The following is a 144,179-nucleotide window of genomic DNA, read 5'->3' as shown; positions in this document are numbered from 1 at the left end:
ACAATGGATTGTGCTATTGGACATAGGGGAATCTCTTAGGCAACCTATAGTGCATGGCATCATGGCCGAACCTACCACAATTTGCACAAGGCCTAAATCTAGGATCCTCACACTCGGTTGGAAGGTGGTTGCTGCCACAATGCACACATTAGACGTGAGGTTGCGCTAGTTTTCTCACCAATTCGTGCAGTTGTGCTAGCTCCATCCTCACCTCGGCTACCTCCTGGCCTTAGCTTCTGGCCTTGATCTATACTCTTCCCCTTGTCTTGCATGCTAGGGGTTGATCTCTCACTAGAGGTTGTGGTCCTCTCCGAGGTCCTTTGACTAGAGTTATCGTGGTTATTGCAGTTTGAGCTTTGAGAGCTCCTCTCTCTCAGCTGGTCATCCACCCTAATTGCTTCGTCAAAGACCCTAGCTAGCACGTCTCATTGCAAGCTGGAGTTGCTTGCTAAGGCTTTGTACAATTCCTCCATGAAGCTATACAAGTCGCTACTAGGTTGGTACTTATCCAGCTGCTTAGCTACTATAGGGTTTTTTGATTGGCTCTTCGCCCCCTGAGTAATTCCTAGGCTTGCAAGTACCGAGGTCGCTAACAAGCATTTCCTAAGACCATTTTGCCCAATTAACTACCTAAGATTGTCTCAGTTTCTTCAAGAGGAAAAGGTGAGGAGTTTCTTAAAAGTCCAAGAGAAATTTAGAAAGAGCAAGCCTACTTTCCCTCATTTATGAGGCCTATAATGGTAAAGTGGTTTGATTGTTGTGTGTATCCAATTGGACATGCGGGTGTCCAATTGAACAGTTGGCCCAATGACTGCTGGCCCAATGACCAAAGGGCTTGGTCCAACTGTCAATAGTGTCCAACTGGATGGGTGGTCCGATCGGACCTAGGGTTGCAGTCCAACTCCTGGAGTCGGATGGTCCAACGCTCCCAGTTGAACGGTCCCGACTGCCCAACTCTAAGAGTTGAACTTGGACACAGTGGTCCGAACTACAACCCCGACTATGGCCAACAGGATGCAACATAACAATTTCACATGATTTCTTCAAGCATGGTACACGGCCTTCTTCAAGGCTTTCCAGATAGCAACAATGACATACAAAGGAAGGTTTTGCATACATGGATCACAGGGAGAGCTCTAGATTTGAGTGCCACAATCGCTTTGCACAGTAGGTCTCACTCTCTCTCTCAAGCTCTCTCTCTTAATCTCTCAAAGGCAAAATGAGGTCTCTCTTGCCACCCTTGGCTTCTTATTGCCCTGCCCATGTCTGCACTCACCTTAATCTTGCTCCTCTTACCAACATTTAACCCAAGATTTTATTTTTGGCCCTTCATTTCCCTGTTTCAGCCTATTATACACTAGCAAAAACCCTACTGTGTGCTCACACTGTTTTGATCCTATCCTACCCAATGCAAACAAAAATCACAAGATAATGTTAATCTTCTTTAGCCTACTCATCTACACATCCAAACCCAAAAATAATTACTTTTTTTTTATAATTAACACTCCTAAATATCCTATCTACCTCAAGCACCAGTTCAGAGATGAAACCCTACTTCCATGCTCGATTCGAAGTGCATGGTGCTCAAGGCTCGAATCCGTCAACCCCGACAACGAAACCAAAATGAAGGGAGCCCTCTCGCTCAACCCTCGAGACCTACGGACCGCTTATTGGTCAAGCATTTCAAGCCAAGAAGCCATGTCTACCTCCCACATAGCCAATGCACTCTCCCTACCTATGGGGTGTAGTGAGCTTACCTTGATGCCCCATTGAGTATCCTGCCACCATGTCGCGACGCCCCCTCCCCCCCCCCATGCCACGACATGACGCGATGCACCCCCTCCCCAACATAACATGACATCCCCCCCTCGTTCCCCCCCCCCCCATGACACGACGTGATGTGACGCGCCGCGCCCCCCTCCCCCTCCCCAACATATCATGACATCCCCCCCCTGACACGACGCGACGCGCCCCCTCTCCAACATGACGTGACATCCCCCCCGCCCCATGACATGACACGACGCGACGTGCCCCCCCCCCTTCCCCCCTCAACACGCACCACGCCATGTCCTGTGCACATCGGTAGCTCCATGATCCTCAACGCAAGCCCGAATGACCTCAATCCCTCTCCATCAAGCTCCATCCTCCATAGCCGCGCGAGACAAGAGAAGAGTAGAGAAGAGAAGAGAAGAAAAGAAGATGAAGAGAGGAGATTGGGAGCTTATTCTCCTCGATCCCTCACTCTCACACACTCACTCACTCCCTCACTCAAGCACACACAAGAAGGCAAGAAGAAAAGAAGAAGAAGAAGAAGCTTTTTGCCACACACCAAGAATGAGAGTTTCCATTAACTTTTTGGCTTATATACATGCCCTCTTTCCCTTGGGCAGTCATCTCCTTTTTACATGGGTGACCATGGCCTAGGCCCTTTTCCCCTTTGCCCTAACTTCCTAGCTTAGTCCTACCGCCCGTCCATGGTTACAAATTGCATAGGAGGGAGCCTGGAGCTCTTTTACAGATATTTTGGCTACTCCTTTATATTTAAAGGCGTGTCTTCTGGCTTTTGGCTTTTTTGTAGCTTCCATGGTTGAGCCTTGGACTCATGCTGGTTGTTCCCATGCTTTTGGATTTTTTTCGGGTCCGTTCCCTTGTGAGGCGCCTTTTCCTTTTTTTCGACTTGTTCTTTTCCTCTTGATGCCTCTTTTTCCACTTTCTTTGCTCTGCAGTAAATAGTGTAACCAAGAAAATTATCCACAATGACATTCTCATTGCAAAAATCATAATCCTCAAACTTATAATCCATAATAGCATCATCTTCGTGAATACATAATTGATCTTCTTGATCACCAATCTGATCATCTTGATTATTGAAAACTTCTTGCTTGTTTTCTTCTTGATTAAAGTTGATTGGAGATTGATTATGATAGTTATCAAACTATGAAAAATACCTTGAGATTATTGATGTAAAGCCTGTGTGATGATCCACTCTCCTGTTAGCAAGTTTCTCTGTTGGGTTTAGCGCACTCGAAGATTCTTGGCTTCTTTCGCTCTTATTCTCTTCACTTATAGCACCAATCATCATCATTATCACTTGAACTTGAATTAGAATCTAATCCAAAACATATTCATATCTTTTCTTGAGCTTTTCAACAGCTGCAAGTAATCTCCCAACATGCTTAACACTTGAACAAGTCTTGACTTTCTTGCCTTCATGATCATCATGCCATTCATAAGCATCATGAAGAATATCCTCAAAAGAATCCAACTTCTTCCATGCTTTATCCATCATTGAACTTGAACCCTTCTTTACAACTGATGAAAACTGATACCATCAAACTCATTACATAGATCAAACCTGCAAAAATACTTGCATGGTTTTCCTTCTTCACAAGACCCATGAACATAAGAACAATTCTATGAGGTATGTCCACACTCAAAACAAACTTTGTACCACTTTTTCTTCTTCTTTGATTTACCGATTGCAATTAATCCAATTAAATTTTAAACTTTAGAACTAAAAATAGAAACATGAATGCTCTCTCATGAATCCTGCATAGGCTTCCTGTAGTAAGGAAAAAAATAGTGCTTCCTCTTTCTCACTAGATTTACCCAGACTTTGCTATAGAGAGGATATTTTTGCAATAATTCTTGAATTTAGAAAGTTCTTTGTGAATAACATGTCTCTATTTTCATCCAAGATTAAAAATCTTCGTGCTTATCCTCCTACAATATTTTGAAACCCTTGATGTTGTTGCTTTGCGAATGGTTTCTTCAATTCCTAAGACTTGTTGCTAGACAAAATAACAGAGTAATTGTTTGTCATACAAGCAAAAAGGTGCAATTAATAGTGTGAACTACAACACCCTCTTCAAGTATTATATCATTGCTTCATGCAATTATCACTGCTTCAAGTTGTGACAAAAATTTTTGTAGATTTCTAGCATTAAATAGAGGCATTTTTTATTAGGCTATAAAATTAGAGATATAGGAGGGCAGCAATGATAGAATTGCATCATCTTACTATATGAAATGTATCATTGTTTTATACAGGAAATTCAAATTTCAGCCCCATTAAACAATGTCATTTTTGCCGGTGTTTTAAATCGAAAATATAGAGAAGCAATAACATGGTATACACATAGAAAACCCTTTGAATTGCATACAAAAAATTCATTTTTTGTCCATAAAACAAAGTCTTTTTCACAAAGCTTCACACGAGAGGTTCAAGATGACAATGGTAGGATTGCCAAAGTATTGCTTCCCCTAATCTATGCGGAATGCATAATATGATTGCATTACATCATACGGAAATACATCTCACTATTGTAGGCAATGTAGAAACTACCTAATACCGCATAGGCAACTCAAAAAATAATGACATAGAGACATGGGAATACATACTATAACACTAACAATTGGCAAATCAGAAACATAGATCAAAGAATATGCTAAAAATAGACAAAAACAGAGAGAATCATGGCGTCAACTCTCATATCTCATATATTATCACGAATATCCATTATACAAGAGGTCAAGAGTATCAAGAATGATCAAAAACAGGATAGACACCATAGATACCTCTTTAGGTCACGCTTGAAAACTGCCTACATAATTACACTTCATGAGGCATCTAAAGACTACTTCATACATAGAACAACTATAACTAAGGTTCTAACCATGCTAAGGTCAAACATTGTGCATCAAGCTATGGCTAACACCAAGCTTCAAAAACTTAAATATTCTTTGCACCCAAGGACTTTGTAAAACTATCAAATACTTGTATTTGTGCCTCAACATACACCAAGTCAAACTCACTTGCAAGTACCTTCTCTCTCAAAAAGTGGTAGTGCACCTCAATATGTTTTATCCTAGAATGGAAGATAGGGTCCCTAGCCAACTATATGTTGCTTATGATGTCACAATGAGCGGCAAGTGGACCATCTACTCGATCATCCAAGTAGGGCAATAGCTTCGGTAACCATATGGTGAGCCACAAGTTGCAATAGTAGCACCTCTATATTAGATAAACAACCACATATTGCTTCTTATTACTTCAAGTAATAGTTGCACTACCAAATGAAAACATGAAGCCATTAGAAGACCTCCTATCCAATAGGCTATCAACCTGATTTGCATGTGTATACCCAACTACTTGTACATCCCTACCATCCTGCATAAAGCCATTAGAAGACCTCCTATCCAATATGCTACCAACCCAATTTGCATGTGTGTACCCAACTACTTGTACATCCCTATCTACCTCATTAAAAATTCCATAGTGCAAAGTGGACTTTACATGCTTGAGTATGCATTTGAGTACATCCAAATGAGGCTTTTTATATATATGCGTAAGTTGAGTCACAAGTTCAATAGCATAACTCAAATATGGGATTGTGATAGTCATGAAAGTCAAAATCCATACTACTACCCACTTAAATATAGTAGGGTCTTTTATGTCACCTCCAATATTAGCATTCAACTTTACATTTTGCCCCAATGGCACTAAAATGGACTTACATGCTATCATACCATACTTAATAGTATATCCAAGCCATACTATCTTTGGGACAATCAAATACCATTAGCACACCTAATCGCCTCCATGCTAAGAAAGTATTGCGACTCACCCATGACCCAAGTCTTTCATCTCAATTTTCAAATCTAGAAGAACCTTGATATTAGCAATGCTACACTCACTTTCACTAGTGATAATTAGATTATCCATATAGATGACTATGATGACCAAACCTATAGTATCCTTCTCACATAGAGTGAGTAATATACATCTAAAAGTTAAAGACCAATGTTGACAAGATAGTCCTCAATATTGTCTAACCGTTCTCTAACTACTTGTTTGAGCCCATAAAGTGGATTCTTGAACTTGTACACATATGTGGGATGCTTCATATCCTCATAACTTGATGGTTGCTCCATGTACAAGTCTTATTGCAAGTCACCATGCAAGAAGGGATTTGATGTGAAATCCAACCTTTGGATGCTAGAAAAGCAATCACACATCCAATTATTTCCATGTAGCGACAAGATTGAACATCTTCGCATTTTCTAACTCATATGTTTGAGCATAGCCTTTAGAAACTAGCCTTGGCTTATACCTAAGAGAACCATATGCAATTACAACCCTTAACTTTCTTGCCCTTGGGCAATGGTAGTAGATCTAGTATTTTGTTGACTTCTATGCTTAATCTTATAGACCCACTTATAGCCTATAAATTTATCGCCTTTAGGTAGTGACACTAAATCTATACATGAGAGAGAAGAAATACTTGACAATGCACTTCCAAAAGGAAATAGAACCAAGGAAAGCATCCAAACCATCACAAAAGCATACCTTCAAGTTTATTATCATGATTTTAGCTAAAGTAAATGGCTAGTAATTTCCAATCATTCCAACCATGCATCTACCTAATAGAGATATGCCTTTAGGATATAAATGAGGTTGTAAACCTAACTAGGTTAACCTTTTTGGTTGAGTGGTCAGCTATACTAGCTTTACACTAATCCCATCAATCAACTTGTCCCAAAATGCTTCTTTGTTGGATCCTTTGGCCAATAACCATCTAGATAATGATGGTAAAATAGCATTGAATACCTTGACTAATAACTATCTAGTTTGTGCATATGTGGGTTTTCGAACCACAAATATTAGTCATCACCCATTTTTTATTAGTTCGATTGTCAAAGGGATATTCAAGTGAATGGCATTTGGACACACCAACCAAATAGCCTAGACACGCATCACCCAATTTTTATCAATTGAGCTATCAAATGAATATTCAAGTGAATGGCATTTGGAACACCGACCAAATAGCCTAAACACCACATTAGGGGCTTTGGTTAACTCTTACCACCTAGTTTAATGTGCCTCAAGACTATGCTTCACTACCATCTTGCATTCATATCCATATATGCCATATTTTAATCATCCAGCATCCTATCTAGGCCTCACCTAAACCTATTTTAGTGCTAAATAGCAAAGCCTACCAAGGCTTGATGCCATCCAACCCACAATGGCATTTTATATTTGGGATCCTTACAACATTGGCTACTTCAAGCATGGATGAGTGTTCACATTCTATTCTCCAACTCTTTTTACATGCACTCTTTGTTCTTTTAGCCTCCAAATGCATAAGATCCCACTAAATATTTTATGCCACGATAGAAATGTGCAATATATACTTGGAAAATGCACATCCATCCATATAACCTTATGACATTTGAAATTTAATGCCTCCATCCATCAACCTTTCAACCTTTTAAAGGTTACCTAACCCTATAAACTCAATGAGTTAGAGTTCTTATTTGCAATTGTATTCATCATGTTAATAATATGATACAAGACCCTAAGTCATTTAACATGTTGATACATACTAGGTTATTAGTTATTGGTGTAGTGGCTTTTATATGCATAAAAGCATGGACTTTACACATGAGGTAGCTGATAAACAAAAAGAGGTATGCAAGGCAATATGACCTCAACAACATGAGGTTACAAACTTGATATCTCATTTATGGACATATGATTGTTGTCATATGTTTGGTTCTTCGTACTAAACATGTTTGAGCCTTCATTATAATTTAAAAAATGAGTATTTTCTTGCAAGACTTGCTTGATTTAAAGCTTATACTAGGTTGATGATGATTCACAAGCTTGGCCAACCATATAAGTTTGTCATGATTACTAGACCATTTAATGTATTAGAAAGAAATGTGATAGGCTACTTTTGTTTAATTTTCAACCTTTAAAATCCTTTGTGAAATGAATGATTGTGTTAAATGTTAACTAACCCATCACTACCATGAATCTTGCAAGCTTATATTGACAAGCAATATAACCAATGTGCTTATTGTATGTCATCACATTTTGAGCTTTGACAATGTCAAACATATTGAACTTAGGCCAAATTTCCTCAAGAAATGTCACGGTCATGACTCATGATGCTAAAAAAATGATTGATTCATGTATGTTAGGTTGAGGGCTTGTTCAAAAATTTTGTGCGGCTAAGCATGTTATTAGAGTCCTTATCATAGAAAGTGGTGATTTGGTCTTCACATGTAGGTGGAAACTTGATCTCCTATGTGTTTAAAATTAATGTTTTGAAGGATACCTCACTATATTTGCCTTAAAAATCAACTATTTGAATGAGATATCAAAAGGGTAGGTGTTGAACACCAATAATTCTAAATGGCAAATATTTTATTTTGACAATCTCGATATCTCTATGGTATAACCTTGTTGTCCATGTCATACAACCCTCCTTGAAGCTTCAACTACAAATACTTTTCTTTTAAGCTAAAACAAGGCCCCAAGTACAACATATATAAGTACACTTGGAAGTAAACCATACAATGAAGGCATGTAAAGGCAATCACATTAAATTACACAATACACATATTAACCAAGCAATTTGGCTTGATTGAATTCGAGGAAAAAATGTGTTTGTAGGGGATACAGTGACTTTGCAATGTAATTTTACTAATTTAAAATCTAAAAAATGGAGCGAAATGTTTGTCATTCTCTTAAAGAAGGATGCATGATATCTTAGCTATTGGAAACATGAAATTAGGGGTGTAAGTGTATGTGTGGAGGGATGTGGTAGGAGTACGATGCGAACAAGGGGCTTTGTGTGATATTCATGAAGGATTCTTGGCATGCGATGTTGTAAGGAAAGTACTCGTGTGGGGTTTGATCACACCAGAATCTTGATTACAAAGTGTTTGTCTGCCAGTTGCCTAAGTTTCCATCCTAGCCATGCGAGGAACACAATCGAGGGATTTTTAAATAGTGAAATGATATAGCGTGAAGCTTTGATGGTGAGAAAATATATTTTACAAGATAGGTCCACCACCCTATCTCCAACTAAAGCTCAAAGTGAGGTCATTTTTAAAGCTCTAGTGCATCTTGAGCTAACAAGGGACTACCAATACACATAAAACAGGATGTGCCATGGTGGGGGAATCGTCGGTGGCATCTCCACCACGAACAAGGCCTCGCAGGATCGGATCCCTTGAGTTGTGCATGTGTGAAGGAAACCTTAAAGGTTAAAACGAATACGCATGTGTGAAGGAGCCCTTGCTGTTTTTCCCCAAAACGTACTTCGTGATGAGGGAGGGGTACCCTTCTTTTGGGGCGGGGTTGGTGGGAACGAGGACACACGCAGTAAAACTGCGGTTGGGAGGGGGATTGACGTCAGCCTCAGACTAGTCACACCCGTGGCTTTGACCAAGCATTTCGATGACGTCATGGTCACATGATACATCATCGTCATCGTCATGCTATCGTGTGGTTTTTTTCCATGGCATGGCGCATCCATCACGTGTCATTTCCGCTTGCTGCCTGTTCACACCAACACCCTTCCAAGCTCCAATTCGTCCTCGCCGTTGTGTTTATACTCCATGCATATAGGCATACAAGGGCCACCTCGCACCTACATTCTCTTTGGCGCTCCGTGCCAATGTTCCTCTATGCGCATCATGTATTCAACACACATCCTATATGTATCGTGCGTGCAACCGTTTGGGGCCCTGGTTGGCAAGACATAATGATTGACTTAAAGCAAGTGGAGGACAAATGGTGGTCTAGAAGCATTTGCTTCCATATGGTAAGGGTGCTTAGTTTAGAGTTAGCTTACAACAAACAAGCTAACATGTTTATATAGTCTATTATATTCGAAACATGGAACGATCTAACTTGAGGAAACACTCTTGGGCAAGGTCAATATCTATGCAACACTATTACTGCAACTTTGCAAATAGTGCATGTGTACAATACCCTTCTGCATTAGTATCGATTAGGTAAGGGGTCAGCGAAGTCAAGGTTTTTCAAACTAAGTCAAGCTTGAAAACCCATTTTCCATGTGCTTGAGTAGACAAGGGTTAGCAAAGTCAAGGTTTTTCTTACTAAGTTAAGCTTGACAACCCATTTTCCATGTGCTTGGAGATAGTGTAGTGTACAATGCCCTTATCCATTATTATTGAGTAGGCAAGGGATTAGGGAAGTCAAGGTTTTTCTTACTACGTCAAGCTTGAAATCCCATTTTCCATGTGCTTGAGATGTATGAAAACAAAGTGAAGCTCCCAAGTCACTTACAAGAGAGGCAAATGAAAAAATAGACAAAAAATAAAATCCTTGGAAGTCTCATTTTTAATGTGGCTTTGAAGGTGTTGGAGGAAGGAAAGAAGATTGCCTAGGAGGATGCTCACCTAGCACTTCAACCACTTAAAGTTTACCTCACCAAAAAGGAGGATGAGGTGGTGGAGATATTGAGCAACATGCATGGCATCATACGAGACCAGCTAAAGAGTAGTCCCTCAACTACCCATGGAGAGAGTTTGGCTCCAATCTAATAGTTGCATAACTCATTATAAACCAAATCAATGCATGAGGCACAAACAGTTTTGGCTCTAGAATAGGAGGAACCTTAAGCTACTCCTAATATGGGATTATAGCTTTGGAGCTAGTGTAGAAAGAACATTTTGATAAGGGTTGTGCTCCTCCACTTTGTATATCTTTACTTCTATGTATTATCCTTTCCTTCAATACCAATTCCTGCAATTATTTTAAAAAAGACTAAGCAACCATGTAACACACATCATCCCATTCCAAATACCTTGTTCACATTGAAGTGTGGTCACCGTAAACTGGAAAATATTTTACATATGTAAAATCATTAAAACTTAGATCATGATAAGGCATCAATGGGAGAAGGGAGTGATAATGATCCCAAAACCCAATAGCATATGCATAATCAATTTAGGAAAAGTTGTACTTAATTTGAGTCTAAAGCAATATTATGCGATTGGCAAGAAAATTTAGAATAGATTTGTAAAGGAAAATACCTAACTCAAAAATTCATTATCAATAAAGTAATAGCATACAAGTTTCTCTTCCATTTTGATGTAGATGTCCTTCGGTGCTCATTAGGTTAAAAGAACTTGGCATACAAAAAAAGGCATGCATTGCTAATAGAAATTTCTAGGCTTACGACGAGCATTGTCCCCATAAAAGATACATGCATGGATAAGAGAAATTTGGAGGCTCATAGCCAATCATTTTCAAGTCACTTGTGCATATTTTAGTACATGCATAAAAGATACATGCATGGATAAGAGAAATTTGGAGGCTCATAGCCAATCATTTTCAAGAGCTTTTTCTCTATCATAATGCAAGATGTAATAAAATACTTTCTGTAGTAGGACATATTTTAGTAAGACCTTATATTGTCACAAACATGCATCCGGGGACCAAGTCAAGTATTAGCCTTCACTTAGCAATTCTATTTCATAGTACCTCTCCTAATTGAAATCTAGATCGCTTAATGAATGCTTACTAATATACATTGCTAGCCACAATATGGTAGCCTACCATGAAATGACATGTTTGTAATAATGTTTTTGCAAGTTACCAATATGTTGGTCTTCAAGTGTTAGTCCAAGTGGTTTGTCGATGGGATTGCCTTCTTTCAAACCCCTACGTGTGCCAATTGAAAGATATTTATCACCTAAGCAAATATGGTTTCATGTGGTGACAACTTACTTACATGCAAAGGTGGTAGGGCTTTTGATGTTTCACCCTTTTGGAGGAGGGTTGTTGTTCAAGTCCCACTTATAAAAGTTGAAAGACACCCCCCCATCAAGAAAGCATTCATGTCTTGATCACTTATGTGCCAATGAGGCTGATAGGTTTGCACAAGGAAAAATGATTTTTGACATTTAAATTCATTATGCCCAAGGTGTAAGAGCACCATCAATGATGTGTAGCTTTCATTAGTGGTACAAGACAATCTTGTGTCCATGCTGCATTTTAGCACTGTTATGCTTCTTATAAATGTGGGGAGGCCACCTTCATTCAAAAGTGTCTAGTATTTGGTTAATATTTGCAATGGGAAGGTAGACCCCTCAAAGGTGCTAGGATGTTAAGTCATCAAGAGAAAATAGGGGTAAGAATGTAGAAGAGCTACTAGGTACTAACACTCGCATGATTCCTAGCCATTCTTTTTGCAAGGCATCAACAATGAACTACAAAGTAGCTATTTTACACACTCTATGACATTCCTCATAGGATGTTTAGCTTTAAGTGTTGAAAAACCTCCCTAAGCTTATTAGACATGTGAAGCCAACAAGGAAACATTCTACAAAATGGATGGATGCATGTAATATCCACCTTGTTTTGTTGACATGCTAACTTTTTAAAAAGATGTGAAAATAAGTATATTTAGAAAAATATTTCCTTATTAAGTCAGGTCTACATTAACGCCACTTATCATGTAGCTGAATAGCATCACCATCACCACTAGTAGGCAACTTAAAACCACCAACATATTCATACTATTGATATCAGTTCTCTTTAACTCACCTTCAACATCTTGCCTCAATAGTTTGTATAAATTAATGAACCACTTAAGGTATGATATATTGACACTATTATATGCACACGACATACAATTAGTCTCTAAGTCCTAATCTCAATGATACTTAAAAAGTTGATCTTGCATCCCTAAAAACTTAAAAGGCTTATGACTCATTAGTAATAGGTGGTATTGCTACCATAGACTTAGTCCCCAACCCAAACTTACCCGTTCCAAGAAGTGCATTCTTGCATATCCAAATAGCTCATAAAGCCCTTAGTATTGCCCAAATGTCATAAAAACATTCTGTAGGGTTGATTTTGTCATTCAAAAGGGATTGCTTCCAACTAACTAGATGATGAATCCTAACCCTTTCCATAACTTTCATCATATATCTTTAGTAAACAATCCCAAAATTATGCAGCTTGTTTGCCTCCTCAACCTTCTTACAAAAGGGACACAAAGGGGAGGTATTTAAAATCTGGCATATAACAATCGACTCCCAAAATTATGTCTTGAATAAACAATCCCAAAATTATTTAGTTTGACTCACTCCTTAGCCTTCTTACAAAAGGGACACAGATGGGAGGTATTGAAAATCTTGTAGTTAACAATCGACCATTCTTCATGAAGGAAGTACTTGTTGGAATGCTAACTATAACAAATTCCACAAATGCATAAGCATCATGCAACAACCTATCATTATTTTGCATTTGGTAACTTTTCCTTCATGATATGGAATCAATCCCATACATAGGGTATTGTGATCACCATTAGTTTTTAGACTAAATGTTGAAAGTCAAGAGGAAGTTTAAGACTTTAAATTTGAGAGCAAGTCTTACACAAATGTGGTCCATTGAATGGTTTAGAACCCGTTTTTAGTGGTGCAAAACAGCTTTTTAGTTGTTCAACACAAGTCTTAGATGGTGCAACACCATTGGTTGTTAATTTGAAAGATGCAAAGTCTCTTACAAGTTTTAGGATTTAAAGTTGAGAGTAAGTTTTACATATAAGTTTACTTTTTTCTTCAAGAATGCAAGCCATTATTAGACTCATAAGAATGAAATTTTTAGAGAAGACTTCAATTATTACTTGAGGAAACCACTGTGGATTAATTAGATTTGTAGGCCTTTGGCCTAATAGCTTGCCAAAGGAGGCAATTAGGGTCCCCATAAAGGGAAAGAGATTCCTAGGAAGGTCTATTAGTACCAGCTGCACAAGAATTGTGGATAGCTTATCAGTTCTTGAATTGAACTTAGGGATCCATTATTGAATAGGGTTATTGGAGAATTCTTGCTCTTCCACTGGCCTATTCCAAGAATATGCAGAAGGATTTCTTCACTTTTGAATAGAAAAAAGAAAAAAATTATGGGTATATAATCCATTTATACAATATTGCACCTTGATGATTCCCAATGATTTTTTATCCATGCATGCATGAACTCTATTAGTGGGTGAGGTCCATGGCACAAGCATACCAAGTCTTGTTTCTTAAACTCTTCATTCCATCGTCTTGGGCTAAGAATAGGCAAAATCACAAGAATGATCAATTCTCCCTCACCTATTTGGCTTGCTAATGCTTCATTTTGGTTTCTAGGCATCATTACTACAGAGGGATTTGATTATTTGCTTCCTTGGCCATTAGGATGCTTACTTCTAGAAACCTTTACATTTCAATTGGCTGCAATAAATGGAATGTGTTTTGTCAATATATCATGGGATTGAGCAGCCAATCCAACATCTTCAAGTCCTCCCATTTGAAGTTTTGGGATTTGTGTTTCGAGAGTGAGTGAGAGTATGAGTGGTAGAGTGTGAGGATGAGATTGCTACTTCTCCTTCTTTTCTACTTTTCCTCTTTCCAATGGACTTCTCATCAATTACATTGGATGAGATGGGGTAGTTGGTATGAATCGAGGAGCAATATGTACATCATGAGGCCAACATTGAACCTTCTATGACAATGCACAAAGGTGAGAAGGTAATTCTACTTTAGCCATTTTCTTTTCTCGCTTGCATTGGGAGTGAGATGAAAGAGTGAATGGCTTGGAGATCAAAATGTGAGCCAACCATGTAAGCAATGGCTATGTCATTGTTGTTTGAGGCTCTTGAAAGAATAACATTCTTTCTAATCTCCCAAAGTTGAGCATCAATACCCACACTAACATAACTTTTGACCACTCTCTTGGCTCACATTTGGAGGAGAGAGAAACCCCTTATGAGTATTTAGAAGTGTGTAGTTTATGTTAGAAAGAAAATTGTTGCATTGGTGTCATTTTGTGTTTGAAGCTCTTGAAAGAATAGGATTCCATCAAATCTCCCAAAATTGAGCATTAGTATCCACACTAACATAACTTTTGACCACTCTCTTGGCCCATATTTGGAGGAGAGATGAACCCCCTTGTGAGTATTTAGAAGTGTGTATTTTATGTTAGAAAGAAAATTGTTGCATTGGTTGTTGAGGGTATAGGGTGCCTAGGATATCATTTCAATATCAACTAGCATCTAAAATCACCACCATGAGACACACACATAATGCATGTGTGCAAAAAAAAACACACACACACACAATTGCATATATATGTGTGTGCATGCATGTCTATGTGCGTTTGTAGGTATATATCTAATGTCTTCTTATTGATTGATGAGATGGCCTCCTCTTGGATCCAACACACCATAATAGCTCAATTGAAGGTTTCTGTTATGCTCATGGGCTTCAAATAAACTCATATCTTTATATTCAGATAAGTACCACCTTGTATGGTTGGTCATGGACTCGTCGGTGTCAACATTGATACACTACATTGGACCGCCTAGGCATGCAACCTAGGAGGATGCCTTCTTCCTATGCTTCTTCTAGGAGCTTCTATAGCATCACACACAAATAGTTTTGAGAGGTGTAGAGTTTGAAAATATTGATGCTAGCAAAATAGGTACATTATAGTTTGTAGGTGGACCATGTATAAAGTGTAATAACACTTTTATATAAAGCACATCAATATATACTTCCTTTGTACAAAATGATCTTTGTGCCATCTAGAGAAATCTATTATGTTGGATCATCGATATTGGTAAACCTTCTTGGTTGGCCACACTTGAAGGTTGTGGTTGTTGTTTGGTTCCCCAATACGCTTCTAACTCACATAGTTATAGATATGAGAGAGAGAGAGAGAGAGAGAGAGAGAGAGAGAGAGAGAGAGAGAGAGAGAGAGAGAGAGAGAGAGAGAGAGAGAGAGAGAGAGAGAGAACATCATATCTCCAAAAATTAACATTGAACTTTTTCGTATAACTTTTAGTTCATAAGATATCCATAATAGAGTACTTGCAACATCAACAAGATGTATCTACTTCTAAGGAGGTGGTTGAGGTGCGACCTTGCACTCATAAGGACATCCATAGTAAAATACTTACAATGACAAATAGGTGTATTGATCTCTACAAAGCTAAACAAAAAGATATCTATTATATTTTTGGGGGACAGAATTTGCCTCAAACAAGCTTCCAAAGCTTGAACGTAGATGCATGTTGCTCTTCTTAGCACTTTCCACTTTGGGTTACTTTATCGGAACAAACTTAGTTGTGCTTCTATGTTGTCAATGGAAGTGAAATGAAGATTATGTGTGTGTACGCACATGTATGTGTTTACACATTGAATAGAAAGGGAATTGTAACATATTGTGTCTCCAAATGTAGATGGAGAGCCATATGATCTAATTGATTTACGACCATAAGATACTCCTAAGGAAGAGAGTGAGTGAGTGTGTGCATGAGAGCGACTCTTGTGTGTGTGTGTGTGTGTGTGTGTGTGTGTGTGTGTGTGTGTGTGTGTGTGTGTGTGTGTGTGTGTGTGTGTGTGTGTGTGTGTGTGTGTGTGTGTGTGTGTGTGTGTGTGTGTGTGTGTGTGTGTGTGTGTGTGTGTGTGTGTGCACGTTCTTTGACTCATCAATCTCTCTCTTATTAGTTGTGTAAATCAAGTCCTTGGTAGACATTACAAGCTTAAACCCCTTTATATTTTCTTCTCTTTGGCCTTTTACTTTATGGTTTAAAAAAATATGAGTAGTGTATGGTTTGTTATATAGAACCGTTTTAAGCTCTAATGAGAGTAAATGAAGTATCATACATGTGAGAATGTAATGATTTCAAACCTTTAAAATTTTTCTCATAAAAAAGTTACAAGATAGAATAAAAGCTTTCATCATTGGTCTTTCTCTTATGTTGCCTAGGCTTGTTGAGAGGCTTAAGATCAAGACTATAATGTGCGTAAAATCATTGCTAACATTTTATAACGTATCTTAATAGGCATCCTAAGAGGGGTTTCACATGGAGTGTTTATGAACCAAAAAGATATGAGCAATTCATGAAACCTTCACATGATGGTAAGGTTAGTTTCCTAAATTTGTGGAGCATTGTGTGTGTTTCAAAACTTTTGTCTAAAATTTCTCCTCGTGAATTCCCATGCTATACAATATGCTTGTTTATTTTTGGTTGAATGAGGAGAGAAACCTTCATCGATGCTCTGTTGTACTTGAAGAAGACCATCAAATTGTCAGTACCACCAACATGTGGGAAGTGATTGAGAATCGTTTTGTGCATTTGACCAACTTTTCTAGGGAAGTTATTAAGTGCACCATGAGAATGATCTTTTCTACCAAAGTTAGAAGGGTTTTGCACAAAGCATAGCTTATGGCTTAGAGTGACTATAGAAGTTATATCTTGCATCTGTGATTGTGCCAAAGGTGGAGAAGTTTGAAAAACCAAGGCATGGTTTGCTATGTGAATGTGCAAACAAAAAAATATTAATTGAAGGCATAGTGTGTGCATGAAGACCCTCTTGTCAAATGCAGTGCGAGAAAACACTAACAATTGCATCTTGTGCGGGTCTAGTGTAAAATGCTAACACATACACACACATGAAAATATATTTGTATATATATATATACACAGTGAAGCGGCCCAGTATTCCTTACTCGCACAAGAACTTTAGTATGTGCGTGGGTGTTTTGTGATGAGACAAAGAATCCCGACGAATTTGGTTTCTAGACTGAAATGCGACTGATTGCGAGTGTGGATGGAGACAGAGAGAGGGAGAGAGAGGGAGGGAGCGAGGGAGAGAAGGAGAGGGAGACAGAGAGATCAGAGATTGAGATTTATTGCTGGAATCCTGCATCAGTATTTACCTACACAACAGCCTGCAATGATGGTTTCCCCTTCCCAGAAGGCACTTCATGTAAATATATACTATAATACTGGTTGATTGAAAGTATTTATTTATGGTGCATGTAAGGAAGGAGGAGCGCTCAGGAGGTTAAGGAGGCAGAGAGCAATAGAGAGAGATTGAAAGTATTGAGAGAGAGAGGGAGAGGGAGAGGGAGAGGAGAGAATGTTCCCGAGGCTTCTCTGTCACGAGAGAGCCCTCCATTCAATTGAAGCTACCCCCTCTCTCCGTCTGTGTCTGTCTGTCTGTCTCTCCGTGTACAATTCCATGTCTCTCTGTGTACTATTCCATGCAAAAAGAAGGTTCAAGGAAAGGCATACATACCTTTGATTATGAATGTGCGTGCAAAGAGAGAAACTCTATCTGTGAGAGAGAGAGAGAGAGAGAGAGAGGTTCAACAAAAACAATTACATGCACACACGCACAAGTAAACCGTTTTAGGTCTGATTGCACATAAAATATAGTGACAAGGTTCAAACGCACACACAATGCCTTCCTCTCTCTCTCTCTCTCTCATCTGATTCAAGAGGAGCCGGTATTGTTTCGGTTACTTTTGTTTGTTTGATGCATGCAGCAGCGGCAGCAGCTGCTCTACCAATATGTGCGCGCTGCTTCACCTTCCTCCTTTCACATGATCACCCCCCCTCTGCCCATCAATATATAGCTGCCCCATCATCACCATAGCCAAACTCTCTCTCTCTCTCTCTCTCTCTCTCTCTCTTTTTCATGTGTCTATAATGTTGCCCTAGATACCTGATCTAATTCACACCTACCCCCACTCTTATGACCTGACCTGTCCACAATTAGCCCTCATGATTCCCCTTCTCCATCCCAACCATCGAGTCTCCTTCCTCTATAGTTTTAATGGCTGCAGCCCCAAAAACGATGAATTCGATTGTACCACACATAATTCCACTATTAGCACACATAATCATCATTACCCTTCCACCATGGTTCTCACTGATTTCCTGGCCTCTAGTGCAGCTTCTAGCTCCTCCCTGCAGGAGGCAAGCTCCCAGAGTGGCTCTAGCCTAGCGAAGAGCGAAATTGCCTTCCAAGAGCTCGTCGGTCCGCCCGGAAAGGATCACCCACCTCCATTGAGTCATTCTCAAAGGAAATTGGAAGCTCTGGCTAGTTGTTTCCAGCTTGGAGAAGAAGAAGACTGCTTGGAATTGGAAGATGATGATTATATCCCTGTCAAGAGACCAGCCAAACTCAACATGATGGGGACCATGGATATTGGTGGCAGCACTGTTCAATCCAAGCTCTGTGCACGCGGTCACTGGCGGCCATCGGAGGATGAGAAGCTCAAAGAATTGGTTGCTCTATATGGTCCCCAGAACTGGAATTTGATAGCGGAGAAACTGGATGGCAGATCAGGTAGCTTTCTCAATGTGTCCTTGAATTTAGCAAAAATGCAATCCATTTGCAGTGATGGATAACATAGGAGTGGATGCTTCTTTGATTGTAAATGCTGAATGCTTTAAATCCCATATTGAGATGTTATTCTCAATCTCAGTTCCTCATATGAGAAATTGCTGTCTGTTTGCACGTTTCATGTAAGGAATTAATGCCGTACATATCCTGTATGTTGTCACTGAAGGAAACCTAACTGGCTAGTGTTCTCTCTCTCTCTCTCTCTTTTTCGGGGGGGTCTGCAAAACTAGCTGCACTTCCAATCTTTGTAATTAGTACTAACAACAATCTGTGGTGAAACATGCATATGATGCAGGCAAGAGCTGTAGGTTGAGGTGGTTTAATCAATTGGACCCTCGCATTAACCGCAGACCGTTCAGCGAGGAGGAGGAACACCTGCTACTGGCAGCCCATCACGTGTACGGCAACCGCTGGGCCATGATCGCACGCATGTTCCCCGGCCGGACAGACAATGCTGTGAAGAACCACTGGCATGTCATCATGGCCAGGCAATGCAGGGAACAGTCCAGGGTTGTTGCAGCATATGGCACCGTTCACAGCAAGAAGAGGAAGGCACAGTCTGCATCATCTGCATCAACATCATCAATATCCCATTCTCATGCTGCAACGGCGGCGGCACCAGCCACGGCCAGTAATGTCATGATCCCTGCAGATGGAGATGCTCAGATGCCCTCAAGTGCTGATCGTGTGTCATGCTGCAGCAGGCTAGACACACAGGGAAGATCCTTAGTCACTACTGATCAAGAGCTCACAACACTGGCTGCTTCCCATGTTTTTTCAATGAGAAGAGCCTGTGGGAACTATGGCAATCTTAATGCACTGCAGAAATTTTGGCAACTAGAAGGAAACAACTCCTCTAACCTAGGAAGTAATTTCTCTACTGATGGGGATGCTTGGCTATCCTTAGGGGGGAGCTGCCAGCCTGTTCCATTATGTAGACAAAACCGATCTCTACTAGCTATTAATCAAGAGGACTTTAGCTCTAAGGGTAGGATGGATCAATCAATGAGGGAATCACGTATGCCTAGTCATATCATTAGGACAGATAATCATGCCACAGGTAGTTATGGAGCATCATCACTACAGCAAGCTAGTGGCAATGGGGAGAAATTAAGCCCGACAACAGAGACCCATCAGGCTGTGTTGATTGATTTCATGGGTGTGGGAGAGCCACATGCTAGAGCATGACAAGAAGGGTCGCCTTTGCCCAAAAATTGTGGTCATTTTTCCCAACGCAATTTGACCGTCTTGACTCTTACAAGTTACATCGATGATAAGACCCAAAAGAAAGAGATGGAAAATACGGAACATTGATGGCCCTTTGAAGATGATTGTGTGTCCAAAAGGCTCTCTCTGTCAAATTTCACTCTTACTCATCATAAAAATTTATACTTTTTTTGTTGTCGGCTACGTTTTAGGTGTTCTCACTATAAATTAATTATAAAAAGGACCAAAAATTCAAAATTCAAAATTCAAAACGAACTCTTTGCTGCAGATACCTAGATGGCCCATTCTCTACCGTTTCTACATCAGCACACACCATCATAGGCATACACTATATAGTATACAGGCTGTGTTTGCCATTGATTCTAGGTCTATCCAATCTCCCTACCCATAACCTCTTTAGCAAAATCAAAATAATATGCATTAATTGCATGCTCCCAGCTTGGACCAGCAATTAGGACCATGTTATAGAAATTCATAAGAGAAGCTTTCCACAGTCCCGTTTCAAAGAAGGCCTGGCAAACAAAACGCATTGTGCCATAGCCTTCCCCCACCAAGGTAATCATGACGTTGCAAACCTATAGCATGTGAACATACATTTAATGTAGCTTGCCCACCTCCAAATTTGTGCATTTACGGGCTACATTTCGCCAAAGAGGCAAATGAATATCCAACCTTGCAAAACTTTTGCATTTAAGCAAAAGCTGCAAATGCACAAAAGAATTTAGCAAGCCTTGCCTATTAGTTAATTTTAGGCTCTAATTATTTCAAAATCAGCTTGTACGAAGTCGCTTTAACTTTCTTCATTTCTGTATGTCTTAGGGTAAAGGTGCCAATAAGGTGATGCCTTCCAAAAGCAAAACCCACCTCGCCCCAGATCATGTATTATATATGAGCCTGATGTTAGATGACACTCTATTGCCCCCTTTATCTTAGAGAAATTTGAAACTATCCTCTAGTATTTGAACTTTCAATGTCTTTCTTAGTCCAAATATTAAAACTCCCATCACCTAAGTAGACCTAGAGAAGTAGGGTGTCTGAGTTCAACTTCTCACTTGGGTGTAGAGAGTCCAACTTCTCACTTGGGTGTAGAAGGTCAAACAAGATGTAAGAGGTATGAAAGGTGAGTTATGTGAGTGGAGGAAATGATTGAGTCATGTTAGAGGCATTACTACCCCTTTACTCCCTCTATCATCCCTACATTTGATGCTCCCCCCTTAACTTGCATGCATATAGGGGGGACACTATGAAGTGGTCACCTTAGGGCAATGAGCATTAGGGGAAATCTAGACTCATGTTTGGTCCTTGTAAGAATTGCCATGTTATCGTCCTATCACAAAAAGAAGATTCATTGATAACTATATCCATTGTACTATAAAACTATATAATGTAACAATGACAATTTTCTAGTTTATGTACTAAGTTTGACTTCTCGATCGAATAAGTTTCATGACAATAGCTTTATCCTCAATTGTTCTAATGGAATATTCCTTAGAATCCCAAAGAGCTTAGAGGGCCCAAAAATGAGTCCAAATTTTTCTTAATGAAAGATGAGAGCAACGTGTGGGCAAGCACGGGAGATATGGAGACAATATGGTTGGACTATGCTAGAGTGTTGGTGTCAAGGGAAGAGTTGGAGGACCTTGCATAGGAGATTTGAGTTGGGCATAAGCTCAATGAAAGAAAGAGGATAGCAACTAGACAAGATAGGAATGTCTTGCAAGTTGCAATGGTATTTTTTCTTCCAAGAATCAAACAAAAGTATTTTGATTTGATAGTTTGTGATATGTATGTGTATTTTTATGGACTTCTCTCCAATGAAGGACAACTCTTCTAGGGGGTTTTGGTATACATTTGGATTAAAGATGGCCTTGATGTGGTTTAGATTCATGGGGAGTATTACTACATTTTGGCAGCGATATGTGCGAACGCACTTAGGGAAACTAAGATAGTTTTTTTTTTTCCTTTGGACTTGTAGATATGTCTATTCACTTTTAGGACATACTTAATCTTGTAAATATTCTCTATTGATACCTATCAATACATTTTGAGTTGTACTCTATCAACCTCCTTTTCTAAGTTGTGTACTTGTACTCTTGCAACCCTAAATCCAACAATTAGTATCAAAGAAAGCTTATACCTCTTGGGTAGAGCCATTGACACCCTTTGCTTAATTTCCTCGGATCGGAATGAGATTTGATAAGCTTTTGTAGGTCGACAATATTGTGAGCTGGCCATAAGGCCTTAGCATTGTCAAAGTTTTTGCATGGGTTTATTTTGGCCTCCATTTGTCCTACTATCTGTATTATATAGGCCCTTTCGTCCTTTTTGTGTATAATTTTAAACATTGGTTAATTTGTAAGAGAGACCTTATGGCCTTCTTTATATTGTGATATATAATATATATTGCTTTTGTATATAATTTTCTCTATACAAGAAATTTTTTACATTAGATAGAGTCAATCACCATGGTTGGCAACAATGATGTATTTTATATGTTGGTTGTTGAGGATAAGTTGGATGGAACCAACTATCCATTGTGAGTTTCTAGGTTGTGTCATGTATTGGTTGCAAAGGAGCTTTGAAACATTGTACGTGCAATTAAAAGGCATCTTACTAGTATTTCAAAAGTTGCAACTACAGCAGAAGAAACAAAAACAAGTGTTGTTCGGGATGTTACAAGTTCCAATTCTACTCTGGTCAATGCTAGAACATCAGCTACTTCTGAGTGAATTCATTCAGATGGTAGAGATATAGAAGCTTATGCTTTGATTGCGTTGTCAGTTAAACATATCATGATTCTATATATTCACTTATGGGAGACAACTAATTATACTTGGAATACTCTTGGACATTTATATCAAGGAAGAATAATCCTTGTGTTGCTTTAGGAGTAGTTGATTGGTGTGGATGAGATTTGGCTAGATAGTTCACTTGTGCAGATTGCTCTCAATGGTCTTTCTAATTCTTATCAAAGTTTTACATGCGCTCTTCATTTGATGATGAAAGGTAATCAAAATGCTTTGTCATTTGATGAGTTGGTTTCTATTTTCTACCAAAAGAACAATCTAGGAAGCATAGGTCCATTATGTGTATTGTAGACTAAGATTTTTTGACTAGTCTGCATGAAAAGGAAAAAAAAATATTTTCTACTAGTAAGTAAAAATTTGGAAATACTACTTATCCAAAGAAAGTTGATAAAGATGAGGAGAGAAAAGAGAATTTTATGTTTTGTAAGTATTGTAAGGAAAAAGATTTCATTAAGGATTGTTCCAAATTGGTTATGAAGGAGCCTAAGAACAAAAAGGCTAGGATGGCTATTGCAAATGCTCCTCCTTCTAAGTCTGAATATATAAATATTGTGCAAGATATAAAATGGGTATTTAGTACACAAAATGCAATTATGAACTTTCTTTACATGATTCTTGCATGGCTATTGTGGATTCATATGTATGGTACTTTGATAGTAATGTCATGGAGCCTACTACTTCTCTACATAGTCTATTCACTTCTCTTGCACCTACTCTTAAGGGTAGAGTTGTGACACATGCCAATAACTCCTCTTGTCTTGTCAAAGGAGTTTTAAAAATTATAATGACTATTATTAATGGCAATACTTCTATACGTATGCATGCTTTGTATGTATTAAAGATAAAAAAGAATCTGCTTTCAATTTTTACACTTACCAAGATTGTCTTGATTAGCAAGTTTATCGATGGCATATGTATAGTTCATGATATTCTCTCTTGCGGTGATATAATTATTGCATCTAGTTCACTATATTGTGGGTTGTATAAGCTCAATAATTATGGAAAATGTATGAAATACATGGCATATGTACTTCAAATTCGCAGGCAGTTTTAAATATAAAACTTTACAGTAGGTAGCTTCAGATACAAAACTTTGGCATGCATGTTTTGGTCATTGAAATTTTGCCAATTGTCTGGGCTTGCAAAAATATGATGGCATCTTTATTATCTACTCTTGAGATACCTAGAAAACACATTTGTGAAAGCTACAAATTGGGTAAAATATAGTGTCCTTTATTTCCAAAACATGGCTCAATGAGAATTGTTGGCAAACTACAACATGTACATAGTGATGTTTGTGGTCCTATGCAAACACCCTCTTTCTGTAATTACTTGTACTTTGTGACTTTCATTAATGACTATTCTAGGCATGCATGTGTATATGGTTTAAAAGCTAAGTTTGAAGTATTTTTGTGCTTTAAATTGTTAACACTTTTGAAAATTTATTCAAACGTAAAGTGAGCACACTCTATTCTTATAAAGGAAGTACATGTATAAGAAATTTAATGTGTCTAGATGAATGTAGGAAAAACACCAATGTATAATGTCATGAGACCCATAATAAAATGGTGTAGCTAAGAGAAAAAATAGATGACTCATGGAGATGGCATAATGTATGATTAAGTGTTAAGTTTTGCCACAGTTTATGGCTCAAAGTTGTTTTTTGTGCAACCTATGTACTTAGTACATATCCCACTAATGATTTGTAATCTATCACTCCATATGAGGCTTGGCATGGTATAAAGACATTTATGGCTCAATTACATGTTTTTGGTTGCTTTGCTTATGCTTGAATACCAATCCAACGACACAAGAAGCTGGATGACAAGGTTGTAATATGCATTTTTGTTGGATATAGTAATGAAAGCAAAGACTATAAGTTATACCATCCACAAAGTGTATCTTGATTAGCTACGATTTTTTCTTTCAAGAAGATGTTATTCGACATTTACTATCATGTATAGAAGAGACAAATCTATGCTCATAGGAAATCTATGAAACTTTTTTTCTTTTTTCAGTTGTGTAAAGTCACATGTAGTGCCAAATGAGATGGGTCTTTAGCCTAGGTAGGTTTCTCATGATAGCACAGATTAGCTTATCTCTAATGTATATGTGAATGATACACTTCTTGATGAGATGCTTAGATGCCCTCAAGTGCTGCTCGTGTGTCATGCTGCATGCTAGACACACAGGGAAGATCCTTAGTCACCATTGATCAAGAGCTCACAACACTGGTTGCTTCCCATGTTTTTTTAATGAGAAGAGCCTGTGGGAATGATGGCAATCTTAATGAACTGCAGAAATTTTGGCAACTAGAAGGAAACAACTCCTCTAACCTAGGAAGTAGTTTCTCTACTGATGGGGATGCTTAGCTATCCTTTGGGGGGAGCTACCAACCTGTTCCATTATGTAGACAAAACCAATCTCTACTAGCTATTAATCAAGAGGACTTTAGTTCTAAGGGTAGGATGGATCAATCAATGAGGGAATCATGTATGCCTAGTCACATCATTAGGACAGATAATCTTGCCACAGGTAGTTATGGAGCATCATCATTGCAGCAAGCTAGTGGCAATGGGGAGAAATTAAGCCCGACAATAGAGACCCATCAGGCTGTGTTGATTGATTTCATGGGTGTGGGAGAGCCACATGCTAGAGCATGACAAGAAGGGTCGCCTTTGCCCAAAACTTGTGGTCATTTTTCCCAACGCAATTTGACCGTCTTAACTCTTACATCGATGATAAGACCCAAAAGAAAGAGATGGAAAATATGGAACATTGATGGCCCTTTAAAGTTGATTGTGTGTCGAAAAAGCTCTCTCTGTCAAATTTCACTCTTATCATTATAAAATTTAATACTTTTTTTATTTTCGACTAGTTTTTAGGTGTTTTCACTATAAATTAATTTAAAAAAGGACTGACAATTTAAAATTCAAAATGAACTCTTTGCTGCAGACACATAGATGTCCTATTCTCTACCATTTCTACATCACCACACACCATAGGCATACACTATACAGGTTGTGTTTCCCATTGATTCTAGGTCTATCCAATCTCCCTACCCATAACCTCTTTAGCAAAATCAAAATAATATGCATTAATTGCATACTCTCAGCTTGGACCAGCAATTAGGACCATGTTATAGAAATTCATAAGAGAAGCTTTCCACAGTCCTGTTTCAAACAAGGCCTAGCAAACAAAACGCATTGTGCCATAGCCTTCCCCCACCAAGGTAATCATGACATTGCGAACCTATAGCATGTGAACGTACATTTAATGTAGCTTGCCCACCTCCAAATTTGTGCATTTAGAGGCTACATGCCGTCAAAGAGCCAAACGAATAGCCAAACTTGCAAAACTTTTGCATTTAAGCAAAAGTTGCAAATGCACAAAAGAATTTTGCAAGCCTTGGCTATTAGTTAATTCTAGGCTCTAATTATTTCAAAATCGGCCTGTACGAAGTCACTCTAACTTTCTTCATTTATCTAAAGGTTAGACTTGTCCTTAGGGTAAAGGTGCCAACAAGGTGATGCCCTCCAAAAGCAAAACCCACCTCACCCCAATTCATGTTTACATATGAGCTTGATGTTAGGTGACATTCTATTGCCCCCTTTATCTAAGAGAAATTTGAAACTACGCTCTAGTATTTGAACTTTCAATGTCTTTCTTAGTCCAAATATTAAAACTCCCATCACCTAAGTAGAGCTAGAGAAGAAGGGTATTTGAGTCCAACTTCTCACTTGGGTGTAGAAGGTCAAACAAGAAGTAAGAGTTATGAAAGGTGAGTTACGTGAGTATGGAGGGAATGATTGAGTCATGTTAGAGGCATTTACTACCCCTTTACTCCCTCTATCATCCCTATGTGTGATGCTCCCCCCTTGACTTGCATGCATGTAGGGGGACACTATGAAGTGGTCGCCTTAGGGTAATGAGCATTAGGGGAAATCTAGACTCATGTTTGGTCCTTGTAAGATTTGCCATGTAATATATTGTCCTATTACAGAAAGGAGATTCATTGATAACTATATCCATTGTATTATAAAACTATATCATGTAACAATGACACTTTTCTAGTTTATGTACTCTAAGTTTGACTTCTCGATCGAATAAGTTTCATAACAATAGCTTTATCCTTATTTGTTCTTATGGAATATTCCTTAGAATCCCAAAGAGCCTAGAGGGCCCAAAAATGAGTCCAAATTTCTTTTATTGAAAGATGAGAGCAATGTGGGCAAGCACGAGAGATATGCAGACCGTATGGCTAGACTACGCTAGAGTGTTGGTGTCAAGGGAAGAGTTGGAGGACCTTGCATAGCAGATTTGAGTTGGGCATAAGCTCAATGAAAGAAAGAGGATAGTAGCTAGAGAAGATAGGAATGTCTTGCAAGTTGCAATGGTATTTTTGCTTCCAAGAATCAAACAAAGTATTTTGCTTTGGTAGTTTGTGATATGTATGTGTATTTTTATGGACTGCTCTCCAATGAAGGACAACTTTTCTAGGGGCTTTTGGTATAAATTTGGATTAAAGATGGCCCTAATGTGGTTTAGATTCATGGGGAGTGTTACTACATTGTAGCACTGATATGTGTGAAGACACTTAGGACAACTAAGACAGTTTTTTTTTTTCATTTGGCCTTGTAGATATGTCTATTCACTTTTAGGACATCCTCAGTCTTGTAAATAATCTCTATTGATGCCTCTCAATACACTTTGAGTTGTACTCTATCAACCTTCTTCTTTTTTAAGGTGTACACTTGTACTCTTGCAACCCTAAATCCAACAATTGGTATCAAAGGAGGCTTAGATCTCTAGGGTAAAGCCGTTGACACCCTTTGCTTAATTTCCTCAGATCGAAATGAGATTTGATAAGCCTTTGTAGGTTGATAATATCGTGAGCTGGCCATAAGGCCTTAGCATTGTCAAAGTTTTTGCATGGGTTTATTTTGGCCTTCATTTGTCCCACTGTCAGTATTATATAGGCTTTTTCGTTCTTTTGTGTATAATTTTCAACATTGGTTAATTTCGTAAAAGAGCCCTTATAGGGTTCTTTATATTGTTCTACATAACATAGATTGATTTTGTATATACTTTTTTCTATACAAGCAAACTTTTGCATTAGATAGAGTTGATTGCCATGGCTAGCAACAACGATGTATTTCATATGTTGGTTGTTGAGGATAAGTTGGATTGAACCAACTGTCCATTGTGGGCTTTTAGGATGTGTCATGTATTGGTTGCAAAGGAGCTTTGGAACATTGTGCATGCAATTGAAAGACATCCTACTAGTATTTCAAAGTTGCAAATGTAGCAAAAGCAACAAAAACAAGTGTTGTTCAGGATGTTACAAGTTCCAATTCTACTCTAGTCAATGCTAGAATATTAGCTACTTCTGAGTCAATTTGTTAAAATGGCAAAGATATAAAAGCTCATGCTTTGATTGCATTATCTGTTAAACGTATTATGATTCCATATATTCACTTATGCAAGACAACTAATTATGCTTGGGATACTCTTGAACATTTATATCAAGGAAGAATAATGCTTATGTTGCTTACCTATGTAAGCAATTAGAGAGTGAACACAGATAAAGGTGGCTTCATGGAGAGTTTTCTGGCAAAGATCAAATGTCTTAAGGAGTAGTTAATTGGTGTGGATGAGATTTTGCTAGATGGTTCACTTGTGCCCTTTTCATTGTTGAACGCTTCATTTTGGCATCAGTGATTTGTTTGCTATAGCAAACCTTATGGGAAAATCCATATTGTTTTCATCGGATTGGCACATCACTTCTCCAATTGTAATTATGGATGCATCAATGTGCACATGGAATTTTATTGTCCAATCTAGAGCTCATAGAATGGGTTTAGTCATAAGATCCTTCTTCATAGCTTCATAAGAAACTTGGCAATTATTACCTAGTCCTAGAAAATTAGGAGATTATAAAGTGTCGCACTTTTGTAGAGTAATTTAGCATAAAGTACCTATAATATCGAGTTTTTTCTTAATAAGAACTAAATGTTCTTCTGGTTTGTGGGTAGCACAAGATTCATTATTACTCTAATCCTGGCTCAAAATTGGCATTTCAATAGATTTTAGAAAACTTGATACTATCAATATCTATCAAAGACAAATTAGAGTTTCTCAAGGTATTACTCCCAACTAGAGTAGACATAGATGTTATCAATGAGCGCCTCAAGCCATCAGGTTAATATTGTTTACATACTATGTTCATTGAACCTCAAAACAAGTGATGACAAAGGCCTTAACATCCACAAGCATGTCAAGCCAATACAATTAATTGTGTTGGGTCCTTATGAAGGTGTTAAAAAGCCAATTATAACAAGCCAATGAAAAATGAGTGTAACTTTTAAATGACTAGGACATGTCATTTATAATGTTGCAAGATATAAATGCAAATCAAAGCAACCAATTATGTAACTTGAAGTGAGGATGATCATCATTATTACGTTAGTGTAGTTCACCCATCATACAATTGCTCTTCTCATCTAAAAGGTGATCATCTTACATCTCTATTCAAGCTTATGCAACCCATAGTATGGTATTTGGCAAGCTTGCATCCTAGATAATGAATTTGCCACCACAACCATGCCATGCTTATAGATCTCAAAGTCATTCCAATATAAGGTATCTAGCCACTACCTCTACTTTGGTGATAAGTTTAGCTACATCACTAAAAGTACCTAAGGACTTTTAGCATCAAAGTGCATTCTATATAAATAATTACCTCTTTTTGATAACATGCAAACTAGCTAGCATTTTTAGCTTTTACACATGAAAGATGAACTCTTTTCTACAAGCACAACTCTCATAAGCAACTATCCCATGACATTAATCCAAAACTATCCTAATACCTCTAATACCAACATCTACTCTTGATGTAAAGGGCTACAAATATTCCTAACAATAGTATGGGGGAAAGTGCTAAAAACTTATTTTCATTTAGGCATCCCAAGACAAAACATCTTTCTTTAACCTCTTTCAAAGGAAGCTTCCAATTTAGCATGGTGCTTCATAAATGTCTCATTCATGGCAAGCCCAAGACATAGGTCCAATGACATGCCCAAAAAATACATCACCTCATAAGCCATAAAAGTGCATTCGCATTCTTTAGCAAATAGCTGGTGCTACCTCAAGAGTGCTAACACTTTGCTACACATGTTGTAAGAGCCAAGCTATATTCTTACTACAAGTGATGATATCCTAAAAAAAGGCCATCAAAACTTGAAAAGAAATGAATACATTACCATTCATCTCTTTTTGAGAAGTAGCAAGATGTAATGTCCCCATTACTTAGTTTATTTTAATAGACAATGTGCATATACATTCAAAAATTTAATTTATGTTGAAAACAAAATTGTACATTTTAAAAACTAGTTCTAAATATGAAGATAATTGCTATTATTAATGAGATATTATATGCCAGCTCATGAAAGAAAGACTTGGAAAACCCTCCCAAGACTAGCTTATTAAAACTATGTCTATAATATAGAACAACAAAAAGAACTAGCCTAACGAATAGTCAATTGGCAATTAAGTGCACTTGGGTGACGACATTGTCCGGATGAGTGACCTCCCAAGAAGATTTTCCTACAAGCTAGTAGGAGCTTCTCACATGCAGCCAATGGCACCAACTAAGCCTTCGTAGCCCATTGCCAAGTATGCCAAGGCCAAGATGCCAAGGTCCATGACTTGGTCTCCACCTTAGTCATTGCCTTGGAGTGACACCCACCCAATGATGCGACATGCAAGGCTCGCCTATATATTCGTAGGATTTTATCTTCATGCTACAAAAATGGAGCCCCCTCTGTGACATCATCAATGATGTCATCAAAGACGCTAAAAGAAAACGTTCTCTATTTATCATCAATGATGTCATTGAAAACGCTAAAAAACAAGCCTCCTCTCTTTATCTCCCCCCCCCCCCCCCTGCCAGCTCATGAAAGAAAGACTTGGAAAACCCTCCCAAGACTAGCTTATTAAAACTATGTCTATAATATAGAACAACAAAAAGAACTAGCCTAACGAATAGTCAATTGGCAATTAAGTGCACTTGGGTGACGACATTGTCCGGATGAGTGACCTCCCAAGAAGATTTTCCTACAAGCTAGTAGGAGCTTCTCACATGCAGCCAATGGCACCAACTAAGCCTTCGTAGCCCATTGCCAAGTATGCCAAGGCCAAGATGCCAAGGTCCATGCCTTGGTCTCCACCTTAGTCATTGCCTTGGAGTGACACCCACCCAATGATGCGACATGCAAGGCTCGCCTATATATTCGTAGGATTTTATCTTCATGCTACAAAAATGGAGCCCCCTCTGTGACATCATCAATGATGTCATCAAAGACGCTAAAAGAAAACGTTCTCTATTTATCATCAATGATGTCATTGAAAACACTAAAAAACAAGCCTCCTCTCTTTATCTCCCCCCCCCCCCCCTCCCCCATTACTATATAAACAAGAGTAGAGTGTCACGTAAAAAACACACGACCCGTGCAAAAGTCTCTGCTATTGACGCAACGAGGCTCTACTGCAATCTCCGTCTCTCTCTCTCTCTCTCTCTCTCTCTCTCTCTCTCTCTCTCTCTCTCTCTCTCTCTCTCTCTCTCTCTCCACCTATGGAGAAGCACTGCATGAATCCATCAGACTTCTTCCATAGCTCCCAAAAGACATCAAGATGCTGAGCAAGATCATGCTCAAAGAACTCCCCAACGCATGGAAATAGTCACTGTTGAAGGGCAAGCGAAAGTTAACCTCAAACCCATTCAACCCGAAAAACCGGTTATTCCACAACAAACCGAGGTTACAACCATAAATTGTAATCACGATGGATGGCTAAACAAAGATAGTTAGATTTAGTACATTAAAAAATGATTACTTTTAAGCTATTAACTCTACAACTTCCTAATGAGGGATAAGTTAGTCCATTACATAGATTACAATCAATTAGAATGCACTTAAACTTACAAAAACATGTTAATATTGTCAATTGCTTTTTAAGAAGGAACACACGAACTGATCGAGGGGATAGATTCTATGCATCGCATACATTGATAAGAGTGTTAAAAATGTCTTATGGTTATGACTACTTTTAGATTTGTGAATGATAAATTATGGCTCTTGTGATTCTGTGCTTGCACAATTAAATAAGTTGTGGATTGTAGTGGTTCAAGACATTAGGGTTCCTAACCCAATACTCCTTAACACTCTACAGAGTGTGGAAAAACTCACCTACGAGTGGGGGTCCTATATTCTTAAGGAAGATAGGTGTTTTATGTGAAAAAACTCACCTACAAGTGGAGGTCCTATACTCTCGAGAGGAAGATAAGTGTTTTTGGTTTTTGATCACTCAAGCATCTAAAAGAGCAAAGGAACAAGCAATAAGTTTCCCTATCATGTAGAACGGCTCCTAAGACTCAACGAAGCTTAGGGGGACTTTGAGCCAACAAATTCCCTATTGACCGCGAACAGAGTGCGATCACATATAACCCAATCCCGAGGAATTAAAAGGTCCTATCCTAAACTAGACAATATCTTTCTGTGAAAATACCATTTTATACCACTCTACAAAGTAATGGTTCTAGAGTATCTAATTTTCGAATTATTTGTTATGTGCTAAAGATTGAGTTTAACTAACCCAATTTAACAGAGTAATAAAAGAAAGCTGACTTTATATGTCCAAACAATGTGGTAGTATACTTTGTTAATTAGAAAACCAAGCAAACCCAATCAAGGAAAGTAAAAGGCTTTAATCCTGACGATCGAAACACCTATGGCTAGGTGGACCCAATAAGTCAAGTAACTTTCTAACACTAGATAGAGCTAATTAAATTGTGACTCTTCTAATATCGATAAGATTAGTTACCAAGTTTAACACCATTAAAGGGCCAGAGCTAAGATTTTACCTTATGAATAGGGAAATTGAGTTACACTCTCCCTTGTCTCTCACTCTCTTTGAACCAAGTGCAATATTAATCTCACTCCTACCTTTGATTGATTACAAAGTGATTTTTCTTAAGTGGACGTTAGATTGCTATTAGAGGTAACTTGTCCACACTCCCCTATGAAGCAGAACTGAGATTCCCATATTCAACTAAGTCTGAGGTTTTCCATGGGGAGACGAGATGGTGATTTGCATGGATATGAATTTCAATGGACTACTAAGAGAACTCAAAGTCTATTGAAAAAGACACCTCACACAAAAAAACTCTCTAATCCCATAAACATCACTCTCTATTGAAATAATCCTCCATCCTCCATGTAGATTATCCAATATATCTATCTTAGTCATGGGAAATGAATTATTGTTAATATCTTATTGAGACCTTGCAATCAAAGTATGAACATAATAGTCTATCTTTATTTCTAGCAATAACATGTGAAACAAAAGATAGCTACCTAGGCTCACGAAACCCAATGTCCATCAAACCCTTGTTATCAACAAGTCTATGAAATAGATCATGTTCCATCATCCTTTTTAACACCACATGAGGCAAAAAAGACCGACTAGGTTCACTAATCAACTCCTTCACTATATATACAACTTCATGTTGCAATGTCAATACAATAATTTATTTTGCTAGCTAGCATACAAAACTAGCCCCTTCTTATATCAAAATGAAGCAAAGTAGGTATGGCAAATACACCCTTATACCCTTGTACTAAAGTTTTCATATTGCCAATGGAATTGCTTAGTGGTTTGAGTGTGGTTTAGGTTTTCTTAGTGCATGCGTTCAAAGCCTAGGCTACACACCTCTTATTACATATTCAATCACATCCACTAGTACTCCTATATTAGATATTTAGCTTAGTGATTTCCTAGAAATTGGCATATTCTCTTTGTCCCATATGCAATCTATGAACCCAAACCTTGTTCTTTACTCAAAAAAGTTCATTAGTATATACATACTAAATCTTATGCAAAACTAAAGAATCACATTAACAAGAGCCATGAGAAGTGCAATCCAATCAAGTGTACAACCAAGAGACACAATAATGGGACCCCTAGGAGTGTAATCAAATCCAATGGACAGCCAAGAACCACATTAATAGGACCCATGGGAAATATAATCGAATCTAGTGGCCAAAATCATGTCAAACTTTCGTACTATACTACTCACTCAATGGTGATGGAGGGGAATACCTTGATGGTACTCATTCTCTGCCCGTTTGCTACCTTGAGCAAGCTTTCTACACAGCCCCTCTGAATTGCTTGAAGGTCACTGCAAATTTTGAAAGAAGCTTACATGCATGCTTTATATGCAGCTGTGAGTTACTAAAACTCAGTTCTCATCACCTATTAATACGTCACTGAAAGCTCGACTCTGATGTATTTGTTGATGCATTTTAACTCAGTTCCCAACTTCCCATCACGTATTACACATTTTCACGAGTATTGACTCTCGTCGTGGACTTAAATTATTGGCAAGGAACGGACATGTTGATGTTTATATTTTCGAAGCACTCAGCTTAGAGGAATTTGCTTCACACAGTAAGAACATTGCTTGCACGATAATTGCAGCATGGAACAAGTAGATGTGCAGTGAATTGGGGAGGCACTCACAGATTGAGTTCTAAATAAGCTGATTATCAAACGAACTTGCAGTGCACAAAGTGTGCACAAGAAAAGCCCATAGCTTATTACATAACACCCATGTTGAAAGAGCTGACATCGTTTGGGGTGGCAACAACAAGAGGAGCCTCTGGACAGTTGACAGTGAAATTATCATGCATGAACTTGCTGTCCACCACAGAGTCATTCTTTGGCACTATCTTGTAGCAATAACAGCTCTTAAACCCTGTTTCCTGCTGATAACACTCATGGCTGCTCTCCTTGACCCTCTGAAAGTTCCATATTACACTGAACTTCCCAGCAGTAGCTACCAGATGGCGTTCCTGCCGCCCACTCTCTGTTACCTGCCAGCAGAAAAGAAAAGGGTGTCTCGGATGGCATCCAGGGAAATTTAAGTTCTTGAGGCTACAAGATCAATAGCCCAGCTATCAAGTGCACATGCACAACATCTTCAATCAAGCTCATAATGAAACAGGCATTCAAACAGAACTTACACACCATTTAATTTCTAAAGCTGCAAGCATCCTTCTAAATAAAATTTGAGCTAATTAGAATTACTATAACAGAAACAGACCTATGAGAATCAGCTCAAAATCAAACAGGAATTCGAACATAACCTCACACGCATCATTAAGATTTCTAAACCTGCAAGCATCTTCATGAATGAAATTTGACTAATTAGAAGCAGAATAATATGCAGAAACAGGCTTATGAGAATCAAGCTCAAAATGAAACAGGAATCCAAATGTAACCTCACACGCATCATTAGGATTTCTAAAGCTGCAAGCATCCTTGTGAATAAAATTTGAACTAATCAGAACCAGTATTAACATGCAGAAACAGGCCTATGCGAATCACAGAATCATTAAGCATTCCAGCAGATACACTGCCACAGATAATTCCACCCCAAGGCTTGGCATCTTCCATTCATCTATATATCATGGTAGAGACCATTAGATGCAACTGCTACAAGCCTCATCCAAATTATTGGCCTTCAAAGCTTCCTGCAAAACTTCACATCTAGTTGCAATTACAACACATGATGTGATGCTTACACATTAAAACACTTGAAACATGTCACATTCTGACTCTGCACAAGATGGAGAAAGTCTTGGCAGTCACTCTTCATATGCAGACAAACAACCAGGAGTTAGTGAAGTCTGTAGAACTACAGCTCTCAAGTATTGGACACAATGCCTGCAAATACAAACTACTGCTGCATCAATGTGCATGTGCACCTGCAGACAATCATAACCTATCACAATTCAAAGTTAAGGTACATTACTTACTTGCCTTTATATCATTGAACAGACATTCAACCACTTCCTTAAATATCTTGAGTTTGAGAATCAAAAATAGTATTTTACCCATGAAAACCGACCACCCTGCAGCTTGTGGCTCTTCCCAGCTGAGTGAGCATCCAAGGGAGTCAGCTTCAGGAGCCTTGGTGGGGCAAAATTCTTGCCAGCACGGCCACTGAACCCAGTCTTCATCTTCGCATCTTTGTCTTTAAACATAGTGCTGATCAAAATCAAGTAAGTGTCAGTAGTGGCCAGCACCCATTTGCCGTCATAAGTAACATCCACATGGGTGATAGGGGAGCCAAGGCCTGGAAAGGCAGTCTTAGCCATCCTCATTGATGTGGTACCATACAATCTAACCTTGCCATCCATGGAACCAACCACAATGGAGCCATCTCCTGTGCTGGCAAAGCATTGGAAGTTGGTGCCTCTTGCGAATTGATGCCCATCACTCCAATTCAATATAGGGCTGGAAAGATCCTGCACCACACCATGTCGGTCACGCATGTCCCACCTGCATAACCTGTTGTCATCGAGGCCCAAGAAGGTGGAGCCAGAGGCATCCAACTGCGCTCCTTTGCTGTCATTCGTGAGATCTCTCATCACAATTGGAGTTCCATCTTTTGCAAACTTCCACTCACTCACAACTTTCCCCGTAGATATGTCCAGCTGATGGACACCTGATGAGTGGAGTTTGTCAGACGCAGGGCTCAGAAGCATCATGTTGGACTCTCCTCTTAGGAGCATGGCCTTTTTCGGGGTACAGGTTGAATCAACCCCAGCAAGGGCTTTGCTGAACTGCACAGCAATGCCTTTGCCATGGATCCCTGAAGACATGTTCTTTACAGCCTCAATTCCAGTATTGCTAACCAAGAAGCTGTGATCCAGAGCTCCCATGACCAAGCTTTGTATGCCCCCAGTTGCAGCCTCATTGAAGGCTTCTTTCAGATCCCGATCCATCAAAGAAGGGGGAGGCTCAAGCGCACTCTCAGCATCTTCCCAGACAGAATCATCTGCCTCTTGCGGCTTCGCCCATCCTGTAAAATCTTTGCCAAATACCTTGTTCTTGTTCTCTTCAGTAGCTTCCATCATGTACGTGTTCTCAAACCTGCAGTTCTGAACCTCAGCCACGAAGTCTTGGTAGCCCTCAGCATTGGCAAATTTGAGCGCCCACACTCCTTGAGACACAAAATCAATGCGCAATTGGTCATCAAAGTATTTCATCTGCATTCTGTCATCGACCCTGGCACGCAAATGGCCTTCGATCATCAAGACCCAGCTTCTAAAACCCGCGCCAGCATTAGGTTTCCAGTCATCCTCGCCACTGCCATCATTGTCAGACCCATCGCCATCTCGCACGAATTGCCACGTGACTACGCGTTCGGCGACAACCCACTGCGCCTTCGGGGTGTGCCCGCCGATGTGGCGGTAGAGTTTGGCCTGCTGCGAGGCTGGATACATGGAAGGGGAGGGGCTCTTGCCATTACTGCTATAGCCGTTGAGGGAGAGGGATACGAGTCTGGCATGGAGAGGTGAGGAAACCTTGCCTGGAGGAGAAGGGGTTTGGAAGGCGGAAGGGGTTGTGTGCAGCGATGGCGACCCATCGAAGGAGGAGGCCTCCTCGTCGCTGTCGTCGAGGTTGCCTTCTCTGCTGTGGGAAGAACCCATGGCAAGACTGCACAGAGAGAGAGAGAGAGAGAGAGAGAGAGAGGGGTGGAGAAGCGCAAGCAATAGAAGAGAAGAGGAGGGAAACCTACTAATTCAAATGTTGAGAGGGAAACTTTATACAAAGGGTTTGTCCGCATGTGGATGGATACCATCCACAACAAGCATTTGACCACCAAATGGGGAGAGAGAGAAAGAGAGAGTGAGTGTGTGTGTCACGTGTGTGTGTGTGTGTGTGTGTGTGTGTGCGTGTGCATGTGCATGCACGCACGCTTGCATTTGTCTCCATAGAAAACAATCCCAAGTTGCCTCAATGTGGGTTCAAACTAGGTGGCTAAACACCTTACCAACCATTATGTATGCATAGTATTGTGTGTGTGTGTGTGTGAACAAGTCCACTCAACATGACAATCTTAATAAGTAGTCGATTTACATGGTGCACAATGATTAGTCTACGAGTGGGTGTTAGTTCAAATCCTGCTGATGGAGTTTTAGATTCAATTGTTGGTGTCTTTAGTTTGAGGTTGGACATATGAAGCACATGCTAGACATGATTCCAATCAATGTGATTTCACCGCATCAATGAAAAAAACTTATTGGTTGTCCATGGAGTCTGAACCCGCCCTCATACACCTAGGAGGTGAAAATGATCCATGAGACTTGAATGAACATGGTTCATTTGAAGTTGGTATTTGATAATGGAGAGAGAGAGAGAGAGAGAGTATGTGTACATGTGTGTGTGTGCATGCACGCACGTGCACACGCCCCATTTTTGGCTTGCTCGCACAATTATTAAAGAGGGTTGGGGATTTCACAAATGGGGCCAAGCAAACATGGTTGACACAACCCACTACAAGACACTAAGCTTCCATTACCATGAATCTTCAACTTTATGGTCCCCCCCCCCCCCCCCAAAAAAAAAAAAAAAGCAAACCCAAAAAATTAGATGAGAGTACACACACACATTTTACAGTATTACAAAACAAGAGGATTGGGGCTAGCTCACATGGTCCACATTTCCTTGACTTCTCAAGTAAGTTATTGAACTTCCATTATGACTGATCTTTATTTGACTTCCTTGTCCCTTCCCAAAGGGAGATTATCATGGCCCCATAAGCATGCAATCTAGCAAGCTTGTTAGTAGCCACATGCATAACAATAATGGATTGTTTTTGCAACCATTATGAAGCAATTAAAAACAATTCTACTGAATAAGCAGGGCAAAAAAGACTACTGGAGCCCTATTCTTACATTATCAAGATTCCTCTTTATCAACCCCCTCTATTTCCAATACCAACATAGCTCTTCTTCAATCTAGCAATAAGGAAAACATGAACTAGGCTAGATGTTGAGGCTTCCAAGGTCTATATGCCCTACTACAATTGCATGTAGATCATGGTCCTCATTTTGCTACCAATGCAACAAGTAGATTTCCAATAATGCAACACCCAGGAGCTACTCTCCCAAAGTCAACCTTCAAGGAAATGAAAAGAGGACATGGAAGGTAGAACTCTTGACTCAAAAAAGTCAAATTAGACCATCAAAAGCACCTTCTGCTACATCCCCTTGTGTAAGGATTAGGGTTTTTTGACATTAGGTTACCAATATAGAGCACTTACTAAACTCATCCCCCTATTGACTTCATCTCCCCACAAAGGCCAATTACACATTGGGCACAAGCCCCCACTCAACCTCAAAACCATCCGTGGTGTTATTTACACATTGGGCGCGAATATATGCATCAAAAAAGAGCACTTGTCTTAATGGTTAGAGCTTCGAACAATGTGTTGATCGGACAAAGGTTCCAAGTCTATCATGCATCATATACTTTTTTGAATGGAAGTGCTTGTCCTTGTCCCACTTGGGCAAGGGTTTGCCCCTTGGACGAGAGCATTATGATGTTTGCCAATGGATGCTAAGAAACTATCCTCAGACCTAAATGGACAAAGGGGTTTGGCTTAAATGGCCTTAAACTTATGGAAGTTCCACTTCGAACAAGAGTTTCCCACTTCATTTTTAAAACAATTCTACTGCATAGGTAAGGTACAAGGACCAAAACCTTATGTTGATAAGGAACTCCTATTTATATGATTAAAAAAGGTAACTAATATAAACTTTTACTAAGTGCTTGTTTCAATCCTCAAAGTTGACTACTACGTAAGAGATTGCCATTGTATGAAGGCAATAGCATTAAACATGGTTTAAAATTTATTGATAAGCTATTTTAAAATGCAAAATGTTCTTTATCTAGTCACACATGCACGAACTATAGCCACTTTGGCCATGAGGAAGCTAACTACAAAGCCCTAAGAAGGCTCCCTCATCCTACTTCATACATCAATGTTGGATTCTAGCAATAGAATTGAGATTCTTTCTACCAAAGTCCTTAGCACTTGGCCTTGTTAGCTTCACTTAACTAGCTGTCTGCTCCAAGAGCAAAAATTAACCATATTGGGATATCTGCCCAGCCCAATCATAGCTCACCCTCACAATGACACTATGTATGCTTCTTCATAGAAGAAGCACCAATGACACTCTTGTACACTTCAAAGCAGAAGCATTGGATGAGGAGGAGTACACAAATCCTTACATCACTCATGGATTATTATCTAATCTTAGTCACATGATGTTAGGTTGTGACTAAGGGAGAGACATGGGAGACCATTGAGTGTAGGAATTGTGGTTAGCTTGGGCTCATGTCAACAAAGTGTCCACAAAATAAAGAACCTTCTAGGGACAATAAAACTTATCAAATACGTGTCAAAAGTGGCATTATCCATATGTGGTTAGCTTGGGCTCATGTCAACAAAATAAAGAACCTTCTAAGGATAATGAAACTTATCAAATACATGTCAAGTGTGGCATTATCCATATGTACCCAAATTTCCTAAGTATAAAGCAAGCATGAGAAAGCCAATTGTCCCTTCATTGCCATTGATCCCTAGCCCTATCTTGGGCTCTTGACCTCTTTGTAGTACACGCATACATTGAGAGGCCTAGTATTGGGCTCTCTCCTAACTAATATTGTTGTGATTTGCACATGAATGAGCTCAACTCTCAAATTTACAACTAAAGTATAATATAATTTGATGAGAAATTATAAGTATTTTGATTTGGTGAAGATCTTTTACATGTTTTCACAAAAGTTATCCTTAAATTCATGTACTTCTTTTCTTCTTCTGCTTTGCTCTTAAAAATGAGATAAGCATTATCCCCCCCCCCCCCCCCAACCCCCCCAAAGACAAGTGCCAATTCCATGGCATGCAATATCATGGAGCTTCATATAAAAAATGGTGCTCTTGATGAAGTGGGAGGTTTATCATTATAGCTTTGGCAATGGTGACTTGAGGAGGTGGATTATGATTTTCATGGATGTGTGGTCATAAAAAAAGATGAGTGGATACATGATATTATTAGATACTCCTTTGGTGTTCAATAAACCTACAATCAACATGCTCTCCTTGGGGATGTGTTTATCTTATTGTGTAGTACAAGATGCTTGCACAAGTGTAACTAGGAGATGGATCAAACTCCAAGGGAGCTTAAGGTGTTGTCCTATATTGGTGGACCCAATTAGTGCAAGGGTTTTTTGTGCAATGCAAATCTTATGGGTAAGGTAATCCAAGTAAGCCCAGGATGTCTTGCTCATTATGTGCCTAGGGGTTGTGATGTGGGGGGGAGGGCTAGGGGATTAGAAGTGGAGCAAGTTGATCGAGGCCATTGAACACACCTAACTTGAGGGCCCCTCGATACAATGTTTATGCGATGCACATATCTAAGTTGGAGCTTTTTCTATCTTTTAATTTTTTTTCTTTTATTTATATTTAATATATATATAAATATCTTACTCAATTGGGAATTAAAGGACACTCATGTCTGGCTGCTTACATTTACTTATACTTACTGCCCGCACACATATACACTACAAGTGGCAACCACCCATCAGTGTCACTTGATTCTTTATCCTTACTATGATTTAAAAAATAAGGAAAGGCATGTCACACATTATGGCTATTGGAGTTTTCACACACCGATCTCTCTCTTCTTTGCTTGACACTCCATAGCTCTTACTTCCACTCGTGCTTCCACTTTTGCTCCACCTTTCAACTGGTATAAGTGCAGGCATTCAGAGAGCTTCACTGACATTGCATTTAGCCTTGGAAGAGAGCTTGACTAACAACCTTCATGGCAGCCCCATTTTAGTCCATTTGAGATATGCATTAGTTTTCCTACGTTTAATACTTGTTCCAAGTTGGTTGAGAGCTTTCATGGCTTAATTTAGCCTTGTTGAGTGCTTATTGAGCTGAGAAGCAACCATTTTATCCATATTAAGTGGATATATAACATGTTGTAGAAGTGTTGTAGAAGTCATGGACAATTATGGTAGCTTGACAATACTTTTGTGTTTTGGCTATAACTTTTGTATATAATATCATATTAAGGTGTTCTATAGCTAGAAGTGAATAGCGCGATGAGAACTACAATATAAGCACTCACACAATTGATTTTGTACCATTTTTAGTTGTTTGTTTTACACAAAACAGAATAGTTTTGGTTTGGATAGCAAGCTTACAAGTTAAGTAGCTTAATGTATTACATGTGTACATGCTATTCGGGTCTTTCATATGCTTTCTTGATGCTCGACATTGATGTTTATACTCAAATAAATTCATGTTGACCTTTGAAGCTTGAATTTGAGCTCTATTGGATGTATTTGGGTGTTACTTATTTCCTTCACTAATTCTTTACTTAGAGGTTGAAGCCATATTAAATTTATTTGAGCTCTATTGGATGTATTTGGGTGTTAGCTATTTCCTTCACTGATTCTTTACTTAGAGGTTGAAGCCATATTAAATTTATATGCTCTTAGATATATTATTGATACACTTGGGCTTCCTAGATGCTATGGATTTGATGCGTTGAGCTTTATTGTGCTCATGGGCTTCCCAGATGCTATGTATTTGATGCATCAAGCTTTATCGTGCTCTTGGGATTTTCAAATTCTTTTCCAATGGGAGCCATTTGTATTTACATTTTGTAGAGCTTGGTTCATTAGAGATAGTGGGAGTCTCTTACTTATGTACATGCTTAGTTGATATATGTATGCATTATCCTTGTAGATGCTAACTCTTGTGGTTTGACTTGCTTTTGAGCTTGGATACCTTGTAACTATCATTGTTAGTGGGTTGTTAGTGGTGGATACATGCTTGATACACATTATTGTGCTCATCTATGTATCTAATATCTTATATGTTTTGATAGTTCTTAGTATAGGATTGCTGCATTATTAGTTGCATTTTATATATCATGGTTGCTGCTTGGATATTCCTAGTAGTAGGAGCTTACTCCTTTGGTCATTTGCCTATAGATATATCGTCATTTACTACAGTTTTATGGACAACAATGTTAAAATTTATTTCTAAGTAGTTTCTTTGAGAGCACATGCTTTGTTTGAGTACTCTAATACCTATTATTTTTAAGGAGTTTCTTTGAGACTAGACACTTTGTTTGAGCACTCTAATACATACTATTTGTGGATTGTTGTATACTCTCTACTTTTTCACTTCTTGCCCTCACTTTTGGGTTAGTTTTAGGGCTATTTTGTTATAATTACAATAGCCAATATTCTTGTACTTTGCAATCATTTGGGAACATTATGGTAGGAGCTTCACATGCATCTAATGATAGTGCTATTTTTAACATCAAGAAGTTGGATGGTAACAACTTCTAATACTAAAAGACGAAAATATGGCAAGTATTGGTGCAAAAGAAGCAGGTTAAGTGATTGAAAGCCAAGGGCATGAAGCTAGAAAATTGGGATAAAAACAATTGGGCTAAGCTTGATTAGTTATATAGGCCTACTATCATATTGTCCTTGTTCAAACAAAGTGTATTTCAATGTTATTTCTATAGATGGTGCATTTGATTTATGAAAAATAATATATGAGCTTTATGACAAATAGAGTCCTATATCTCAATTGTATTGGTTGAAGAAGCTTGTGGACATTCACATGAAGAAGGGCACTTCTATGTCTACTCATTTGAATGAGTTCCACACTATTTTCAACCAACTTATCTTGTAGGGCATTCAATTTGAGAATAATATAGCATCTTTGTTCTTACTTGTCACACTACTAAAGTCATGGGATGCATTTCATATTGCTATGAGTGTTAATCCTCTTGAAGATGATTTTAAATAATAGTAATATAGAGAGTGCTTTACTATAAAATAGGTAAATAGAAAGAAGATTGATACATCTGGCACTTCTCATATAGTTAGAGGCAGGAATGGTGAAAACAGGAATAATAATCATAGTAGAGACTCATAGCCCAATAGGGGCAAGTCTTAGTCTTGTGGAGTCTTGTGGATAATCACCTGTCCTGTGGTCGTGAATCCTCTTTGACCATGGTAGAGACCAATCATGTAGTAAGTCTTGCAGTCATAAGTCCTCTTTGACATGTCATTACTGTAGGTAGCAAGGTCACATTAGGCTGTAGTGCCATAAAATGTGCAATGAAAAAGGCAAAGGGAAAGCACATGATAATGCTAAATCTTTTGATGAGCACAAGATTATGCCTAAGTCCAAGGTAAAGATAGAGGAGATAAATGCCTTGGAGTACAATTCTGTTGATTACATACTTGTTGCTTCATCACATAATGCTACTCAGTTGATTGATGCTCTATCTTCTTACTCTCAATGTTGACTTCTTGATTTGAGGCTTCATTCCATGTTACTTACATTGCCATTGGTGTCATAATCTCAATTGGACATTTGGATGATGAGAAGTATCATGTAACTTTTGGTAGTTCTACATGGAAGATTACTTGTGGTAGTCTTGTTTTTGCTAGATATACCAAGATTGGCAACATGTATCCTTTGCTTGTATCTAGATTTGCTAAACATATCTTGGCCGTGACTCATCTTCCTTATGTATCTCTTTGGCATTGTCGTCTTGGGCATATGTCCCTTAAAGGAATAAAAGAACTTATTTATTTGCAGTATCTTCTACCTTTTGATTACTCATGTTTTGATTCATCCCTCATAAAAAGTTTAGTTCTACATGTGTGGGTGAGCCATTGGCTCTTATACATTTAAACGTTTGTGGTCCCATGCCTGGTTAGTTAGTGGGTGGTGCGAAGTGATATGTTACATTCATAGATGATTATTCGCATAAGATTTGGGCCCATCCTATTATGCAAAAATCAAATGTTTTATCTATGTTTTAGTACTTTCTTACTATGTTTGAGAACAGATTTGGATATATGGTAAAATGCCTACAATTTGACAACGTGGGTGAATATGTCTCTAAGGTATTTGAGCAACTTTATAATGAGAGGGATATTAAGCATTAGTTGACCATCCCATACAACCCACCTTAGAACGGTGTTGCAGAGTGCATAAATATGACTATTTAGGAAAGAGTTTATAGTATGCTTAGTTAGGAATACTTACCACAATACTTTTGGGCTGAGGTATTTACTACTATCATGCATCTCATTAATAGATTCCCATGTACTACTCTCGGTGATAGAGTTGCAGAGGAGGTATGGTCTAGTAAATCTCCCTTGCATGCACACTTGTGAGTCTTTGTATGTGACTCTTTTTGCCATATTCCCAAAGAAGACAAGTGCAATAAGTTGATCCAACGTCTATAAAAACATATTTATTGGATATGATGATGTAAGTGAGATGGGCTATCACCTTTGGGATCCATAGGCTTAGAAGGTTATCCACACCCATGATGTTGTATTCCATGAGGAAAAGATGTTGAGAGGTAGACATGTGAACCCTATGTATGCAAGGATGGACAAGGGTAGCTGGGTGTGAATGGATTGGAAGGATGGCTAACCCTAAGCATATAGAGGCTATTTAAATAGCCAAGAGGTCACTCTCATAGAAGAGAGAAAGTGTCCCGGCTGTACTTCATAAGCAACTAAATAAGTAAGACTTTCTTATTGTACTTCTTGAGCTCTCTTCTCCCTCTTGTGCACATTTCTTGTCATGATGTGAACTCTGATTTTCAACATGGTATCAGGGCCATCTCTAATCCCTTTAAGTTTCCTAAACCTTAATTCAATCTAAGTACACAAGAAAAGCTTCATTTTCCCATCTTGGTCTTTCAACGTCCATAGCCACATAGTACCTACCTCCATTGGAGGAGCTTGTGTGAGCAAAAGTGGGCATATTGGCCTCTAATTTCTTTAGAAGAAACTTTCATCATCATCAGATGCTTCTTCTTAGCACCACAAACCCAAGAATTGGTCACATAGCAAGTTACTTGTACCTAATGCCCATACACTTGTACACTGTAGGTAGTGGTCGTAGGTCACTACCACTTTATTCTTTATTCTTACTATGATAATAAAATACAAAAAGACATGTCACAATTTGTGATTGTTGGAGTTTCCACATTCCAATCTCTCTCTTCTTGGCTTGAACCTCCATAGCTCTTGCTTTCTGCTTACTTTTGCTTGTGCTTCCACTTCTACTCCACCTTTAGATCTAGTGTCAAAAGATCAAGTGCTTGGCCTATCAATGTTATGGTAGCTAAGCCCAATTGTATCTTTAAATTAGTTACATCCTCAGTATTGTTTTTTCCTCCTAAGGTATGCATTGAGTATTTTCTTCTCCCAGCTTGTTCCAACTACTTACTCCTAATTCGTTGAGGAAAATTTCACAACTTAGCTAAGCCTTATTGAGTGCTTATTAAGTTAAGAAGTAGGCATTCTGTCCATTTTGAGTCGATATAGAGTATGCTTTTGAAGTCATGGACAATTACAATAACTTGACAACGCTTTTATATTTTGGCCATAACATTTATATACAGTATCGAATTTGGGTGTTCTATAGCTAAAAATAAAGAGCATAATGAGAGCTCCAATTTTGAGCACTCATAGAGTTGATTTTATGTAATTATTTGTTTCACATAGAACAAAATTGTTCTGGTTTGGACATCAAATAGTGAGGCCCATTATGCATGTTTAGTACCTTAGTGATGCTATTTTGGTGCTCAGATATTATGATTATTCTTTGGGATGTTGCTTGGATTGGTTAGAGCTTTATTAGCTCAATTTTGTAGAATTCAATTGCTATAATAATAGTTTGGGTAGCAAGCTATTAACAATAACTTTATGCCTATTGAAGCTTGATGCTATTCGAGTATGCCACTTATATGCATTGATGTCTAGCATTGGTACTTAGAACGAATATGATTATGGATGGATTTAACAATTAGATTTGGGCTAGATTGGATGCTTTGGAGCTTTGGATTTATACTTTATTTGCTTTAGTCATTGACATTACAGACTTACTTGGGTTTCATGCTCTTGAATGTATTTGGGATTTCGAATGGTCATATACTTGATATCTTGAGCTTGTATTACTTATTTGGCATTTAGATTTTCTTCAATGGGAGCTCCTCCCTATTAGCATTAGAGTTTGATTCTTTGAGACAGACTCTTGGTTCACATATGTGCTCTCTTATATACTATTGGATGCAGTTATCTCTACTTATGGACCGATTTGATTATGTATGCTTTGGACACTAGTACTTACCTCAACCAACCATTTGTTAGTGATGTATATGCTCATCATGGGATGTATGATTTACTGACACTTTGAGCTCGTGACAATCTTTGGTACCAATGGTCTATGCTTAGTCACTACTACTTACATTCTTTGTATCTTGGTTGCTACTTGGATATCCTTAGAAGTGGAAGCTTACTTCCTTGGCTATTTGCCCATGGTTGGATTGATATATATTATTGTCTTTATTTTAGCATTACTATAAATGTAGTTCTCAACATTGTCTCGGAGAGCAAACATTGTACTTTGGTAGTCTATTCCTTTGAATTGGTGGATAGCTCTATACTTTGGAAATCCCTCCTATTTTTTCCTTGTTTTGGCTAAGTTTTGGGGATTGATTTTGGTCATTTATAATACCCTATTCTCTTGGATTTTACATTGGTATACTATTATTATGACTGGTTCTTCCATGATAGTACTATTTTTAATATTGAAGAGCTTGATGGCACAAATATTACCTATTGAAAAATATAGATATGGCAAGCATTGGTTCAAACGAAGCAAGTTAGGCCTTTGTTGAAAACCAAGAGTGTACAAAGCCCAAAGGCATTAATCAAGATGTTTGGGATGAGTTAGTTGGATGAGCTATGTAAATCCACTCTTTTAATATCATTGTCAAAATAGGTTTATTTCAATGTTGTGGCATTTGAGGATAATGCTTGGCAGTTATGGGAAAAGATATGCACTTGTTATGACAAGAAAAGTTTAACTTCACATATGTATTGATTGAAGTAGGTCATGGATCTTTGTATGAAGAAAGGGACTAGTGTATCTGACGCAATTGAATGAATTTTACTCTATTTTCAGCCAATTGACTTTGTAGGGCATTGAGTCCAAGGATAATCTCCCTCCCTTGTTCTTGCTTATGACACTTCTTGAGTCATTTGACACTTTACGTATTACCATGTGTGCTAATATACCTAATGATGGTTTGAAACTCCAAGATGTTGAGGGTACCTTACTCATAGAGGAGATAAATAGAAAGAATGTGGATATATCCCATACTTCTCATGCATTAGCTATTGGGGGGGGGGGGGGGGGGGGGTAGACATGATGGTAAGAGTAGTAATGACCACCGTGGAAGGGACTCATAGAGGTCTCAGTCTCGAGGGCGGTCTTGTAGTAAGTCCCATGGTTATAATGTCTCTTATATGTATAACTATCGTGGAAAGTAGGATCATATTAGGTCACAATACCATAAAATGTGCAATGATAAGCGTAAGGAGAAAGGCAAGGGCAAAGTACAGGATAAGTCTAATTATCATAGCATTGTTCCTAGTAAGTCCAGTGAGAAAGTTGAGGAGATAAATGCCTTGGATCCTGAGTTATGATTATATCTTGGTAGCTTCTTCTCTTGCTGCAAGTTAGTTGGTTGATGCCTCGTTTGCTTTTTCTTAATGTTGACTACTTGATTTGAGGGACTTCTTTCCATATTATCCAGCATATGGAATGGATTCATTCCTATCACAACATGATATGTTTTATGAGACTAGGAAATGACTTGGCATTGGATATTATTGGCATTGGTGGCTACAATTTGCTTTAGGTAGTACTTTTGTTTTACATTATATATGCCATGTTTCGGCTTTTTACCAAAAGCTGACTCTTTGCTAGATTGTTGGATAATGTAGGATATTATGTATATTTTGGTGATTTCGCATGAAATATTAGTTGTGGGAATCTTATCTTTGCTCAAGCTGCCAAGGCTAGTAGTCTCTATTCCTTGCTTGAATTTGGATCTAGTGACCATATTTTGGTTGTGGCTGAGATACCATGTGTATCTTTATGGCATCATTACCTTAGGCACATGTCCTTAAAGGAATGAAAATGCTTTCTCATTTGCAATATCTTTTGCCCCTTGACTACAAATGTTTTGATTCGTGTGATCATTAACTTTATGGTAGACATACACGCAGTATTGTATTATGCAATTGAGTGAGTCTCTGGCTCTTATTGATTCTATTGTATGTGGTTCCATGCCCTGTTTGTCACTAGGTGGCATAAAGTATTTAGTGACTTTCATTGATGATTATTCGCATAAGGATACATATCCCATAAAGTAAAAATAGGATATATTTGCTACCTTTCAGTGTTGGCTTGCTCTTGTTGAAAACTAGTTTGGTTCTGAAATGCCTAAGCTCAGATAATGGAGGTGAACTAAATCCCATGTATGATTTTTCTATAGTGAGTCACACTTTGATTATGTGGCCCTCTCCCAAGAGCGACAATCATCTCTTTGGCATAGCCTCATCATAGGTAAGAGACTCACCAACATCTGTCACCATAACATAATCCATGGAGGGTGCAAATTGATCATGCTAATGTTTACCTCTAGTAGATTGCCTCAAAATAGGTAGTGGAGCCTATACATCCTATTATTGTCTTGGGCTATTTGGGCATCCATTGGTGTGGGCTATCTAATTGGCTATACAATAACAAGAGGCTCCTCTTGAGATATCACCTTGTGTACCTCAATGACTTGCTCGAGTCACTTATGCATTTTCTTCTCATTGAAAGCAACATTATGGCTATGGATGATCTTCCAAGCATGTGGATCCCATAGGCCATAGCCCATCTCACCTGCATCCCCATAACCAAGAAATATATATTTCATAGACTTAGGATCCATCTTATTGCACTTGTCCTTGGGAACGTGGTAGAAAACCTCGCAACCAAAGATACACAAATGAGCATATAAGGGACGTTTTCCAAACCACACATTCTCTTCAACTTGATAGTCAAGAGTAGTGCATGTGGATCGATTAATGAAATGTATAGTAGTAGTAATTACCTTAGTTCAAAAGTATTGTGGTAAGCCTGCCTAACTAAGCATACTACGGATTCTTTAAGGTATACCCAGACCTTATGTGAGTAATCATCAATGAAAGTAATGAAATAATTCATGCCACCTATTAACTTGCAATATATATGTTCACAAACATCAGAATGAATTAAGAGCTAGAGACTCGCCCATGCATGAAATGCCCAACTTCTTATGTGAACTATGGATCTACCTACCATAAAGACAACAATCACAATAATCAAACTATTTATAGTTGAGGGGCAAAAGCTACTGCAAATGGGGAAAAATTTTCATTCACTTTAATGACATATGCCCAAGGTGATGATGCCATAACGATACATGTGGTACTGTAGCCATTGCCAAAACATGGTTGATAGACCCATATACAAGTAAAGTATAAAGAGTGCTAGACTTGGCATCTCATGCCAAGATAAGATTCCCATGGGTAATCTTCCATGAGAAATCCCCAAGGATACAACATGACTTGCATCATCCAACTATCCAACATAAAGTAGGCTTTAGTCAAAGCTAGAATGTGGAGTACATTATCCAAAGTAAATATACTACCTAAAGCAAAATGTAACTTGACAACCCTAATACCAACAATATCCAATGCCAAGTCATTTTCTAATTTGACAGATCTTATCATGCCATGATAGGAGTGGAACCACTCTTAATGAAGGGTGATATGAAATAAAGCCTCTAACAAGTAGCCAACATTAAGCATAGGCGAACGAGGCATCCGTCTCAATGGCAAAACGTCAAGAGAATAAGCTGAAAGTATGTAATTATCATTAGAATCACTTTGCACAACATTAATCTCTTCAATCTTGATAGTAGACTTGCTATAGACAATTTTGTGATCATCATTCTTTTCTTACACTTTGTTCTTTCCCTTTTTCTTGTGCTTGCCATCACGATTTTGATGCACTATGGCCTAATATGACATTGTTTTCCATAATAATCACAAGTCAATGTAAAGTTATGGTCATGGGACTTACTGTGAGACTGTCCATGTCATTGAGACTGAGACTTTTGGGATTCTCTCCCATGGCGGTCATTATTGCTCTTACTATTAATGCCTTTAATTGTCAAAGTATGAGAGTTATAGGAAGCATCAATATTCTTTCTATTAACTTCTTTGTTCAATAATGCACCCTCTATATCATGCAATTTTAGCCCATTAGCAAGCATATTTACACACATAGTAGTATGAAAAGTATTCCATGACTTAGGTAATGTAACCACCAAGAACAATGGCAAAAGATTGTCCTTATAGTTGATCCCCTACAAAGAAAAGTGGTTTAAAAATAGAATAAAATTCATTCAAGTGTGTGGATATTAAAGTCTCCTCCTTTATATGAAGGCCCATGAGTTGCTTTAGCCAATACATTTGAGAAGCAGGGCTTTGCTTATCATAGACATTACGAGTCTTGTCCCATAACTGCTATAGGTGGTCTACCCTTTAGAGACAACATTATAAAATACTTGCTTAAAGAGTGACAAAATGATTGCAGATTTATATAGCTCATCTAATTTAGCCCAATCCTCCATGTCAAAGTGCTTGGGCTTGTCACTCTCATGTCTAAATGGCTTAATCGATAATTTTTGGACCAAAACTTGCCATATTTATGCCTTCCAATAGCTGTAATTAGTGCCATCTAGTTTGTTAATGCTAAAGATAGCAATGCCATTTGTTCCACTAGCCACAATGCAATAAATGAAAACACAATCCAATACAAATAGATTGTTGTAAGTGACAGCAAAATAGGCCAAAATGAGACCAATACAATGTCTAAATAGATGGAATCACCAAAGAGTAGGGTTGTCCACTAACTTCTAGTAAATGATGGTCAAGTCAAAGCATTTACCCTCATAGAGGATGCATAAACCTGCAATTACAACATGCTAAAAGTAATGACAACAATAAATCAAAAGCCAAGTGTGAGCAATCAATTGAAAAAATATGAAGTTAAAATGCCAAGTACATCTTGCAATTAGTAGTGACTGAGCATGTAACTAGTACCAAGAACTATCAAACACAATGTATCAAAGAGAGATGTATCCAATAGACATAACTATCATGCATATAGTAGGCCTCAAGATAATGAAAGAGAATTGCCAAATATAAGACTAATTGAGCAAGTGGAACAAGGCTCAATACGTAGCCAAATGAGGTGTAATTAGTAAAACACAATGTATCAAAGAGAAATACATCCAATAGGCATATTTGTCCTGCATATAGTAGGCCTCAAGATAACAAAAGAGAACTATCGGATGTATGACTAATTGAGCAAGTGGAATGAAAGCTCAATACATAACCAAATGAGGTGTATACATCACTAACAACAACTTGATAGTAGTATGTGTTGAGCTCAATGCAAAGATCAAATTAGCCCATTAGGCAATAGCCATGGTCAAAGAGCATCCATAGAGTATATACATAACTCAACTGAGTCCCATGGTGTCACTAAAACAAGCTCAAGCTCAACAACAAATATCCAAAGCTCTATGTAACATCCGAATGCTATTAAAGCTCACATTGGAACAAAGAGTGAATGCTAGATGGGAAAAAGAATACATAATGTGTATAGTATCCAAACATCCAAGATACATTTGACATACACTCGAGAGCATAAGACACAATACCTTCTTTAAGCTCATAAGTCAAATCATTGAAGCATCCAAAGCATAAGGCCAATGCTCAAAGACATGTAACTAATCTCAAGGTTGATTGCCATAAGCATATCCATGTGCATCTCAATGTGAAGCATTGATGTGATACATCAATGCATCCAATGGTATGCCCGAATAACCTCCAAGAGTAATAGGCATATAGTTTCTCTAAGACAAGAGCTCATTGTCCTATTATAATAGCAGTGAAATTGTTGGGGGTAAAGGTGCCTCTGCCTAGCCGCTTGTGTATTACTACACTAACAAAACCTGCGCTTACAGATTGCAGGCGATGGGTGCAGTTCCCACATTGTGAGTCTCTCTCTCTCTTGCTCTTGCTCTCCCACCATAGCTCTCATGTGCAAGCTTCGATCCTTCTTGCCTTTTAACTAGTATCAGAGCATGGTTGCTTGAGCATTCAAGCTTGGTCCATGACTTCTTCAACATTCATTCGAATCACTACACCATTAATTCTCACTCTTGGTAGCCATATCCAACTCCTTCGAGCTCCAGTCACTCCCTGGCTTCTTAAGCACCTACCCAAACCATTTGGGCATCCTCAAGGCATTCCTTCAGAGGTATTGAAGCATTCTTTTTGAGTGTTTATTTCAGTTTGGAGGGTATAGTAGGAAGGGGCAGCCATAGCTCCAACCATTGGAGCTCCCCCATTTCATATATTGCTGACTAGGCTTGACAAGGCTTTGTGTAGGCCTTCTTTAGGCACTACTTGAGCCCTCCTTCCACCCCATTAATGCCACGTGGACCAACAGCATACTTGACAACATCAGCCATGTTTGCACTAGCTTAAGACCTACAAAATTTTATTTTTTACTTTAGCTCTCCCTCGACACTCATTGGCAGCTTGAAAACACTTCATTTGGCACTTGGGAACATCCCCTTGATGCTCGGCACTAGTGGTTTAGCATTGGTATCCACGTTCCTACACATTACAATGGCTTCTTTATTTACATTCTATAAGCAAAGAAAATATACCCATACACAAATTTCTCCATGATTTTGACAAAAGCATGCAATGAACAAATATAAAGATGATCCTATCGAATATTAAAGATGAGCTTCGAAGTGGGATCTTCTTTATCATGTGTTGGTGCAACACTTGTCATCCTTTGCCAGTTCTTCTTTGTGTCCTTTCCTTCTACCCTTTTTGTCAAGTAATATAGGCATGGATGACTTGCATTTGCACCATTGGAAATTTTAAAGGCTTAGCTTTTCAAGGCTAACCTAACCCCCCTATTGGATCAATGATAGCATGGATATATTAGAGAATGGATTATCCAAATTCCCAATACATTTTTGCTTAATAGGATATGCCCAGACCTTATACAAATAATCATCAATGAAGGTAACAAAGTGCTTCCAGTCACCCAATGATTGATAGGTTATATGGGACCACAAACATCAAAATGCACTTTTTATGAGAACTACATGTTTTCATGCTATAAAGAAAATGTTTACAAGAATCAAAATATTTGTTATCAAGAGGGAGGGAGAGGGAGAGGAAATGAGAGAGGGAGAGGAGAGAGAAAAGGAAATGAGAGAGAGAGAGAGGAGTGATAAAAAGAGAAATATCATTAAACCTAATAGGGAAAGAGAGAAAGAGAGGTTGTCCTCTGCTAAGCTTGGTACATTGTCTTTTAAAGTGACTAGGCTCATTGCAATGGAAGCAAACGGAGATTGCGGCCATTACCTTGGGTAGGAACGAAATTGTTGACAGTGTTGGTCCTAGTTTTCTCCTTTGAGCCTTATTTTGGCCTTGCGCTCTCTTAGCCTGGGACCTATATACTCCCTTGTTCTGGTCCTTGTAAGACCAAGTCCTGTTATTTATTGGCTTGGTCTGCACCTTCTGTATTATTGGTGCAGCTCGAATGAGTGCATCTTGCAGATTCGTTGGACGCATTGACTCCAAGCGAGTGTTTATGGGTGGGTTTAATCCAGCACAAAACTTTGACACATGTTGTGTCATATCCATTTGTGGCGTGCACTTTAAGAGAGAGACGAACTTTGAATAGTATGCATCAAGGGATAGTCCGAGCTGCTTTAATTCATAGAATTTGTTCATCTTCTGTGTGAGGTAGGTAGGTGGTAGATATCTCCCTCGCACAGCTCTTTTAAGCTTCTCCTAGGTAATTGACCCTTCTGAGATCCCTTGGTCTCTGCACCATTGTTTCCACCAAAGCCTTGCTTCACCGGTAAGCTTTAGTTTGGCGAGCATAGCTTGGTTAGCGGGTGCAGTACCTGCTACTTCGAAATAATCCTCCATGGATTCAATCCAGATCTTGGCATCAGTTTGGACGGTCCTTCCCTTACCATCAAATTCTGGTGGCTTGATTTGTTTGAGAAGAAACTTCTTCTCCTGAATTACGGTTGTACTTGGTGCAGGGGTCGGACTAGGAATCTGCACTTGAGGTTGCGCCTGGGCGATAAAATTCCTTACGTTAAAAACTTGCTAAGTGTTTCTCACATTACATTAACATGCCCAGTTCAGCTTTTAGTCAAGTGACCTAATCACTTAACTCCTTTACCAATACTTACATCCATGATAGACTGTGATAAAAAGTCTATTTCATTCATGTGGGCATAGCCCTTTCGAGTACATTTATTTTGAGAAGGTAGAACAAGTTGATTGGCACATCAATTTGGGGAAAACAGGATTGTGTTACATTCGGCTATGGGAACTGAGTAATAATATGGAGAGGGGTCATGGATTTTCAGGAATCGATAGGTCATAGGAAGCTTGGGGTATCCCTTCCTTTGATACCCATTCTTCTCATAACGTCCCAACACCTTGATTCTGTCGGCATGGATTATTCGAGTCACTTCCTCGTACACATACTTGTTCTGCTTGACCTTTTGATCGCCGACATGTAAGGTTGTGTTTGCGTGAGCCTCGACAAAGATGAATAGCTTCACGATCTTTAAATCCTCCATCCACTTGATTCTCTTCAATTTAGTTCGAAGGTACGCAAGTCGGTGGGTAGCTATGTAATAAATTCCTGATTCTCCTGTCCATCTCCGTTCCACGTACAGGGGCGAAGGATTGTAGATGCGCTCTAGGATATTCAACACACCTAGTCTCCGTCGATAATCCGAGGCACGCATTGCAGACATAAACATAACCTGGAACACCAAGAATTTGTTCCATGCTTCGTGACTCTACAGACGAGCATCCATAGGTAAGTAAGGTAATGTTATTAACGGCAATATTGCTCTACTTCCCCTCATTAAGTTTTCTTGTAAATATTAGATCCCGTTGGTTCTCTCTGATACCAATTGTAACGTGTCCCCCTGTCCGCTTGTGGGACACGTCTTAGCAGCCCATTGGGAAGAGAGTCCAGAAAGCACCGCCCGGTACTCCCAAGGAATGTCATGAGGTTTGCAATCCAGGTCTTCCCGAGTCTACCATGAAGTGGAAGCATTCTAGCCGTTCCCACTTAGGATCGGCCTAAATGAGGGTTTTCCTAATGGTCAAGTTCCTAGGAGGTAACTAGCATCGAGCCCCAGACGAACTACTTTGCACAGAAACATCAGGGTCGAAGTGGATTTATACTGTACTTAGTTCAAAGAGAATGGGAACAGGGGGATGCGAAGCTCGACCTCTCTGCCCATAAGGCATAGTCCCGTTCCGTTCCCCTAAAACAACATAAATCGGGACTCTAACTCTAATGATTCGAGGTCATTGTTACCTCGCTATCAAATCCTTTGAGAAAAGTTATTGACCAACCGGAACCACCCTTCCGTAGGACGGACCCAGGGTCACATCCACCACACTTTCCTTGGATTGCTTTAGTTATCTAATTACCTACCACATTTAGTCTAACAAGCAAAAACAACTTCCTTAATTAACCAATTACACACTGGTTCCTTCACGTAACTTAGGCACGGACATAGAAAAACAATGTCAAGCAAGTTCCTTTTTAACATTTGATCTTTATTTATCAGTCTTTGGAATACATCAAATAATCCTACCCGAAGGCTATTCCAGCAATCCTCAGGGATCGCTATTCCAAGTTCTACTCGTTGACTAGTATGCTGGTCTCGAGATCCCATCTCGAGTCACGTCTACCTCTTCTGTAGGATCCGAAGGTAAGGAACTTACGGCCAAAGCCTCCCATGGCACCCAAGCGTCCACCTGCTCCAAGTAGCACCCACGGAGAGACCTCTCGCGGCGAGTTCGGTCCACGTACTCGGTGCAGCTAACAACCCCCTTGGATAGGGTCAGGCAGACAGTCGGGAGGTAACTGATACTGCCTCTCCCTCTACGCTTTTAACCTGAAGCATTAGTTATTTTTCGGGCATTAATTCCTTGAGCAAAGAAGTACAAACAATGCTCCTAAGTGTACAATCACGAACATTCCAGTGGTCATTTATACAGCTAACTGTTAAGGTGTGATTCCTTCTCCCCGAATGCTTCCAGCATTCGATCCTGGATCAATCATGACTTGGCAATATCCCAAGGGTTTCATAAGCTGAGTTTGCTTGTTTACCCCTTTTCCTTGGGTTAGGGTTTATACCCTGTTAACCCAAATTATCACTACTTTAGGTTTCCATATATTATGGTCAATAAATCCTGGACAACCTCGTTGTCCTCATTTAATTGCTTACTAGGCAATTCATTTTTACCTTGGCTTGACAAATTAGTCTTCAAAGAAGAGTGTTGAAGCAAGACGACTTCTCAATTCTTAGGAAATTTGACTTGCGATTAGAACTCACCAAACTTGGTCTAAGGAGTAGCAATACTATTTTGTGATTTAGACGCAAGATCGTACGGTGTTGTAGCTTGTAGCACGAGATAGGTGTCAGTATCTGACTTATGGAAGTATATCTTTCTTCGTACGGTCTTTCTTGATTGAGAATACCATTGATCAAGATAAGGGCTTGGGAGTCTTCTTGACCCAATCCAACCCTAACCCTACTAGGCCGATAACGCTTTGGCTCTAAGGTTCCTAAATTCATACAGAAGTCTAGTATTTGGTCAATTGATCCTTAGGGTGAGAACCCTAGATCGTTCTTGCACGGTGTTTAAATAATCCTAACACTTCGTCACTATGGGTAGGACCTTTAAGATCGGAAGTATTAAGTCGGTAACCCAAGTGTGATACTAGGCAGAATTTTATCATAGCTTAATTCTACCTAGCACATTGAGGTGATCGTCATATACTAACTAATCATACCTTTATGATTCTCATGTAAGCTATTCAATTATACGCGAATTACTTGGTTGATCTAACCAACCCACGATTTAAGATGATCTTTCCTTTTAAAGATGCAAATACTTTCTTCTAAATTTGCAAGTACTTTCCCCTAAAAGATGTAAGTAACTGCAAGATAGGTGAGATGCATCATTCCATGCAATTTCGCGACCATAGACCTTTTTGCCTTTATGCAACTTAAGGATCTATAGAGATCTTTCTTCTCCTTGCCCTTTACTTTAATGATTGACAATCAGAGCTAACTCTTATAAAACCTATGTTGATGCAACAAAATCAAAGCTTTAATATTTTTAATGAGGATGCATTCAAACTTTGATAAAATAACTCCATGCATGAGCGAATGCCATGAGTCCTTCATTGACTTAATCCTTCCTTTAGCACTTAACCCAACCAAGAATGTAATTATCATCGCATGCGATTTACAAAGTACATAAATCCTTTCCATGCATTGCAACTATTCGGACATCATTTAATGGCCGTCTATGATTATCTTATACATGAGTCACAACTAGGAAATTACTATGTAAGTGCATTATGTGTTTATGCCCTATCCTTTGCGCAATGCAACAAAGATGCCTTTGCACAATTCCATCTTTTTACTTATGCACCATACATTCAGAATTTCAACTACCCCTAACCACGGAAGTGCAAGCAATTGTAAATGCTTGACATGCAACTTAATTTTGTAGATCGAATGAGTATATAAATTTCCCAATGCATTTAAATTTCCCTACGAGAATTAAAGACATGCTTAATGCATCCTTTCATGTGGGAATATTATCGAAACTTGGGTATTCAAAGTCGAGGCGTTGTCCACTCTCGTACTCCGGTTGGAAGCTCCTGCATATGCTCCTCTCGACTTTTGCTTTGGAGCCATTGACGCAGTAGCTTTTGACTCAGCGAACTTCCCCTTGGCTTTCTTACGCGTTTTGAAGTCACTCTACCCGAGATTCTCCTCTTCTGCATAGGAAATGGGGCCTTGCAGTCACAGTTTTGAAAAAACCATGGAAGGCACGGGTGAACAAGGCCTATGAAAGTTTCAATAGAAGCTTCCAAGCCTCTGTATACATGCAGATGACGTGCAAAAAAAATGATTGGGTGGAGATGATGATGATGATGGAGGTGAAGATGACGGTGATGATGATGATGATGGTGGTGATGATGATGCTGAAGATGTAGATGGTAGGGTGCAGCATCCTACGGTGGCAGTGGACTGATGGCGGTAGTCTCCTTCACGGTGGGCAACACGATAGCACGATCCTCCTCCCTCCCCTCAAGCTTGGGAGGGGGGTTCATATAGGTAGAAGATAGCCACACAAGTGGCGGGCAGCATGCCTCCCTCCCCCATGCCCCTCCATGACATTACTCATACTCTCTCTCCCCACCATGCAACGACTAAAGGGGAGGGGGTTTAATAAAAGAATTTGCACTTAATTCATTATCTTTTTGTCCCATGAAGGGGTGTTCCCGCGTGGGCTTGCAATTTCAAGCCACGGCTTCCTATACATGACTTGGGGCTGGTGTTTGTTGATGCACACGGAGGAAGCACTTAGTCCAAGGTATTTCTGTTGCGGGAGGTTTCTTTGAACTGCTTTTGCGCGAGGTTTAGAGTCGTTAATATTTCGTTGCAGAAATATTACATGACCATGGTGATGGTTGTGGATGGGATTTGCAGAAATATCGGTCCAAGTCACGCAATAAGTCTCGTTGGAGAAATGCAAATCTGACTTGTCATCATTATGGGAAGAAATGCTACATAAGGCCATAGTGTCATGAATTGTGCAATGAAAGGCACAAAGACAAGGGAAAAGAGAAAGTGTAGGAAAAGTCGTCTGATTGTAGCATAGTACATGCTAAGTCAAGTGTTAAAATTGAAGAGATCAATGTTATGCAGCCTGAGGATAGTGATGGGGATTATATCCTTACAGAAGCTTCATCTAGTGCTTCGCAGATGATAGAGATACACTCTATGTATGCACAGTGTTGGCTCTCGGACTCAAGTGCATTCTTTTATGTAACACCTTGTTGAGAGTGGTCCCATTCATACAGTTGTGTTTCAAGTTCTATGTGCTTGGGTGATGATAGGTCTTTTGAGATTGTCGGCATTGGTGAGGTTAGGTTGCAGTTTCCTTCTAGGAGTAGTTTTGTTATGCATAATGTACATCATTTACCTACATTGACATGCAGTCTCATGTTTGCTGGATAGCTTGATGACACAGGATATCATATATCCTTTGGAGACTCTGCATGGAAATTTACTGCTAGTAGGCTTGTGCTTGTGAGAGTGTTAAGGCTAGTAGCCTTTACCCCTTAGTTGTTTCTGGATGTACAGTTAATCATGCTTTGTCTATGGGGTCTTTACCTCATGTATCTCTTTGGCATGCTTGTTTGGGCACATATCCATTGAGGGAATGAAAATAATTTTTGGTTTGCAGTACTTACCACCTCTTGACAATTCTCACTTTGATTCTTATGATCATCGTCTTTATGGCAGGCAGACTAGGTCTACACATAAGAAGTCTAGTATGTCACGCATGAGTGAGCCCTTAGCTTTGGTTCATTCTGATGTCTATGGACCCATTCCCTGTCAGTCTATGGGTGGTGCGAAGTATTTTGTTACCTTTATAGATGATTTTTCACATAAGGTGTGGGCTTATCCCATAAGGCAGAAGTCTGATGTCTTGGCAGTTTTTCAGAGATGGCTTGCTTTGGCAGAAGACCAGTTCGGGCATAGGTTGAAATGCCTTAGGATAGATAATAGGGGTGAATATGTATTACGTGCTTTTGAGCAGTTATGTGATGAGAGGGATATTAAGAGTCAGTTGACTTCCCCTTACATCCTCCCCAGAATGGTATAGCTGAGCAGATGAATAGGACTATCCATGAAAGGGTTCATAGTATGCTTAGCCATGTAGGTAGCCCAACACTTTTGGGCTGAGGCAATTATGGCTGCCGAGCATATCATTAATAGGTCACCTTGTAGTGCCATTGATTTTCAGGTTGCAAAGGAGGTATGGACAAGAAAGCCTCCCTCTTATGCACATTAATGTATCTCTGGATGTGAGGCATTCTGCCATGTGCCCAAGGACAAGCATAACAAGCTGGATCCTAAGAGTGTTAAATGCATATTTCTTGGTTATGGAGATGTAGGAGAGATGGGTTACCATCTATGGGATCCGCAGGATACGCGAAAAGTCTTCCGTAGCCATGATGTAGTCTTCCATGGTGACAAGATGCATAGGCAGCTTGAGAGAGTCATGGAGATACAGAGTATTATATTTCAAGAGGAGCCACGAGCTCTCGTATAATCAGCTGGACAGCCTGCAGCAGCAGATGCTCATGACCAAGGTGTTGGAAAGAATGTTGGGTAGGCAACAGAGCCTACAGTGTGGCGTTCTACTAGAGATAGATGCCCAATTGACAGATTTGAGCCCTCTATGCACTATATCTTGGTTACAGATGCAGGAGAGCTTCTCATCTATGATGAGGCTATGTGCAAGGGTGATAGTCACTCTTGGGAGAGGGCTATGTAGTCTGAGATAGACTCCTTACATAAGAATATAACTTGGGATTTGGTTTCCTTGCTTGCTAGCAAGAAGGCTCTGCCATGCAAGTGGGTGTACAAGTTGAAAAGTACCCCTAGATACCCCATGCTAGCATACAAGGCTAGATTGGTAGCAAAGGTTTTAAGCAGGAGCATGGTGTTGGCTTTGATGAGGTCTTCTCTCCTGTGGTTAAGATGACCACCCTGCGCTTTTAGTATTGGCTTTGGTTGCACAACTTGTTTGGACTTGTATCAAATGGATGTCAAGACGGCTTTCTTACATGGAGACTTACATGATGAGATTTACATGAAGCAACCTAAGGGCTTTATAGAGTCTGCTAGGGAGCACCTAGTGTGTAAGTTGAAGAAAAGTCTTTATGGCTTGAAGCAGGCACCTAGGGAATGGTATCATAAGTTTGATGCCTTTACATAGTCACAGGGCTACAGTCGTAATGCTACGGATCCGTGCTTGTACAAGAAGAAAGCCCATGATGGTTCTTTGCTTATTTTGGTACTCTATGTGGAGGACATGCTATTAGTAGGGAAAGCTCATGATGAGCTAGATACTCTTAAGGCTTAGCTCAAGAAGAGCTTTGAGATGAAGGATCTGGGACATGCCTCTCACATACTTGGTATGCGCATTAGACGCGACAAGCATCAAGGACTCCTCTACTTATCCCAGAGGGAGTACATTCATAAAGTCCTTGAGCGCTTTTGCATGCAAGACGTGAAGCCTATTGGCTGTCCATTGCCTTCTTATGTCAATGTATCATAGGCCGATTGTCTACAGAGGGCCGAGATGGCCAAGATTCCCAATGCATCCGTAGTGGGCAGTCTTATGTATGCCATAACAGCCACTTGTCCAGATATTGCCTTTGCAATTGGTGTTGTGGCACACTATATGGCTAAACCTGGCAAGAAGCATTGGGATGCCATGAAGGGTATCATGAGGTACCTGAAGGGCACTACAGATATATGCATATGCTATGGCAGCCAGGATACAGGAGTTGTGGGGTATGTTGACTCTAATTATGTAGGACATGCAGATAGTAGGAAGTCTACTTCTGGCTATGTGTTCACCTACACTAGAGGTGATGTCTCTTGGATGTCTAGGGTGCAAAAGTATATGACTCTTTCCACCACCAAGGCCATTTGGTTCATGATCTTGGTATTAATGTTATCCCTACACTGCATTCGGATTTTATGAGTGCTATTCAGTTAGCCAAGAATTTGGTCTTCCATGCGAATACGAAACACATTGAGGTGAGTTATCACTTCATACGTGAGGTCATTGAGGACAAGTCTATTGACCTTGTCAAGATCTTGACTAACCCGAATCCTGTAGATCTGCTTACCAAAAGCCTCTCTACGGAGCACATTGCCTTCCTCAGGAGATCGATGGGTGTGGGATGAGATGACATCTTTCCTAATCCTATTGTACATGTGTACATGTTGTACTGTCTTTTCTTTTTCTTTTTCACTCCTCACTGGGGTAGATTAGCCTTTAAGTGGGAGGTTGTTGGGGGTAAAGACGCCTTCGCCTAGCCACAAGTATATTACTACACTGATAGTACCCACGCCTGCACACTGTAGGCGGTGGGCGCCTATCACCATCACTTTGTTGTTTATTTTTTTAGTGACGAATGAATAAAGGGAAGGTTGGTCTGACTTTTGGAGTTCCCACATTGTGAGTCTCTCTCTCTCTCTTGCTCTTTCTCGCCATAGCTCTCATGTGCAAGCTTTGATCCTTCTCACCTTTCAAAACTAACCTCTAAAAGTGAGACAAAATAAACTCAAAACTTCCCATCAAGTAGATCGAGACATGTCCAAGTGAGTATCAAAGGTTCAATATCCAATGAGCACCAAGAGACATCAATAAGAGCTCCAAAACTCTAAGAAATAGATTGTCCTAGAGGTATTACAACAATCTATCCTATATTATAGTAAAAGAACTAAACTATGAAAACTCAAAACCAATACCACATAATCAATACAAATGCCATGATTATTAATAATGAATGCTAGTTCTCCAAGGAGTATTCAAGGACTAATGGAATGGGTATGAACTAATGTAGACAATTGTTATGTTGCTGTAAAGGGAGCTCTCGCTCAACCGCCAAGACCCATGGACTGCTTATTCCTTCAAGCAAGCACTAATGGCTACCTCTCACATAGCTGACGTGCTATCCCTCTCTAGGAGTATATTGAGCTTATCTTGATGCCCGATTGAGTTGCTTCCTCTCTCAAGCACTCCAATAGCTCCACAATTTGTGATGCAATCTCAAGCATCCTCAAGCCTCTTTCTCCATAGCCATTCGCAAGATGAGAGAAGAGAAGAGAAGAGAAGAAGAAGAGATGAGATGATGGAGGGCTTCACCTCCAAGATCCCTCACCCTCACACACTCACTCCCTCCCTCAAGCACTCACAAGCAAGCAAGCAAGAGAATAGAAGGAGAGAAGAAGAAGAGTCCACTTTGCCACATACCAAAGAATGAGCTCTCATTCACTATTTGGAGTTTATATCCATGCCCTAAAATCCCTTGGGCATCCATCCCTTTTTTACATGACTAGCCACCTATTGTGGCAATGTTCTCTTTTCCATTTCCATTCTGCTTGCCCTATTCTTTAGCCTATGCGTTCCTACCTTTTACATTTTGCATAGGAGGGAGCCTGGCACTCTTTTACAATTGTTTTTAGGGCACCTTGTATTTAAAATGCACTTTTGGCCTTTGAAACCTTGTTTGTTCTCTGTACTACTTCTTCCATTGCATTTGTATTTTACTTATTTTTCTTCCATCTCGAGTTGGGGTTCACATTATCCCCCTCTTAGAGGAGTGCTAGTCCCATGGCACTTACGGATCTTTACTGATGAGGGCTTGGCTCTTGGAAGGGTGGTTGCTAGTTGGTGATGGGGCCTTTATGTGGATTGTTGTTGGTTGAGAGAAGTAAGTGCACTACCTAGGGGGAGTGTCTATCTTACAATGTGGTGCATTGTACTTGTGCTATTGAAACTGGGAGTTGGGTTTGACCACACGCAAACTTGGATGGTGTCCCACACTCGAGGACCCATTTTGTGCATAAGGGAGGTTATGTATGTGTAACTTAGGGTGACAGGTCCGAACCATAGGTGAGTGTGACCTCCCTAGGTATGTCATGCCCTTGAAGTGCTCTAAGTGTGATGTGGGGAATTAAAATGGGGTAGGGGTTAGAAACGGAGATGGCCTATTGAAGCCATCGGATGTTGCTAACTTGAGAACCCCTAGGTGTAGTGACTGTGACCTTCGTGCTTTTTTTTTTAATCACATTGATCCAGCCATAGAATAGATATCTTGGCCAACATTGGAGATCAACAAGAGTGGTGGGGGCATCCTTGTCATAAAAACCTCCCTCTAAAGAGTTGTTGCTTGATGCCCCCCTTTCAAAACATGGTTCTACGTCTTTGGTTGGCCCTCGCCTTTCTTCTATCCTATGATGCGGTGGCTCTGCTTTTGTGGGCCCTGCAATTTGTGTTTGAACGTGTAGCCCATGCCTTAAAGCCTTACGGGTGATCTTTAGCATTTTCTTTAAGGACTCAACGACCTCCTCTTCCTTAGATTGTGTGGCGTTTAAGAGAGTGCGGAGGAAGGCACGTGCTGTTGGCTGTCCAAGGTCACATGTTCAGCCTCTGCCCTATTTCTTGCTAGCACTTTGTCGCCTTCTGCAAGGGCTAGTCGGTGTGCTAAGGGGCTCACTCTTTTTTCGCTTCTATTTACCCAATCATTTGCTTTTTTCCTCATGTCTTGCAAGCTTTCGTTGTGTCTGCAGGCTAACGTCCTTAGCCGTTTCTCATGTTCTTCAATCTCTCCTTTTTAGTACCGTTGTCCTTCAAGCTCCAAGGCCATCCTTTGTTCTAGATTTGTTGTGTGCTTTAGCTGTCGTTAGCTTCTCCCTTCTTCTACTACCGCTAGCTACTCTGTGGTAGCTCAAAATTTTTTCATTTTCTTTTTGCAGATCCTTATACAACGCTACCAACTCATCAAAATTGCATCGTAAAGTTGATGAGACAGTGTGTTTCCACCACGAGTTTTGCTTGCCATCTTTGTCTTGTCCTCCATTGGCCTCAAGATTCGCTTTTAGCTCCTTGATCGCTCTTTGATTGATGGCCATTTGACAAGTTCACTCTAACTAAGAGGTTGTCATCGTCTTGTTCTTCTTTCTTTCATTGTTTTTTTGTGCTTTTGGACTCATTTGTGCTCTGTGTAGGTCGATCTTCTCCTTCTTCCCCCTCTCCCCTTGGGCCTTCTTCTGCGGAGTCCCCTTGTTTGACTTCTTAGCCCTCCCTTGGCCAGATTGTGCTTTTTGCTCTCCTTCTCACAATCCTTTCATTGGACTACTCCTGTCCTTGGTGCGGAGAGGACTTACCTAGCATCCCACCGATTGCCTTGCCATGTCTTGCTTTCCATGATGCTTCTCTTATGATGGCTGCTTGGGGGGGTCACCTTATAAAACTTGTAATATACCACATGAGTTTAAAAGAATCAATACTTAAAGGCATATATATTCTCATGAGACAAATATTTACAACTAGCATGGGGGAGGGGGGGTGGATTCTATCATAGCTTTTTATCAATATGAATTTACCTTATGTTCGCATTAAAATCCAAACAACTTCCAAGTTTGAGGATTATAGGCAACACATGTGCTTTTGTTAGGTGAGGCAAATAATCCATAGTTGTTCCCTCTCCTTGCAATTTTATTAGCATTGCCCTTTAGGGCATATGCTAGTAAAATGCTGCGTGGCAAGGTGGTGCATGGCTCCAAAAATTTAGCCACACTTTACTCAAGTTAAGTGGCTTACTATCTTGAGTAAAGTGGCCCACTTTATGAGTTAAGAGTTGTGGATCTTGAAAAAGAAGAAGTCCTTAAAATTAGGCATTGGCTGGATCAAGGTAGATTAGAAGTGTCGGAGGAGGGCAATCAAGAGGTTACTCAACTTACTCAACCTTGTAAACTATCATGGATAGTGGTCAAAATAGAAGTGGTACAATGGTGTAGCAACACCCCCCCACCCGCGCGACCCCCCCCCCCCCCTTTGCATAGAAGGCAAGAAGATCAGTCAACAATCATTGCCTTCCACTCATGTTAGGAAGCTATTATTAAGGTGCAGACCTGACTTTAGCCACTCTAACTTTAGCCACATTTGCAGAATCTAGGGCATTGAATTGTCAGATGTTGAGATTGAGGGGGCACTTGTTCATCTTTGGAACATTAGGGCTCCTCTCAGAGATAGAGTATTTGGCTGGAAACTCATTTTAGGTGCTCTTTTTATACATTAAAAATTAAAGAACAGAGGCATTTTAGATGGCCTATGTGTTTGTGGAGGAGTGGAAATGCCTTCACACTTATTCTGGGATAGTTTCCATGTCCCCCAAATTCGGAGGGAGGTTCTTCCCAAATTGAATCAATGGGGATTAAGTGTTCACAACCCAAATTTTTTTATCATAGCCCGCAAACTTTTGTTGTTAACATAACTAGGTGATTTACACTATGTGAGATATGGTAGGCATGTGTTAAACTCCTCTTATTAGGAGAAGGAGATGGGCAAGTTGTCTAGGCTGTAATATGGCCAAAAGTTTGGTGGTATCTTAGGGGACTTTGTTAAGAGAATCACTTTAGCAATAATGAGCTAAGTTAGCTAGTCAAATGGCTTCCAATTTATGTAACTTAGTGATTCTTTTTTAACACCATTAATAATAATATAATACTTAGTCACCTCCAAAAAAGGAGTCCTTGATTTTAGGTTAATGCATACTATACCATCAAAGGGCCACCTCACGGCTTAATACTAGACAAATTCTCTCTATCCTTTCCAGCAATTAGAGATGTAGGAGAGGAGGTATCATCATCATCATGATTCACCATTATCATTAATCAGATAATCATTCTTACCAGTAGCATTTCTACAAGTCTTAGTAAGAGAGATGGTCTTGCAATCGGTAGCTCCCCTTTGCATTCAATCAAATATCAAGAAAGTGAAGACAAAGTCATTATGGACGTAGTACTTTAAAGATCCCTCGTTGTGGCGGGACAATTACAACAGTAAGATAGTTTGCCCCGATATATCTCATCATGATGTATTCAACCTTTGCAAAACATGAAATCTTATGAGCTATCAAAGAAACATGGCTTTTTCTCTCAGCCCATTGTAACCGCAGGCTAGTGCAAAGGTCTCTAGATTTCTAGCACAAAGTTACAATTGAGGCCTTGTGGTTGGATTGCCAGTACAATCCAAACTAGGTTTTTGAAGAGCTTAGAAAAACAAATCAATGTTAATACTTGAATTGAATGAAGCGGAGCCTCAAGAGGAGAACGGATCTATCTTTTGAGAGGAGACTGCTCATGTTGCGGGACTATGAAGGCTTGTGCATAGCAAACCAATCTATTCAAGGGCACAAGGCTACATGAGGACATTTGCAAACGACGCTTGCTTGAAAGAAGCCCCTATTCTACAAGCACTTTAATAACTATGTATGCTAAATGTGGTGCTCTTGCAAAAGCATAACAAGTATCCGACGAAGGTATTGTTCATGGATAGATTCTCATGACATGCACTGATTGTAGGATATGAACAAAATGGCCATGATGATGAAGCTCTAAAATGCTTTGATAAGATGCAACATGAAGGTCACTTTCCACATTTAGACTACCTTTACATGTGCATTGAAAGCCTATACTTGTGTAGAAGCACTCAATAAGGGTGAATAAATTTGTGATGAGATTGTTAGATCAAAGTTGTTGGAGAAATATATTGTACTTGTTGGTAATGCTTTGGCGAACATGTGTGCCACTTGTGGTGCATTGGGAAAAACACAAGGAGTGTTGGATGAACTTCCTGTCTGAGTATAGATGAAGGAGCTCCTATTATCTCTATTAGTACCCACCCTAGGCCATATAGGTCCGGTTTTATTTCATCGTTTTTATTTTGACACATCATTCCCCTTCTCAATATACATCATCCCCCTTTCAATATATAAACCTATAAAAAAAAAGGGAGTCATGAAGATGAAAATTGTTGTGACAAAGATATCAATAACATCATTATGTTACTCACAAGACACACTTAATGGATGTATCCTTTTGCATTCCTCTTCTTTTTATCAAGAAGAGAATATGTGCTCTTGAAAGATGCTTCTTAAAGCACCCATTGATGCAAAACTACTTCTCACAACCCCAAACCATGTACATGGGCTTCTCAGTCTGGAAACCCCTTTTCCCTCTTTCAAGTGTTGTTGTCAATCAACCACACAATACTTGGAAGCGACATCACTCATTCAAACCAAGACATGGTCTCTCGAATAGTCATGCACAAATATGAATTCACAAGTGGCCATGTAATCTACAAACATGCATCCACAAAGTATTCACATTGTCTCAACATGAACTCAAAGTTGTTTCCTATTTTGCAACCATGGAACTCTCCCCATATGATCCAACAAATTTTTTTGCCAAGCCCAAGGCTAGAAGGCCAAAGAACAATCATGTTGCCACTTTAACTAACAATCGTCTCATTAAGCATGATGTTTATATGAGTTGAGATGTACAGTTCCTAGCTTCAGGAGGGTTTTGAGGAGCACCCCGTACTTGGAAATCCAGGAGATAGTTGGACACATTCCACCTTGCCTGTGGATCCTCTTCCACTTGAGGATCCCTCTATGGATGATGAGATTACCTCTCCAACAGCTTTCCCTTGTATTGTTGTAGCTCAAGACTATATCCACTTCCCAAGACCATACTATCAAACGTGCTAGATCCAACCTTATATTTGTTGTATTCAATGGCAATTGGTGTAGGAGATGGGACATGGGATTTTATCCCACCTCCCACTTGTGTAGACACCTCTCTCATTCCCACTCTAATGACATTGAAAGCAAAGAGTGTTGGCATTCTATCCATCCAAGAACATGCTTGCTTTGATTATAAGCAAATCTACATTCTAACAATCTATCCAAGAACATGCTAACAACCCCTTGCTTTCATTGTAAGCAAATTTAAATGTATCTCATGGTGCCTCATCTTGATGCAAAGTGTCCTTGCATAGAAAGTTCTTTCAATTACATATGTGTGTGCCAATATCACATTGTTTTGGTCCTTCAAATGCTTTGATAGCTTCATACTTGAGGAGCGCTTGAGACCTACCTATGAGAGACAACAATATAGTGGTTGAATAGCAACAATACAACAATATTAGTAACCAATAATATAACAACAAAAGAACAACAATATAATTGGACCCAATTCAAGGTTATGTGGTGTTCATCATCCCCTTGGGAGCCCTTCTTCAATAATTGTCATTTTTTCATCAATAGACAGCTTGAAAGGACTCCATTTGGCCTCATCTTATTACTTTAGACTAAAATGCCTTCAATTTACTCTTTTTAGTTCAATGAAAAGATCCAATGCTATATGTGCATGTTCCTCTACATACAGTGCCATTAGTCCAGTCCTATTTTGTTTACATTGCATTTGGAAAATTTACATCAAGCTCTTAATACCAAAGGGCATAATAATGACTTGAGGACATTACAATGTCTTAGTAGTGAACTAGTGTTGAGAGGGGTTTCCCACTAACCCCTTTCAAATGACATCTCAAACTATTCAAACATAGAGGATATTTTTGCATGTTATCTTTCCCAACTATCCAAAGCATGGGGTCTTAAAGGTACAACTGGAGTAAATGCAAACTTATATAACCTCTTACATGCTACTTACCTTTTGTAGGCTTCAAGTTCCTAAAACAAATATACAGAAGTTCCAAACTCTTGCAATTTACAAAAGTTATGAAGCTCTCCACGGCAAGTCATGCATTATTGGTATCTTTTCTATTTTGGCCCCACCAAAGCTTGCTGTGAGTCTCACAAGGAATGGTGGGAAACCTCTCTATAACAATTTCTAGTAGTATGCTTCCGAGAAGGGATGATGGGACGCCCCTCTAAAACAATTTCTACTAGTGTGTAAGAATGTTGTTGAAGTTTCAAGGAGGAGGGAAAATGAGGTTACCAGTAGGAATAACAATAACAATAACAATACTAATAACGAAAAAAATAAAACAGCACAGCAACGAACGTTTCCCGCTTCTTGTGAGAGAGGGACGGGGTTTAGGAAGCCGTGCATTTCTGCTGCGATATACTGGACAAACAGTAACGGAGTGTCGGTAGCCCTAACTGCCTTCCCTGCGCAGTCCACAACCAAGAAGCAGCGGGTGGCTTCCCACACACACATCAAAGGCCTTGGTTTGAAGGTCGCCTCTCCCATCCCGTTGTTGTTTCTGTTTCCTTATAAACAAGCGTTCAACAAGCATACATACGTTTAGACTGCAAATTGTCATGCTACTATGTCCTGCTTTGGAGTTCTGATCGCAGAGCCAAGCCATAATATCAACCTTATCATGCAGAAATTGTGCACATGGCAGGTTTCACACAGGACATAAACTGTTGTTTTCGTTTCATTGAAACAAACGTTCAAACAAGCATACAAGTGTTCAGATTGCAAGCTGTAATGCTATTAGCCTTGCTTTCGAGTTTTGATCACAGAGCCAAGCCATTACACTGATATTATCATATAGGAATTATGCATGGCTGGTTTCCCACGCAAGAAAAGACATAAACGTTCAACTATATACAGACACTCAGACTGCAAGTCGTGTCCTGCTGTGGATTTTTAATCATGTACCCAAGCCATTGTAACTGTTATCGTGTAAAGATCAGCACATGGCAGGTTTTTGATGCAAGGGACATTACATGCATGTTTTGTTCCATGTTGCACTCTTGCGTGCTTGACTATCAGATTGACATGGCAGGTTCCCCACACAATGAATGTTGGGTTCATCTTGCATTCTTGTGTGCTTGGATTATTGACTTGGTTAGCCACATTTTCTCGCCAATGCTTGGTGTTGACATGCTAGTTGGTTTCACATGTTCTCACAAACTCTTGTATGTCTCATTCTTCTAGTCCAGTTTGTCTTGCATACAAATTTTCTACAATATGTAGACAATTACATGTTCATAAGTGGTGGATGGCTTGAGTAACATGGTGTTTGGGTTGATACAAGCATGTACGAAGTGGCATCGGTATGTTGTCTTGTGCACTTATGTTCAAAAAATTTCCATATTTTAATAGTTTTAGTCAATCTCATTTACCCTTTGCTCAATCAAATGAGTTGATAGGATGGAGGGCTCAGTTTTTATGCATGTTGGCCCTTGCAAGTCATTTCTTCAGCTTTGATGCATGTTGGCTCTTTTCAAGTTATTTCTTCAATGGTTCATGTCTTGAAGCTCTAAGGACTGGCTACCCATACCTTGTCTACCAAGGCATTGGGCTCTTAAGTGGTTCAAAAATTGGTTTTCATATTTCACTCGAGTGAGAGGGTTTCGATAAGTCATCCAGCAGCATTTAGTATGTCTAGAAGTGGTACTCTAACCTCCTAGACCTGTTTAGTATAAGTTTAATTTCTCAACCTTAATAGATGATGTTGCAATCTAGCCATTGCTATATTTGTGTCAAGCCTTACCACTTTACTGTTGGGTCATTTGCATGCAGTGGTACTTTGTGCAATCAATATGCTTTGTTTACATGTAATGCGCTTATGTATATTGGTTGCTTGCATTATTGAAAGCCTGTTTTTTTACTGTAATTCTCTTCAGACATCTTTACTTCACATGCCATATGGATGAATTTTATGGCATCTCTTTGTGTAGGCACAATTGAGATCAATTGGTAACTGTAGCAGCAACTAACAATTTTGTAACATGCAGTTTAAAAAATTTATTAGCCATGTAAATGTTGTATCCAAGTTGAATGATTGAAGAGGTTGATGTTTCTTACAATTAGGAAGATGGAACAGCTCAAGGTATGGGATCAGGTTTTGTTGGTCAAGAACAGGCTAGAGAAGCAGCAGGGTAGGTGGTTGATATGATCCGGCAAGAAAAGATGGTTGGACAAGCACCACTTCTTGTTGGTGCTCTAGGCACATGAAAGACCGCTCTTGCTTTGGGAATATCTCAGGATCTTGGAAGCAAGGTAAATAATTTTTATTTTTGGACATTACAATGTGGGTTTTCTATGAACTTTGTGTTATGGTAGGATGTTAGGGTTGTCAAAATTAGTAAGAGTGATTGTTAGACTTCCATCTATTGAAAATTTGCTAGGTAGAATTTATGCAGACTTGCTACAAGAACCAGTTACCTGCCGAACCTGTGTTTTGTAATCACAGAAGTTAAAGAAAAAAAGGTTTGATGGCTTGGAATCCATGTTTCAAAATGCGTTAGTTGTGTCGGAGACTCAAGAGTTGCGTTTTGAGGCGCATGGGAGGAAAGTTCCATCATGCCTTTGTTAGAGATCATTCCTTGGACATAGACATTTTCCTCTTTAAGCTGTGTACATATGTATTTTCTAGCTAGGCAGCCATTTGAGAGTGTTCCAGATCCGTCAATGTCAGTTTGAGTGCCATGTCAGCAGGAGGGTGCCACGTCATCATTTTTGCCAGGTTAGCAGTCACACGTGTGATGGGAGATGTTGTCGCAGATGCCACGTGGCAGAGGCTATGTAGTCAGACAAATTTTGGGCATTTTTTAATGCAATCGGTTGCATTTAATGTAGCCGACGTGATGTTGGGCATTGTTTTTAGGCTATATATAGCCAGTCTCTTGTACACTCTCAAGAGATCATATCGTGATGAGGCATTGCTGTCCTCGAGGTGTGCTTGTGTGGTGACATCATTGAGGAGGAGATACGTAGACATACGCATTGTTCCCGTGTACATATCTGCATTCCTTTGTATTCAGCATACCAGATCTTCTTGTTGTACTGTCTCTCTCTCTCTCTTCTCTGTGTTCACTCTCTCTCTTAGTCTTGGTCCCACACTTTCGCATCGCTGCACTCTAACATGGTATCAGAGCATTGAAGACGGACTGACTGAGTGAAGAACCTACATAAAGAGGAGATTTCAGTGCGACATAAGACTGCATTTCCAGTGTTCAAGGGCGAGCGGAAGGGCTGCGCAATAGAACAAGGCTGAAGCAAGTGTGGGTGTGTAGGAAAGGAGTCCGGTTGGTGAATTCGCTGCTGTTTGAAGAGGAGGAAGGCTGTTTTTTCGGCCTTCAATTGTAGATTTTACCTTTTCATCGCCTTCAGCGGTTGAAGAAGGTTCGGGAAGCGGAGGAAAGAGCCCTAGCAGGGTGCTCTTCTTCACAGTTAGAGTGGGTTGCTTTTGCATTTGTGCAGGCATTGCAGGTGAAAATGTCTACAGAGACCGACTTGGAGTTCTAGGCGATCATGGACTGGAAGGTACTTGTGTTATCGGCTCTTCCATCAGATCAAAAGCTCGATGGCGACAATTATTGCATCTGACGTGTGATGATGTTGGCCATCCTGGAGTCTTACGATTTGGCGGAGCTCATGACGGAGGAGATTGAACGGCCCTTGGTAAGAGATGAGTCCAAACTCTCTACAAATGCTCGTACGGAGTTGACCAAGGCCGAGTCTTATTGGGACAAACTGAATGCGAGGATTTGTTCTTTTCTTTTTCTGTCTTGTACTATAGTTGTGATAGCTCACATTGAGTACTTGACGGTGGCTTGAGAGATATGTCTGGAGCTCGATTAGATGTACAATCGGATAAATCCTGATGAAGTGGGTTTCTTTGGAGTTGTAGATGCGAACCCTGTCCGTGAACAAGTCTTTTTCGATGCGAGAGCACATCAACAAGCTGAGACAACTTCAGATGCAGATTCAGAATGCGGGGAAGCCGATTTCCTCCGAAGACATGGCGATACTTTACTGTCCTAGTTGCCGCTACGATTCGGTGCCTCTTATTTCACTCTCATTGCTTCAGGGCAGGAGTCAACTCTTCGTTGGGAAGAGTTAGTTTCTATGGTCTTGGACCAAGAGGAACAGTTGAAGAGGTAGAATGCTTTCAAATCGGAGGCATTGATAGGTAAAGCCTCTCAGAAGAAGGGGAAGGACCAAAAGAAGAAGAAGGAGGACAACAAACCAAAGAAGGACAAGGAGAAGGAATCAACATGCCATATTTGTGGTAAGACCGGCCATTGGAAGAAGGATTGCCCTGACAAGGACAAGAAGGACACCAAGAAGAGGGACCCGAAGGATTCTGGAGCGGTGGTTGCACCCTTATCAGCTGCTTTTCTTCACTTAGTGGTCTTTGAGGACTCTACACCGAAGACTTTTGATGCTATGACGAGGGTCCCCCAGGCTCGAGAGTGGATCGTTGTCAGTGGTGCCTCACTATACATGACTCCTACTGTTGGTGTTACCTATTTGCGACCACGTGGGCAGATTCTCATAGGAGATAGCTCTTTAGTAACCATTGCTGCACAGGGCGAGATGCAGTTGATTCTAGATGGATGTGGTGGTACCCATACTTCCGAGGTGTTGCATGTACCAAGTTTAGGTTATCATTTACTTTCAATACATAAGATTTGTTCTCTTGGCCTTTGGTGGAGTTTGATAGTGATGCTGTTCGAGTCCTTGATCGTGGATTGAGGAAGGTTCTCTCTTCAGGGTATGAGGAGAATGATATTTACAAATTGAAGTTTTCTGTAGCTTTTACTTCTCTTCTTCTTACCTCTCAGACACAATCTGAGTTGTGGCATATCATTTCTTCACACCTCATGCATGCCCCTTTTGCTAGTAGCATCCCATGTCACCCTATAACGGGATAAAAGCGTGCTTATGGAGTGTGGATCATCACGGTCTTGTGAGCGAATGCTGGTCTTGTGAGCATTTAGCATACTTGATCAAGCATGATTTTTTACTTCATTCTTCTTCGTGTTTCTTTGGCTTTGCGGTGTTTACTTGGTTCACTTTCAATAGCCCATTCCATGCTAGCAGTATATGAGGCTTTTCCATATAGAAGGCCTTCCTTGGCACATCGGTGTGAAGATACGCTAGGGTTTGCAAACGAAAATATAAAATGTATGACCATGATTGAAACAAAGCCTCTATTGTAACCTCAAAGATGCCTTATGCTCAAGCAGCATGGATGATATATGTGTAAAATTCATTGGTGTCCATGATGTTTAGGGATGTAGAGCGTTGGATACTTTGTCAAATTTCGGAGAGAGCTTGTAGAGTATAGTCCCACACCTGCAAAGCTATATTGTAGGAGGCAATTGTCGGAAAGACCTCTTTAGAAATGCAACAAAGAAGCATAGAATAAGCATAGATATCATGTGTATCCCAAGTAAGAACTACTTCCTCATAGTTGTTGCAGTCCCAATCATTTGGAAGAGGAGATAGAATCTAGGGATGCGCAATAGCTCCTCAAACCATGTACCACATGCATTTCTCAAACCAAGCTGTCATGATGGAACTCTACGTTAGATAATTAGAACCATAAAGCTTATCATAAATTGAGCAACATGGAAGCGCCATTGGAGAGGATAAGACGTGAAGGTGAAGAAAAGAAGAGGGGTAGAGAGAGAGAGAGAGAGAGAGAGAGAGAGAGAGAGAGAGAGAGAGAGAGAGAGAGAGAGAGAGAGAGTATAACCAAAACATAGCACAGACTACACTTGGCATGAGTTCATACATAGTGAAGAGAACAACTGATCACAAAATGATTGCTATATAGAAGGACAGAATATGATCAAACACAGCCAAAAAATGAAGATTGCAGCTAATAGGACCTGAAATAAAAATCATCCTAGCTTGGAGAGGCAATTAATGCAAAAAATGCAGTTGCTGTTAGGAAAACACGAGCAACACAAGCAATACAAGTATTAAATGCAGCAGTACATGAATAAACTAATGCAAAAATTGAAATTATAGATTACTATAGACAATGTAGAACACAAATGGTTGGAGATAGGTTGATTTTGGTAAGGGACAGGTAACCCGAATAGTAGTAGACAGAGAAAGGTAGGCTGGGGGGTAGTTGTTGAAGGAGAACCCAACTAACATGTATCCCTTTGTATCTAAAACCAGCCTTCCTTCTCGGATAGGGTGGTTTAACCTGATTAAGCACTTAATTACAGTAATTAGCAAATGAACATAAACTGAAATGCTCACTTTACCTTCATAAACTTGGACAATGGACACCCTGTTGGCCCCAAAACTGGCGCCCCTTTCGGTATTTCTTTAATTTCAATTACTGATGAATAAATTACAAGCCGAGATTTCACAATCTCCTTGGCTGATTCAAAAGCCCCTTGCTGTTCCAATAATCACCAAAGCATTCGGGCAAATTGCCCCTTGATTTTCACCCAGGACTTGCTCTAATGGCACCCCAATTGGTCAAATGCTACCCCAAATTCACAATAGATGGGTTGCATCTGAAATCCTTACAATTCCACAAATTTTTGGTGCTGATTTCAGTGTACAATGCCTTTGACTGATGGCACGGGTCCCAAGGTGGCTGCTAAACCCTAATTATTGCTGTAATTTAGGGTTTACAGTAGCAAACTCTCTGCTGTCCACCAAATTTGGCTGTACTTTGCTACCCATGGCTGAGAATTGTTGAGAATACTTGAGCATAGACTGGAGGAGATGAGAGAATGCTGTAGAAAGAGAGAAAATCAGTTGAAATGTATCTTCTGATTCGTAGCTCTGATGACAAATCTGATGGCACCAACAGCTTCAAAAGGGGGGTAAAACATCAGCTCGGCTGGCGTGCCCTCCTCTCCTACCGCCGCCTCTCTTGAGGCGGAAGAGAAAACTTGCTGCCCCGTGTCCTGTTGCAACGCGCGATTAGTCGTCGTCGCCTCTCAGAGCCAAATCTGATCACCTCCTCTCCCTCCACCAAGCTCCGAATGGCTGGCATTCAGCTTCCACCACCCTCCAATAGCCTTCTCCCTAGTTGCACGGGAAAGTTTTGCCAAGTGGCAGCCTTCCTAATGCATTTTCAGCCATTAAATTAATTTTTCAGAATTAATTAATTCTGAAAATTAATTTCAGCCCTTTGACCCTGCCCAAAATTAAACATGCCCATCTGGAATGAAATTGGCTAGGCCATTTGCAACTTGGAGTGGTTCCCAACCTCTGTTGACCCTTAGACTAACATTAATTAATTAATTAATGCTAGTCCCTAGTGTCACCACTGACACTTAATGTCCTAACAATTGTCCTAGGGTCCAACTTGGCACCAATTGACCACCAAAACCCAGTTGGTATAACTTAACACAACTTTTGCCTTTAACATCCATTGCATCCTCGGGGTCCTTGGCCTGTTCCCATGAAATAACTGCCATGTGCATCACATGTGCTAAACAACCTTGTACATTCGATTAGTAACTTAATCAAATGTTACTAGCAAGATTAAAACATCTCAAAATTTCACGTCCCCGTGATAGACCTCCCCCTTGAAAACCTTGCAATCGTCCTCGATTGCACTGCATAGGGCCAAAGCTAAAGTATATTGCACTGGAATTTCAGTTTGGCATGACAGTCACTACAACATTGGCCATTGTTGTCAAACCGTTGCATATGCGCAAAACTTATTGATAATTTCCAACTAGCAAAACATAATAGAAAATTGAAAAACAGTCCAAAACTGTTGCTAGAAACCATTGGATGCATCCATAACTCATGTTTCTCAACCGTTCTGACTTCAAAACCACAGTAAAGCATATTCTTAGCATAAACCATAGCTGAAACTTTCAATGACATTCGTTTACATGCGGCTGTCCATGGAATCAGCTGTAAACCATTAAAAACTGAGCATTACCTGATCCTAAACTGATCATGGACTGATATGAGAATTGATCACAAATGACTGCAAATGTGACTCCAAACTGATCACAAGCTGATGGTAAAAAAAACTGATAAGAAACTGATGCAAAAACTGATGCAAAACTGATTCCAAAGTGATCATAAGCGGTTCTCAAAGTGATAAAAAATTGAGCTGAAACTAATCAGAAATTGATCTCAAAATTGAGGCAAAAACTCATGCAAAACTCCTCCAAGAAGTCATGCGTAAGTATAGTCTTAGAGCCGTGGTGACAACCATACTTATATACATGTATCTCACAGTGACTAGTACACCGAGTAGTGACCTCATGGCAGACATACTGTCAGCGCAGTACCTTGGATGCATACTAAATACATCCGAGATCCACTACATATGAGAGCTGTCCAAAACCAGTGGAGTGGAAGTGCTACCTCCTCATTAAGCATCATGCAATGCTCCGGATCCCTGCTCTGCTGAACCTAAGTAAGCTCGATCCAAAGTCGGCTCTAACAGGCATCGAGATAAAGTTGCAACAACTGAGGATGGTCTGCCAAGTCATCCTCTTCCATCCATTTTGCATCCATTGGTGAATAGTTTTGAAACTTCACCAAATATCTTCTGGAAACTTTACTTGTGACCTTTCTTTCCTTGTGTGCCAAAATCTGCTCGGGTACCAAGATCTCATCTAGTTCCTCAACCTGTGGTTGAATTTCAGCAGATACATCTTTTGGCACATCACCACGAAAAGGTCTCAACAAACTGGCATGAAAGGCATTGTGTATTCGCCAGTGTGGAGGTAATTTCAGCCGATATGCAACATCGCTGACCTTTTCCAACACTTGAAAAAACCCATAGTATCTCATGCTCAACTTCGGATACAACCTCCCTCTTCCCTTTATCTTTTTCAGCCTTGCCTTTTCGCAACGCAGCAATACATAATAGCGCTCTGCAAACTATAAAGCACGTCTATGGTGATCATCTGCCCGCTTTTGCTTGTCCTGTGACCTCTGAAGTGCATACTTTATCTTTGCATAGGCTGCATCCAAGCTTTCCACAAAGCGATTAGCCTCAAAGATCTTATCCTTAGTGTGCAAAATAGGTGGAACCTTCTTGCTACCCTCAACCACCTCAAATGGAGCCTTGCTAGTGGAACTATGCACCGTATTATTGTATGCAAACTTAACCAATGGCAAATACTCCTCCCACTGTGTCTTGTGGTCTGAAACATAGCACCTCAAAAGATCCAACACTGTGGAATTTGCTTTCTCAGACTGACCATCTGTCTGCGGATGGAAGGATGATGAGAATTTCAGCACGGTGCCCATATTTTCAAACAACCCCTTCTAGAATAGACTGGTCATGCGAGATTCTCGATCACTGATGATCGACTCATGCATACCATGATGCTTAAAAATGTGCGGCATAAATAATTGTCCCATATGATCAGCCTTTATCTTCTTTCTCACCGGAATGAAATGGGCTTGTTTACTAAACCTGCAACTAATAGTCCATATCCCATCATTCCCTGTAGGTGCCCTAGGAAGTTGAATGATAAAGTCCATAGCAATGCTCTGCCAAGGCCTATTTGGAATAGGCAAGGGCTGCAACAAGCCCGGCATCTTTTGCCTATTATGCTTTACCTTCTGACATATGATGCATGCCCTAATAAACTGCTCTACATCATGCCTCAAGGCTGGCCAATAAAAAAAATGTTCCACTGCCTTAACTGTGGCATAATACCTTTGTGTCCTGCATACGGAGGAGCATGACTTTCAATGATCACTCTAGGTCTCAACTACTTTGTGATACACAATCGTCCATGCATCAACAGAAATCCATCTCTTAGCATAATATGCTCATGTCTTTGGCCATTGCAAAGCTGATCATAAACATTAGCAAAGTCCGATTCAGCAACATATTGCTCTTTCATGGCATCCAACTCAGTGAGATAAACCATAGTGACGGCTGAAATTTGTGGCTTACGTGATAGTGCATCAGTCACAGCATTCTTTTTACCATCAATGTATACAATCTGAAAATGAAACATAGAGAGAAAATTTGCCTATCTCATATGCTTCTCTGACAACTTTGTTTGCGTCAGAAAGTACCTCAAAGTCTAATGGCATGTCTGCACTGTAAAATCAGTCCCCAACAAAAAATGTTTCCACGTAGACAGTGCATGAAAGCCAAGAGCTCTTTCTCATAAACCTGTAAATTCCTCTCTGCATCGTGGAGAATTTGGCTCTCATAAGCCACAACTCAGCCATCATGCATAAGGACAACCCTAATGTTGTTACCACATGCATCACACTGAATCACAAATGACTTCCTTAGATTAGGCAACACAAGCACAGGATCCAAAGTCATCCTTTCCTTCAACTTTTCAAATGCTGAAATTTTCACTGCTGTCCATCTAAATGGCACATCTTTCTTTTGCAAAGCATGCAATGGAGATGCAATTTCAGCAAACCCGCGTACATACTACGGATCTCACGAACATTCTTCAAAGCTGGCCATGAACGTATTGCTTCAACCTTAGCAAGGTCCATACGAATATCATCAGCCGATACAATATGTCCCAAGAAGTGGATTTCATGCAAAAAGAATTCACTCTTCTTGTCACTGATAACCAGCCTATGCTTAGGTAGCTCATTGAAAACAATGTCTAAGTGCTTTCTATGCTTTGTCTCATTCTTTGAATAGACAATCATGTCATCAAAGAAAGTCCCCACAAATGCTCTATGTGGCTGAAAGATGCGATCCATCATCTGATAAAAAATGACAGGAGCATTCGTAAGTCCAAAAGGCATAACAAGAAATTCATATAACCCAAAAGATGTCCTAAAAGCTATCTTAGGCACATCCTCCGGTCTAATGCATATTTGATGATACCCACTTTTCAAATCTATACGGCTGAATATTGCTTACCCCTGCAATCTATCCATAACATCATCGATCCGTGGGATTGGAAAGTGGTTCTTTATCGTAATCTTGTTCAGAGCACGATAGTCAATGCACATACGCCATGAACCTTCCTTTTTCTGCACCAAAAGCACTGGAGAGCAGAAAGGAGTTGAGCTGGGCTGAATTCGCCCTTTTTCTAACAGCTTATTTACCTGACTCATAATCTCCTATTGTTCGGCTGCACTGACTCTATAGGGTGGTTTATTAGGAGGGCTACTTCCAGGGATAAGGTCTATGCCATGATCTTCGGGTCTTTCAAGTGGTAGCTGCCTGGAAGTGATTGAGAGAAGCAATCAGCATACATTTTCAGAAATGACATGCGATGCTTCTCTAATTTAGACATATTCCCAACATTCTCACTATCATCCTTATCCTTAGCAAAAACTAAATATGCTGAAAGATGATTTTTCATTACTTTAGAAATATCAGCTGCAGATATAACAGAGACAGATTTCCCTTTCAACTTTACATCGAGTGTGAGTGTCTTTCCCTTATGTTGAATAGTGATCTCTTTTGCATATGAATCCATTACTGCATGCATACGGTGGTACCATGGCATACCAAGCAACACATCACAACCCTTAAGTGGAGCAATGTAAAACTCTTCGCTCTCCACATATCCCTGTATGTGCAATCGAAGCTTTCCAATGAGTGGTGTGATAGGTTCTGCATGACTCTTACATGCCATTCCAACTTTCCCCATGGCTCCCATCTCATCCTCTTTGATGCCTAGATGGGCTGCCATGTCAGTAGAGATGAAGTTGGCTCGTGTACCATTATCAAAGAAAATCAATGCATGCTGATCCCTAATTTTGCCCAATGCTCTGCACAACCCAGTAGCATCATCATTGGGTTGATCACTAACAACATCGGGCACCAATCCCACTGATTTTTTGGTCCTTTTACCCTTAGGATCTCCCTGATTTTCTGATTTTGCAGCTTGCTACCTATTGGGACAGTTCTTTGCAATATGACCCTCCTGTTCACAAATAAAGCATTTATTTGCAGCCATCAATTCCCTATGTTGTGCAAATGTTTTCGAGCCCTTTCTTTGCTGTTTAAGCCTCTTTTCAGGCTGATTTTCAGATAGGCCCCTTTTCTCAACCTTAAACAATTTTTTATTCGGCTTTTCTCGCTCTCTTGGAAGCCCGAATCCTTTCCACGCAGCAAAGCATCGACTGTAGCAGCAGTCTCTATGAGCTGAGACATGCTAGACACGGTGGATTTTATGCAAAAATCCCTAATTCCTTTGGGTAGCCCACATACATATTTTTCCACTTGCTCATGAAGGGGTACGGCACGATAAGAAGTGACGGGCAGCAATTCATCCCAAAACTTCTTATTGTATTGCTCTAAATTCTTGCATTCCTTAGCATCAAGCTTGTTCCAAGTTGTCATGATGTCCACCTCAAAGGTACTAGTCAACCAATTCGATGCAAACATTTGCTTGAATTGTACCCATGTTGACGGTGCTCTACCTTGCATCAAGAGCGTGGACGACCACTGCAATGCATTCCCCTTCAAGAAAGTAGCTGCCTTTCGAATCTTAGAGGATTTGGTGAAGTTTGCCCTTGAATAGGCTGCATCAAACTGCTGAATGAAGGTCAAAGCTTTCAGGCTATCTTGTGCACCACTGAAGGACTCAAACTTCACTGCATTTCCACCCTCATCATAGTCTTTTGCTTCCCCTTTGGGAGTCAAGTTGTCATACACTGGCTGCTGCAAATAGGGTGCATTTGCTGTATTTACATTATGACCAAGCCCAAATGAAGCATTTGGATGACCAGCAGTCATTCCTTGAGCCCCATAAGCATTCGGGGGTGCAGATGCATTGCCAAACATTCCACTTTGTGCCCCAGGCATCAAGCCAATGCTACCATACATAGGGTTTTGCACATTTCCAGCCATATTTGAAAACAGTGGGCCTTGTACACCATGCATTGGCTGCTGCATACCATCGGAATTTGTGCCATGCGATCCCCTATGCAGCCCTTGGCCAACCATTGTATGAAAAATCGTGCTACCACGAAAGTATCCTGGCTGCCCCATCATAGCATGCATGCCTGGCTGTCCAAAATCCATTGGATTGGTCTTCCATAATGGCCTTGCATTTGCATTTCTTGCCCCATAGGTACCAATTGTTTAGCTTCATTGGCCTCTTTAGGAGCTTCAAGTGAAGGATTTGGCACTACCTTCGGTGCATCTTGCTGTCCCGAAGGTGTAGAAGTTGACTTCTTTTTCTTGCCCTTGCTGTCCTTCTTTGGAGCATTCAAAAATCGAGTGAACTGAGGATCCTTTGCCAATTCAGCAAAGAGATTTGCTGCTGTCCTCATCCGATTCTTGAACTGGTCATCAAGTTCCTCTTCACTTTGTTGGTCATCTACCTCATGACGGTTTGAAGGCCTTGTATCTTGCCCAACAGCAACATTTTTAGCTTGTTGTCCATCATGAGAGCCTTGTCCAAGATTAGGCATTGCATTTCCTTCACTCCCATGAGAATGTCCATACTGAGAGGCATCATCAGTGCTTGATTGCATCTCACTATATGAAGACATGTTGCTGTAATTTCTCAACTGAGCACAAAAATCAGCACTAGCACAAAGCTTTGGCTTGCAATCAAGTGCCTCGGGCTCACCAAATCAAGAGATTGAGTGATTATCCCGGCAATGGAACCATGAAACCAGCCTTGCTTCTTGGATAGGGTGGTTTAACCTGATTAAGCACTTAATTACAGTAATTAGCAAATGAACATAAACTGAAATGCTCACTTTACCTTCATAAACTTGGACAGTGGACACCCTGTTGGCCCCAAAAATGGCGCCCTTTCCGGTATTTCTTTAATTTCAATTGCTGATGGATAAATAAAAAGCCGAGATTTCACAATCTCCTTGGCTGATTCAAAAGCCCCTTGTTGTTCCAATAATCAGCAAAGCATTTGGGCAAATTGCCCCTTGATTTTCACCCAAGACTTGCTCTAATGGAATCCCAACTAGTCTAATGCTACCCCAAATTCACAATAGATGGGCTGATATCTTAAATCCTCACAATTCCACGAATTTCCGGTGCTGATTTCAGTGTACAATGCCTTTGATTGATGGCACGGGTCCCAAGGTGGCTGCTAAACCCTAATTACTGCTGTAATTTAGGGTTTACAGTAGTAAACTCTCTGCTGTCCACCAAATTTGGTTGTACTCTGCTACCCATGGCTGAGAATTGTTGAGAATACTTGAGCATAGACTGGAGGAGATGAGAGAATGCTGTAGAAAGAGAGAAAATCAGTTGAAATGTATCTTCTGATTCGTAGCTCTGATGACAAATCTGATGGCACCAACAGCTTCAAAAGGGGGGTAAAACATCAGCTCGGCTGGCGAGCCCTCCTCTCCTACCGCCGCCTCTCTTGAGGCGGAAGAGAAAACTTGCTGCCCCGTGTCCTGTTGCAACGCGCGATTAGTCGTCGTCGCCTCTCAGAGCCAAATCTGATCACCTCCTCTCCCTCCACCAAGCTCCGAATGGCTGGCATTCAGCTTCCACCACCCTCCAATAGCCTTCTCCCTAGTTGCACGGGAAAGTTTTGCCAAGTGGCAGCCTTCCTAATGCATTTTCAGCCATTAAATTAATTTTTCAGAATTAATTAATTCTGAAAATTAATTTCAGCCCTTTGACCCTGCCCAAAATTAAACATGCCCATCTGGAATGAAATTGGCTAGGCCATTTGCAACTTGGAGTGGTTCCCAACCTCTGTTGACCCTTAGACTAGCATTAATTAATTAATTAATGCTAGTCCCTAGTGTCACCACTGACACTTAATGTCCTAACAATTGTCCTAGGGTCCAACTTGGCACCAATTGACCACCAAAACCCAGTTGGTATAACTTAACACAACTTTTGCCTTTAACACCCATTGCATCCTCGGGGTCCTTGGCCTGTTCCCATGAAATAACTGTCATGTGCATCACATGTTCTAAACAACCTTGCACATTTAATTAATAACTTAATCAAATGTTACTAGGAAGATTAAAGCATCTCAAAATTTCACGTCCCCGTGATAGTATCCAACCTTGGCAATGATAACTCATCAATTCTCTGTAGCATCCCAATCCTTGTAAATCCTCCTTGATCATATGGCATCACAAACTCATATGCCAACTTGTACTCCTCTTTTGCATTTGTGTCAATGTGCTCATCTGTCACCAGGTTCTCCACTGCATAAGCATCTTTTGCATCTCTTCTCTTGCATATCCTTATCCTCTTTCCTATCCTTGGTACCCTCATCTCAGTCTCATAAACATCTCTGTCAAAGCATATGTCACATGTAATACTTTACATCCATCAGATTCAATCTTATCCTGTACAGAAAACTGTCCTATAGGACCACCCTGCAGAAAACTAATTGTATCTTTTGAACCATAACTCGGATTACCAAGCTTTAAACAGAAAAAATGTAGCCTCACTGGCAATCTACAAATTTTCTTAAGACACTTGGACCAAATTGTGAAGATTTCAGCCCCCAAATTTTTTTGGGCAACTTGCAACTGTTCATTACAGCATGTAGTCCCAGCCAGACATCGACCTTCCCGACTCTGTATCTCCTACATATGAACTCAGATGTCAACCAAACTTTGTAAGACCCTTCCCAAGGTATAAAAGGCCATTTTGGATGCATTAGTTAGCAATAATCCTCTCCCAATTAAAACAGTTTTAAACATCTTCAGTTCAGTCCTGCTCGTCCATTGCAGTCTCATATAGCTATATCACCCCTTGGGTTAAACATGCATTGGATAGTCGACCAATAAGGTATACATACATGCAAGACATCCCCTTTGACTTTAAATAACTTGTATATCACGTGGAATATGTCAAGATCAAAGATCATCGTCATTAATGCACTTAATTTGCTTAGGTAGTATTTCTTTGCATCCCGAATGGCAATATTCTCGATAACCTGTATCAATGTCTCTCTTGTATGTTCTATGATCTAATTACCCTTGACATTAGCTGCATTCTCTTTCTCAGTATCCCAACCTACTGTAAATCCCCATGATGGTGTGGCCACAGATTCAATAGCCGTATGGAATTGATTGGTTGAATGTTAGAGCTTGCTCTTTTCTCTTTTTGAGTTGTGTAGATTTTGTGCTCATGCATGTTAGATGTATCCGCACCACCACAGAGGTTTGGAAAATATTGACATCTCTCTTTTGGATCTAGACATTTGGGCATCAATTCTCTCTCGATTTGAAGCTATGACAACTTTCTATCACGAATTCCCCTACGATGCAGGATCACATCCACAGGATGGAGAAGATTTGGGATGAGCTTGCATCCCTTAGTACAGATATTTCTTTGAAGGACCTAGTTGTGACACTTCTCTCATATCTTCCATCGTTGACATATGATGTGTTCTATACCAGTCTTTTCACTTCTTGTAGCCTGGAGACTCTCATTTAAGAGAAGTTTGTCCCATTGTTGCGTGTTGGGGCTGATTGTTGTAGCCTTGTATCAAGGATAACATGTAAGTTTAGGAAGGAAAGCCCCAAATGGCAGTTTGATAGCAAAATCTCATTAGGTGAGATCATAATGGACCACGACAATACATCGCACTAGATTGCCCTTATATTCCATTGAGCAAAAGAGGACCCAAACCCTTTCCTATTGATTTCCCAACAAGACTTGGTAAAAGCCATTGCTATCAAACACATAGTTGTGAAGATAACAATGAGTTTGGTAAGTAGATATGAACCATCAATTAGATTTCTCATCAGAGGAGGCTTTCCCCGTAAAATATAAGAAAATCCCATAAGTTGAAAGGTTATAATACTCGATACAAATAGACTCCATTGGCATAATAATGTTAGCCTTATGTACTCTTTTTCTTGCAGAGACAGGAGTGCTTGCTTTTTAGCATGGTTAATCTTCTATATATTTTGAGTATATAACCTTAGCCACAATCCCTACATATCCAAATCTTCCTTTCACTTGTGTAGCATAGGTCTTGATTTCCATTTTTTGTGTCGTTGTCTCTTGCTGATTACTGATTATCTTTGTTTGCTACAATTGGGCGACCAATTTTTGGGAGTTTTCAGCCTTCCGATCTCTATCTTTTGTTGTTGCAATCACCTTCCAGGCTGCGTTGACCGCACTTAATGTCGTTGCTGTGCGTTTACTGATTTTCTGCATTCTGCATTATTTTAATGTGACAACATTTAATGCTACTTTTTGTGTGTCTTTAACTTGCAGCATTTGCGTTTTCAGCCTCTTGGGCTCTTGAAGGCTGCTTGGCAGGGTTCTCAGCCACTGTCTGTCTTTGATTGGCTGATTCTTCCCGATTTTTGCAGATTTCATGATTGGTTTCCCTCAATACTGCATGTGAACTCTGTTTAGTGCAGTCTATGCTGTGCTTTGGCTGTACTCTATCTCTACTTTTCTTCTTTGCTTTATTTTTCTCTTCCTATCCTCTCCAGAATGGCTCCTCCCTATTGTTCTATTGATGACAAACTTCACGGTCTTGACTACCTAACATGGAGTGCTGTTATGAAAGCATGGTTTCTATAGAAGCATTTATTGTACGTTGTTTTTGGAGCTATTGAGCGTCCTTAGCACCCCACTCTTGTTCCAGTTGATTTTGACAAGGACAACCACAAGGAAGTTGTGCTTACATGGGATTCTGATGATGCTAGTGCATATTATGCTCTTCTTTGCTCTCTCTCTAAAGTAGTTCTACCGGCGGTCATTGTTAAGAGTGCAGCGAATGTGGAAGTGTATGGACAAGGCTGAAAGATAGTGAATCTGAGAGCCATGAGGAATCACCAAAAGAGATCAACCAACTATCTAGCCAAAAGTAGGCTTTTAGTCAAAGCCAAAACATGGCATGCATTATGCAAAGTAAACATACTTCTTGAAGAAAATTGCAGCGGGTGTAAGGTGCCCGCCTATCGGCTGTCCAGGCACGCTTTTAGCGGTCTATTGAGAACGAATCTAAGCGTCTCTGCCTGTCACTCCCATGGAATGTCCCGAGTTTTGTCGCCGAGGGTTTCCCGAATCCGCCTCGTAACGGAGCGTTCACAGCTGAACCCACTAGGATCGACCTGAAATTTGGGATCCTAGTGGCTAAGGTCTCCTAATAACATTCTAGTGTCAGACTCAAATATCTGGAGTGCTGTCAAAGAACAACTTGAGGAAGCGCCTTTATAAAAAACTTTGTGAAATTGTCCTATGTCTTGCAATATACCACATCAATAGTCTCACCCAATAGCTTCTCCCGAATGAAATGGTACTATATCTCAATGTGCTTCGACCTAACACATAACACAAGGTTTCGTGTGCCATGCGGACATGAAAATTTGATGCTTTGCTTATGTTTAATTGACATTTGATTAAAGGATTAATCAAATGTGCAATTAAAAGATGCACATGTGTTGTTGCACATGTGAGGTGCAAGCTACTTTTTTTACAGTTGAAGGCCCAAGGACCCTGTGAAAAAGTTGGGTTTTAAAGGCAAAAGTTGTAACAAGTTGCGCTTGTTAGATTCTAGGTGAATTTTGGTGTCAGTTCGCCCCTAGGACCATTAATTGGCCATTAAATGTTAGTGGTGACACTAGGGACTAGGCATTAATTAATGGATTAATGCTTGTCTAAGGGTCAATTAATGCATGGGACCACTTTGGGTTGCAAATGGCCTAGCCAATTAATTTTTGGATGGGCAAGGTCAATTTTCTAGACATGGATTAAGGGTTGAATTAATTTTCAGAATTAATTAATTTTGAAAATTAATTAAATGGCTGGAAATTGCTGAAAATGGATTAAGAAAGCTGCCACTTGGCAAAACTTTCCCATGCAAGTGGGGGAAAGGCTAAATAGGTCTGAAGGGAGAGGGAAATCTCGTTTTTTCATTTTGGAGTTGTTGGAAAGAGGGGTTGGATTGTTGTTGCCAGCTTTTCGGGTCATTTCCGAGCCATTGGAGACCATTTTTGTGATGGAGATTACACATTCTTGACCTTGGGAAGCTGGCAATTGCTGCTAATGCACTTTCTCCTGAAGATCACAGTCTCTGATGCTCCTATTGTTGTTGGTGCATCTGTTTGGGGCTGGTATAGCAGGGCAGCAGCTGATTTTGATCAGTTCTTCGCGACAAATCTCAAAATTTTCTCTCTCTACAGCATTCTCTCATCTCCTTCAGCCTATGCTTAGCCATTCTCAGCAATTCTTAGCCATTTGGAGGAGATTTCAGCCATTTTTGGTGGGTTGATCTGTAATTTCTGTAGTAAACCCTAATTTACAGTAGAAATTAGGGTTTAGCAGCCACATTGGGATCCGTGCCAGAGATTGAAGGCTCAAGGGACTGAAATCAGCAGCTGATAATTGAAGATTATCAAGGGATTTTAGGAGCCAGCCCATCCCAAATTGATTTGGGGCAGCATTTGGCCAGCCAAGGGTCAAATTGGAGAAGAAGTCTTGGGTGAATCAAGGGGCAAATGACCCAAAAGGCTTGCTGGTCATTTATGATAGCAAGAGCAATCGGTTAGCAGGAAGAGATTGAAGAATTTCGAGTTGTACTTCTTCCAATTGAATGAAAGCTAAAGAAATACCGCAAGGGGTGCCAATTTTGGGGCCAACAGGGTGTCTACTGTCCAAGAATGTTATGGTAAAGTGTGTATTTCATTTTATGTGCATTTATTTATTGTTGTAATTAACTCTTAAATTAGGTTATCACCACCCATTTCTAGAAGGAAGGCTGGTTTCATCGTGCCAAAGCAATGCAACTCTCATTATTGTAATGAAGTGTCATGGACTTGTTTGCGAGGGTAGCTAATCTTTGTGAGTAAACCTTCGAAGCTACACTGTCTCACATGTGATAGAAGATGCTGCTCTATACTCTGTCTTTGTAGAAGAAAGGGCAAATGTGGGTTGCTTCTTGCTACTGCATGAGATAACATCTGTATCCAAAGTAAAGCAATATCTTGTCATTGACTTGCATTGATCAACATTTGTGGCCCTTGCCTAGCCTAAAAGAACCAAAGCGGAATCGTGAGTACCTACTGGATAATAAATACTAAGATTTGGGTTCCCCTCCGAACCACAAATTCCTCAGAGAAACTTGCCAATGTACCAACTTGGGTTCACTCATGAACCTTGCAAGCAAACCTATAAGAAAGCACAAATCAATCCAAGTGTTAAGGAGCCATATCAATGACCCAATCAATTGTTTGTAGTGGATAGTATCTATCAATGGTGAATTTACATTGGCCATAGCTTTCCAATTCAGATCCATAGGAGTAGAAATAGCCTTACATCCCTCCAACTCAAAGTAGTTAAAAGCTTGTGTACATACCCATTTTTGGGAGATGAAAATCCCCCTTGGAGTCTGCTAAATCTCATGACCTAAAAAGAAATGGAGAAGGCCCATATCGGTCATCTCAATCACCTTATGTGGTACCTTCTTTGTCTGTTGACCTTTTGGGCTTGGTCACTTGTCAAGATGAGATCATCCACATAAAGCATGAACAACGCTTGCCCTCCAATTGAGGTGTAGACATACAATTGGGGATCGAAAAAGGAACGTTGATACCCTAACTTCCCTTGAAGGAACGAGCCTATCTTTTCATTCCAAGCATATGGAGTCTGTTTGAGGTCATGAAGGCCTTTTTTAACTTGTATACTTGTCCATTGGATTAGGAAAAGCCACAAGACTGCTCAACATAGATCTCCTTATTCAATTCTCCATCAAGGAAAGTTGGCTTCACATCAAGTTGATAAATTGGCCATCTCCTATGGTTGGCTAAGGCAAGAATGGTCCTAATGGTAGCCATTCGAGCTATAGGTTCAAAGGTGTCATGGAAATCTATCCTTGGCCGTTGTGCGAAGCCCTTTGCAATGAGTTATGCCTTGTGCTTATCCAAAGTGCCATTACTATGGTACTTGGTCTTAAAGGCTCATTTGATTCCAATCACCTTCCTATGTGTGGGCCAAGGCACAAGCTCCCAAGCACCATTTCACTCAATTGCATCCAACTCCTACTCCATAGCCTTCTTTCAATGCTATGGTTGTAAAGCCTCCTTGATGGAGGCCATCTTGTAGTTGCCACTCCTTGGAGACTCCCTCAAGCCCTAAATCATGAAGTGTATCACAAGCCCATTGAGGAGGAGACCAATACTCCCCTTGCCTTTTTGCCTTTGCCGAAGTCTCGAGAATGTCTACCATTGCCGTTGAATGGGTGAATTCGGTGGTGAAGCAATGTCCTTTTCCACTGAGGGTGGAGTCTCAATAGACAGAGGGTCTGTGCCCAATTGTCACTTGGATCTCCAAGGATGGGATGCTTAACACCACCCTCAGCAGTTTGAAACTCCAAACCGAACATCTTGACTTGTATATATCACTTGTGAAACGAGATCATAAAGCTTGTATCCTTGGGATTGCCAGTTATAACCCATGAATATCTGTCTTTTGGAAGTGGGCTCAAACTTGTTCCTCTCTTTCTGCGGGATATAAATATAAGCATCACACTCGAACACCCTGAAATAAGAGACATTTGGCTTTTGACCAAAGCAAGTCTCAAAAGATGTCATACCGACCATGGTTGATGTAGTGGATCGTTTAAGGATGTGGACAGTGGTGGCCGTTGCTTCAGTCCATAGACACTAAGGTGTTTGATGATACTCCATCATAGTTGGCGCCATCTTAATCACACTGTGGTTCTTCCCCCCCAAAATCCCATTCTCCTGAGGTATATGCGTGTTGGCAAACTCCTTGTGTGTGCCATGATATGCACAAAATCAAGTTAGCTCATGGGAGACAAACTCCACCCCTTGTCAGAACAGAGGGTCTTGAGTATCTCATAAGACCTATTCTCCTCAAAGATCCACCAATCCTTGTATGAGAATGCTTTTGATTGTAGCTCCAAGAAATACTCATGTCAGCTTGCTAAAATCATCAAGAATTAGCATAAAATACAAACTCCCCTTAAGGGACTCCGTCCTTATCGATCCACATAAGTCTGTCAAAAGAAGCTCCAAGGGCTCCTTAGCCCATGGTGAAGCGTTGTTGGAAATAACACCTCTATGTTGCTTGCTATGAATGCAAGATACAGGTGGTGGGTGGTTCACCCCAATTGCTAGCAATCCACACACAAGTTGACCATGAGCTACCAAAGGTACTCATAGTTGAGGTGGCCAAACCAAGCATGCTATAGCTCAGTTTGAGTTTGAGAAGAAATAAGAAGAGAAGAAATGGCAAATGAAGAGAGTATCATGTAGACTTCATTCTCCTCATGACCTGCACAAAGAACCTATCGAGATACTCCATCAAGAACTCTAAAAGAGTCCTTATTGAGCTTGATTGTAAGGCCAAGAGCACACATCTTGCTCACTGAAAGTAGATGATGGCCTAAACTTGGTACCTAGAGAACCTGTGATGTGTGGGCACTACCTTGCCCATCCAAAATCAATTGTATATCACCTTTGCCTTTGATTGAGACCGAAGAATTGCCACCTATGAAAATTTGTCCATGCATCAGATGCATACGGGCGACACCATTTAAAGGAGTCATATGGTGGGAAGTGCCACTATATACAATGCACTCGTGAGTCTATGGGGCCAACATTGCTGTATCAATGGCTATCAGAGAAACGTCCTCAAGCATCTCTAAATGAAGGAAGGTGGCCCATGAAGGAGTGACCACTGCTTGTGAGTCCTTTGTAGTTTTCTCCTTCTTGGTATCCTTGTCCTTGTTAGGGCAATTCTTCTTCCAATGACTTGTCTTGCCATAGGTGTGACAAGTAGACTCCTTTGCTTTATCTTGCTTAGTCTTCTTGTCCTTGTTCTTGTTGTTGTTGTGCTTTTTCTTCTGTTGGGAAGATTGATTTGTCACCACCTCTAACGTGGAAGCGTTCTAAAATTTGAGTTGTTCATCTTGGTCCAAGATTATCAGAACCAACTCCTCCCACTTAAGGGTTTTTATTTGCTTTGAAGCAATCAAGATGGAATAAAATGTACTGACATGGGGCGATAATTGTGAAAGAAGAGTTATCGCCATGTCCTGTGAGATAATCACCTTCCCTGTGTTTTGGATTTGCATCTGCAATTGCCGAAGCTTATTGACATGCTCTCACATAGAAAAAGACTTGTTGGGACTCAAAGTCCACATCTGAACCTCTAGAGACACCCACCTTATAACCTTTATTTGATTGTACATTTGATCCAACTTTGGCCATATCTTGTGAGTGACAGTCAAGTGCTCGATGTGAGCAATAATAGCTAGGGTGCAAGAGAGAAAGAGGAAGAGTGGATGTGGGCATTCAATTTATCCTAATGGGCCTATACCTTTATCAACTCCATTTTCTCATCAGTAGAAAGCGAGGCAACACGAGTTGTAGGATGGTCTATAGCTTCAGTCTTGAGCTCCACCAAACTATAGGACTCTAGGATGGCAATTATCATTACTCACCAGATGTAGTATTTCTCCCCATCGAGATTTTTATTTGAAGAAAGAGTTGGTAACACGGGGACCTTATGGTCCATAATAGCGTGAAACTTTGCTTCAAACTTGAAAGACATTGTCACTTGAATAACTTGCACAAAAATAAGCGTAGCTCCCTCTGACTCTGCACATGGTGCTTGCTAGGGTTTCCTCCGCTCGACTGATGAGTTTCAATTGCGCTAGAAGCGATGAAAACTCTAAATCTGCTCCAAAAGGCTGTAACACAGCTTTTTTTCCTTCACCAACAGCAAAACCTGCAGAAAACAGCAACTTCACTCCTTTCCCATTCTTCAATGTTTGCATCAGCCTTAGAATGTTAAAAGCGCAAACTTTTGTCATGAAGAAGCCTCCTGTTCAGTGCCCACAATCAATCAGCCCTTCTATGCTGCTTTGATACCATGTCAGATCGCAGTGAATGTGGAAGCGTATGGACAAGATTGAAAGACAATAAACATGAGAGAAGAGGGAGAGAGAAAAGAGACAATAGAACACAGGAATGTGCAGTTAATGAACTCTGAAATAAAGAAGGTAGATATACAAATGGGCTGTGGAAGTATCTCCTTGATCCGATCTCTCTCTCACCACTTGAAAAACAAGTGAGCATGGGCTGACTGAATGCTGGACATAAATAACTGAAAAGTAGCCATTAAAATGACCAGGTTGGCTAGCCAAATTTGGTTGACCAGCTGCCAAACTGCCGATTGCACATAAAATAATGCAAAAAATCAGCAATTTTGATCAGTTGTGTCACGTTGCATTGTCACTTGCCCACAAACTATTTGAGCTGCTTGGAAAAGGGTTTAGCTCCTAGTGGTTGTTGAAAATGCCCAAATTGATAGGAAATGCATAATTGTGCCCGAGATATCTAACTGTACTACTGTAGCTTGACAATGCCAATCCAGGGGATGACTAGATATCTAATTGTCACCTCCTGCAGGATAGCTTTTTCGATACGGGCGAAGCTTCAAATGTTGTATGAAGCTCCCTTAACTATGCGTGTAGTTACCCTTTCCGGACAACTCTAGAAGATGAAGTTTGGGCCGAAGGATACTATCTAGTCATTCTCGATTCGTGTTACATAGGTATATGATTAGCTTCATCACATGCAATCCATCCTTCTAGAGGCTTACTTTGTGGGGACTATGCTCTATGAGCTTCCTCTGGAGTTTGATGGAGTACCCAATGCTTTGTGGGCCCAGATGTCATCTATGTGAGCTTTATCCATATGTCCTCCATTTTGCTTGAGCATGAGGTGTCTTTACGGTTATAGGGGAGGGTTCCAATGAGGCATTTATTGCTTCAAAGAAGGGTGATAAGAAGAAGAAGTCGAAGGCCCAATGTTATCACTATGGTAAGAAGGGACATTTGTGCAAGTATTGTAAAGAGTTAGCAGTGCCAAGGAAGAAGAAGGAGAAGAAGAAGAAGTAGGATATCACCTCATTGCCAAGCCATCTGCCTCCGTTGTCTCCAACTCGTATCCTTCAGCCAAGGCCTAGGCCAAGGCACGAAAGGGTTATCTTCTTCAGATTGAGGGAAGGGCTTGGCAGCCCCTCTTTTGCTTGCTTTCTAGTGCAGGTGATGTGATCATTCCTCATGACTCTCCAATGACATTAGGTTCTCTTTGAGGCACCTTGATAGTGGCTTGATCACCCATTGCTTGGGTATCCATGGTCTTATTTTGGTGGTCTTTGTTGTATGGACTATGATAAGTCCTTATCATTGTATTGTTTTATTATATTAGATCACCCATAATTTGGGAGAGGGTTTTAGCCATCTAGTTAGCTCATGTGTGAGTTTGGGCATGTGCAGTAGTGAGCCCGGCATTTTAATTTTTAGTGTTATTTAGGCATTTTAAAAATTTGTCATTGGTGATTTGAGCATTTATTTCTGGCCGACTCGATCACATTATTGGCTTATTTTTGGTCTTTATATTCAGGCTCCATCCTCCATAGTCAGTTATTCACCACTTGCAGATTCAAGTGTAGGGTCTTGTTGGAGAGAGGGAGCTGGTGCCAGTGCGAGTGCCCACGCAGCCAGTGGCTCCTTGTTGTACACGACTGTCTCGTGTTTGCTATATGGATTTTATTTCTCGAGCATATCTTTGAGTTCTCCTTTGCAATGTTCTTGTGTTTTCTCTTTTCTCTCTCTTCTGTCTTATGTTCAACAATTTATTTCAGCATTCTTCTATGTTTCCATTGCTTCTAACAAGTTCAATCTATTTTGCAATTTGCACGTGCTTCATTTGAATCCCATGTAAGCACAACTTCCTCATGGTTGTCCTCATCAAAATCGTTGGGAAGAGGAAAAGGACACTAAGACCGAGGATTAGCTCCATTAACGATGTACCAAATTTGCTTCTACACAAACCAAGCTTTCATCACAGCGCTCCATTTAAAATAGTCAGGTCCATGCAACTTATCATTTATAGAAGTGCACGGAGGAGCCTTTGGAGAGGAGAAGAAGAGAAGATAGAGAAAAGAAGATAGATAGAGGGAGAAGACAGCCAACCAAACAGCATAGACTGCACAAAAATAGAGTTCACAGGTAGTATTCACAAGCTGACCACAAAAAATCAACTGCAGAAAATTGAAAACTGCAAATGCACATTGTTACTAGAGAGCACATGCTGCCACCTAGCCTCTAAGAGCAAGATATGCAGAAAATGAAGCAGTTGCTGATTAAAATGTAGGTCAAACAGCATTAAATGCAGGCAACCTATAGGCGACTTGCATTAAATGCAGCATATAAGTAAATGCAGGCAGTTGGTGCAAAAATGCAGCCTCCAAAGTGGGGATAGATAGGGTAATGGCAACAGGCAGCAGTTGCTAGGTTAGCAAGGGTGTAGATGGCCCGTAATCAGCAAAGAAACAAGGAGTAGGAGCCTAGATCTTGCAATCTAATACTATGTTAGAAGTGATGCATCAATGGAAGCATAGACAAGTGCTGAAATAAATTGCTGAACACAAGATAGAAGAGAAAGAAATTGAAAGAACACTGAAAAGAAGAGAACTTAGAGATGTGCTTGGGAAATGGAATCCATATATCAAATATGAAGACAATCGTGTACAACGGTAAGTCACTGGTTGCGTGGGAACTGACATCGGCTTCTATCTCTGGTGGGAAGTCCACCTGAAGAATGATGATGACTATATGACTAAGGAGGAGGAGGAGCCTAATAAATAGGTCCAAAATAGGACATAACCAGCAGCTAGTCGGCCAGTTTGGCACAAAAAATGCCAAGCCAATAAAATGCCTAAAATACTAACAAATGTGCCCAAACCATTAGGCATGCACAGACTCACACATGAGCTGACAATCCGACTAATAGAAATTGCCTCCAAATTGGACGATACATAATGCCACATAATACCTTTCATGTTAGCTTGTTAATGCCTTTCCATGGGGATGCACGAGAGAATATGTGTTGAAATTCAGCGAGAGATTGAGAAGTGGATGAGATTTTGGGATTTGATCATATCTTTGTACAAAACATAAGGAAATAAAAGTAAGAGGTAAAGTTTCCAGGCACTACTTGGTGAAGTTTCAGACTTATTCATGAATGGATGCAAAATGGATGGAAGAGAATGATTTGGTAGAGCGGGCTCCTTCAGGTTTAGTAGATTAGGAGGTTTAGAGTATTGCGTGATACTTAAGGGGGAGGTAGCATTTCCACTCCTTTGGTAATGAACAACTCATATATATAGTGGATCGTGTATGTACTTAGTTTGCATCCAAGCTATTGTTTGCTATCAATATTTTAACCAAGAGGTCACTATTCAGTCTACTAGTTACTATAGTTGATGTGTACTATGTAGATCAGTATAGTTTTTACCATGGCTTTGAGACTATACATTTGCATTGGTTATTAGTAGCTTTCAGCTGATGTACGTCACACATGAGCATTATGTGATGCACCTTTATGGATAGGTTATTATGCTTAGTTTATGTACACGTGTGTGAATTACAACCTGGATTTCTTGGCTGAAAATTTCAGCATGTGTTTGACATGGACTTAGTTAGGCAATAGCTGCAGGTCTTGTTTGATGTCATACGCTTCTCCAATAATCTTCATATGCTTTTGCCACATTCTGAGTCAATCGACGATTAAAAGGATTTGAGGGAGAGATCTATCACAAGGACCTGCGTTTTTAACCTTTTGTTTTGGTATGATTAATTCATGCAGATGCCAGATGCACATGTGAAATACAAGTTATTTTGGACATGGATATTCCAAAATACTGTTAGCAGTCATCTGTGTCCTGCACAATCATCTCTTGCTTGTGAGCCTTAGTTTGAGTTAGATGGGGATATTAGCAGCTTTGACACTCAATTTATTATGTGTCTTGATGGAAAAGACAGCTCTGTTTAGAGCATGCATTTCTTTTTCAGTTGGTTTTGTGTGTGTTCAGACTGGCTGAGGTGTATTTCTAGCCTTGCATTTCTTTTTTAGTGACTGGACGGTGTATTCACACCTATTTTTTTTGGCAATCAGCTCATACTATAGATGACTGCATTTTCTTCATTTTTTTATGTAGTCAGCCAGATTTTTGGTACTCCTACATAGTAGATGGCTAGTTTGTTTATTGATTGGCTATTTATAGCCATCGCCCAATTGCTAGTTATTCATTCATAGATTATCTTTTGTAGGTTTTAGCACCCTGAGATTTAGGGATTTCCCTTTGTGTTTTGGTGTTGCCTTACCTTATTAGCATGATCCAGTGCCCTCATTGATGCCTTGGGTTGTGTGCAAGGATTGATCAGTGCACCTTTGCATTCAACATTCTTTTGGAGTTCAGTGCAGATTTTCTGCTTTCATTCTCTTCTTTTGTTGCAGAATTTCTCTTCCCTTCTCTCTCCATGTTTGTGTTCCTCTTCCGTTGCACACTCTCACATGGTATCAGAGCCAAAGTGAGGACTCAGAGGTTCTATGAAGAGAAGACTACACTTAGCTTGCTGTTTGGAGCAGATTTGTTGCAAAGAACATAGATGTTCTACCTTGTTCAGGCCTTTTACACAATGTACGGGGCATCTATAACTTCTCTTTGCTGAGTGTAGCTGATTTTCCCTCCATTTGGTCAGCCTGACTCCAAAACACAGGAGTTTTTTGTGCCTTTGTAGGTCTATTTTAAGAGTTCTAGAGTACCAATTTGACAAGTTTGATAACTCAAATGAGTAGAGCGTTTAGTCTTCCTTCAATAGGTGGTCCCATCAATCAAACCATTACAAAGAGCGATGCAAAGATTGACATTTAGAGCCTCATTCTTGCTTTGATAGATCGAGAAGATTGGAGTCTGCTTCTCCTCCCCTACTTCTTTGCATGTTTCTCACAAGGCCAGTGTTGTAGGTCCTCGAATAACCATGATGGTTCCTTTTGTTTAGATGCCAGTGTTTTCTTCTCTCCCCACAGAAGACCAACTTGATGGTGCGAACTACTCTCTTTGGTCTTGCAAAGTGGAGTGTATTTTTGATACCTTTGACTCATGGGACTTTGTTACTACCCCAATCCTTGTCTAGTGGAGGATCTCTACATTGGTTCTATGATGGACCATTTTTGGCACTCTTATATAGTAGTCGGCCAATGTTTTTGCTAATTGGTTCTTTATAGTCATTGCCCTAGTTTTTGATTATTTATTCAGAGTGAAACCAGCCTTCCTTCCATGGATGGGTGGTAATTCCCTAATTACAACTTAGTTACAGTAGTAACATTGATTACAAAACTGAGAAATGCAAATTAACTTATTTAGTATTTATTTAACTTAATTGAAAAAGGACTTGATGTACAATAGGATTCTCCCAATCCCTTTCGGTATTCCAACTTCCCTTGCTATCCAAAATGACTAGCAAGTCTTCAATTTGATTTGCTCCTTGATTCGGGCAATCAACAGGCATTCCCCCGCTTTGATGGAGATGGAAAATGCCCCATATTCATTGATTTGTTGGTTCCTCCACTCGAATTCAATTGAAAACAGCTTCAGTCTTGTTGAATCCAAGTCTTGGAGCTTCCAATTTTTGGCATGCTTCTCGATGCTACTACTAAATCCTAATTTCTACTTCACAGATTAGGGCTTATAGTAGAGAAATCTGCAATTTCTGAGCCTCTGGTGATTTGAAGCAAGGGCGGGAGATGAGAGAGAATGTTGAGGAGAGAGAAAATTCAAACTTTGTTCTCGAACTAAAGAAAATTTGTCATTTGTTGCTATTGCCCTGTCTAAACAGCTTGTAGATACAAAGAACCGAAGGAAATTAGTCATTTACTGTTGCTGCGTTGTCTCAACAGCCTATAGATGCTGTCATTTGTTGTTGATTGGTCTTCTCTTGCCCTTGGTTACCTCAATAGGTCTTTCAATGGCTGCAAATCAGACTAGCAATATTTTCTCCCTCTCTCTTGCAAGCTGAATATACAAAAAACGTCTCTCTCCAGCCTCTAAAGACGTTTTTTAGTCTTGCATGAGCATTTTTGACAAGTGGCAGCCTTTCCAAATGGTTTTTCTAGCATTATCCATAGTCAAATATTAATTTTCAGTTTTTAAATACTAAAAATTAATCTAATAATTATTTTGGTACCTTGAAAAATAATTTGACTAGCCAATAATTTAATTGGTTAGGCAACATCCATTCCCGAGTGTCTTTGCGTTATCTTTGACCATTAGATTGGATTTAGGTACCATTAAATGCCACTTCTCTAGTGTCATCAATTGACACTTATGACCAAATGAATGACCTAGGCCAATGACTGGCACCAGATACTACCAAGAACGTGTGCGGCATAACTTATAGCAACTTTTGCCTTTGACATCCCATGATTTCCTCGGGTCTCGGGCTCGTAAATTTACTCTAACCCTAGTTACACCTCACATGTGCAACATTTACTTAACCATGTGGTTAAAAATTAATCCACATGTTAAGTGAGGTTTCAAAAATAAATGTTCTCATGACACACAATTATCTTTTGCAAGTTTCAACACATTCTGATAGTTGCGTCTAGGGGCTAATTAGTCCACCTTTGTATTCAACATTCTTTTAGAGTGTACTGCAGATTTTCATTGTAGTCTTTCTCTTCCCGTCTCTCTTTGTGTTTGTGTTTGCTCTCTTTTGTTGTGCACTCTCACAAACCAAAGTTGGGAATTGGAGCACAATGAGAAAAGTTGTGACAAGTTATGTTAGACATATGCTAGTGGATGCTTGGTGACAATCTTGGTTCTAGGCATTAAATGAGCCATTGGAAATAACTTGTGGTGCCATTGGGCTAGAGGAAAGTAAACATTTAATGCTTAGACTAAGGTTAAGGAGAGTTAGAAAGACTTTTAAGTTCAAAGGGCTTAGCACATTAAATTGTAGATGGGCGGTGACTAATTTGTAGGCAAGGGAAGAGGATTTTTGAATTTCCACAATTTATTATTCCAGCTAGGGTGATTGCTATTCAATGGGCTGCCAAATTAGTTTTAGAGTAGGCGATAGCAGATCGCATGTGTGAGAGAACATGGGCAGCAATTTTCCTTGTCTACCTCAGTGGAGGTAGTAGTAGAAGAGGAGGGCCTGTCAGCTACTCAAGGATTTTACCCTCCCTTTTTGAAGCTGTTGGCACCATCAGAAATGCCATTAGAGTTATCGAGAGAGATTAGTCAAATTGTTTATGTACTATAGAGTTAGTGGAATACAAGTTCAAGAAATACCGCAAGGGCCACCAGTTTTGGGGCCAATCAAGTGTCCGATGTCTCCAATTTAGGTGATAAAGTATTAATTTCAGACTTGTAAATTAATTTCTTGCTTTAATTGCTGGTTAATCAAATTAAGCACTGCCCTACCTGAGACGAAAGGCTCGCTTAAAAGACCAAAGCTGAGAAACACCACTCAAGGCAGTAGGTGGAGGATGTAGCTATTCAGATACGACATTTCAAGGTTCTAGATACTCTCAACATGAGGTCTCTCCTGAAATGTTGATGTGATTTTAGGGTAGCCATTGCTTTATGACCACATGAGCTTGGTGGATCATCACTCACACTTTGTCCTTACTAGGGATGGGACTTGGCATGTGGTGAAGACCTTGCATGGTACTCTTGCACCCTTTGCAGCATGAGCTCAGCAAGTGGTGGTTATTTCTCATCCCTAGGTGAAGTGGATAGTTTGCAAGGGCTGCTATGTTATGATGGTGTATTTGCAAGAGCTTGAGAAGGAGTCTTCTTCTTCTTCATAGTAGGGAGAGGTGGATGAGATAGGCTTGACATTATAGTTTTGTTCTTTTTTCTTGGATGGGTTACCTTGGGAGTTGTCCCCATATGATCAGAGGATTTCAGGATTGAGTTATATTTAGGAGCGGACCTCCCTCAAAGGCACCCTGCCAGATGAGCAAGGAGGAGCTTTGACCATAGATTGAGGACCTTTTGGAGGGGTTCCATGCTCCAGTCTTGCTGGTAAAAAAGAAGTATAGGAGCTTGCACCTGTGTATGGATTAGGGTGGCAGCACCTGTTGGAAGGATCGTGAAGGGAGCGAAAGGTAATCCTCTGAGCAATAGAATATTGAAGAAGACTCCAGGCAGGAGGAGGAATGATGTGGGTGGCAGCAGAGGGAGCGAAAAGCTGTCTTCTTGTCATCAAGATGATAATGATGATTATGGGCAGCAAATTAAAAGGTCTGCTGACTGAAATGCAGCTCCATGATAAAAAAAATTAGGTGAGCCTGATGTTCATTCTATATATTGCATGTGTGGTTTGTGTCATGTCGTGTGTAGATCTATGTGGGCATTTCATCAGGTTACCTGCTGCATAATGCACTAAGTTCTTAGTTCACATGCTTTGGGTTTGCCTTCACTCTGTGTTCTTGATTACCTGCTGTATACTCTGCTGTGTCTTTGTTTCTATCAGATTGCTGTGTTTTCCGGATGCATGGTAAGACATTTTTTTGCATGATCAGCTGCATTTGTGTAGTGATTTGAGTGACAAGCCGTGTTAGCATTTTGATTTGATTTTGTGTCTAGTGTAAACTTGTCTCATGTTGGGATAAAGGCCCGTTTGAGCTTTGTGTATGGTACCACACACTATTCAGTTGTACATGTGAGTGCACCCTTATATTCCCCAAGTATAAATACATTTTATTCTTTGTGTACCAACACATTTGTTGGAACACTAAAATCAAATTGTACTTTCACTTTTAGTGTACCAACACATTTGTTGGTACACTAAAATCAAATCGTACTTTCACTCTTCCTCTCTCTCTTGCCATCACTCTCACTCGAACTGTTGCACATCCCTAGCCGAGCTCCAACAATTGGTATCAGAGCGTTTGGTTTTGCAAGCTTCCCGAGACCACGGTACAGGCAGCTCGAGCCACAAGGCCTATTCAACACAGGTTGTGCTGAAGACCAGCAGGCGTGACTAGGCGACAGGCAAATCGCAGTCGACGAGCTCTAAGTCAGCGTGAGGCTGATTGCTGCGTGACTAGGCAGGATGTCGATACTCCAACAACTGGCGGTAGGCAACCAAGCCAGGCTCAACGACTAGTGTGCAGTAGGCGCAACGACTAGGCAACGACATAGCGATGTGACGGCAACGGTCGCGTGACAGGCGACAGGCAGATCATGCCAACAGGCAAGCGATGTGACGGGGCTGGGCCAACGGAACAACCCCAAACACCCTCTCCTCCCCGTTCAATTTTTAAAAAAAATCTATCCCTTGTCTTGATGGGGGTTCACACGTGGTAGCATAGGTTCCAGATCTGTGCAAATTTGAGCCCTAAAATTTGGGGCTTTTCCCAGATTTAATCCCATCTATGCTTGGTAGCGACATTTAGGTCAGAAATTGTAGACATTGTGCGTGGTGACCTCAATCAAATATGGGATTTTGCGAGATTTGTCGGAATTTCGCTCTTTTGAGTAAAATTTCCTAACATTGGACCCTGGAAAATTGGGGCTTTTCATGTATTGGTAAAGTTTTGCTTAGTTGGGTTAGATTGGTTGACATATATGTACTTTTAGACTTGAAATTTGGGGCTTTGTGCAGAATTTGGTAAATTTTTGCATTTTGCTTGTGTGGTGGCTGGTTCATGTACAAACAACAGAGATTTATTACTGTTTGAGGAAGAACAACAGTGTGTTAGCTTGTGCTTCTACAGTCCACAGCATTTACTCGTGTTTGTGATAAAATGGCTACAACTTTTTCCAGTTCAAATAGCAAGAGTTTGACGGAAATCAAACGGTTTGATGGTCATGGCTTTGACCTTTGGAAAGACCGTATGTAGGACATATTGTTCCTAAAGGATTGTGAGGATGCTTTGCAAGAAGATAAACCCGTACAAATGTCTAAAGATGAAAACTACCTATGAGATCACCACACCTGTTATTCAGGTGCATTTAATGCGCAGTTGGTGAATATGCGACTGGATGAGTCAGCCTGCAGCTGAGCATTTTAGTGCATTTACAGGTACTTTAAATCAGCACAAGGATTCAAATTTGGATTTTGATGATAAGTTGAGGGCAATCTTTTTGATCATGACAATGGGTGGTTTCTCTCAATAATAACCCCAAACTCTCATATGATGGGGTGAGGGGTTCAATCTTGAATGAAGAAATTAGACGTATGTCTAGTGGAGAAGGCAACAACTCAGCTTATAATGTAAGAGGCAGGGCCGAAAAGAAAAATGCAAATGCAAGATATAGAAACAGAAGCAAGAGCAAAGAAAGAGAAAAGAGTGACATTACTTGCTATCATTGTGGTCGGAAGGGCCGTAAGAAACCTAATTGCAGGTATTACAAGAAGGAACAAGAGAGAAAGAAGAATGTAGGAGACAAAAAGGAGGAGGATAAGATAGATGCATCTTAGGCAGCCAAAGGCAAGGAAAAGGCCAATGTGGCATCCAATGTGGTCATAGAGGAGCTTTCGGATACAGAGGCTGATGTATTATGTGCAATTGATTATGATGCCTTTGTATGTCACATGCAGGATATGCAGATTACCAAGGCTGATGTGATTGACTCACTTTTGTCAGTTGATGATGGTGTCACTCAGACTTGGATTGTAGACTCTGGTGCCTCTTTTCATGTAACTCCTTGCTTGGAGTGTTTTGCTAATGCAGAAAGTTATGGAAAGGTGTAGCTTGGAACTAACCATGCTTGCAACATTGATGGGATTGGCATTGTACGCTTGTCTTTAGACAATGGGCAAGAGCTTGTGTTGAAAGATGTTAGATATGTGCCTGGCATTAAAAAGAGTTTACTATCTATTGGTTAGCTTGACTTGCATGGTTACACTACACTATTTGGTGGTGGTTTGTGGAAAGTGAAAAAGGGTTCCATGCTGATTGTAAAAGGAACCAAGAAGGGCACTTTGTATTGTTTGCACTGTAAAGCTTTGAATGGCATGTTTCTTGCAGTTGCTGAAATTGGTAGTCACTTGGAATTATGGCATAAGAGATTAGGCCATATGAGCCAGAAAGGACGTCATGTCCTTACCTCTTTGAAGAGGGTTGATGGAAAAGGCTCTAAACTTGACTTTTGTAATGAGTGTTAGTTTGGAAAGCAAATATAAAATTCCTTTTACTCTGATGTCTCTCGTAAGTCCAATATTTTGGACTTGGTGCATTCTGATGTGTGTAGTATGCCCGTGAAATTGTTGGGTGGTGTTGCATATTTTGTCTCCTTTATTGATGATTGTTCCAAAAAGATTTAGGTATACCTGTTGAAAAAGAAAAGTGAAGTGTTTGCTGTTTTTAAAACTTTTCATGCATTTGTGACTACTCAGACAGGTAGAAAGCTGAAATGCTTGAGAATTGATAATGGAGGTGAGTTCATATCAACTGAATTCAAGTCCTTTTGTGACTTGCATGGAATTAAGAGGGAGCTTACAGCTTCTTAGAGCCCTTTTTCAAATGGGATGGCTGAAATATATAATAGGACTTTATGTGAAAGAGTGCGGTGCATGCTGTCCATTGCTAATCTCTGTCATGAATTTTGGGGAGAGGCACTCAATAACGTGGTTCACATTTGCAACCGCTCTCCAAACAAGTCCTTAAATAATGGCATCCCTGAGGAGGTTTGGTCTGGCAAATCGGCCTCATATAACCATTTACGTATATTTGGCTGTGATGCTTTTGTGCATGTTGGAGATGAGCCGAGGAATAAACTTGACCCAAAATCCACCAAAGGCATTTTCATGGGCTATGGTGATAAGGGTGAATGTGGCTACAGAGTGTGATTACCTGTGTCCAAGAAAATTATTTGTAGCTATAATGTTGTGCTTAATGAGACAAAATTGCTGAAAGGTACTTTAGCCTCTAATGAAGATATGAAAAAGGTCAAATTTTAGAATTTGCAACCACCTGTTACTTCAAAAAATGAGCCTCATGGTGCTGTACCACAGGCTGAAACTGATGAGCAGCCGGTTATTTTTGAGCCAGATGATGATGGACAGCAAATAGGAGCACAAGGAGGTCATGGACAGCAAGATAGACTTGCTGATTATGAAAATACAGGTGCTGGTAATGAAAATAAAGGTGCTGTACAGCATGAACAACATGCTGAAAATGGCTTACAGCAGCCAATAAATGCTGAAGATGCCATACCTCCAGATGTAGATCCAATTCTTGAAAATGTTGATCATTGGGTACGTAGGTCTACATGCGTAAGAAGGCAACCACATAGGTTTGACCCCTCCTTGCATTATGTGATGCTTACAGATGAGGGTGAGCCTCTTATCTACAAAGAGGCCAAGTCATGCGAATTCAGCAGTAAGTGGGAGCTAGCTATGTAGGAAGAGATTAAATCTCTATATGCAAATGATATTTGGGATCTTGTGTTGTTGCCCAAAGGAAAGAAGCCTCTTTCAAACAAATGGGTTTACAAAGTAAAGACAGTTGATGGGACCAAGTACAAGGCAAGACTAGTTGCTAAAGGGTATGCAGAGAAGAAAGGGATCGACTTCCAAGAGGTTTCCTCACTTGTTGTGAATATGTCCACTCTATGTGTGCTTTTGGCTCTCACTGCTGTATTGGACTCAGAGTTGTACCAAATGGATGCAAAAATAGCTTTCTTGCATGGTGATATTGATGAGGAAATATATATGAAACAGCCCGAGGGCTTTGTAGTTCTTGGAAAAGAATAGATAGTGTGTAAACTAAAACATAGCCTGTATGGGCTGAAGCAAGAACCACGGCAGTGGTATAAAAAGTTTGACACTTTTATGCTATCTCATGGGTTTACACGCAGCCATGCAGATCATTGTTTGTACATGAAAAATGATACGGATGGCAGTCCCATCATACTTGATTTGTATGTGGATGATATGTTGCTAGCTTGGAAAAGAAAGACTAGCTTGGATGTTTTCAAAAATCAGCTGAAATCAGTCTTCTCCATGAAAGATTTGGGGAATGTAGAGCATATTTTGGATATGAGGATTCGCAGAGATAGAATGTAGAAATTGCTGTTTTTATCTCAAGAAAAGTACATTGAAAAGGTACTGGACAGATTTAACATGGTTGAAGCTAAGCCTTTTGGGGTACCCTTACCTCCTTATCTTAAGCTTATTAAAGCCAACAACCCAAAAGGTGACATGGAAGCAAATGCTATGAAGGGGGTCCCTTATGCATCAGCTTGTGGCTCTCTTATGTATGCTATGGTCGCTACTTGTCTAGACATTGCTCATGCAGTGGGAGTTGTTAGCAGGTTATGTCAAATCGTGAAAAAACACATTGGAGGCTGTCAAGTGTATTTTTCGATACCTAAAGGGTACACAAATAAAGTGTATTTGCTATGGGCAGGGTGCACTTAGTTTGCAGGGTTATTGTGATGTAGACATGGCAGGTGACTTGGACACTTGTAGATCCACTAGCGGGTATTGTGATGTAGACATGGCAGGTGACTTGGACACTCGTAGGTCCACCAGCGGGTATGTCTTTACAATTGCTGGTGGGGCCATTTCTTGGTGTTCGAGGTTGCAGAACATCGTGGTATTGAGTACAACTAAAGCTGAATACATATCAGCTAGTGAAGCTTCTAAGGAAGCTATATGGTTGAGTAGACTTGCAGAGGGTCTCGGCATGTCTATGGGTATTGCAGTTTTGGGATGTGATAGCTGGAGTGTTGTGTATCTGACTAAGAATGCCATGTATCATTCATGCACAAATCATATCAATGTGCGATATCACTTTATCAGACAGATTCTAGAAGATGGTCTCATCACATTGACCAAGATCAAAACACAGGACAACCTTGCAGATGTTCTCACTAAAAGTCTAAGCAAAGCTCAACATGAGCATTGCATACGACTAGTGGGAGTTGGTTAGAGGTTCACTTCGGACCTTTAAGTGGGAGGTTGTTGGGATAAAGGTCCATTTGACCTCTGTGTATAGTGTACACACGCTATTCAGTTGTACATGTGAATGCACCCTTATATGCCTATAAATACATTTTATTCTTTGTGTACCAACACATTTGTTGGTACACTAAAATCAAATCGTACTTTCACTTTTCCTCTCTCTCTCTCACCGTCACTCTCACTCTCACTCCTTGAACTGCTGCACATCCCCAGCTGAGCTCCAACAGTCTCAGTTCATTGAGGGTGAGTTGGGTTAAATTTTAAGTCAAGGTGCTGTATATTAAGAGTGAATTCCACCTACACGCCCATGGCATATTTATACAGTTTGAGTTTTGCTTCAAAAGAATGTCACCTTATGCATTGTCTATGGGCCATGGTAAGGTGTTCTACATATGCAACGTTAAAAGTCTACATCTGAATTGATGTTTTTAAACCGTGAGCAACTTCTTATGCTTGAAGCTTTCTGTTTCATGAAGGTGACATGTTTGATGGATGTACTGACTAGAGCTGTTTCAACTAATTGCAGGATTTGAATCTGGGTTAAGTGTGTTAAAATGATCTTTCTAACAAGTTAAATTGATTTGGGTTAAGTGTTTTCAAACAAGCGCTATTTAGCAAGGTGCCTACACTAGGCAACTTGAGTGTCTAATGAACTGACATTGTACTTGTGTGTGTTGCAGAATTCAAATATGTCATCATCAAAGCCACGATGGAAAAGTCCTAATGCACAAGATTCTGTGCTTGAAACTTCAATATCTCAAACATACAAAGAATTGCAGGCTGGATCTCCAATGAAAGCTTTCATTTCTCAAACAGCTGTAGTCCTGAGCGCTGATGCAGTGCAATCCAATCTTTTAAATAGTGCTTGCTTTGGACGCCCCATATTGGCAGGGGATAAAGCTTCCCTTTCCAGTGGTAAGCATCTACTAGAGTTTCTTTCTGGACATGCATAAATTGATCACACAGTGGAGCTTTGCTCTCTAACAGTAAGGCAATATTTCTTTCCTGTTTTAGTCAAACATCCAAGTTCTAGATAAGTACTTATTAAAATGTGTCCTTCCAAGATTTATATGCATGGATTTTCTAATTTGCATATTAGAAGCTTAGCAGCTTCCTATAATCTTATCCAGGAGGTGATGCCATTGATGAAAGTCACTTGCATCACGATAACTTACTCAAAGATGGAGAGGAGATGTTTTTGTATGAACTTAGCTTTGAGGAAGCTTTTTTCCTGGTTCATGAACTCAAGTGCTTATGGGTTTCTCAAAAACTCCCGCAAGTATGTTTATGCCCTCTCTCTCTCTTTCTCTCTCTTTCTCTGAGCAAGCGAGTGAGTGTGTGCATGTGTGTGATTCCCACTTTTCTCTTTCCCTTGTTTTAGGATTTCACAAGATGCATTCATTCGTTAGCGTGATAATGTTGCTCATCATTGGTGCCTCAGTTAGTTTGCATTTCTTTTTTCTCCCCCGGGGGGGGGGGGGGGTGTATACATAGGGTTTGGATGCAATGATGGTTATTTCTAGAAGTGTCAGCTTACTAATGTGATGGGTAACAATATGCCAAATTGAGCTGGACTGAAAAAAATAAATTATAGCTGCAGTTGTAAACTACTTAGAGCTGTGGCTAACTCCTGCAGGCTGATTTGGAAAACAAAAATGCAGACCTGCTAGTGAAAAGGCAGTTGTCTTACACATTGAAACTGCTTTGTACAGCATGGCACAAAGTTGGAAAACTGCTTTGTACTGCTTGACACAAAGCTGGAAAACCATAGTCACATGGAATGGAAAATAGGAATGGGGGTGGTCATGAATTGCCATTGCATGTGGCTATGTAGTCACATGCAATAGGCATGGAACAGGAAATGGGAACAGGGGACCCAAAAATGGCCACTCCATGTGACTATGTGGAAAAGTAACGTGATAGTTCTAAAAACTGATGCCATTGTATGCTAGCCAAGAACTATTGCGTGATAGGGGTTCTTTGTGCGCTTTATTTGGTGTGGCTGCTTGTTTCTTTTGCTGTCCTGGTTGTTCTTGCCCATGACCTGTGGACACGAGCTACCTCACTCTTGGAGGGGTTGGCCTCTTTGTGACTGCTGCTGTTTTGGTCTTAGTTGTTTCCATCCATGATGTATGAAAACAAAATTTCCATTGTTGAACCACATCTGTAGATACAATGCACAATGATAAATACAAGAGACAATGCACAAAGATTACATAAACAAGAATTTCACTATCAATGAGTGTAATTGTTGAAAGCTAGATTGCACACTCCATAGGCTCGCTCTAGACGAAGGATCTGTCATCAAACACTTGAGAATGGAAGTTGTCTAGACAATTTCATTATTGGTGAGTCAAATTATTTTTTGGGCATCGAAATAATTAATTTTCAGTATTTAAAGACTAAAATTAATATTTAGTTATTGATAATGTTGAAAAAACCATTTGGGAAGGTTGCTACTTGTTAAAAATGCCCATGTAAGATTCAAAAACGTCTTTAGAGGTTGGACAAAGGCATTTTTAGTATAAAAGAGAGGGAGGAGATATTGCTGCTGATTTAATCTATGGCCATTGGAGGATCTTCTGAGGCAACTAGGGCCAGGAGAAGACCAATCAAGAGTAGGTGGTGACAACATCTATAGGCTATTGAGATAGGGTAGTAGTAGTAAATAATATATATTTTTTAGTTCTTTGCGAAGAAAGCCTTTGAATTTTCTCTCTTCTCAGCATTCTCTCTTATCTCCTAGCCTTTCTACAACCTTTCTGCAAAGATTACAGCAATGAGATCACTAGAGATTGAGAAATTTCAGATTTCTTTGTTGTAAACCCTAATCTGCAGTAGAAATTCAAGCTTAGCAGTAGCTTTGGCAAGCATACCAGAAATCAAAAGCTTCAAGACTTGGATTCAACAAGGCCGAAGCTATTTCTAGTTAAACTCAAGTGGAGGGACCAGAAAATTAATGAATTTGGGGCATTTTCCAGCTCCATCAAAGCGGGTGAAGGCTAATTGACTACCCGAATCAAAGGGGCAAATTAGATTGAAAACTTGCTGGTCATTTTGGACAGCAAGGGTAGTAGGAACACTGAAAGGGATTGGAAAAATCCCATTGTATATAAACTTTTTCAATTAAGTTAAAAAAATACTGAAAGGGGCAGTGATTTTGGGACCAACAGGGTATCCATTGTCTAACATTATAAGTTAATTTACATTTCTCAGTTTTGTAATAAATATTCAGGCTGTAACTATGTTGTAATTAAGAAATTATCACCCATCCATAGAAGGAAGATTGGTTCCAGATACTCCATTGTATGCACTGCACTTCTACATCTTGTAAGAAAGCACCGTGAAAAAGAAGTCCAAATGCTAGAATACCCATAGTTCTTCCAACATTTTTCCTCTGGCTGTGTCCCCTTTCCACAATATGGACATTTAGGCCACCATCTCCTCTCGTCTTTCTCTCTACTCTTCTCTTCTCTTGTCTCGCGCATGGCTATGGAGGATGGAGCTTGGAGGAAGAGGCTTGAGGATACTCGAGCTTGCATCACGAATCGTGGAGCTATCAAAGTGCTTGAGAGAGGAAGCAACTCAATTGGGCATCAAGGTAAGCTCACTACACTCGTAGAGAGGGATAGCGCGTCGGCTATATAAGAGGTAGCTATTAGTGCTCGCTTGAAACACTTCAAAGAATAAGCGGTCCGTGGGTCTTGGCGGTTGAGTGTGAGCTTACCTCTACATTTTGGTTCTATTGTCGGGACCAGCTGAAGAACTCTCCTATCTTTAAGCCTTTGAGTTTCCTTTCTTTTGCATCCCCCCTTTCAAACTTGCAATAAAAGCTTTGGTGGAGGTGGATCCACTAGCTACCTCTTTGGTGCGTTCGTCATGCTTCAAAACCAGCGGGGCAAGCTCCTTCCATAGAAGGTTCTCATGGGTCCTTGATGTAAGAAGGCTGGTGTAGAAGACATCAAACTGGGGAGATGACAGTTGAGTCAAAAGAATCATAGCCATATCCTTAGAAGAGATCATTTTGCCAAGGGACGCAAGCTTATTCCTCATGTTCTCCAACCTATTGATATGATCATTCATGGAAGAAGAATCATCAACAATGAGCATTTGTAATTTCTTCTCGAGAGCAATCCGATGGGCAAGTATCATTTGATGGTACAAAGAAACAAGCTTTATCCACACTTCCGTTGCTTTTTTCACAACCTGCGCGTATGCGCTAGGACAGAATCTTGTAAGCTCATAAGGAGGAAAGATTGAGCTTTTGAGTTGAGCTGACCCCATAAGGCCGCATGATCCATGCATGATCCAACGATGGGATCCTCCATTGGATGGGGAATAGGGTGGGTAACAAACTCCCAAAGATTGAAGGTATCAAGGATACACTCCACCTTACATGACCAAAGCGAGTAGATGGAACCATTAAGTTGGTCTTCTTTGGGCAAAGAAGGGAGTACGGGCACCTCTATAGAAGGTGCCATGGAAGGCATATGAAGGCTAGCAGAATGGGCCTTGTGTGAAACATGGAGAGAACGGGGAGGAGAGGGATCTTGTATAAACGGGCTAGGTGACCTCCCGTCGTCGTGTGAACTAGCATAAAAATCTCTGAGTCTCTTAGAGAAAGGAACAAAGACCTCAATCTCCAAGTCAGCAAAGAACTGGTGATAAGACATCTTCATATCTTGCAAGACATCCACAAGAAATCTACGTTTTGGTGGTAGATAGTTCTGAAACAGGAGGAAATAGCTACAGGGTCACAAGGAAGTCGATGTAGAGGGTCGGCGTGAAGGAGATAGATTGTCACCTGCACAAGGACTATGTGCATTTGCTGAGGAGAGCTGTCATTTGACCAAGGAACATTGCATTTGCAATGGAAGATTGTCGTATGACTGAGAAAGCTTGTCGTCTCTAGCAGGAGAGGAAGTGGGCAACAAAACGGGTACCTGGCACAAGGAAGGACGGATGCCTCCAAGAAGAAAGCTGCATTTTCAGAAAAACGCTGATGTGGCAAGGTTGCTTGGCAGTCTGGGGTGGCCTCCTCTGTGAGAAATCAGCTCTGTGTTTCTCTTAGACAATGATACCATGTGAGAGCATGCAATGGAAGAAGGAACTCGAACATGGAGGAAGAGAGAGAGACAATCTGCAAGAGAAGAAGAAAAGAAACCTGCACTGAACAAGGAACAAATGCTGAATATAGAAGGAGGACTGATCAATCCCTACATGTAGCCCATAGCGTCAGTGAGGGCACCAAATCAAGCTGATGATGATAGCAGCATCAAAGACGGAGGAAGATGACAGAGTCAGAGTGTGCACCTTCCAAGGAAGGAGTGAAGATGATAATCTAACTGACTGCCAAGTGGGACACGGCTATAAATAGCCAAAAATCCCATAAATTGGCTGACTTGAAATTTGGGGCCAAAAATATGGTTGATGAGCATTTAATGCTAGTAAAAATGCTAGAAATGCTCAAAAAAATCCTAGAAAGGGTGGACAATGTCTGGCAAGTGAGGCAGACTAAAGAATGCCGAAATTGCCTTGAAAATGCACATAAAATCCCGACTGGAGGAGAAAGTGCACCAAAATGCAATAAACTAAGTGCTCTAGAATGAGCTACCTCCTTTGTCAAAACAAGTGATAGATAGGTTAGAGCTCCTAAAGTCCTTGTTTTGCTCGGACTGAGGCTCACAGGTAGGAGATGACAAGACATGACAAACATGACTGCTAACAAGTTTTGGGCTTTTTCCCGTTGTGATCTCCCTTATTTTCAGCTTGCTGCCCATCTTGTTCACTTACAAATCGTTTATTTGTAGCCATTAATTCTTTGCATTGTGCAATTGATTTCTAAGTCTTTCCTTCTTGTTTTTGCCTCTTGTCAGCCCTATTTTCATGTTTCCCCCTTTTATCAATCTTGGGAAACTTCTTAGATGGCTTCAAATAGTCTTGGAGACCAGAATTCTTTCCACGGCCAAAGCATCGGTTGTGCTTGTCGTCTCTATGAGTTGTGACATGCTAGTCATAGTGGTCTTTATGCAAAAATTCATGATTCCTAAAGGCATCCCACAACAATACTTCTCAATTGGCAGGGACAATATAATAAGAAGTTTCAGACAGTATTATATTGCTCTAGTTACCATAAACTACCAGTTGCAAAAATGGTGCATTGGCTGTATTTGCATAATAACTAGAAGCATATGAAGCATTTGCATGACCACCATTCATTCCTTGAGCCCTATACATACCAAGTGGCAGGGGGTGTAGATGTGTTACCATACATGCCACTTTATGTCCTAGGTATCATGCCCATACTACCATGCATAGGGTTTTGCATTCCACTTGCCATACTTGGATGCATTGCATTTTGCATTCCATGCATGGGTTTTTGGATACCATAAGGATTTGTACCTTTCATTTCCATATGCGGTCCTTGACCAGCCGCGATGTGGAATATTGTACCACCACCAAAGGATCCTGGATGCCCCATATTTGTATGCATGCCTTGTTGTCCAAAATCCATTGGATTGCACTACCAAGATGGCCTTGCATTTGTGTGTCTTGCCCCATTGGCACTAGTTGCTTTTGCTCACTCATCACCAACTTTTGTCACATCTTGATATTGCGGTGGCTCTTCTTTGGGAGCTTCTTGCTGTCCGGAAGCTTTAGAGAATGACATCTTTTTCTATCCTTGCTGTCCTTCTTTGGCGAGTTCAAGAATCGTGTAAACTAAGGATCCTTGGCCAATTGAGCAAAGACGTCTGCTGATGTCCTTGAAGTGGTCATCACATTCTTCATCTCCTTGCTGGTCGTCAGTATCTTGTGGTCTAGAGAGACCCTCTTTTTTCCCTAAACCCATATTTTCCCTTTGCTGCCCAAGCTATGTGCCTGCTCCAAGGTTAGGCATTGCATTTTCTCTATCGCTTTGTGTAACTTTAGAGGGTGAAGCATCATCATGACTTGAAACACTGTATGATGACATGCTTGCTGTAATGCACTTAGCTAATCACAATTTTTGCAACATGCAACTTCACTGCCTTGCACAAGTGCCTCAGGTCCACCCACTTACAGGAGTTGATGGATCCTCACAATTGAACCATGCAACCAGCCTTTCTTATTGGCAAGGGTGGTGATAACTTGATCTAACTCAAATTGAAACCAGCCTTCCTTCTCGGATAAGGTGGTTTAACCTGATTAAGCACTTAATTACAGCAATCAGCAAATGAACATAAACTGAAATGCTCACTTTACCTTCATAAACTTGGACAGTGGACACCTTGTTGGCCCCAAAACTGGGGCCCCTTTCGGTATTTCTTTAATTTCAATTGCTAATGGATAAATTACAAGCCGAGATTTCACGATCTTCTTGGCGGATTCAAAAGCCCGTTGTTGTTCCAATAATCAGCAAAGCATTCGAGCGAATTGCCCCTTGATTTTCACCTAGGACTTGCTCTAATGGAACCCCAACAGGTCAAATGCTGCCCCAAGTTCACAATAGATGGGCTGGCATCTGAAATCCTCACGATTCCATGAATTTCTGGTGTTGATTTCAGTGTATAATGCCTTTGATTGATGGCACGGGTCCCAAGGTGGCTGCTAAACCCTAATTACTGCTGTAATTTAGGGTTTACAGCAGTAAACTCTCTGCTGTCCACCAAATTTGGCTGTACTCTACTACCAATGGTTGAGAATTACTAGGAATGCTTGAGCATAGACTGGAGGAGATGAGAGAATGGTGTAGAGAGAGAGAAAATCAGCTGAAATGTATCTTTTGATTCATAGCTGTGATGTTAAATCTGATGGCACCAATAGCTTCAAAAGGGGGGTAAAACATCAGCTTGGTTGGCGAGCCCTCCTTTTCTACCGCCGCCTCTCTTAAGGCGGAAGAGAAAACCTGCTACTCCCTGTCCTGTTGCGGCGCGCGATCAGTCGTCGTCGCCTCTCAGAGCCAAATTTGATCAGCTCCTCTCCCTCTACCAAGCTCCGAATAGCTGCCATTCAACTTCCACCACCCTCCAACAACCTTCTCCCTAGTTGCATGGGAAAGTTTTGCCAAGTGGCAGCCTTTCTAATGCATTTTCGGCCATTTAATTAATTTTTCAGAAATAATTAATTATGAAAATTAATTTCCCTTTTGACCCCGCCCAAAATTAAACATGTCCATTTGTAATGAAATTGGCTAGGCCATTTGCAACTTGGAGTGGTTCCTAACCTCTGTTGACCCTTAGACTAGCATTAATTAATTAATTAATGCTAGTCTCTAGTGTCACCACTGACACTTAATGGCCAAACAATTGTCCTAGGTTCCAACCTGGCACCAACTGACCACCGAAACCCAGTTGGCATAACTTAACACAACTTTTGCCTTTAATACCCACTGCATTCTCGGGGTCCTTGGCTTGTTCCCATGAAATAACTGCCATGTGTATCACATGTGCTAAACAACCTTGCACATTTGATTAGTAACTTAATCAAATGTTACTAGCAAGATTAAAGCATCTCAAAATTTCACGTCCCCGTGACAAACCTTCCCCTTGAAAACCTTGCAATCGTCCTCGATTGCACTGCATTGGGCCAAAGCAAAAGTATATAGCACTGGAATTTCAATTTGGCATGACAGTCACCACAACATTGGCCACTGTTGTCGAACTGTTGCCTATGCGCAAAACTTGTTGAAAATTTCCAGCCAACACATAATAGAAAACTGAAAACCAGTCCAAAACTGTCGCTAGAAACCATTGGGTGCATCCATAACTCATGTTTCTCAACTGTTCTGGCTTCAAAACCACAGTAAAGCATATTCTCAGCATAAACCATGGCAAAAACTTTCAATGACATTCGTTTACATGCGGCTGTCCATGGAATTAGCTGTAAACCATTAAAAACTGAGCATGACATGGACTGATATGAGAACTGATCACAAATGGCTGCAAATGTGACTCCAAACTGATCACAAGCTGATGGTAAAAAAAAAACTGATCAGAAAATGATGCAAAAACTGATGCAAAACTCATTCCAAAGTGATCATAAACGGTTCTCAAATTGATGAAAAACTGAGTTGAAAGTAATTAGAAATTGATCTCAAAATTGAGGCAGAAACTCATGCCAAACTGGTTTAAGAACTTATGCATAAGTATAGTCTCAGATCCGTGGTGACAACCATACTCATATACATGTATCTCACACTGACTTGTACACCGAGTAGTGACCTCATAGCAGACATACTGTCAGCACAGTACCTTGGATGTATGTTGAATACATCCGAGATCCACTACATACGAGAGCTGTCCAAAACCGGTGGAGTGGAAGTGCTACCTCCTCATTGAGCATCAGGCAATGCTCCGGATCCCCGCTCTGCTGAACCTGAGTAAGCCCGATCCAAAGTCAGCTCTAACTGAAAGGCATCGAGATAAAGTTGCAACAACTGAGGATGGTCTGCCAAGTCATCCTCTTCCATTCATTTTGCATCCATTGGTGAATAGTTTTGAAACTTCACCAAATATCTTTTGGAAACTTTACTTGTGACCTTTCTATCCTTATGTGCCAAAATCTGCTCGGGTACCAAGATCTCATCTAGTTCCTCAACCTGCGGTTGAATTTCAGCAGATATATCTTCTGGCACATCACCACGAAAAGGTCTCAACAAACTAACATGAGAGGCATTGTGTGTGTATCCACCAATGTGGAGGTAATTTCAGCCGATATGCAACATCCCTGATCTTTTTCAACACTTGAAAGGGCCCATAGTATCTCATGCTTAACTTCGGATATAACCTCTCTCTTTCCTTCATCTTTTTCAGCCTTGACTTTTCGAAACACAGCAATACATAATCGCCCTTTGCAAACTGCAAAGCACGTCTATGGCGATCAGCTGTCCGCTTTTGCTTGTCCTGTGATCTCTGAAGTGCATACTTTATCTTTTCATAGGCCCTAACATACTTTACCTTTTGATATATGCTCGGCATCTTTTGCCTATCATACTTTACCTTTTGATATATGATGCATGCCCTAACAAATTGCTCTACATCATGCTCAAAGCTGGCCAATAAAAGAAATGCTCCACTGCCTTGATTGTTGCATCAATACTTCTGTGTTCTGCATACGGAGGAGCATGACTTTCAATGATCACTCTAGGCCTCAACTGCTTTGTGACACACAGTCGTCCATGCATTAACAAAAATCCATCTCTTAGCATAAAATGCTCATGCCTTTGGCCATTGCAAAGGTCATCATAAACATTAGCAAAGTTCGAATCAGCAGCATATTCCTCTTTCATGGCATCCAACTCAGTGTGATAAACCATAGTGACGGCCGAAATTTGTGGCTTACGTGATAGTGCATCAGCCAGAACATTCTTTTTACCATCAATGTGTACAATCTGAAAATGAAACATAGAGAGAAAATTTGCCCATCTCATATGCTTCTTTGACAACTTTGTTTGCGTTAGAAAGTACCTCAAAGTCTGATGGTTTGTCTGCATTGTAAAATCAACCCCCAACAAATAATGTTTCCAGGTAGACAGTGCATGAATTGCAGCCAAGAGCTCTTTCTCATAAACATGTAAATTCCTCTCTGAATTGTGGAAAATTTGACTCTCATAAGCCACAACTCGGCGATCTTGCATAAGGACAACCCCAATGCTGTTACCACATGCATCACACTGAACCACAAATGACTTCCTTAGATCAGGCAACACAAGCACAGGATCTGAAGTCATCTTTTCCTTTAACTTTTCAAATGCTGAAATTTTCACTGCTGTCCATCTAAATGGCATATCTTTCTTTTGCAAAACATGCAATGGAGATGCAATTTCAGCAAATCCGCGTACATACTTCCTATAGTAATAACAAAAACCCAAGAAGCTGCGGATCTCATGAACATTCTTCAAAGTTGGCCATGAACGTATTGCTTCAACCTTAGCAAGGTCCATACGAACACCATCAACCGATACAATATGTCCCAAGAAGTGGATTTCATGCAAAAAGAATTCACTCTTCTTGTCATTGATAACCAGCCTATGCTTACGTAGCTCATTGAAAACAATGTCCAAGTGCTTTCTATGCTCTGTCTCATTCTTTGAATAGACAATCATGTCATCAAAGAAAGTACCCACAAATGCTCTATGTGGCCGAAAGATGCGATCCATCATCCGATTAAAAGTGGCAGGACCATTCGTAAGTCCAAAAGGCATGACAAGAAATTCATATAACCTGAAAGATGTCCTAAAAGCTATTTTAGGCACATTCTCCGGTCTAATGCGTATTTGATGATATCCACTTTTCAAATCTATACGGCTAAATATTGCTACCCCCTCCAATCTATCCATAACATCATCGATCCGAGGGATCGGAAAGCGGTTATTTATCGTGATCTTGTTCAGAGTACGATAGTCAATGCACATAAGCCATGAACCTTCCTTTTTCTGCACCAAAAGCACTGGAGAGCAGAAAGGAGTTGAGCTGGGCTAAACTCGCCCTTTTTCTAACAGCTCATTTACCTGGCTCATAATCTCCTTCTGTTGAGCTGCATTGACTCTATAGGGTGGTTTATTAGGAGGGCTACTTCCAGGGATAAGGTCTATGTCATGATCTTCGGGTCTTTCAGATGGTAGCTGCCCTGGAAGAGACTGAGAGAAGCAATCAGCATACATTTTTAGAAATGCATGCGATGCTTCTCTAATTTAGACATATTCCCATTATTCTCACTATCATCCTTATCCTTAGCAAAAACTAAATACACTGAAAGATGATTTTTCATTACTTTAGAAATATCAGCTGCAGATACAACAGGGACAGATTTTCCTTTCAACTTTACATCAAGTGTGAGTGTCTTTCTCTTATGTTGAATAGTGATCTCTTTTGTATAGGAATCAATCACTGCATACATACGGTGGCACCATGGCATACCAAGCAATACATCACAATCCTCAAGTGGAGCAATGTAAAACTCTTTGCTGTCCACATATCCCTGTATGTGCAACCGAAGCTTTTCAATGAGTGGTGTGACAGGTTCTGCATGACCGTTACATGCCATTTCAACTTCCCCCATGGTTCCCATCTCATCCTCTTTGATGCCTAGACGGGCTGCCATATTAGTAGAGATGAAGTTGGCTCGTGCACCATTATCAAAGAAGATCAACGCATGCTGAACCCTAATTTTGCCCCATGCTCTGCACAACTCAGTAGCATCATCATTGGGCTGATCACTAACAACATCGGGCACTAATCCCACTGGTGTTTTGGGCCTTTTACCCTTAGGATCTCCCTGAATTTCTGATTTTGCAGCTTGCTGCCTATTGGGACAGCTCTTTGCAATATGGCTCTCTTGCTCACAAATAAAGCATTTATTTGCAGCTATCAATTCTCTACATTGTGCAAATGTTTTCGAGCCCTTTCTTTGCTGTTTTGGCCTCTTTTCAGGTTGGTTCTCAGATATGCTCGTTTTCTTAGCCTTAAATAACTTTTTATTCGGCTTATCCCCGCTCTCTTGGAAGCCCGAATCCTTTGCACACAGCAAAGCATCGGTTGTAGCCGCAGTCTCTATGAGCTGAGACATGCTAGACATGGTGGATTTTATGCAAAAATCCCTGATTCCTTTAGGCAGCCCACATACATATTTTTCCACGTGCTCATGAAGGGGTACGGCACAATAAGAAGTGACGGGCAGCAATGCATCCCAAAACTTCTTATTGTATTGCTCTAAATTCTTGCATTCCTTAGCATCAAGCTTGTTCCAAGTTGTCATGATGTCCACCTCAAAGGTACTAGTCAACCAATTCGATGCAAACATTTGCTTGAATTGTGTGCATGTTGACGGTGCTCTACCTTGCATCAAGAGCGTGGACGACCACTGCAATGCATTCCCCTTCAAGAAAGTGACTGCCTTTTGAATCTTAAAGGATTCGGTGAAGTTTGCCCCTGAATAGGCTGCGTCAAACTGTTGAATGAAGGTCAAAGCTTTCAGGCTATCTTGTGCACTACTGAAGGACTCAAACTTCACTGCATTTCCACCCTCATCATAGTCTTTTGCTTCCCCTTTGGGAGTCAAGTTGTCATACACTGGCTGCTGCAAAAAGGGTGCATTTGCTATATTTATATCATGACCAAGCCCAAATGAAGCATTTGGATGACCAGCAGTCATTCCTTGAGCACCATAAGCATTCGGGGGTGCAGATGCATTGCCAAACATTCCACTTTGTGCCCCAGGCATCAAGCCAATGCTACCATACATAGGGTTTTGCACATTTCCAGCCATATTTGAAAACAGTGGGCCTTGCACACCATGCATTGGCTGCTGCATACCATCGGAATTTGTGCCATGCGATCCCCTATGCGGCCCTTGGCCAACCATTATATGAAAAATCGTGCTACCACGAAAGTATCTTGGCTACCCTATCATAGCATGCATGCCTGGCTGTCCAAAATCCATTGGATTGGCACTTCCATAATGGCCTTGCATTTGCATTTCTTGCCCCATAGGTACCAATTGTTTAGCTTCATTGGCCTCTTTAGGAGCTTCAAGTGAAGGATTTGGCACTACCTTCGGTGCATCTTGCTGTCCCGAAGGTGTAGAAGTTGACTTCTTCTTCTTGCCCTTGCTGTCCTTCTTTGGAACATTCAAAAATCGAGTGAACTGAGGATCTGCTGCTGTCCTCATCCGATTCTTGAACTGGTCATCAAGTTCCTCTTCACTTTGTTGGTCATCTACCTCATGATGGCTTGAAGGCCTTGTATCTTGCCCAACAGCAACATTTTCAGCTTGTTGTCCATCATGAGAGCCTTGTCCAAGATTAGGCATTGCATTTCCTTCATTCCCATGAGAATGTCCATACTGAGAGGCATCATCAGTGCTTGATTGCATCTCACTATATGAAGACATGTTGCTGTAATTTCTCAATTGAGCACAAAAATCAGCACTAGCACAAAGCTTTGGCTTGCAATCAGGTGCCTCGGGCTCACCAAATCAAGAGATTGAGTGATTATCCCGGCAATGGAACCATGAAACCAGCCTTGCTTCTTGGATAGGGTGGTTTAACCTGATTAAGCACTTAATTACAGTAATTAGCAAATGAACATAAACTGAAATGCTCACTTTATCTTCATAAACATGGACAGTGGACACCCTGTTGGCCCCAAAAATGGTGCCCTTTCCGGTATTTCTTTAATTTCAATTGCTGATGGATAAATTACAAGCCGAGATTTCACAATCTCCTTGGCTGATTCAAAAGCCCCTTGTTGTTCCAATAATCAGCAAAGCGTTCGGGCAAATTGCCCCTTGATTTTCACCCAGGACTTGCTCTAATGGAATCCCAACTGGTCAATTTTGCCCCTAATTCGAAAACAGTGGGCCTTGCACACCATGCATTGGCTGCTGCATACCATAGGGATTTGTGCTGTGGATTTCCGTATGCGGCCCTTGGCCAACTATCACATGAAAAATCATGCTACCACCAAAGTATCTTGGCTGCCCCATCATAGCATGCATGCCCGGCTGTCCAAAATCCATTGGATTGGCACTTTCATATTGCTCTAAATTCTTGCATTCCTTGCTCCATAGGTACCAACTGTTTAGTTTCATTGGCCTCTTTAGGAGCTTCAAGTGAAGGATTTGGCACTACCTTTGGTCTACCTTGCCATCCCGAAGGTGTGGAAGTTGACTTCTTCTTCTTGCCCTTGCTGTCCTTCTTTGGAGCATTTAAAAATCGGGTGAACTGAGAATCCTTTGCCAATTCAGCAAAGAGATTTGTTGCTCTTCTCATCCGATTCTTGAACTGGTCATCAAGTTCCTCTTCACTTTGCTGGTCATCTACCTCATGATTGCTTGAAGGCCTTGCATCTTGCCCAACAGCAACATTTTCAGCTTGTTTTCCATCATGAGAGCCTTGTCCAAGATTAGGCATTGCATTTCCTTCATTCCCATGAGAATTTCCATACTGAGAGGCATCATCATTGGTTGATTCTATCTCACTGTATGAAGACATGTTGCTGTAATTTCTCAGTTGAGCACCAAAATCAGCACTAGCACAAAGCTTTGGCTTGCAATCAGGTGCCTCGGGCTCACCAAATCAAGAGATGGAGTGATTGTCCCGGCAATGGAGCCATGAAACCAGCCTTGCTTCTCGGATAGGGTGGTTTAACCTGATTAAGCACTTAATTACAACAATTAGGAAATGAACATAAACTGAAATGCTCACTTTATCTTCATAAACATGGACAGTGGACACCCTGTTGGCCCCAAAAGTGGCGCCCCTTTGGGTATTTCTTTAATTTCAATTGCTAATGGATAAATTACAAGCTGAAATTTCACGATCTCCTTGGCTGATTCAAAAGCCCATTGCTGTTCCAATAATTAGCAAAGCATTCGTGCAAATTGTGCCTCGATTTTCACCCAGGACTTGCTCTAATGGAACCGCAAGTGGTCAAATGCTGCCCCAAGTTCACAATAGATGGGCTCTAAAGGATTCGGGCTTTCAAGAGAGTGGGGAGAAGCCAAATAAAAAGTTGCTTAAGGTTGAGAAAACGGGCAAATCTAAAAACCAACCTGAAAAGAGACCAAAACAGCAAAGAAAGGGCTCGAAAACATTGGCACAACGTAGGGAATTGATGGCTGCAAATAAATGCTCTATTTGTGAACAGGAGAGTCATATTGCAAAGAACTGTCCCAATAGGAAGCAAGCTGCAAAATCAGAAAATTAGGGAGATCCTAAGGATAAAGGGCCCAAAACATCAATGGGATTGATGCCCGATGTTGTTAGTGATCAGCCCAATGATGATGCTATTGAGTTGTGCAGAGCATGGGGCAAAATTAGGGATCAGTATGCATTGATTTTCTTTGATAATGATGCATGAGCCAACTTCATGTCTACTGACATGGTAGCCCGTCTAGGCATCAAAGAGGACGAGATGGGAGACTGTCTAAAGTAATGAAAAATCATCTTTCAGCGTATTTAGTTTTTGCTAAGGATAAGGATGATAGTGAGAATGTTGGGAACATGTCTAAATTAGAGAAGCATCGCATGTCATTTCTGAAAATATATGTTGGTTGCTTTTCTCAATCACTTCCAGGGCAGCTACCACATGAAAGATCCGAAGATCATGGCATGGACCTTATCCCTGAAAGTAGCCCTTCTAATAAACCACTCTACAGAGTCAGTGCAGCCCAATAGGAGGAGATTATGAGTCAAGTAAATGAGCTGTTAGAAAAAAGGCGGATTCAGCCCAACTCATCTCCTTTCTGTTCTCCAGTGCTTTTGGTGCAGAAACGGATGGTTCATGGCGTATATGCATTGACTATCGTATTCTGAACAAGATCATGATAAATAACCGCTTTTCGATCCCTCGGATCGATGATGTTATGGATAGATTGCAGGGGGTAGCAATATTCAACCGTATAGATTTGAAAAGTGAGTATCATCAAATACGTATTAGACCGGAGGATGTACCTAAAATAGCTTTTAGGACATCTTTCGGGTTATATGAATTTCTTGTTATGCCTTTTGGACTTACGAATGCTCCTGCCACTTTTAATCGAATGATGGATCGCATCTTTTGGTCACATAGAGCATTTGTGGGTACTTTCTTTGATGACATGATTGTCTAATCAAAAAGTGAGACGGAGCTTAGAATGCACTTGGACATTGTTTTCAATGAGCTACGTAATCATAGGCTGGTTATCAATGACAAGAACAGTGAATTCTTTTTGCATGAAATCCACTTCTTGGGACATTTTGCATCGGCTGATGGTATTCGTATGGACCCTGTTAAGGTTGAAGCAATACGTTCATGGCCAGCTTTAAAGAATGTTCATGAGATCCACAGCTTCTTGGGTTTATGTTCGTACTATAGGAAGTATGCACGCGGGTTTGCTGAAATTGCATCTTCATTGCATGTTTTGCAAAAGAAAGATGTGCCATTTAGATGGACAACAGTGGAAATTTTAGCATTTGAAAAGTTGAAGGAAAAGATGACTTCAGATCCTGTGCTTATGTTGCCTGATCTAAGGAAGTCATTTGTGGTTCAGTGTGATGCATGTGGTAACAGCATTGGGGTTGCCCTTTTGCAAGATGGTCGAGTTGTGGCTTATGAGAGCTTGGTAGCCACACGAGTAACCCAAGGAGGTGGGATGGGAATGCGTGGAGCAAAAGATGGGAATCCTTGCGTAGGTGTAACCCAAGAAGAGTGTAAAGACACACCATAAGGAGAGGATGGAAACCCTTGAGTTTGAGTAGTTGTATGAGATGTGAATTTGGGGATAGTGAGAGGAATGCCCATCACAATCGTCCCAGGTACTATGGGGGTGCTAATTTTCGGAAAAGTGAGAGACACTGTGTTAAAGGGTGACATTTCCCCTAATGAAGTACCAAGATGCAAAGAGGTAGAGAATGGGATAGAGAATGAGAAAGTTCTAGGAGCAAAGATGGAAGATCCAATTCCTAGTGTGTGTGATGCGGATGTGGACTGTAATCCAAAATTTTGGAAAGATGATGAGAGGTGATTAAGGTGTGATGTAGAAAACGGTGGGATGGGAAGAAATTGAGAAGTGTGTGTTACATGCTCAAATGAAATAGAAACTGTAGATGTACTTGAATTACGTCCGCTTCGAGAGCCCTCTCTATTGAAGTTCTCATACGCAAAGCCATCTGGATCTTGTGCCTCAAAAGAAAAAATAGAGGGTTTTGATTCATGCAACTTAAAAGGATTGTACGAATCTGATACTAGACCTGGTTAAGATGATGAAGATGGATCGCCATGGCCTACAGTGATGGAGAAGCTTGATAGGACATCATAGGAACTGGAGAAGAAGGATTCTGTGACATTGTGATTTGGTTACGAGTCATATTGTGTGCCTTGCATAAAACCAAGCTCTCCACAATATCCACAGGATACTCTTTACAAGAGCATTGGCTCTGATACCATGTGAAGAAAGCTGCTAGGGTTTGCACTAAGGAGACTGAGACGACAACTGGCAAAAGAGAGAGATGAGGCTAGGTGGCTCCAAAAGGGTGCAAAATCAAGCTCGCCTAGTGGAGAGGAAAGCAGCCACACTATTTCCAGGCAGAGGGAGTCCAAACACAGGCAGCTAGAGGGTGTGGAGATTGACGCTTGGCTAATGTGGGTCAAATGCAAGCACTAGGAGATGGTGGAGATGCTAGCGATAGCAAGTGGATGCCAAATGCAACCTGGAAGATGGCACCAGACAATGGGCGACAGCTTGGAGGAAGGCGCCTAGGCATTGTAAGGGCTAATGGAGAGGTGTCAGCAATCGTGAAGGCTGGACAACTACGTGGAGCTAGACTGATGGCTGAAATCTGTACACAAGGGTGAGAAACCTGCAAAAAGGAATAAGGCTAAATAGGAGCAACCTGTCTATTTATAGATGTTGAAGGGTGCCCAAAGAATTAGGGTTTTTGGGGGACCACTGAAACTCTCTTTTTAGGGTTTTTCATTAATTAAGTGTGTTTTGGGGCTGTTTAAGAATACTAATCAGCTGAAAAACGTGTTTTAGCTCAATATATTGTGGTTTTGAAGTCTGAATAGTTGAGAAACATGAGTTATGGATGCATCCAATATGTCTCTAGCAACAGTGTCGGACTAATTTTCAGTTTTATGTTATGTATATGTTGGCTGGAAATTTTTGGCAAGTTCGGGGCATATGGCATGGTTGGATAACAATAGCCAATGTTGTGACTATGATGCCTTATGGAAATTCTAGTGTAGTATGTTTTTCCTTTGGCACAATGTAGTGTAATTGAGGACGATTGCAAAGATTTCAAGGGGGTGGTTTGTCACGAGGACGTGAAATTTTCTTGCTTTGCTTAACATTTAATTAAAAGTTTATTAAATGCGCTAATGTCACTTGCATATGTGAGGTATAAGTTGATTATTTTACAGTATGGGACCAAAGATCTCGAGATATTAGTTGGAGCCAAATGCAAAAGTTGTAATAAGTTATGCCTGGTAGGTACTAGGTGGTACTTGGTGTTAGATTTGGACCTAGACCAATTTATTAGCCGCTAATGTCAGTGGTGACATTAGAGACTAGGAATTGATTAATTAATTAATGCCAGTTGAAGGGTCAATAACTGCTCAGGGATACTTGAAAAACAAATTGGCCTAGTTAATTCAGTCATTGGTTGGTGGATTTTTTTTTTGGTACTAGAATAATTATTAAATTACTTTTCAGAATTAATCTTTTGAAAATTAATTTGATAAGTTAAATAATGCTAAAAAATGGATTTAGAAGGTTACCACTTAGCAAAAAATACCCATGCAAATTAAGACAACGTTTTTGGAGGCTAGATCTCAACCATTCAATCAATTTATAACCTAGGAGAGAGAGAGAGAGAGAGAGAGAGAGAGAGAGAGAGAGAGAGAGAGAGAGAGGAGGGGCTGCTGCTGGCCCATTTTCTAATCGAAGAACAGTAATTTGCTATAGAAGGTAGCCATCTGGGAGCCTCAATAGGTAAGTGACAGCAAGGAGACACTTTCCAGGGGTTGGCAACAACATTGCTGATCAGGTAACAACAATTTGGAGGTGGCTGGTAGTAGGTGACTGCATTTAAGATAGGTTGTAGTAGGCAAGAATCAGATTTGAGGGTTTTCTCATAAAGAAAATCAAATTTCTCTTTGATCTTGGCTTTCTCTCATCTTCTCCAATGATTTCTCAAAAGATCTCAACACTTCTTAGCCATTCTCTGTAGATCACAGTTCATAATTTTTACTGTAAATCCTAGACTTTTGCAAAAATTAGGGTTTGACAACCACCTTGGGACTCGAGCCAACAAGAAATGACATTGTAAATTGAAATCAGCACTTGAAATTTGTGGAATTGACGGGGATTTCAGATACAAGCCAATCCATTGTAAATTGAGACAGTATTTGGCCAGTTGATGGTTCCATTTGTGCAAGTGTTGGGTGAAAATCAAAGGATAATTGGTCTAAATTGCTTGCTAATTGATGTACAACAAGGGGCTTTTGGATTAACAAAGGAGATTGTGGAATCTCAACTTATATAATGTCCATTAGCAATCAAAGTTCAAGAAATACCAAAAGGGACGCTAGTTTTAGGGCCAATTGGGTGTCTATTGTTTAAGATTGTTAAGATAATGTGTACATTTTAATTTATGCTTAGCTATTTATTACTGTAATTATGTGCTTAATTAGGTTTTACCACCCTATTTGAAGAGGAAGGTTGATTTCATTGTCATACCACTCATTGGAAATCTCGTGTTGCATATATGGGGATATGTGGGCAATGAAGAATTCTTCTTTGTTCCATTGGAGGGTTGTGATGTATTGCTTGGTATGCCATATTGTCACGGTATGCATGCAGTGATTGATTCTTGTACGAAAGAGATCACTATTCAGCATAAGGGAAAGACACTCACACTTGATGTAAAATTAAAAAGGAAATCTATCTCTATCATATTTATAGTTGCCATTTCTAAAGTAATGAAAAATCATCTTTCAACGTACTTGGTTTTTACTAAGGATAAAGATGATAGTGAGAATGTTGGGAACATCACTAAGTTGGAGAAGGATGGCCTTTCATTTTTAAAAATGTATGTTGATTGCTTCTCTGTCACTTCTAGGGCAATTACTACGTGAACGGCCTGAAGATTATAACATAGGTATTATCCTTAAAAGTAGTCCATCTAATAAGCCAATCTATAGAGCTAGTGCAGCCTAGTAGGAGGAGATTCAGTTAGGTGAATGAGCTGTTAGAAAAAGAGCCAATTCAACCTAGCTCTTCTTCTTTTTGTTTTGTAGTGCTTTTGGTGTAGAAAAAGGATGGTGCATAGCGTATGTGCATTGATTATGGTGCCCTAAACAAGATCGTGATAAGAATCGGTTTTCCATCCCTCAAATCCATGATGTTATGGATAGATTGCAGGGAGTAGCCATATTTAGTTGTATAGATTTAAAAAGTGGATATCATCAAATATGCATTAGAGTGGAGGATGTGTCTAAGTCAGCTTTTAGGATATTTTTTGGGTTATATGAGTTTTTTGTCATCCCTTTTGGCCTTACGAATGCTCTTGCCACTTTAATTGGATGATGGATTGCATTTTCAGGCCACATAGAGGATTTGTGGACACATTTTTTATGACATGATTGTCTTTTTAAAGAATGAGGCAGAGTATAGGATACAATTGGACATTGTGTTTAATGAATTGCGTAAGCATAGGTTGGTTAACAATGACAAGAAAAGTGAATTCTTTTTGCATGAAATTCACTTCTTGGGGCATATTGTATCAGCTTATGGTATTTACATGGACCCTAGGCAATATGATTATGGCCATCTTTGAGAAATGTACATGAGATCCATAGCTTCTTGTGTTTATTATTTTACTAGAAGAAGTATGTACGTAAGTTTGCTTAAATTGCATCTTCATTGCATGCTGTATAGAAGAAGAATGTGCCACTTAGATGGATAGTAGTGGAAATCTTACTAATTAGTTTTTGCAATTAGTTTGTGATTAGTTTGGGGTCACATTTGTAGCAGTTTGTGATCAGTTTTCAGATTAATAAGTGATCAATTTATGATTAGGTTAAGCTTAGTTTTGGTTTATAGTTAGTTCCCTGGACAGCAGCATGTTAGTAAATGCTATTTATAGTTTTAGCCATGGTTTATGCTAAGAAAATGCTTTACTATGGTTGTGAAGTTAGAATAGTTGAGAAACATGAGCTATGGATGCATCTAATGGGTTTCTAGCAATAATTTTGGATTGTTTTTCATATTTATGTCATGTACATACTAGCTGGAAATTTTGAGAAGTTTTGGCGAATATGACATGGTTAGACAACAGTGGCCAATTTTATAACTGTGATTCCTTATGGAAATTTCAGTGCAGTATGCTTTTCCTTTGGTACAATGCAATCCAACCGAGGACGATTGCACAATTTTCACGGGGAAGGTCTGTCGCACGAGAATGTGAGATTTTGAGATGCTTTAATCTTGCCGATAACATTTGATTAAGTTGCTAATCAAATGTGCAAGGTTATTTAGGACATGTGATACACATGGCAGCTATTTCATGGTAACAGGCCAAGGACCCAAAGGATGTAGTGGGTATCAAATGCAAAAGTTGTGATAAGTTATGTTGAATGTGTTTTGGTGGTTAGTTGGTGTCAGTTTTGACCCTAGGACAGTTGCTTAGTCAACAAGTGTCAGTGGTGACACTAGGGACTAGCATTAATTAATGCTAGTCGAGGAGTCAACAAGGGTTGAGGACTACTCCACAAATGGCTTAGCCAATTTAATTATGGATGGGCACGTTTAATTTTGGGCAGGGTTAGAAGGGCTAAAATTAAAGTTTAGAATTATTTAATTTTAAAAATTAATTTAATGGCTGGATGATGCTAAAAAATGGGTTTAGAAGACTACCACTTGGCACCACTTGGCAAAAATGCCCATGCAGACTAAGAAAACGTTTTTTGGGGCTGGGTCTTAGCCATTCAATCCGTTTTCAGCTTGGGAGAGGAAGAAGGTGCCGTTCGTGAGATTCCAAACTTGTTCTCAGCCATTGGAGGCAGTAGACAACAACCAGGGGGTCAAGAGCAGCATGTGACAGCAATTTTGGTCCCAAAAGCTGCTGGCGACAACATTTAATGCAGGCGACAGTAGATTGGAGGACTCCAGGCAGCATGCAACAGCATTAAATGCTGATTGATTGAGGCTGCAAGTTGTTTCTGGTGTTTCCCTAGATGAAATTCTGAATTTTCTCTGTGTGGCATTCTCTTACCTATTCCAGCCCATTCTCAAGAGATCTCAACATTTCTCAGCTATTTGGAGTAGATCTTAGCCATATTTGGTGGATAGTAGAGAAATTTTTGTTGCGAACCCAAATTTTTTGCAAAAATTAGGGTTTAGTAGCTACCTCAAGACTTGTGCCAACAGAAGAAGGCATCTTACACTGAACTCAGCACCTGAAATTTGTGAATTGTTAGAGATTTCAAATGCCTAGCTATTCTTTATAAATTGGGGCAACATTTTGGCTAGTTGGAGTCCAATTTAGAGCAACTCGGGTGAAATTCAAGGGGCATTTGGTCCAATTTGTTTGCTGATCGTTAGAATAGCAAAGGGCTTTTGGATTAGCTAAGGAGATTGTGGAATCTCAGCTTATAATCAATCCATTGGCAATTCAAGATAAAGAAATACCAAAAGGGGTGCTAGTTTTGGGGCCAACTAAGATTGGTTTCATTGGGGACCAGGATTCATATGAGTAGATCAAAAGTAACTCCTGATGACGAGTAGAGCATCTCTTCACCTCTTTTACCTGACTATTTGGTTACCAAGCCATATTCAAGCCACGGGCCACATCTGCATGTAGGACATAGGATACTTGGAATCTGCCATATCCAACCCATGTACCAACTGCCAGATATTTTGTTCTTTACTCTTTTATTGGTGTCCTATGTAGGGCTTGTAATGTATTTTCCCTTGGTCCACTTTTGATTGAGCTCTTTAGTAACAGAAATCTCTCTTGTTGGAAATGAAAGAGAAGACAAATGAATTGATTCTCATCAGGTGCCTTTGTGTTTGTGTGTGCTACTATTGCTGCTTATAAGCTTAAATTCTATGCTGACAGGGGGATGTGCCTTTACATGAGGATGGCTTGTGGAAGTTGGTGCTGAAGAGGAAGCCAGGGTTCTTACATTACTATAAAGCATATTCGCATCTACGGTCTAAAAACTGGATCGTAAGGACAGGTCTTCAGTATGGAGCTCATTTTGTGGTCTACAGGCACCATCCTGCTTATGTTCATGCTGAGTATGAGAATATAACTTAATTTTTGCAGCTTAATTGCAAAGTTGGACCTTCCCCAAGGAAATTGAAGTACTCTTATACTCTTGCAGGTACTCTGTGATTGTAGTTCCTGAATGGGAGACGCAGATGCAGTTGTCCTCTTGGAGTCACTTACAAGGAATTGTTCGACTCTGTGGAAGTGTTGCTAAGGTAAAACCTTTTCTTCTTTGGGATGAGAAAGGCTTGAAATTTGAAAGATACCTCAAGGGTGTACCCAAAGGTAAAACCTGTTATGTCTTATTTCTTATGACAGCTGATGATGGGCTTGGTTTTAAATGTTTATTGGTTGCAGACACTACTGCTTTTGCATGTGAAGTCGGCAAGGCTTGAAAACTACCATCCACAGAGCTTGGAATTTTACTCGGTTGAAGAAATGGAGGTAACTCGGTGGCTTCCAAAGAAGCATCGGATGGACAATTGCCCAAGTAGTGAACCATCACAAGAAGAGACCTAAAAGATCAGCTAGCATATGCTGTTGCTCAGATCATTGTGTGGTCTGAAACAATCGCTTCTCTAAGTCTGGTTACAAATCAATTGATAGATTCATTTAATCCCTTTTACAGGGGAAAAGAATTGGTACATACTTCCCTTGTACATACGAGTAGTGCGAACTTCACATGTGCCAAGTGTTGTCCACCTTTAGAAAGCTTGGAAGATATTTTTTCTCTTCATCACTAAACTGGCCTTTTTACTCTTGTTTCAGGCTGTGTGGCTGAGCCTTAGGGCAGCATAAAGGTGCATTATCATGGATTTGTATGCATTCACTTGACATATTCGCCCATTAGCAGGCCATACATTCTAATGCAGAGCTGGCAAACTAACTGCAAGTAAGGCTTAGTCTAACATGCAAACTTGCTTGGTAATGGAGAGCTATAGTTGCTAGATGCATATTTGCAATGTGCACACATGTACACGTGCACACACATGCACATTGGTGGAACCATAGTGCATGCACATGCAAGTAGAGTTTTTTCAGTATTATAGCACTTATTACCAAGTAGAGGACTGTCTGAGGTGACAATGTTTGCAGACAAAGCTAGAGAGTTATTCAAAGTTAGGATGTTCTGTCCTTGGGCAAGGTGGTGTTTGTGTGATTATCTGAGGACCCAGGCCATTACCCCTCACCATTGCTAGGACATCTCTAAGGAGATTCACTCTATGTCCAAGGGTTGGTTTGTTTGCCCATTAAAGCAAAAACACACGCTCATGGAGCGATTACTTTGATATTGGAGGAGTGTTCCCCAACACACACACACACACACACACACACACACACACACACACACACACGCACAAAGCATGACTGCCAAAGAAAGATAAAAAAAATTCAAATATAAGATGGAGTTACAATAGCATGCTCGAATTTTTATAGCTCATTCCAAAGTCGTTTGTCCGTTTCCCTCTGACACTGGTGGGGGTGTATGAATGTGTCAAGTTGTTACACTTACTTTTATGTTGATTTTATAGTGATGTGGCCTGCAAATGGTAATTCTGTTTTAAAAGCACTCAAAGAGGTTCTCATTTCTTTTCTCTGTTATGATTTTGACCTTTCTTTCAAAAGCAATGCTTCAGTGCGTGATGTGCACCCTTGTTTGCATATAAACAATTGATTCTTAAAACATAGGTTTGAAAAAATTTAAAAGTTGTCACTTTCTTGCAAAATTTTGGAGATTGTGAAATTGAGAATATTGCTCTTTGTAGAATGAGTTCCTTTTGTTCAATACATTACCTTTTTCTGGAATATGTTATTGGGAGATGTATCATTGATCTAGTTCCAAGTGAGTAGCATAGTTTTTTGAATGTTCTCACTCTTATTTCTTAACATGGAAGTTTTTTGTCAACCTAATTCCATGTGGTTGTAACACGATCTTTTGAGTGTTACCAACATCCAAGTGCAAGAAAGCGTACTAAATATACAAAATAGATTGTTGAAATTTTGAAGGCCTTAGGGCCATGTAACTATGGTATTATTGCATGTTGCACAAATTATATGGCAAAGCAAGTTAGAAAGAAAGCATTTAAGAAACATAATATAAGATAGATGAAATTGTGATTGTCTTTCAACAAGCATAGAGCCTTAAAACTACGTTGTTTATTAAAAGGTCAATAAGTCTAGAAGACTTTTGTTATGCTACAACTATTGTTTTCTACATGCAAAAGTATGAAACTTCATTGAAGGTAGAACCCTTACAACTATCTTGAGACAAAATCTATGCTAATTTAACAAGGTTCAAATTTCTTATGTTAAGCTACTAAAGAAACTCCCACTAGAATCTAGTTGAGTTTACTAAGTCTTTGCTCTCAAGATCTTAACATTTATAAAAAAGAGGCCTACAAATTATGGCACAACGCTACTAGCTTTTGAGAATTCCAAGTGGGGATTCTTAAAAGCATTGAAACGATAGAAACACAATATTAAAGCGCAATCGTTGAAAGGATTTAAAATGTTAGCTCAAAGACTCAATAATGGCTCTCTCTAAACCACTCTTTATGAGAAGTCATGTGGTTAGAGGCACCTAAATCTATATATTATACATCATTATTTGATGAACCATTAGCAGTCATAGTGTTTATAGAGTATTACATAACAAACAATTGTTCGTCATAGTGTTTATAGAGTATTACATAACAAACAATTGTTCACTTTTGTCATCATTGTTTTTGCTACTCGATGTATAATTACTTTGTTGTTTTTTTTAAATATTTTAATTTCAACAATCTTTTTTGAAGCAATTTAGAAATGTGGCCTTTATGATAACAATGTCAACATTCTTTGCTATCATCAAAATTCTGTTGTCTATTAGAATCTACAACTTGTCCTCTTTGACTTCCTCTTCCTTGGGACTATTCTCTATTTTGCCATGTATCATAATCTTGACCACGACTACCACCTTGGTCTCTAATATGACCTCTACCTCTGCTAATAGAGTAAAATACATTTTTATACTTGTTTTTACTTTGAGAAGAAGAGGAATCCAAGCTAAGATTTTTCTTCTCGTGTATCAATATAGAAATTAAGTCAATAAAATCAAGGATATTATCCCTTGGATTCATAGATGACTTCAAGTTATTGTATTTATCTTCAACTCTATCTAAACATGTATACATCGTCATCATCATCAGCTACCACACTAATAGATTCAAGAGCTTTCATAATTCTCTTGATCTTCAAGGCATAATCATTAAGGAATAGGTTTATTCTTTTCACTTGGTTCAACTTTGACTTGAGGTGCACCTTTCAGGCCTTTGTATTATTTGAGTATCCTTGACAATTTTTTCTATACAATAGTGGGACTTCTAGATTATTGCAAATAGGCCATCATACTATCAATGACGTGAATAGACAATTAATACATGACTTCACTCTGTGACTACTCCCAATCTTTCTTTGCCTTTACTTGTTTTGCAGTAGCATTTCATGTAGAAACCTCAGGTGCTATTGCCATGTCTTCTTCAATGTAGTTTCAAATGTCAAAAACAACTTGTTATGTAATAACACATCTCCTTTTCTAATTGCTTTCTTTTCGTATTCGTAATTTTCTATCTATTTTTAACATTTTTTCCTTGTATCAATTAAGATTGAAGACATCGTTAGATGGGAAGTTTGGCTAAGGAAACATATCTTTGAGAAAATGACAAAGTGACCTAAGACACACTCAACAAGAATATACAATAGTGTGGAGCTAAAGGGTAAAAGTTCATTTGGTTTCATTTTTGTTGAGTGTTGAAATGACTTGTTTTTTGGCTGATTTTTGTTGTTTTTGAGAGCTGAATGGTTGATTTTATGGGATGATTGATTGATTTGGAAGTGGTTTGAGAATGTTTTGGATGATATTGATTGTGTTTTGGAAGATCATGATGTTTGTTGGTGGTTATGTGATATTCTCATAGGTTCTGATTGGTTCTGTATACCTTCTGTTTTGCTCTGTTTTGGTCTGTTTTGTTCTGATTGTCTTTTGAAAGGAGGGAAGGAGTATTGATTGATGAAGAATGAAATATTGTGAAAGCTTATTGAATGTTTTGTGAGAGTTTGGAATGATTTGAGAATGAGTTATGAGGTTTTGATGACCTTCTGTAACCTTCTGTAGGTCTTCTGTAGAGCTTCTGCTTCTGTTCTGCTTCTGTTCTGTTCTGGTACTGTTCTGTAGACTGTTCTGTATGCTTTTGTAAGTGTTCTGTGGAATGTATGTGTGACTTTGGGAAAGTTTTCTAGCCTTGGAAAGAGGTGAATACAAGTGCAAAAGAGCTGAAAGAAGTGGAAGAAGTAGCTGTTGAAGACTCAAGAGAAGACTAGAGTGAAGTGACAGTAGTGAGTTATGAAAGGACACTGTAGTGGCTCTGGTGACTCTTCATATCAGACATACCTCTTGGGAGGGGTATCCACGACCTAAGAGTGATTATTGAGAGTGATTTTTGAGAGATTGTAGTGAGGATATGATGCATTATTGATAGAGTGAGAGAGAGAGAGAGTCAGAGATAGCAAATTCTACTCAAACAGAGTGATTGTATATGAGAGATTGAGAGAGAAGACTATGAAGATATTGAAGATGAATACTATGTGACGTTTTTCCATTCAAAGATGGTGTACTTCTTTGCTTTCTTTGTTCTATTGATGGATTTTGTGAAGATGTTGAAGAATATGGTTGATTCTATTAAAAACCGTGGGAGATTTACGTGATGCTGCATGAAGATTTGTTGTGCCTGGTGTTCTTTTCTTCATTGTGATCATATGAAACATGATAAACAAGCTTATTGATGTTACAAGATAGATTTTCTTGCAAGAGAATTCTCTTTTCCTTGGTGTTCCTCTTGGGGCTCCATGTTTTTGGTGCGCAGCCGGGGAATCTTGCCATCAACAAGCACCAGAAGAGACTGAAAATGAAGGAAATGACATTGCCAAGAAGAGAAGAATTCAATGGATGTTTGTAAAGTTCCTTTTTCCAATGAAGAATTGGAATTCCTCATAATCAAAGCCACTTTTCACAAGAAGTTCATCCCACAATGGCGGAAACACATCACCATCATGATGCATGCTCTATGTGGTGGACAGTTTCCTCTTCCTATTGAAGCAGCAGAAACTTGCATCTTGGTGACAAACTGTTTGGGAACAAACTGAAGAGCAGAAACAGAGAGAATGAACATCCATGGAAGATTTGGCATTCATTGAGAAGTTTCCAGACAACATCAAGTGGGAGATTGTGAAGAAGCTTCAGGAGTCTTGGTCTGTAGAGGTTCACAAAGACAAGAAGAAAAAAAGTTGAAATTTGTTCGTGGATGCTCAACAGCAAGATACATGGGATGCTTGGTGTACTGATAATCTTCTGTTTGTTCAATTAGCAACCCACTGGAAGTTGGTAGACAGAGTGTTTTTCACAACATACACTGTTGAAACCATCAGAAGCTGGCATTACTATGATGATGGCACCACCACCATGCTCAGACGTATGCATTTTGACACATTCAGAACCGAATACCTTCCTCTGTGCAGTGGCATGAAAGCAGAATTCAGGGACGTTGAAAAGAAAGAAGTAGAAGAAATGTTGGCAAGAGAGTCCTCCAGAGACTAAAGCCTTCTGTTAACCCTCTGTGGAGCACTAACAACATAGTGGAGCCAACCCCCTGATGAATGACGCAATAAAGAGGCAAGCGTTAGAACGAGTCCAGAGGTACGTGAGAAGAGAGAAAGCAAGAATCAGAGCCGAGAGCAAGCTCGCAGCAGAAGTCGCCTTTGACGCCCTTGCGGAACTCTTTACAGAAGTCCCAATGGCACATCAAGCCCTTCCTCCTCTTGCTGGAGGTCCACTTCCAAGCCAGATCCGTCCTGGAAATATTGATGACAGGCCAGCGAATGTAGTCCCATTGCCAGTTTTTAAGGGAGAATACAATGAAGACCCCGATCTTCATGTAACAGAGTTTATGGTAGCGTGTGTGGCTAATAATGCCAGAACCCTTAAGCATTGGTTAGCAATATTCCCCGCCACTTTCAAGGGCGCGACGTTTCAGTGGTATGAGAAACAAGCAGCAGGAACTTTTGGCACATGGGACGATCTGAAGTTGGCCTTCCTCACTAAATTCAGGCGTGAAGGTTTTAAAGAGTGGATGAGAGAGGAATTTATGAACCTAAGTCAGTCCTCTAGAGAAAGAGTGGAAGCCTATGTCTCACGAATGGAATCCATCCTGAAGAGATGGACTAACCATAATCTAGATGATGGCATTTAGAAGGGAGTGTTTCTCAGAGGATTACAACCAGAAGTCCGTAAGTTTGTGGAGCTACAAAGACCAGCCACCCTGCAAGCTGCAACAGAAGGAGCAAGACTGTACGATGAAGTGGAAGCTCGATTAGCGATGAATTCGGGAAGAGGAGTCCTACCTCCTCTGATGCTAGGAATGATGTATCCACCAAATGCAGTTCCAGGGACTGTTTCCTATCCCTACCAATAGATGCCCCCGGTATCACCGTACAGTGCACCAAATCCACATTGGCCACAATCCATGCCTCAAATGATGGCTCAACCACAACAACAATGGTCCCAACCAATTTCCTCAATGACAAATCAGCAGCAACAGTCGAATCCTACCAACTGGAGCCAACAGCCAACAGTTCAAACAGGAGCACTGAATCAGAACCAGAACAGAGACCCCTCTGTACCAGCCCAACCCGTTTATGCACTGATTACAGAGACTCCTCAAAACCCTCCTGCCAGTACGTCCGGAGGAGAAAGCTTGAAGGATTATTTATCCAACTCAGTTGCAAACATTAAAAAGGAGTTGATGGATGTGATTACAGAACAACTACAGACGTTGAAAGTGAATACCGCAAGCATATCCAATGTTGCGGAAGCAGGAAGAGATGTGATGCGGTCAAATACTTGGTGTGGTAAGTGTCATCAAGCAGGTCATTTAGCCACTGAATGTACACGAAAACCAACCATCCCTGGAGCCTTTTGTTCCTACTGTTTGCGGAAGAATCATACAGAGGACATTTGCTCTCTGAAGGAGATGCATGATAGGAGAAGGAAGGAAGAAGACGCAAGATTCAACTTGCTGGAATCCAAAATGACAACACAAGATATTGGACCCAAGCCTAGAGAGTTTGGTCCTAATTTCGGACCCAGAAGATTTCCCTCTCAAAGTTACAGAGGAAGACAGTCTGGCGGTGGTCAGAGATCAGAAGTGGAATGTTATAGATGCGGAGAAAAGGGACACATCTCACCAAATTGTCCAAATCCTCGAAGGTCAGTGGATTACAAGCCCTTATGCAATCGATGCAAAGGAGAAGGCCACACTGCAAAAGACTGTCCAAGCCCAGCCCCAGTGAAAAACAATGCTACTGATAGTCCGTCCAAGGCTCAAGAGCCTACCTCCAATTTAGTGAAATTGGAAGTTGCTGCCATCACGCGTGCAAAGCAGAAGGAACCACCTATCCAGAAAGAAAATAACCCTCCTGCCAGAACAGTGAAGTTCAGTCTTTTACCAGAAGAACAGAACAGAACAGAGCCTAACAGTGCCGTCCAGAGCTCTACAGTGCCACAGAGAGTTACAGAGACAGTTACAGAGACAGGACCAGAGGTCCAGGATACAGAAGAGGAGGAAGTGCCACAAGTGGCAGAAGAAGCTCTTGTAATTCCTCTGTTGGAAGAAGGAGGGAAAATGAAAATGGGTGTTGCCCCATTCCCTAATCGGTTAGAGAAGCCAGTGGATCCTATTAAGGAATATGATCTGGTCAGAGATCTAGATACCTTTAGACCAAACCTCACATTTTGACAATTATTGATGTTGTCTCCTAGTTGCTGGAAAAGGTTCAAAAGTATACTGACAAGACGACGTGGCTTAAGGATTGCTCCTTCAACAGGAACAAAGTCCAACAAGGCTCCAGAGCCTGTAAAAGAAGTGGATGTAGCTAATGCTTTCCTAGATCCAGGTACTCCAGAGACTGGCGTGTGGATAGAAGACTGCTTCATTGCAAATGCACTGATTGATGGTGGTTCATCAGTGAACATTATGACGGATGTGACAATGAAGGATCTAGGTCTACAAGGTGTGCAACCCACCCAATGGCTCATCAGATTGGCGGATCAGAGTAGAATCAAGCCTTTGGGCATTCTTCCATATGTGAAGTCTACAGTGGCTGGAAAAGATTATTGGTTGACCTATTTGGTGGTGAAGCCAAACTCTTATGGTACATCCTATCCTCTGTTACTGGGCAGACCATGGCTTTTTGAAGCCAGAGCAAGGACGGATTGGTTCAAAGGAACCTTGACCTTGGGTAGAGGACCCAATAAAGTGGTGATGAAACTGTATGGTTCTCAAAAAGGACATGGATCCACCTCCTTGGAATTATCTTCTGACTCCCCTAATGAGGTTACGGATGGAACATCAGCAGACGAAGATGCTGTCAAACAGTTCCTTCCCAAGAAAACAGTGGCATATTCCTTAACAATGGATACTGTAAGTCGACTTCCAAAAGATGCAAAGCCATTATCAATGGGTGAATACTTCCTGCCTGAACCAGAAATGACTTCGAAAATCACTTCTGACAGTGAGATAGAAGCATGGATGTACTACTCTCCCTGTTACATGGTCATAGCAGAAGCAGAAGCAGAAGCAGAAGCAGAGACAGAAGCAGGAGAGGAACCAGAGAATCTGTTCTTCTGTTACAGAGCTCCTACAGAGACAGAAGCAGAAGCAGAAGCAGAAGTAGAAGCAGAAGCAGAGACAGAGACAGAAGATGATGGATATGATATGGACGAAGAAGATTATGAAAGTGAGCCAGAAGAATCTATCCCACCTGAAGAGGATACATTTGAGGAAGAAGTTCCTGAAGTATCAGAAGCCGATGAGCTCATGCTATGGGACAGAATGGCGATGGTACCATTTGGTCTGGTAAATGGATCTTCTCATATGCAAAACTTTTATAAGGGATGGATTAAGAAGAACAAGCCATCTTTCAAGAGTGGCTTTTGCCGTCCTACCCCATCCTTGCCAAAGAAAGATGATGATGATGCACCGTGCCAACAAACACCAGTCCCACAAACCCAACAGGCATCAGAGGGTCCCTGTTATGTGATGTTCCTGGATATGTCATCATCAGAAGATGAGTCTTCAAGCCAAGAGGTAATTAATTTTGAGACCAAACCCGAAACAGCTCTAATCCCATTCCAACGTCTTAATGAGCAACCTAAGTCTCCACCAAAAGAAGAAGTTGGTTCTAGTGGGATATCAGAAGAGGACACCACTCCCCTGAAGGAGCCGGATCTGTACCTAGAAGTAGTCCGTGGGACCTTCATCCGAGAAGTGGAAGGTGAAAGGCAGTTAACCTTTGTGGATTCAGAAGGCACTGAACGCCACTTGAAGGTGGGTAGCAGTCTCCCAGAAGAGGAGTTGTCAACCTTGTACAACTTGTTAAAAGAAAATTTGGACGTGTTTGCATGGTCTTACAAAGACCTAAAGGGGATTGATCCCACAATATGTCAACATCATATTGACTTGGAGCCTGATGCCAAGCCAGTACGGCAACGACATAGGCGAATGAACCCGAATTATTCCACATTGGTGAAAGCGAAGCTGTTGAAGCTTCTGGAAGCCGAGTTCATCTATCCAGTGGCAAATAGTGAATGGGTTTCACCCATTGTGGTTGTACCCAAGAAGAATGGCAAATTGCGAATATGTGTGGATTTTCGAAAGCTTAATTCCAAGACAAAGAAGGATCACTTTCCTATCCCTTTCACAGACCAACTGTTGGACACAGTGGCAGGACATGAACTTTATTCTCTTTTGGATGGATTCAGCGGATACAACCAAGTCCAAATCGCAGAAGAAGACCAATCCAAAACAGCCTTCACCACAGAATGGGGGACCTACGCTTACCGAGTGATGCCATTTGGGCTCTGCAATGCCCCTGCTACTTTCCAACGAGTCATGATGGCCGCATTTCAAAATCATCTGCACGACTTTATTGAGGTATATTTGGATGACTTCTGTGTCTATAGTTTGATCCGTGAACATTGGGAACACTTGGAACAATGCTTTGACCGATGCCGGGAGTATGGGATTTCCCTCAACCCCGACAAATGCATCTTTGGGGTATCTTTTGGAGTTCTGTTGGGCCACATTGTCTCTGCACAAGGGATATCAACAGACCCTGCAAAGATCGAAAAGATCGCAGCTCTGGCAGCACCCACCAACCTCAAACAGTTGAGGGGATTCCTAGGCCATGTGGGTTACTACAGAAGGTTCATAGCCCATTTTGCAACAAAGGCAACTTCCTTGCACAAGCTTCTGAGGAAAGATGCAGAGTTTACTTGGACGGAAGAATGTGACAAAGCCTTCCACACTCTGAAGCAGTGTCTGATAGAGGCACCCATTCTGCAACCTCCTGATTGGACGAAAGAGTTCCATGTACAAACTGATGCATCAATTGAAGGCTTAGGTGCTGTCCTCTGCCAAAAGGGCTCCTCAAAGTTGGATCAACCGATCTATTATGCAAGCTGAAAAGTCACTGATAGGGAACGGAACTATACAGTGACAGAGTTGGAGTGCTTGGCAATGGTGTTTGCCTTGGAAAAGTTTCGCCACTACCTCCTATCCACCCACTTTAAATTTTATGTGGATCATGAGGCCCTATCCTTCCTAATGAACAAAGCAGATGTGAAAGGACGATTGATGAGATGGCTCCTTTTATTCCAGGAGTTCGACTTTGAGGTGATTACTAAGCCTGGTCGTTCCCATGTTCTGGCTGATCATCTGTCGCGTATCCCACAAACTGCAGACGAGGAGCAGGATGATCCAGACCTCCCTGATGCTTCCCTATTCTTGGTAGAAACTGTAACTCCCTGGTATGCAGACATTGCCAATCTGCTGGCAACCCAACAGTACCCTCCTGGTATCTCTAGTCGGGAAAGGAAGAAGCTCATGCTAGAATCAGCCCCATACACCCTGCTAGGCGGTGCATTGTACAAGAAAGGCAAAGATGAAGTACTCAGAAGATGTGTTGCAGGAGATGAGATTGGGATTGTTCTGAAGGCTTGCCACGACGAGCCATGTGGAGGTCACTTTGCAGGAGAAGCTACAGCCAGGAAGGCTCTGCTAGCAGGTTATTGGTGGCCTACCATCCACAAAGATTCCTATGATTACTGTAAAAGATGTGATGCTTGTCAAAGAATGGGGAAACCCACGAAGACAAGTGCCATGCCACTGCAACCTATCCTTCCCTTAAAGCCGTTTGAGAAGTGGGGCATTGACTTCGTAGGTCCAATCGATCCTCCTACCAGAAGGAAACAGAACCGATACATCCTCGTATGTACGGATTATGTCACAAAGTGGTGTGAAGCTAAAGCCCTAAAGCGGGACGATGGTAACAGCGTGGCCCTGTTCATGTATGAGAATATCATCACCCGTTTTGGCAGTCCCTTAGAGCTGGTAAGTGACAGAGGCACTCATTTCCTCAACAAAGTCATGGAAGAGTTGTCAGAGTTGTATAAGATCCGCCATCGCAAGTCCACTCCTTATTACCCCAGAGCCAACGGCCAAGTCGAAGTCACCAATCGCATCCTCTGCTCGATTCTGACAAGAACAATTGCCGTACATCGTCGTGATTGGGACGATCGACTTACAGAGGCCCTCTGGGCATACAGAACCTCCCATAAAGCAGCAACGGGACAGACACCCTTCCAGCTGGTGTATGGAACAGAAGCTGTTTTTCCTATTGAATTGGAACTACCCTCTTTGAGAGTGGCTATCAAAGAGCGTTTGGGGGATGATGATTCACTGCAACGCCGTCTCCTGCATTTGGAATGTTTGGACGAAATTCGCAGGATGGCTCTACAGTGCATGGAAGCCACGCAAGCTCGACGTAAGGCTTACCGTGACAGTTTCATCAAGCACAAGGAGTTCAAAGAAGGTGATTTGGTCCTAGTCTATGATTCACGCTTTGGTAAGTTTCCTGGCAAGCTCCAACAGCGGTGGATGGGTCCCTATAAGGTACTTGCAGTCAACCCTAATGGCTCTATCCAAGTGCAGACCGTTGATGCCTCTGATGATCCCTTTCTGATCAATGGATATCGCCTGAAGAAGTACTTTCCTCCTTGGGGATCTTGACAATTACGGACACTTGATCCTTTTTCTCGTTGGCGCGGCACTGTACTTCTTATGATGCTACTTTTGATAGCTGTTCTTCAATCATTCCTGATGAAGTGGGCGCAACCCTCTGTCCCCTCAAACCCCCCTTCCAGCCTTGATCTCTTATCCTTTATTTTCCACCAGCATCAGTGGAGAGGTTGGTCTTGACACATGGTTTTTCTACCATTCCCTTGCTCACTTTGCAGAGAAGAAAAAAAAAAACCAAAAAAAAAAACATATCGGTTATGGGAGAAAAGGACTTAGGTCCCTGTCATGCCGACCTCTTCTTCGAGAAAAGGTGGAAACACCCTCGGGAATAGGGGAAAACAAGAAAAAGAAAAAAAGAAAAAAAATTTGTTATGGGAGAAAAG

At 40.4% G+C, this 144,179-nt stretch overlaps 3 protein-coding genes across 6 annotated transcripts; 2 read left to right on the top strand and 1 right to left on the bottom strand.

Moving 5' to 3' along the window:
• The first annotated feature begins 17,456 nt into the window (after positions 1–17,456).
• LOC148015598 (uncharacterized) lies at positions 17,457–22,783 on the top strand. Of its 2 annotated transcripts, XM_087665832.1 has the most exons (3): positions 17,457–17,589; positions 18,562–18,957; positions 19,310–22,783. In XM_087665832.1, exons 2-3 carry the CDS (start codon positions 18,798–18,800, stop codon positions 20,200–20,202), a joined length of 1,053 nt encoding a protein of 350 aa, XP_087521958.1. In that variant the 5' UTR covers positions 17,457–17,589; positions 18,562–18,797; the 3' UTR covers positions 20,203–22,783. The 2 variants fall into 2 exon arrangements, with proteins under 2 accessions (XP_087521958.1, XP_087521957.1); XM_087665831.1 differs by lacking the exon at positions 17,457–17,589 and having other exon boundaries at positions 17,623–18,957.
• An 11,543-nt stretch (positions 22,784–34,326) lies between these two features.
• Positions 34,327–37,671, bottom strand: LOC148015597 (protein CYPRO4-like). Its single transcript, XM_087665673.1, has 2 exons — positions 36,002–37,671; positions 34,327–34,978 (listed from the first exon to the last, which is right to left on the bottom strand). The coding sequence occupies exons 1-2, from the start codon at positions 37,601–37,603 to the stop codon at positions 34,703–34,705; spliced, it is 1,878 nt and encodes a 625-aa protein (XP_087521799.1). The 5' UTR covers positions 37,604–37,671; the 3' UTR covers positions 34,327–34,702.
• A 32,860-nt stretch (positions 37,672–70,531) lies between these two features.
• Positions 70,532–132,952, top strand: LOC148015596 (tRNA-splicing endonuclease subunit Sen2-1-like). 3 transcript variants are annotated; one of them, XM_087665299.1, is made up of 7 exons: positions 70,532–70,715; positions 72,309–72,493; positions 108,573–108,807; positions 109,023–109,171; positions 131,474–131,655; positions 131,742–131,841; positions 131,984–132,950. In XM_087665299.1, the coding sequence occupies exons 3-7, from the start codon at positions 108,582–108,584 to the stop codon at positions 132,143–132,145; spliced, it is 819 nt and encodes a 272-aa protein (XP_087521425.1). In that variant the 5' UTR covers positions 70,532–70,715; positions 72,309–72,493; positions 108,573–108,581; the 3' UTR covers positions 132,146–132,950. The 3 variants fall into 3 exon arrangements, with proteins under 3 accessions (XP_087521425.1, XP_087521424.1, XP_087521426.1); XM_087665298.1 differs by having other exon boundaries at positions 72,305–72,493; XM_087665300.1 differs by lacking the exon at positions 72,309–72,493 and having other exon boundaries at positions 131,984–132,952.
• Positions 132,953–144,179: the final 11,227 nt, after the last annotated feature.

The sequence above is a fragment of the Lygodium microphyllum genome, chromosome 24 (assembly GCF_053477565.2).
Source record: "Lygodium microphyllum isolate KBCC chromosome 24, Lygodium_microphyllum_v1.1.10, whole genome shotgun sequence".
Classification (NCBI taxonomy): domain Eukaryota; kingdom Viridiplantae; phylum Streptophyta; class Polypodiopsida; order Schizaeales; family Lygodiaceae; genus Lygodium; species Lygodium microphyllum.
The sequence above is the reverse complement of the archived record's forward strand: the minus strand, read 5'-3'. Positions and strand labels throughout refer to the sequence as shown.

Excerpts from the sequence above, each read along its gene's own strand:
- LOC148015598 (XM_087665831.1), top strand. The coding sequence starts at position 18,390 with ATGATTCCCCTTCTCCATCCCAACCATCGAGTCTCCTTCCTCTATAGT. Across the intron at positions 18,958-19,309 it reads GAAACTGGATGGCAGATCAG|GCAAGAGCTGTAGGTTGAGG; the intron begins GTAGCTTTCTCA and ends CATATGATGCAG.
- LOC148015597 (XM_087665673.1), bottom strand. The coding sequence starts at position 37,603 with ATGGGTTCTTCCCACAGCAGAGAAGGCAACCTCGACGACAGCGACGAG. Across the intron at positions 34,979-36,001 it reads AGGGTGGTCGGTTTTCATGG|GTAACAGAGAGTGGGCGGCA; the intron begins GTAAAATACTAT and ends TTCTGCTGGCAG.
- LOC148015596 (XM_087665300.1), top strand. The coding sequence starts at position 108,582 with ATGTCATCATCAAAGCCACGATGGAAAAGTCCTAATGCACAAGATTCT. Across the intron at positions 131,656-131,741 it reads CCTGCTTATGTTCATGCTGA|GTACTCTGTGATTGTAGTTC; the intron begins GTATGAGAATAT and ends ATACTCTTGCAG. Across the intron at positions 131,842-131,983 it reads TCTGTGGAAGTGTTGCTAAG|ACACTACTGCTTTTGCATGT; the intron begins GTAAAACCTTTT and ends TATTGGTTGCAG.